The 143,800-nt window shown below is 49.3% G+C and overlaps 4 protein-coding genes and 1 non-coding gene across 7 annotated transcripts; 2 read left to right on the plus strand and 3 right to left on the minus strand.

Annotated features, from left to right (window-relative positions):
* Window positions 1-4,480: 4,480 nt before the first annotated feature.
* WDR59 (WD repeat domain 59) lies at window positions 4,481-53,496 on the minus strand. 2 transcript variants are annotated; one of them, XM_040329595.1, is made up of 27 exons: window positions 53,331-53,496; window positions 51,898-51,947; window positions 42,539-42,674; window positions 40,545-40,630; window positions 39,188-39,268; window positions 37,424-37,461; window positions 36,117-36,205; window positions 35,610-35,726; window positions 33,001-33,078; window positions 32,586-32,742; window positions 30,624-30,703; window positions 29,400-29,520; window positions 28,149-28,276; window positions 26,566-26,730; window positions 25,369-25,464; window positions 24,714-24,870; window positions 24,533-24,602; window positions 21,658-21,811; window positions 20,252-20,308; window positions 16,944-17,077; window positions 14,051-14,132; window positions 13,658-13,770; window positions 11,718-11,856; window positions 11,562-11,634; window positions 10,222-10,345; window positions 6,403-6,545; window positions 4,481-5,777 (listed from the first exon to the last, which is right to left on the minus strand). In XM_040329595.1, the coding sequence occupies exons 1-27, from the start codon at window positions 53,382-53,384 to the stop codon at window positions 5,542-5,544; spliced, it is 2,958 nt and encodes a 985-aa protein (XP_040185529.1). In that variant the 5' UTR covers window positions 53,385-53,496; the 3' UTR covers window positions 4,481-5,541. The 2 variants fall into 2 exon arrangements, with proteins under 2 accessions (XP_040185529.1, XP_040185531.1); XM_040329597.1 differs by lacking the exon at window positions 20,252-20,308 and having other exon boundaries at window positions 53,331-53,495.
* On the plus strand, window positions 50,871-50,942 carry TRNAG-UCC. Its single transcript has one exon. It is a non-coding gene; the product is annotated as a tRNA-Gly (tRNA).
* Window positions 53,497-59,269: 5,773 nt separating the features above from the next.
* On the plus strand, window positions 59,270-86,577 carry ZNRF1 (zinc and ring finger 1). Of its 2 annotated transcripts, XR_005744249.1 has the most exons (6): window positions 59,270-59,661; window positions 79,103-79,198; window positions 80,606-80,711; window positions 83,445-83,534; window positions 85,022-85,881; window positions 85,918-86,577. XR_005744249.1 is itself a non-coding variant. In XM_040329598.1 (5 exons), exons 1-4 carry the CDS (start codon window positions 59,394-59,396, stop codon window positions 83,500-83,502), a joined length of 528 nt encoding a protein of 175 aa, XP_040185532.1. In that variant the 5' UTR covers window positions 59,270-59,393; the 3' UTR covers window positions 83,503-83,534; window positions 85,022-86,577. The 2 variants fall into 2 exon arrangements, 1 of the variants encoding a protein (XP_040185532.1); XM_040329598.1 differs by having other exon boundaries at window positions 85,022-86,577.
* Window positions 86,578-98,357: 11,780 nt separating this feature from the next.
* Window positions 98,358-120,893, minus strand: LOC120917958 (plasmolipin). Its single transcript, XM_040329599.1, has 4 exons — window positions 120,633-120,893; window positions 103,190-103,363; window positions 101,934-102,050; window positions 98,358-100,706 (listed from the first exon to the last, which is right to left on the minus strand). Exons 1-4 carry the CDS (start codon window positions 120,765-120,767, stop codon window positions 100,605-100,607), a joined length of 528 nt encoding a protein of 175 aa, XP_040185533.1. The 5' UTR covers window positions 120,768-120,893; the 3' UTR covers window positions 98,358-100,604.
* Window positions 120,894-132,372: 11,479 nt separating this feature from the next.
* LOC120917959 (cytochrome b5) lies at window positions 132,373-143,353 on the minus strand. The gene is made up of 5 exons (XM_040329600.1): window positions 143,123-143,353; window positions 137,356-137,484; window positions 136,355-136,381; window positions 135,361-135,395; window positions 132,373-132,998 (listed from the first exon to the last, which is right to left on the minus strand). Exons 1-5 carry the CDS (start codon window positions 143,258-143,260, stop codon window positions 132,911-132,913), a joined length of 417 nt encoding a protein of 138 aa, XP_040185534.1. The 5' UTR covers window positions 143,261-143,353; the 3' UTR covers window positions 132,373-132,910.
* Between the last annotated feature and the right edge of the window lie 447 nt (window positions 143,354-143,800).

The raw sequence follows: 143,800 nt of genomic DNA on the forward strand, positions 1-143,800 counted from the left end.
GAGGATTCGATGTGGAAACAGTACCAGACAACGACCACAAGGGGGCACTGTTCCTCCCCTTGCCCTGGGCATAAGGGGGGGGGGGGGGGGGGGTAACGCCAGCATACATGTGCTCCATGGCAGTGGCCGTCCATCTATAGAGGGCACTGGAGCGCCGCGCCCCCTCTGGCTCCGCACCGCCACTGAAATAACATACATTCATGAATGTAGTTATTTTTGTCAGCTGCCGCTGGTCTATTCAGGTGGCCGGACAGTGAGCGCCGGCCACCTGAATAACGGCATCTGGTTGGCTGTGAGGAAGTGCCTATCAGAGCCAGCGGGGCACAGTGGCTGCGTTTGATGGCATGGCACAGTGGCTGCGTTTGATGGCATGGCACAGTGGTGACAATTGATGGCACAGTGGCTGCGTTTGATGGCATGGCACAGTGGTGACAATTGATGGCACAGTGGTGACAATTGATGGCACAGTGGCTGCGTTTGATGGCATGGCACAGTGGTGACAATTGATGGCACAGTGGTGACAATTGATGGCACAGTGGCTGCGTTTGATGGCATGGCACAGTGGTGACAATTGATGGCACAGTGGTGACAATTGATGGCACAGTGGCTGCGTTTGATGGCATGGCACAGTGGTGACAATTGATGGCACAGTGGCTGCGTTTGATAGGCACAGTGAGGCTGCAATTTTTCTCTTTTTCGTTTGAGCCCCCCCAAAAATTTTGAGCACCAGCCGCCACTGCTCCATGGTGAGACCAGAACTGATATGATAGGTCACCAGAGATAAGTGGAATGATCAGCTCACCGTACCGGAGGCTCAGCGCTTTACTAAAGAGGTGAAGCTTTGCTGACTTCAATCATCCAATACCAGCAAAAATATTACATTTTTTGCTCGAAAAGTTCTCAGAACCCCCAAAACATTATATATATTTATTTTTTCTTAGCAAACACCCTAGGAAATAAAATGGCAGTCATTGCAACTTTTTATCTCGCATGGTATTTGCGAAAAAACATTTCAAACACCTTTTTTTGGAAAAATAACCGTTTCATGAATTAAAAAATAACAACAGTAATTTTTTTTGTATAGTATGAAAGATGATTTTACGCCGAGTAAATAGATACCCAACACGTCACGCTTTAAAATTGCGCACACTCATGGAATGGCGCCAAACTTTGGTACTTAAGAATCTCCGTAGGTGCTTTAATTTTTTTTTTTACAGGTTACCAGTTTAGAGTTAGGCTGGGTTCACACTACGGTTTTCCCGTCCGTCAGCCGCATACGATTTATATGAAAAAACGTATGCGGCTGAAACGGACGGGAACGTATGGCACCGCACATATGTGCGTTTTCCATTAACATTAATGTTAAAGGAAAACGTATGCGGTTGCCATACTGTTTTAAAAACGACCGCAAAACCGTGGTTGAACACGGTTTTGCGTACGTTTAAAAAACGTTTTGCCAGCAAATCGTACGCACCCGGATGCATCCGAGTGCATACGATTTGCAATGCATTCTCTATCTCTACGTTTTCCCGTCCGTGCCCGTACGTTTTCAATACTGAAATCGTATGCGGCTGACGGACGGGAAAACCGTAGTGTGAACCCAGCCTTACAGAGGAGGTCTAGTGCTAGAATAGTACCTCGCGTGTGTGGTTTAAAAAGGCGTTTACATAGGTGGGCGGGACTTGCGTGTGCATTCGCTTCTGAGCGCCAGCTACCGGGGCGTTTTAATTTTTTCATTAAATTTTTTTTATTTTTACACCTTTTTAAAATATATATATATTTTGATCACCTTTATCCCTATTACAAGGAATGTAAACATCCCTTGTAATAGGAATGGTGTGTGACAGGTCATCTTTATGGAGAGAGGCGGAGTCAATAAGACCTCCCCCTCCCTCCCACATCTCTCCTCCAGGCTGGAAAGCATGCGATCGGGAAAAAAAAAATCACCGACAACCGCGATTGCGACTTTGCTTACTTCCGGGTACGTCACGCCCGGGCCTCCGGCGGTCATAGAGATGACAGGTGACCATCTGGTCAACAGAAATCTCTAACCTCATCATCCAGCGGATTCGTTCTCCGAGGCCCCGTGGCACGGGAGACCCCAGAGAAGCACCGGATGGCAGCGGCGGGGGGAGGACGTCCCCTCCCATTGCCTATAAGAACGATAAAGCGGTGGAACTGCCACTATGATCGTTCTTATGGTGCGCAGAATCACCTGCTGAAAAAAGGATATCTGAATGATGCCTGTAGCTGCCCCCATCATTCAGATATCTCCCCCCCCCCCCTTCAATACCAGGACATCACATGATGGCGTGCGGTATTGAGGTGGTTGAAAAAATGCAATAACGCATTGGATTCAGTGCATTAGCCATAAATAGCTGGTTGTTAAGGAGTCAGCCCCTGACAGCGTCCTTAACAACCAGCTATTCATTGGTTGTCAAGGACGCCTGCGGGTGGTTGTTAAGGAGTCGAAACCGGATGCCATTTTTAACAACCAGTGATCATGCCTCCCCTGTGGTCAGCATGCGATGCTACCATTGGTTCCAATGGGCCACCTGCAGCACCCAAGTTACAGGTTGGGCCCCAGGGCCCTAAGAGCTGCACCATTGGTTTCAAAGGGCCACCTGCAGCTCCCGGGTAACAAATTGGGAACCAAGGCCCTAAGGGCTGTACTATTGATTTTAAAGGGTTACCTGCAGCACCCAAGTTACAGGTTGGGCATCAGGGCCCTAAGAGCTGCACCATTGGATCCAAAGGGCCATCTGCAGCTCCAAGGTTACAGATTGGGCCCCAAGAACTGCACCATTGGTTCCAAAGGGCCACCTTCAGCACCCAAGTTACAGGTTAGGCACCAAGGCCCTAAAAGCTGCACCTTTGGATTTAAAGGGTTACCTGCAGCTCCCAGGTTACAGACTGGGCCCCAGGGCTGAACCATTGGTTTCAAAGGGCCACCTACAGCTCCCGGGTTACAAATTGGGCACCAAGGCCCTAAGGGCTGTACCATTGATTTTAAAGGGCCACCTGCAGCACCCAAGTTACAGGTTGGGCCCCAGGGTTGGGCAGTGTTTCAGAGTAAATGGATTCTTATTGTTAAAGCAAGTTGCTACAATGAAACTTCATCATCTGATCCCAATCAACACCTCGAGTCCTAATGAAGAAGGTTCTTTGGTGACACTTCCAATCCATTGGTACCCGAATAAGCGGAGACAATGAGCACCCCCCCCCCACTGATGGGAAGCAGCACCCAATCTGTTCAGAGGTCACTCAGGCGGACGCGTGTGTAGTAGAGACACAACAACCAGCAAACAGAAACAGCGACACAATTGAAAAGCGTTGGCGTGTATCAGGTGGAGGTAACAAGATCCGGATCCCGATGCTGAAATGACTCAGTTTGCATGCGGGGAAGTGCGAGTCAGCGGGTCTGTGCCGGGAACAAGGAGAGACATCGGCCCCCGTGATTGATGGGCCGCCGGTGAAAAGCCGAGGATGAAGGAGAACTCCGACCAAAACCATAAATCTGAATGTACCATTTCCATAGGACCCCCTACCTCCGATAGGGAATGGAATACTCTTACCTTTGAAGACGGATAGTGCCGGGTACACAGAACTATCTCTCTATGCAAGGATTCAAAAATAAACCTTACAGGGGTTATAACCCTCCCTTACTCCATCCAAAATGAAAAAAATAAATAAATTATTTGTCTATAGTTCTACTTTAACCACTTCAGCCCCGGAGGATTTGGCTGCTTAAAGACCAGAGCACTTTTTGCGATTTCGCACTGTGTCGCTTTAACTGACAATTGCGCGGTCGTGCGACGTGGCACCCAAACAAAATTGACGTCCTTCCCCCCCCCCCCCCCCCCACAAATAGAGATTTATTTTGGTGGTATTTGATCACCTCTGCGTTTATCTTTTTGCGCTATAAACAAAAATAGAGCGACAATTTTGAAAAAAATATATATATAAAAAAAAAGCAATATTTTTTTTACTTTTTGCTATAATAAATATCCGTAAAAATATATATAAAAACATTTGTTTTCCTCAGTTTAGGCCGATACGAATTCTTCTACATATTTTTGGTAAAATCCCAATAAGCGTTTATTGATTGGTTTGCGCAAAAGTTATAGCGTCTACAAAATAGGGGGATAGATTTATGGCATATCTATTAATCTTTTTTTATTTTTTTTTACTAGTAATGACAGCGATCACCAATTTTATCGTGACTGCGACATTATGGCGGACACATCAGACACTTGATGCTATTTTGGGACCATTATCATTTTTACAGCGATCAGTGCCTTTAAAAAAGCACTGATTACTGTGCAAATGTGACTGGCAGGGAAGGGGTTAACCACTAGGGGGCAAGGAAGGGGTTAAGCGTGTCCTAGGGAGTGATTCTAACTGTGGGGGCTACGAGTGACACATCACTGATCGCCGATGACAGGGAGCAGACCATCAGTGTCCTGTCACTAGGCATTGATTGTTATTCCCAAAACAAACTTTTCTCTTTTATTGATATTTTATTAAAGTTTTTCAATATAACAACAAGAGAAATCCGGCTGTACATAAATGTCAGTGCGCTTCGTACAAATATTGCAAAGTGAGAGCGGCAACAATCCAATACGGTGGAACCGCGGTTCACGAGTAACGCGGTTAACGAGCGTTTGGAATAACGAGCAACTTTTTTGCTTTTTTAAATCCCAACTCGGTTTGCGAGTGTTTTGTCTCAGAATGCAAGCTAATGGGGCGTGCAGTACCGCATTTGGCCAGAGGGTGCGGGGGAGCCGCTGACACACGGAACGACACGCGACTCTCCGAATCTATGCATTAAGGTGAAAAAACATCTGATGATCTCACTGATGGATATTGCGTTTGCCGGATTTTTAAGCATCCCTCAGCAAACCAAATCCTCGCAGCATCACGTCCTTGCTTGTCCTGGAACTAACACCAGGAGCTGGTCGATGGCGGCCAATAAAATCTATATACAGCAGAATATATTAATCTAGAGATGTTGGTAGCCACTCAGGACCCCACCTTCACATTGGCAAATTCCATGAAGTCAAGGTCTCTTTCAGCCCCCCCAAAAATATGGAGGCAATTCTAAAACTTCCCTGAAGTCAGATAATTCGATGCATGTCCCCCAGACCAGGGAGCGCAAACCCACACCCGGACTAGGGAGCGCAAACCCACACCCGGACTAGGGAGCGCAAACCCACACCCGGTCTAGGGAGCGCAAACCCACATCCGGAACAAAGGAGCGCAAACCCAGACCCGGAATAAGGAGCGCGGATCCAAACCCGGACTAAGGAGCGCGGATTCAAACCGGGACTAAGGAGCGCGGATCCAAACCCGGACTAAGGAGCGCGGACCCAGACCCGGACTAAGGAGCGCAAACCCAGACCTGGAGACACACACAGGGGATCCAGTTTGTGCCAACCACAAAATCTCCTAAAGTTGGATCCTCGGCAGGAGACACGATTGTGAACGGATCATTCAGGTGAAGTCTTTATTAAAGGCGCTCTGCGCAGTCGCTCAAGACCCTCAGAAGGTGCTCTCCAACAGGCAATGGCAGCCGCAGCCGGTTGGGCAGACTTCCTGTGTGCTGAACCACTCCAGCATGTGCGATGTGTGTCCTCCGTGACCGCAGCTGAGGCAGAAGTTGGAGGAGCCCCGGACAGAAACGTGGCAGATGGCGCACTGGAAGGTGAATCCCTTGCAGATGGCGCACTGCGTTCCCCGCACCTCGCTACGGCAGTGGCTGCAATAGACTCCGAATTCTGATGGAAAAAAATAAGAAGGACGCACGGTGAGGACAAATCACGGTTCTTAACAATGGAACTAAATAATCAAACTCAATATTCTTACAGGACTGGACACCCAGCGTGCAGCACAATGGCAGCAGAGTTGTCCAGTGCGTCCCTCCCGCCAATATTCCGATAGTACAAACAAATGGCCACGGCTCCCTCCAGGCTCACGGCCCTCTATTATTATGCTTGTGCTTCTACTATGGAGGCTCCCAAAAATGTGAGACTGCAGATGATACATTGAAGAGGCCTCTGCAGCTTACGCATGCATCTGCAAATGTGTGCGCATGAAACCATCGCAATTCTCCGCAGACAGACAGGAGAATTCGGATGGTTGCAGGCCAGCAGGTAAGTTGAGTTGGGAATTTTCTTTGGTTTTGCTTTACATGGTGTTGCCCTTCCATGTGCTCCTTGCTGTGAAGGCCAGTTATAGGCGGGGGGGGGGGGGGGGGGGGGGGGGGGGGGGGGGGGTAGTTGACATTTGTTTGCACTGCTTGTCCATAGACACGCAGGAGGTATGGCTATGGTAACTAAGCCCCTGCTTAATAAATGGATTCCCAAATGCAACAGTTTCGGAAATATTTCTGTTAACACTCACCAATGCCGCGATGTGGCTCTGGAGGGCACGAGACAAATTTTAGAACCTCTGCCCTCTTCTCTTGCAGACCCCAGCGGTACAAGATCTCTCCATAACACTTCTTAAAGTCATCGAACTGCTGTGCATTCGCTGGGTCCAAGATTCTATGTGGGGGGGGGAAAAAATGTAATCATAAAGCACAGAAGAAAAAAATAAAAAACATTACACCAAGAAACAATCAGCACAGTGAAGGGTGATGGTGCGGGTCAGAACATGACATCAGTGTTGCATGATTTGCATGATGGAGATCCTGGGGGTTATCAGGTGTCCCTAGGGGTTCCGAAACACATTTGAGGGTACATGCCGCCACTCAATGTGTGCTTGTGATCTTGCTAGCAGTATTGCGACCCTTAAAGGCGGCACGACTTTGGCGGCGACTCGGCAAGGCGATCTCAAGGCGACTTGAGAGGCAGCTTGCAAAATGACTTCTGTATTGAAGTCGCCCCCAAAGTCGTACAGGAACCTTTTTCTAAGTCGGAGCGACTTGCGTCGCTCTTATTAGAACGGTTCCATTGACTACTGCGGACCGCGACTTGTCAGGCGGCTGAGTCGCCTGATGGGTCGCCCCTATGTGAACCGGCTCTAAAGAGAACATGTTCAGGTACTTCTAAATAAAACTGATTGCAATGGCTGCCTTACAGATTAATTGTCCATAATGAGAATAAAAGGTCTTCAGTTTTTGAGTTCCTGAAAACAAGGACTTTCTTTTAGCTTGCTACCTTCCTCTTGGAGGGCTTAACAAATCCCAGGCGCCAAGTAGCCATGGCGACTAGAAATGGTGTCCTGGCACCTGGGCTTTTGTCAGTCTATTCACTGTTGCAGGGATGCACAATTTGTATCACCTGACGCCAAGGACATGCAGTTCTGGGTGCTGGGCAGGTAGTTTTTTTATTTCTACGGGCAAGCAGCAGGGATCACTTGTCAGGTGAAAGCATTTGGGTGGCACCGCTGCCACCCAATTGCTTCAGCACACGAAGGTAAAGTTCCCTCCCGCTATGAATCCCAGGCTCTGCTTGCCCATCTGTTGGACCAAGACCAGCATAGCGGGCGCCGCAGGGTAGAGGGGAGGGAAGAGAGTGGACACAGGAGTGTCGTGCTCGCCCCCCTCCCTTGGACTACAGGAGAGTCAGGACGCTCTCTACGTTGCAGATAGAGAACGGAGCTGTGTGTTAGTGGGCGTCCTGACTTTCCTGTAGTTCAAGGGAGGGGGTGAGCACGACACTCCACACCAGGGAGAAAGCCTCGCATTACTGTGTGGAGTTACAGACAGAAGAACAGGAAGTGAGGATTTCTCAGAAGAAATAAGGACATTTAAAAGCAAAACGGAAGGATGAGGTAAGTGAAGGAGGACGGCACTGAGGGAAAGGAAGATATTTAGGGGGGGGGGGGGGGAATTGTACCTTTACAACCCCTTAATGAAATTCGAATTCGAGATCATTACATTCAGTGGAGCACAGGGGCGACATGCAGGGACCTGGATGTCTCATTAAAGAGAACTTGTCACCAAATAATCATCACATAAGGGACTTTTTGTCCCCATGTGATGGAAAAAAACAAAACGTAACAATCAAGAACATAAAATACACCCCCACATATAGGCACGTACAAACATAAAACGCACGCATTGGGGGGGGGGGCTACACATTAAACCGTTGACTGCAATACACGTTACAGATTGCCGCGCATGTGCACTAGCTGGCTCCTAGATTCAAAGCAAATTTGTCAAGCCCTGGTGTTGCCTTGAACATTCACTGCCCACCCTTTTCCCACTGAATTCTGGGAAACCCACTTTGAAATTACTGCAACACGTCTCTCGCTGAATTCTGCAATCCCCTTTAGCGGGCTACTCCTCCTCCATTCCAGACTTCAGGAATCACACTTTAGATGGCTACCCCCGTAACTCCAACTGAATTTTGGAATGTGCCTTAAAATGGTCCTGCTTCTTACAGCCTACTCACCTTCCATCCGTGAATTCTGGAATCTACCCTTTAACCACCCACTGCTCCTCTCTACCGAGTTCTGGAACCCTGACCATTCTAACCCCTCCACTACATTTTGGAATCTCACTAACTGTCTACAACCCATTCCCTACTGCATTCAGGATACCCCTTTAAAAACGCTCTTCTTTCCCCACTCACTGGATTAACATTGTAACGGAATGACCCGTGATACCCAGAGACTTTTGAAGGATGAGGGGTACTCCTGTGCCAGCGTCACTAATGACTCTTGGGTCTAGGGTCACCCTGTGCTCCTTTTGGGCATAGGGGGACTGATAAATGATAATTCATGTTTTGCAGGATATCTTGGAATATTACAAGTTGTTAAAGTCTGACTCCAAATGGAGGGTTTTCATTCAATGGGGGGGGGGGGGGCATGCTTTTGAGGTGTTAATTGCATCTGCTCCTGGAAATTCCATTGTGAGATGCTAATTAAGTCTGTAAAGGTCAGATGTCTAGCTTTTAGGTGTTAATTCAGCCTGGCTCCTAGACCTTTCATTATGTATGCTAATACGGTTTTGTGTGTGGAATGTACTTGTCAACTGTAGTAATTAGGTCATGTTAATTATGTCAGATCGGTGCCAAAACATCTGACATAGGAATGTGTATTATGCAGGCGAATCACTTATTATCGGAGTCCGGACGTCTGGGGGATAATTGACTCCTCTGAATGTCATTATCTAAAAGAAGGTGTATTGAAGCCCCATTGTGTGATGTGTGGGTGGAGAGAGTGTCTTTGTTCCTTCGATTACTGTAACATGCTTGTACTGTATATAAGAGAGCTAACCATTAAAAGGGTTCATTCATTTGACTCAGAACACAGAGCGTATGTCTCGTCTTTCTGAGGGAATTCTTATGGATCGTGTCTGCTGGCTTGTCGGACTGTCGGATAAGCTGTCGTGGGTTGATGGAATGGAGTATCGTAAACAGTGGTGACCGTTACAAACCTCCTTAGCGGTAATCCCGAGTGCGGCTCGGGGTGAATTTTCACTACCAAAAGCGGTAACCCCAAGCCACACTCAGGATCGCATCGCAGTATCCAGGGAAAGTTACTTACCTTATCCCCTGGATCCTGCTATATATCCCCACTGTGTCTGTGAGCCGTCTCCTCCTCCGCTTGATTCGCAGTGCCCGAGTGCCGAGCTCCGTTCTCTGCGAGCTTTGCAACGCACGGGGACGGAGTTCGGCGCCAAATTAAAAACACAATATCCATACAGTACAATGTAATGTTACAGATTACAATACTGTATCAAATAATTACACATCCGTTTTGTCCCTAGTGGTCTGTCCAGTGCCCTGCATGCGGTTTTATATTATAAATACAGTTTTTTCTGCCTGGAAACTGGAGACCAAAAAGTGTCCCTTTACATCAAAAAAGTGTTTTTAGAGCAGCTAGAAAACAGCGATAATAAATTAGAATCACTTGCAGAATTAAGTGATAGCGATTTGTGGGGAAATTCAGCGACAATTCTGCAACTGAGCAAATTTCAGTGTTTTTGACTTGATTACATTATTGAATAATTTTTATTATAATATTATTTGTTATAAATTATTTATAGTTATTTATTATATTACTAGACTTTTGTTTGGACAGATTTAAGGGAGTTATTTTTAAGAATTACAGACCTACAATATAAAAAATGCCAAATTTCCACGCAAAACAATTGTACCGCTTTAAACATCAAAAATCTGACATAATCATACCGCCAGGGACATTAAATGGCCGCTCCCCCTCTTTCAGTGAAATATTTTTTCCCCCCCTGGTTCCCTTTCAATTGATTACCTTTTATTCTTGTCATGCTGTTCTTTCTCCCGTTCCCGAGGGTCTACATAGTTAATATTGCTATATCGGTAGTCATCAGGAGAAGCGTCACCCCATGGCACTGCGTGGTCGCCATCTTGTCCGCCTGTCCAAAAGGAGAACATACAAGAAATAAGGACACAGTATCTATGCAACCTATATTAAACGACTGGATGCAATGCTATATACAGTATGTGTGTGTCAGAGCAGTCAAATCCAGCTGTCATTCTACTACTGAAAATGAAAGCAAGGATCCGATTGGTTGCTGAGGGTAACATACACTTTTCTTGTGGGTTTCATATTTTAAGTCTCTAGTTTCTGCAGAACCCTGTTAAACAACATTCTGATAAGAAATGCTTATATAATGGCTGTGATCTTAACAAAATAGTTGAAGGCACACCATTACAAAAATTGAAGAAATATTAAAGAGATTTTAAAAGTTACATTTTTTTTTAACGTGATATTTACCTCGTCTTCTGCCCCCCCCCCCCCCCCCCCCCCACAACTCCATCTGCCCCCATAGGAAGTCTGAGAACTGTATCCTTGGCGAAAGCCGTGTTGCTCTGGCCATTTTAGTGATTTTTATAACATAAGGCTGCTTTCACACTGATGCGCTTTACAGGCGCTATAGCGCTAAAAATAGCGCCTGTAAGGAGCCTCTCACTTCTGGGTGAAAGCCTGAGTGCTTTCACACTGGAGCGGTGCGCTGGCAGGACGCCCAAAAAAGTCCTGCAAGCTGCATCCTTGAGGCTGTGTATGCACCGCTTCTACAGTGCCCCTGCCCATTTAAATCAAGTGTTTTGGGCCGCTAGCGGGGATTAAAAGCGCCCCGCTATCGGGCAAAAAAATAAAAAACCGCAGATGTGATCAAATACCACCAAAAGAAAGATCCATTTGTGGGAAATAAAGGACGCCAATTTTGTTTGAGAGCCACGTCGCACGACCGCGCAATTGTCAGTTAAAGCCACGCAGTGCCGAATCGCAAAACCTGGCCGGGTCCTTTAGCTGCCTAAAGGCTCTGGGTCTTAAGTGGTTAATACACTACAGAGGTTTTATTGCTTCCGGCAAAGAACCTTAAAAGATGCAAAGCAAAAACAGAAGCAGAGGAGGTCTCACGCTCCACCATACCCAGGAGGAGTACCCGGTATTTCTCAGAACAATGAATGCAAGTGGGTGGGTGAGGAGTTTGCCATCGGGAGAACCTGTCATTCTGCCATAAATGGGTAAAGTGATACATATTATCTACTGAGCAGCACTCGGCTACCACATCAGCCATGCTGGGACCTGTAGTGTTGAGCACAGATAAAAGAAATAAGTCTTACCACCGCTCCAGCCGCCGGTACCAAAGCCTGGATCTGATATGCTGGACCCTGAACCGGAGGACGTGAAACTGGGCTGAAAACACAACACCACACAATGAGTATTGGCATCTTTGCCAAACGGAAATGATGGAAAGAGGAGGAAAGCGGGAGTCTTACATATCGTCTGTGACTGGAGCGGGAAGGGAACGGGTGGCAGGAGGAGACGCCATTGCCTTGTGGTTGGAGATTGACCTCAAACATACTACACAGCATGGCCAAGGTCTGGACATCGTGTAAGTGGCAGTAATGGGCCAGCCTGTAAGAAGAGAGAGAAGCAATAAGACAGGGAAGTCAGGAGGACAAGTTCACCTTTAGGGGAAAAAGTATTTGCTCCCCTGCTGATTTTGTAGGTTTGCCAAAGAAATGATCAGCCTGTCATTTTTTTATGGTCAATTTTTAACAGCGAGAGAACAAAAATATCCAGAAAAACACATTTCAACATTTTTTAATTTGCATTTTAATGAGTGAAATAAGAATTTGATCCCCTATCAATCAGTAAGATTTCTGGCTCCCAGGTGACTTCTATACAGGTAACAAGCTGAGATTGGGAGCACTCTCTTAACCACTTCAGCCCCGGACCATTATGCAGCTAAAGGACCAGGCCCCTTTTTGCGTATTCTTCTACATATTTTTGGTAAAAAAAAAAAAAAAAAAAAAAAAAATCGCAATAAGCGTTGATTGATTGGTTTACGCAAAAGTTATAGCGTCTACAAAATAGGGGATAGTTTTATTGCATTTATTATTAATTTTTTTTTCACTAATAATGGCAGCGATCAGCGATCTTTATCGTTACTGTGACATTACGGCGGACACATCGGAGACATTTGACACATTTTTGGGACCATTGTCATTTATACAGCGATCAGTGCTAAAAAAAATGCTCTGCTTACTGTGAAAATGACACTGGTAGTGAAGGGGTTAACTTCTAGGGGGCGCCGTTAAGTGTGCCCTAGTGTGTGATTCTTACTGTATGGGGGCGTGGCTGGGCGTGCAATATCACTGATCGTCGTTCCCTATGACAAGGAACAGACGATCACTGACAAGCCACTGGGAAGAATTGGGAAAGGTTTGTTTACAATCACCTCTCCGCGTTCTTCAGCTCTGTGACCCGATCCTGGGATACCGGCGGCGATCGGGTCCACGGGTCCCGCGGGCGCGGTCATGGAGCTTGGGACCAGGTGAGGGTTCTTAAAGGGGACAAACCTGCACGCCCTTGTGCCCAGCCGTGCCATTCTGTCGGCGTCTATCGGCGTGCAGCTGTCCTTAAAGGGGAGTTCCACCCACAATTTCACTTTTTAAATATAAATACCCCTGTAATACACAAGCTTAATGTATTCTAGTAAAGTTAGTCTGTAAACTAAGGTCCGTTTTGTTAGGTTGTTACAGCATTTAGATCGTTTATAATCTAGAAATAGACCGTGGCCATCTTAAGTGTGGGCATCATGAAGCCAGACTGTATGACTTCCTGGATTTCAGCTTTGCATATCTCGCACACGCTCAGTGTTGCACAAGCGATGTAATAGGTTTCAGTCAGGTTTGCAAGGACTACTGGGAAACATGATGCCTATCCCAGAAACCCTTGCAAATAGCCATGTGACCTTATTAGCCTAGGCTAATAAGGAGGAGGAAGTAATGAAGGACTACAAAATAAAGGTATTTACAAGCAACACAATAAATAAAAATTGTCCATTCTGAACACTATGAGATTAGGGCATGCAGCACAGACAAACATAAAAAAATGGCTGGAACTCCACTTTAAGTAGCTAAAGGGAGTGCTTCTAATCTCAGCTTCTTACCTGTATAGAAGACACCTGTCCACAGAAGCAATCAACCAATCAGATTCCAATCTCTCCCCCATGGCCAAGAGCAAAGATCTGTCCAAGGATGTCGGGGAGAAGATCGGAGACCTGCACAAGGCTGGAATGGGCTACAAGACCCTCGCCAAGCAGCTCGGTGGGAGGAGACAACAGCTGGTGGGATTATTTCACAAATGGAGGAAAACACGAAATAACGGTCACTCCCCCTCGGTCTGGGGCTCCATACAGCATAAAACTTACAGCGATTCCAGCAGTTGGCGACCGAATGGGTGATGTGCCCAGGGAGTTTCTGCATCGGGGTCGGATTTGGGGGTCAGACACATATCATTAGCAGCAGCAGCCAAAGCCCAAACCTAACAGAGAAAACATATGAAAAGATATGAAATACCCATGAGCCTTTAGAATCACTTTAAATCCAACGAATAAAAAAGATCTAAATGTTGCTGGGTGTGCTCCGGCCAGGAAAGGAAGTGGGCTCTGACTTGCTGCAGCTTTTAAAGCACACTGCGAGACGTTTCGAGTGTGCATTTAAATCAGAGTAAGAGATTACATTACAGGAGAGGAACCGGTACAACTGGGAAAGACTGAAGGCAAGGGTGGAATTCAGCTTTATAGTGCATCTGTATTTCTTACCTGCACCAGATCCCTGCGGCCGACGCTGAGCGCTGAAGCTGCATTCTTCTGACACATCTCCTGGAGGTTACCGCGGTTCAATCTGAAAAAAAGACAAAAAAACAAAATCACAGTGATGAAAGCTGAACGCGGGTCACGCGTCAGCCCGCTTCCAGGGTCACGCGTCAGCCCGCCTCCAGGGTCACGCGTCAGACCGCCTCCAGGGTCACACGTCAGACCGCCTCCAGGGTCACACGTCAGACCGCCTCCAGGGTCACACGTCAGACCGCCTCCAGGGTCACACGTCAGACCGCCTCCAGGGTCACACGTCAGACCGCCTCCAGGGTCACACGTCAGACCGCCTCCAGGGTCACACGTCAGACCGCCTCCAGGGTCACACGTCAGACCGCCTCCAGGGTCACACGTCAGCCCGCTTCCAGGGTCACACGTCAGCCCGCTTCCAGGGTCACACGTCAGCCCGCTTCCAGGGTCACACGTCAGCCCGCTTCCAGGGTCACACGTCAGCCCGCTTCCAGGGTCACACGTCAGCCCGCTTCCAGGGTCACACGTCAGCCCGCTTCCAGGGTCACACGTCAGCCCGCTTCCAGGGTCACCCATCAGCCTGCTTCCAGTGTCACACATCAGCCTGCTTCTAGGGCAGTGTCTCTCAACCTTTTTCTAGTCGGGGCACCCTTAAAAAATATTTTCAGTCTTGAGGCACCCCAGTCCAAGGCTTGGTTCACATTACGGTGTGTCGGAGAACACGCGCCAAGTCGTGCTCATTCCTGACACACAGACAAATGCTCTGCTCTTTAGGGGTACCATTAATTCTTAATGGTACCCCCACACATTGGAAAACGGGGGGTGCTTTTGCTGCAGTGCAATTAAAAAAAAAGTTTGGGGACTTGTTTCCCTGCATTTTGTGGGTACGGAAATGAATGGACTGCCCTACATGCAGCTACACAGATGGGAACCAAGGGCTTGTTCACATGTCATAGGTGCAGTAAAACCACTGGGTTGAGCTATTATGGGGCTGCACTGCAACTACCCCGCAACTGTGTGCATTGCACGGTTGCGGTGTAGTGATGCTGTATTTATGGGCTTGAAACAGGTGGTAAAGAGGCAACATAATGCCTCTTTACCACCTGTCAAATGACTCTAAAAAGCGATCTGTGCATGGATTGCTTTTCAGAGGAGCAGCAGTCCTTGCTGCTATCAAACAAGCCCTACAAAACACATTCTGGTGGTACAGGAATGGGGGGGGGGGTCAGGATTAAAAGTAACATACACATGCTTACACACGCATACACACATACATACATACACATACACACACACACAGACAGACACTAACATGTGCAGACACACACAGACCCATGTATAAAGCAATTTTAAAATGAATCTAGCTTCTAGCTCAGTACCTTTCCAGGTTCCTCATTCAGCCGGGTACTGCACTCTAGGGGGAAGCAGAGAGCACAGCACACTCCTCTGCACTTCACTTTTGAAGCCGACAGAGCTTCTCACAGTTCGGCAGGAGAGCTCATCTGACAGCCTTCTCTCCACTGACCCCCGCGGCACACCTGAGAACCTCTGACGGCACACCAGTGTGCCGCGGCACACTGGTTGAGAAAGGCTGTTCTAGGGTCACACATCAGCCTGCTTCTAGGGTCACAGATCAGCCCGCTTCTAGGGTCACCTGCTGCTCCATCTTCAAATATTAAAGTGGATGAAAAGGCAAAAAGGGTTTTTCCCTGTAATGCATTCTCCGCAGACTTACCCGAGCCAGATCTGGGTCCAGTGGTGTATTTAGGTTTTGTGCTGCTCTAGGCCTGACTAAACTCTTGCACCCCCTAATTTAAATTTGACCAACCCCTTCCTGCCAAGGCCACGCTCCTTTCTGATTAAGACCCCCCCCCGCCCTGAAATTTTTGAGTGGGGACACTAGTTCTTAGGACCTGCTTTTTCTTCATCCTCACTGGACTCGTTGGCTTCTGCTGCCATCAATCAAATGCAGTGGTGAGGGAGTAGGGGCGAGGCCAAGCTGCACAGTGCATCATGCACCATTGTAAAATAGTGAGACCAGAATAATTGGCAACATTGGCTGCTTGGGGTCAATGAACGTCAGCATTTAGGTCAAGGGGAAAGGGAAGGAATTTTGGTAGGGACTTTTCGCGGCACTGATAGGAGACGGTCTGATAAAAGATAACAATATTTAACAAAAAATGAGTACAATACAAAGACAGTTTAAGAACAAGCCCCACATTACACATTAGATGTGTAATGTGGGGCTTGTTCTTAAACTGTCTTTGTATTGTACTCATTTTTTTGTTAAATAAATATTGTTATCTTTTATCAGACCGTCTCCTATCAGTGCCATGAAAAGTCCCTACCAAAATTCCTTCCCTTTCCCCTTGACCTAAATGCTGACGTTCATTGGCCCCAAGCAGCCAATGTTGCCAATTATTCTGGTCTCACTATTTTACATACTAAATGGGATGTAGGCACCTTTTGTATCTTTATTCTAAAAGAGGCTACACTCTCCTTGTTTTTCAATCATCATGCACCATTATCGCACAGGAGTGACGTCATCATGCACCATTATCGCACAGGAGTGACGTCATCATGCACCATTATCGCACACCGACAAATCAAATCAAATTAAAATGGCCCAGGTCTTGCACCTGGAAGAAGATGACGGCACCGGCAGGGGATCTCGCAGGACTCGGACCATGAGAACAGAGGGGAGTATTGCTGCCCTTCGTTCCATTTGAACATTTCTAGATGTTTCTTCTAGCAGAGGAAACCTTCACTTCCTATATTCAGATCCAGTGTAGTGAAAGGTTTTCTCGGCCCAGACAGGTTCATAGAGTTATAAGAACAAGCGTCTTTGAGGGAACGTCTCCTCATCACTCACATGTACATCTCTCCCAGGGCTTTGTGCACGGTCAGCAGACAGGAAATATCTTGTATGATCACTTTCCCGGCTGCTTTGATTGGCCGGGAGCCGGAGTCGCTGCTCTCCCTCTTGGATTTCCACCGGCGAGATTTCTAGGGATAGAAAAGTTGGACAGAAATCAGTTTATTCTGTACGAAGAGGGAAGTCAGTTCCCCCCGGGCGTGGGGGATGGGGCGGGGATCACATATAACGGTTACACTTCATCTGGTGGACAAAAACGGACTACAAACATTTACTGGAGACATAGAAATCAAATCTGCTGCTTAGCCCCGCCCATTTATCAGATGGTAACACTAAATATGTTTTCCCATTGGCTGTCAGATATCCGGAGAATACAACGCAACATTGTATCGCTAATCTAGAAAATTCTCTCCATCACGTCATATACAGATTACTGATCCATTACTGCTTCCTCCTCCACTATCTGACCAGACACCCCCCCCCCCCATCATCTTATATACAGATTACTGATCCATTACTGCTTCCTCCTCCACTATCTGACCAGACACCCCCCCCCCCCACCTTATATACAGATTACTGATCCATTACTGCTTCCTCCTCCACTATCTGACCAGACACACACCACCCCCCCGTCACCTTATATACAGATTACTGCTTCCTCCTCCACTATCTGACACACCGTCACCTTATATACAGATTACTGATCCATTACTGCTTCCTCCTCCACTATCTGACACACCGTCACCTTCTATACAGATTACTGATTTATCACGGCTTCCTTCTCAACTATCTGACCAGACAGCCCTGTCACCTTATATACAGATTACTGATCCAGCACCGCTTCCTCCCCCACTATCTGACCAGACACCCCCCCCCACATCCTTATATACAGATTACTGATCCATTACTGCTTCCTCCTCCAATATCTGTATACAAGGTGACAGTGTGCGTCTTGTCAGATAGTGAAGGAGGAAGCAGTAATGGATCAGTAATCTGTATATAAGGTGGAAGCGTGTGTCATATCAGATTACTGATCCAGCACTGCTTCCTCCTCCACTATCTGACAAGACACACCCCATCACCTTATATACAGGTTAGTGAGCCATCACGGCTTCCTCCTCCACTATCTGTATATAAGGTGACGGTGTGCGTCTTGTCAGATAGTGGAGGAGGAAGCGGTAATGGATCAGTAATCTGTATACAAGGTGGCACCGTGTGTCATGTCAGATTACTGATCCAGCACCGCTTCCTCCTCCACTTTACCCTCCAAGCCAACCCCCCTTCCCCTTTTTAAGCCTCATCTACCTGGTGGCGAGTTCTACTAACTTTTGATACTCGCACACCCAGCGGATCCAGCGTTGTCTTTTTTCTGCAACGTCATTGCTAGGCTGCCGGCTGTTCTGGGTTCAGCCAGTACACCTCCCAATGGCGTGCGGACAGGCACCCCCCCCCCCCCATGCCTTTCCTCAATAAAAGCCTATGCCTCCTGGGATATGTGATGTACATATCTCGGGAGGCACACTGGTCGGCATATTTGGCGCATGCGCACTGAAGAAAGGGCACGTGCCGTGACCATCAGCTCCCGCGCATGTCACACAACTCTGGCCAATAGCAGAGCCCACGGCCCTGGAAGGAAGAGGGGTTGAAGATGGACGCGATTACGTGGCTGGGACAGCACTGACATTGCGGGTTTTTTCTAAGTGGCACATAATAAGCTAGTATGCGACGCATACTAACCCATTATGCTTTTACTTTGCAGGGAACAAAGAGGAAGTAAACCCTAATGGGTTTTACTTTCTCCAAGTCATTTTAGAAGAAAAAATAATTCTAATTTATATAAAAAGTGTGAAAAATAAATAAAAAAAATGACTTTAGTACTGAAGTGGTAATTACTGCAGACATGACAAAACATCCTAAACATTATATAAAAACAGACAGAAAACAAACCAAGTACAAGCGGTCCAACGTTTCAAAACTTACCTTGCGTAGAGGTGAAGATTCACGAGATATTCAAAACCCAACAAAAACCTTAAAGAAGCCACTCCCAAGTTCTCATGCTATCACTTCCTCGCAGAATTCACCAAGTGCACCCCCCCAGAATGACAGATTTTGTGCCCCACAAACCCCCGACCTGCACAAAGTCTGTGAGCAGTCACCAGTGGATGCACAGTATAGCCAGTCAGACACTTTACAGGCACAACAAGTAGAAGGATTAAAGAAAAAGGGCTGAAAGAGGCCAAGGGAAAAACAAAGCACCCGAAATACAACACAAAAAAAATAATAATAATAATAAAAAAAATATATATATCAGACAACAGCCAGTGTGGTGTGGAGGTGAGAGAGAGTGCAAACATCCAGCACAAGCAACACAGGAGTCTGAGGAACAGAACAGATTACGCAAAGCAAGAGGGGAAGCAGATCTAAGAAGCGGTGCGAGATGCAACATTCCCGATATAAAAAAGGTAATAACTAGACAGAGAGCCCAAGAACAAAACAACTGAAGTCTCTCAACCACGTCCTGAGTTGGGCTGCAGCCTTAAAGTGGTCAAACTCTCAATCTCTGTAGAAAGAAGACATTGGGCAGGGTAGCGGGTCAGCTCCTGATGTTCTCTGCGTGTGCAAATTGCATTGCATATTGTGGGGCCTACAAGGGCGACGTCATCACGCACGCCAAGTTTTGTTTGTCGGCCTGGTAACGGATTGTGTATGCAGACTGTTCATTTTATTCTCTTAGAATTAAACAGACCTTATGGTTTTACGCTAAACTGTTGCTGATAATTCCAACTTGGCTTAGCGGAGGAGACATACAGGTCAATGGGAGACCTTAACCACATAACTGGGTTTTTTTGTTTTTTTTTTTTACAAAATGTTACTCACTGGTTGTTTAGGCAGAAGTCTTTTTTTTTTTTATCTTAATGCATCCACTACTTAAAGCAGTGTTCCGCCCCAAAAAAAGGCCAGCAGCTACACATACAGCAGCTGCTGGCTTTTCATAAAAGGACACTTACCTGTCCTGGAGTCCAGCAATGTCGGCACCCGCAGCTCACGTTTCCATCAGCTGTCGGGGGGTGCTGCTGCCGCATGCGATTTGCACTGCAGTGAGAATCACATGCGACCTCGCACAGCACGCCAATGTCAACTGACCCTTACAGACAAGTTGTAAGTTCAGCGCAGACCATCGACCACGGCAGGGACTTCATTACACGTTGTACCAGAGACAGAAGCGTGATCTTGGATTCTCTGACTATTCATAGAGATGTGAAGGGAACACAAAAAGGTGGGTTACTCAGCAGAGGGCACAATACCGGGAAGTCGTTAATCACTTGGATGGACCAGCGCCGGCGTGCAGACAGCGGGGTTGTCTGCGCAATCAGAAGACGAGAAAAGGAAGCAAAGTGAGGAGGAGATACAGAAGAGAAGAGAGAGGGAAAAAGGAGGGGACACAAAAGAAAAAAAAAAAATGAAAAAAAATCATCAAGAAAATGGCTAGAAATTGTCTGATTGGCCATTGATGCTCAGTTTAACCCCTCCCATCCAATAGTAACCAACGAGGCCAAATTCCTCTTGTGACACATTTGCGGTTGTTACGATTCCAGAAAGTGAACTTATTCACACTGGAGGGGGGGGGGGGGGGCGGGGGATCTAGACTTAATACTTATCGTGGATAAAGATGAATTTCAGGTATATTTTTACACTTCCACTGATCCAGATTGGACCAGTGTAACTATATACAGCGCATCCGGGAAAGTACTCACAGCGCTTCACTTTTTCCACATTTTGTTACGCTACAGCCTTATTCCAAAAATTGATTAACCCTTTCGTTGTCGGGCATTGTGTACACTCAGGTAGCCTGACCCTTTTTGCAATTTTTCCATTGCCTTTTTTATTTTTCACGTATAGCTTTCAAAGTTTGTAAAAGACCAAAACCATTTATTTTCTGAAAGAACATGATCAGTAAAACAAAAAGAAGGTACTACAGATTTCTAAAGGTCCCAGGATATTTGCGCAAATGTTTATCAAATCAATATTTTTGCTAATAATCCACTTAAATCGTTATTAGCCGATAAATACACAGCAAATTTTACAAAATTTTTACTAAATATAAAAGCTTAACCTGTATTGGAGTTAAAGTGGAGGTTCACCCTTTAAAAAAAATTCTGACATCACACGGAGTCGCGCCATCCTACCGACAGAATGACGGTGTTTTTTTTTTCTTTCTCAGGACATACCTCGTTATCACGATTTTGACCTTACGGCGATCCCACGGGAGTGGGCGTTCCCAAGCACTGCCTGTGATTGACAGGCTTCCGAACGGCGCATACTGCGCGTCACAGGTTGACGAAAAAACTCGAACGTCGGTGCGGCTCTATACGGCGCCTGCGCACCGACGTTCGGGTTCTGTCGGCAACCTGTGACGCGCAGTATGATACAGTCGGCGGCTATGACCGCCGGCTGTGTCACGGGAGTGTGCCCACAATAACTTTTCACCATGCAAGCTTGCTCGCATGAAGGTGGAACGTTCTTGCGAGGAGGAGGTGATACAGCCGCCGAGGGACCCCAGAAGACGTGGATCGGGGCCACTCTGTGCAAAACGAGCTGCACAGTGGAGGTAAGTATAACATAAGTATAAAAAAAATATTTACTTCAATAATCCTTTAAATTTTCTATTGCCCAATTATAGACTGTGACAGTAGTTGTGATGATTACATACCCTCTCCTTGTAATAAAATGAACTGATGGACACTTGTTCCTTCTCACTACGGGTGGGGCTGCCTCCATACAGCAGCAAGTTCCCAGGAGCCTCCGTACGGATTTTCATAGGCGCGAGAACTCCGTTGTGATAGGCGGACAGAGCGGAGAGGGATCTGACAAAAAGGATAAACACAAACTTATAGAAAATATCAAACATGTACACGGCCTGCATAAACATATAATATACATACTATAGAGCAGGCATGTCCAAAGTCCAGCCCGGGGGCCAAATGCGGCCCCCCTGATGATTTAATATGCCCCCCCCTGGGGTATTGGATTTATATATTGTTTGTGGCCCCCAGGGCCACAAAAGATGTATACTGTATTTATTGGCACTGCCTTGAAGGGGACAGGGAGGGGGCAGGACGAGCGCCGTCAGATTACATGAAGAGAATCTCCTGTTTACTCAGCAGCATCTCTATTGGAAGTCCAGTCTCCTGGGATGCCATTGGACGACTGTTTTGTCTATCATAGGAGGTGGGACTTTGTATTAAAGAGGTCACAGAGTAAACAAGAGATTCTCCTGTTTGTAATCTGTCGGCACTCGTCCCGCCCCCCTCCCTCTGCCCTCCGAGGCTGCAGATGGGCATCATTCAGGCTGCACTGATGGCAATGGTAAGGCTGCATTCATGGCACATGTGTGAGGCTGCATTTATGGCACATGTGAGGCTGCATTTATGGCACATTTGAGGCTGCATTGGTTGCAATGGTGAGGCTGCATTGGTTGCAATGGTAAGGCTGCATTGGTTGCAATGGTAAGGCTGTATTCATGGCAATGGTAAGGCTGCATTCATTGCAATGGTAAGGCTGCATTCATGGCAATGGTGAGGCTGCATTCATGGCAATGGTAAGCCCATGCGTGTTATACGCTGATAAATATGGTATATCCAAATAACACGCCCAAGCTCATCTTTAGTCCTAAGCATCGCTCTGGGATTCGTTGGGGACACAAAAGAAATATATACAGTATATCCAAATAACACGCCCAAGCTCATCTCTTCACCACACACAGCCACAAAGGCCATGTATTAGTGCTCAGACGAACACACTTAGACCGAATTTTAATGGTTTAAAGAATGTCAGGCAAAATAGTCGGCCCTCACGCATGTTCACTTTATCAAATCTGGCCCTCTTTGAAAAAAGTTTGGACACCCCTGCTATAGAGATATGTCATCACTGACATCACCTTGCCACCCAGGCCAATTCCGACACTTCGCACCCACATGTAAAAATCATAATTTTTTTACTAGAAAATTACTCAGAACACCCAAACTATATACAGTAAAACCTCGGATTGGGAGGATAATTCATTCCAGAAACATGCTTGTAATCCAAAGCACTTGTATATCTAAGCATTTTTTTTTTTACAGGGTATAAAAGAGAAGAGAGGCGCCTCTAAGTGTAGCAATAAGATGCTAAATGTTGTACCTTCATTACATGTAACCATATTGCTACACTCAGAGGCTCCTCTCTTCTCCTTTATACTCAGTTGTGACATGACGCTACTCTTATATCAAGACATCGCTTGTATATCAAGGCGAACTTTTTTTTAAAACATTTTGCTTGTTTTGCAAAACGCTCTCAAACCAAGGTTTTACTGTATATCATTTTTTTTTTTTTTTTTTTTTTTAACAGATCCTAGAGAAAACATATATGGCGGTTGCTGCAACTTATCTCACGCTTTAAGCGCTTGCCAACCAGCCGCCGTCATAATGCGGCAAGGTTGGCGCTCCTGGGCGCTTTAAGAACGATAGGGGGCGCGCATGAGGGTAACCATAAGGCTGATGCGACCCACAATAAAATGGAGTTCGACACCCCTGACAACTGGGGGGGGGGGCATAGTTTGAAGACCCCTGATATCAACTTCCAGGATTGAGATGCCGCCTCACAGCTGACAATCATGAAAGAGGAGGGGAAGAAGACTCCAGTGACAACCTGTGAAGCTTTAGTGACCTCCATGTCCAAGAGAGAAGAAAGAAGAAATGAGGGGAAAGAAGGAAGGAATAAATCAAATGAAGGAAGGAAGTGAGCACAGAAAAAGGAGAAAAAAACAATTAAAAAGGAGGAAATGATGAAGAATAGGAGGAAGAAAGAAAAGCCGGTGGGTGAGGATAGAAGGAAGGATTAAAGAAAGAGAATGGCGTGAAGGAAGGAAGGATGGAAAAAGGAGAAGGAAGAAAAAAAAAGGAATGGAGGATGGAAGGATTGAAGGATGGAAAAGGAGAAAGGAAGAAAGGAAAGACAAAATGAAGGAGGGAATGAAGGGAAAATGAAGAGTGGAAAAGGAGAAGAAAGGAAAAAAAAGGAGGTAATGATGAAGAATATGAAGAAGAAAGAAAAGGAGGTAGGTGATGATAGAAGGAAGGAATAAAGAAAGAGAATGAAGTGAAGGAAGGAAGGAAGGAAGGAAAAGGAGAAGAAAGGAAGGAAGGAAGGAAGGAAGGAAGGAAGGAAGGAAGGAAGGAAGGAAGGAAGAAGAAGAAAGAAAGAAAGAAAGAAAGAAAGAAAGAAAGAAAGAAAGAAAGAAAGAAAGAAAGAAAGAAAGAAAGAGAGGATGGAAAGAAAGAAGGAAGTAAAAAGAGAAGGAGGAAAAGGGAGAAATAGGAGGAGAAAGAAGGAAGGACAGAAAAGGAGAAGAAAGGAATAAAGGAGGAAAGGATGAAGAAGAATAGCAGGAAGAAAAGTAGGTAAGGGAGGATGGAAGGAAGGAATAAAGAAAGGGAGGACGGAGTGAAGGAAGGGAGGGAATGGAAGGAAGGAAGGAAGCAAAAGGAAAAGGAGAGGGAAGGCAAAAAACAAAAAGAAAAAAAGACAAAAAAAATGCTAAAGCAAACCTTGGCGTGGGCTCTGTAGGAGATACCGTCCTGTGCATGGTCATTGGTCGTGTGAAGTACACCAGATAACCTGCAGAGGTAAAGGGGAGCTTGGTATAAGGCAGCTAGGTTAGAGTGTACAATGCTCCATCCTCCTTGATGCTAGAATAGAGCTGCAGCAAAAGCGACATATTCCACTGACCTGCTCCACAGAAGCGAGCGCCTGATGTTCGAGGAAAAGGGATGTTGGCATCTTGGTAAGAACCATAGGCATTGGTCACCCGGGCAAACGTTGGCAGTGGTGGAGTAACAGGGTTCTGCAAGGAGAAGGGGTTGTCCGAAGGACTGGATTCCTGGTCCTAGAAGATTAGAGAGACGCTTTAAAGATGAAAGCATTTAATGCGGAATTCCAGAAATTCAGCCACTTTGTAAAAATATAAAAGCACACTTTAGAGTTAAGCCAAAGGAGCTGCCATACACTCTGTGTCTATGGACGCAGCGTATACGACAGGGAGTGTGCCCGCAAGTTAACCCCCTCGGGAGACAGCTTCCCAGAGAGGAGTTGGCTATTGCGGGGAGGACCAGAGACAGCCGCCAAGAGACCCCAGAAGAGAGAGGAGGATCGGGGCCACTCTGTGCAAAACAAACTGCACAGTGGAGGTAATTATAACATGGTTAGTTTTTTTATTTAATTTTTTTAATGAACCCATACAACCCCTTTAATCCTTTAATCAGATATAACACAAATGTAACTTTAAGTGGTTAAATCAATGGATTTATATCCGGATTAAAAAGACACAAAGCAAAAAATATTCCATACCCATAACCCCCCCCCCCCTCCCCTCAAGTCTGCTCACCACAAAGCTCTCCATACAGGACACCAGCTGACGCAGGCAGGGCTCCAGGCAGCTTTGGTTGCGTTTGACCTTCTGCAGAGATGTGTCTTTCAGGATCTGGAAGATAGAAGGGTAGACTGTCTATAAAACACAATTCATGGTCAAGACTTCTCAGGATAAATAGAGAATACAAAACATTCAGACCACCAAGCCAAGCCATTGCCTTCTCCCCAACACACAGCTTGCGGTCCTTGTCATCAATCTACAGAAGCAAAGCAGAAGCGACACCTCATAGGCGTATCTCTATTATATGTATATCTGACAGCTTTATAGTACTTCTGGAAGACAGCCTTCGCTATAAATCTGGGAGAGTGACACTGATCCTTCTAGCTACACATTCTGAACAGGAGAGTTGCTGCAGCTGCTTTGCTCACCCCTCCTCCTTCCCATTCACAGAAGCCTTTGTATTATGTGAACACTTTACAAAATACAAAGGCTTCTTTGAATGAGCAGCAGAGGGGAGGGGTGGGCATAGCTGCTCGGTGTGGCAGAAAGAGCAAGGTTGTGTGAGTGAATACAAATGCCAGCGGGTGTTTGCATACACTGGAACTCCCCCGCAGTGCTGATTGGTTCCTTTCTCTAAACTCCACATCATTTCAGTTTCCTGTAATTAAAGCAGAGATCCACCCAAAAGTGGAACTCTGCTTCCTCCTCTTCTCCGATGCCACATTTGGCACCTTTCAGGGGGAGGTGAAGGAACAGGGGACCCGTTTTTGACAGGTCCCCTTCACCATGTCCAGGGATGGGCCACGGGAGTTCGCCCCCCCACCCCCCTTACCGGGCCAATTGGAAAGCACGGTGCACATGCGCAGTAGGGAACCAGGAGTGAAGCCAAAAGTCTTCACTGCCTGGTTCCCATGACAGGACTGGCGGTGGCGGCAGCACCCAGGAGTCGATCCGAAAGACCAGCTGGGGTGCCGACATTGCGGGCTCCCTGGACAGGTAAGTGCCCTAATATTAAACAGTCAGCAGCTACAGTATTTGTAGCTACAGGCTTTAATTATTATTTTATTTTTACCTAGGCTGTGTTTGTGGAAGGAACCATTCAATGCTGCAGGGGGACACATGCATTTGACACTTCCAGTACTGTCAGCTTGATTTAACCCCTTTTTTTACCCTTCACCTGGTCCTCAAAAATCCCCATATTTATTTTCTTACCTTCAGCAGCTTCACTTTCATGGCAGATGTGATGGTGGTGGGAGGGACAAACTGGAATGAAGGAGCGGCATTGTTGGGATACTGAACTGGGAACTTGACCATCATCCGTACCCGGTGATTGCCGCAGCGGACTGAGACAGTACAGGATCGATTCATGGCATCCATCTACAGAAATAAAATAAAAGAAACGCCAATAAGAGCTTTCCATATTCTGGGAACATTATCACTAAACATTGACCATACCAGAATAATATAGGGATTAGGGACTTACTGGAATTTATGCCAAATATCAGTGCGTTTTTACTTTTAGGCGCGGCACTTTGAAATCAAAGGATAGGATAAGCCAAGGTTTACAGTGGAAGTAAACCCATCCATAAAGCAGTTTCATTTCCAGCAAGTGCCGGAAATGTAACACTCCCATTGGTTGTGCTCTCAACCAAACTGAGAAACCATCCAATGGCTGGTGTCTAAACTGATCACATGTGCAGCATCATGGCAGTTGTAGATTAAACAGAGGCAAAGATGGCAGCTTCCTTGGCTGAAAAGTATAGGGGAGTTTACTTACACTTTAACTTTGTATCAAAACCCGCTGCAGATTGCAAACACAGTTTACTGTCACCGTAGATCAGTGGTTCTCAACAAAGAAAATTGTACTACACTGGGTAGTGACATGGCGGACTTTCAAGGGCAATCACAGGGACATATTTAGTTATAAAAATAGAGTTTAATTACAAAATTATAAATATACAAATCAATTTCATTTCAATAAAATGTTGACAAAAAAGAACATAGATACATATTTGAGCAATATAATCGTCTCGCCGACGCGTTTCGCCTTACGGCTTCTTCTGGACGAGTTGTATGGTTTTATAACAAGAAGGTATTGCTACTTGCATGTGTCAATTGAGTTGGTGGCCATCCGCATCCATCACAGATCATTGGAGTGGTACCAAAAGATAAGTTGGTGAACCAAATGAAAGGAGAAAAGAAGGTCTCCTAATGGTGTGAGGGGCCACAATGGTAATAGGTTGCTGGTTCTGAAAGTAAGTGCAAAAAAGCAAAAACCGGGACCAACAAGGCAAAAAACAGGTGGAAAAAACCTGGAGGGAAAGCAGATTCCGTCATCAGGCAGCCACACTGCACTGTCCAAAACAAAGGGCAGACCGGAGGGTTTAGAAGCCTTGCAGCCTTAGAGGTAGTGTGTGTCCCGGGGGGGGTAGCAGCCTGTGCCGCCTGCCGTGTAGAGCTGACTGCGCAGGCGCCGTATAGAGTCGGCTACTTTCGGAAAACTGGTGAAGCGCCTTATGTGCCGGGGGAAGTTTTTCACAAGGCGTCAATCATCTAGCCTCTGCATAGGAACGCCTATTCCCGCGGGAGTGAGAAGCCGGAAGCCGGGTGGAAAATAATAAGACGGTATGTACAGAAAAAAAAATACATGTTTTTAGGGTGAACTTCCACTTTAAAGTGCCAAATAAGAAAACACGCAAAAAGAGAAGAATAGAGGAAACGTGAAAAAAAAAAAAAGAAGTGTTGAGAATTAGGAGCTCCAGGCACACAGTACTGGGGGGAGGGGCTCCACTTGCCTCAATGTTGACGTTGCGAATATGTACATTGATCAGGGAAAATTCCTGCTGAAGTGTCTGGGGGAGGCTGGATTGCTCGGCATCACCCACCGTTACCGGCACAGATGGTGAATCCTCAGAAAACGCAACTGTACAGACAAAAAGATTTAAAATTGTGTAAAATTAGATTGGCCTCATCAGGCACCCAGGTTACTCTTATAATAAGATACTCCAACACATTATAAGATTCAATGTAAATATTGTATCGTTAGTCTTTTGTTGGTTTGTAACATCTACTGTATACTAAATGTAACGGAATGAAACGTGACACCCAGAGACTTTTGAAGGATGGGGGTACTCCTGTGCCAGCGTCACTAATGACTCTAGGGTCACCCTGTGCCCCTTTTGGGCATAGGGTGACTGATGACTGATAATTCATATTGCAGGGTATCTTGAGATATTACAAGTGGTTATTCTGACCCCACCAGGTCAGTGGAGTGTTTTCATTCAAATGTGAGGACACATGCTTTTGAGGTGTTAATTGGGGCTGCTCCTAGACATTCCATTGTGAGATGCTAACTAAGTCGGAAAGGTCAGATGTCTCCTTTCAGGGGTAGGGAATTAGCATATCAATTATGTTTAGTAAAAGAATGTGTTTTGTGTAACAGGTGAGGGGAACTTGTCAAGCTGTAGTAATTAACCCCTCTAATGCGGAGACGGGACGTCTGGGGGATGATGAGTAATTAGCCCATCTGAATGTGTACTGAAGCCCCATTGTGTGTGGAGAGTTCCTTTGTCCATGTGATCAACTCCAACATGCTTGTACTGTATATAAGAAACCATTAAAAGCGTTCATACATTTTGAAACCAGTAACAGAGCTTGTCGGTCTCGTTATTCTGGGAAATGGAATGGATCATGCCTGCTGGGTTGTGGATTGTCGGATGTGCTGACGTGGGCGATGGAATGGGAATATCGTAAACGGTGGTTACACAAAAGCTCCACTATTCTGTAAGGGTAACTCCACTTCATGAGATTATATATATATATATATATATATATATATATATATACACACACACACACACACACACATACACACACATATACACACATATGGTTTAGGAGATGTTTACAAAAGGAGACGAGCATCGATGTCTACTGCGCATGCGCCATAAACGGCTCAGTTTAGAAACTGCGATCATGTCGTTTCTAAAGGAAGGTCATGCTCTGACTGGCAGCTTCTGCATCTAAGCCAGAAGTAACTCACTTACCTTCTTCTTCTGAAGGGACAGGGATCTGTTCCTGAGGCTGCATAGACGTTTGATCTGGCATTATAGACATTCCATCTATCAGCCCTTCAACTAGATCCATGATCTCATCATTAGCACACAGCTAGAAGGGAAAACAGAGGTTAGTGCCTTAAAGTGGATGTAACCCCGCTCTCATCCTTTCTAATCTCCTCCCATAGTGCTGATCTATAAGGATATAGACGCCTCCTGCATGTATCCTCACCTGTCAAATGTCACCCCTCCTGTCTGTTACAAAGAACTGAAAAACTGCAGATTCTGTGGGTGGATCTGTTGTCTGGAGCTCGGTGGGTGGAGCCGTGATGTCAGTAGACTCCCCGCCCACCTCTACACTCCCCTTGTCAACATGCATTTTGTCCTGTGTATTCCTTACACTGAATTCTGCTATGATCACGAACATCCAGTCAAAATCCAGAAAAGTAACAACATGACTTCAGAAAAGGAGCGGGGGTGGGAATTAAATGCACCTTGGAATATTACAAGTTGTTAAAGTCTGACTCCAAATGGAGTGTTTTCATTCACATGCTTTTGAGATGTTAATTGCGTCTGCTCCTAGACATTCCATTGTGTGATGCTAATACTGTTTTGTGTCCATTGTGCTAATTAGGTCTGCTCCTAAGACCTTTCATTATGTATGCTAATAACACTGTTTTGTGTGTGTAATGTGACTTGTCAAGCTGTATGCGGAGACAGGCTGTCTGGATAATGACTAATAATTAACTCAACTGAATGTCATTGTCTAAGAGAAGGTGTATTGTGTGATGTGTGGGTGGAGTGTGTCTTTGTCCCTGTGATTAACTGTAACATGCTGTACTGTATATAGGAGAGCTAACCATTAAAGCATTGGTTCATTCATACATTTTGGAACCAGTAACTAGAGCTTGTGTCTCGGTTATTCTGGGAAATGGGATGGATCGTGTCTGTTGGATGGTTGGAGTATCATCGGATAAGCTGTCGTAGGGGCGATGGAATGGAATATCATAAACGGTGGTGACCGTTACAGTCTTGCTTTGTTATACACAAGAAGGCATCCTAAAAGGATCTGTTTAGATGCTCACTCAATTGTAATCTAAACTGGCAGCACAGCGGCAGATCTCAGGACACCTCTAAGTGACAGCAGCAGCAACAAAAAAAATTTTTGTAGGCAGATAAAGCTTTTGATTCTCAGCTGTAGCTAGCTGATCTTACCCGCTGAAGCTGGGCATCCACCCTCCACAGACGTAATGTCTGGTCCCGGGACCAGGTCACCAGCTGATAGTCCTTCTGTCCTGAAGGGAAGAGAAAAAAAAAAAAAAACACTGAATGCTCTTCACTATGTAAAGCTGCAGAAATTACATACATGCAAAGTTACTGTTAAGAACACAAATTTATTAAATACCAGTATCACAGGAGGAACTGATCAGAACTTTTACGTCATTTCCTTAAAGTGATCTTAAAGGTTTTCCTGGTTGCCTGGATCAAGCAAACTGCTTCATGAATGACTAGCCTTATGCCCCGTAACGGTTTTACTGACATGCCAATGTTGTAATATGTTGGCCGATTTATGTGGGATGTTTATTTATATATTATATACACACACACACACACACACACACACACACACAGACAAGTCCAAAATTGACCGGGCCAGGATTTCAAACCTGTAATTACGTGTTACACATCAAAAGACGCTTGTCGATTGTCAATAGGCAAAGAGACGGGATGAATCTGTTTTACACATCAAACCATTACTCAGACCACATGTAATCCAATTACTTATTAGTGGGACCTTATTGGTATACCAATTAGCTCCCTAATACTAATTAGTGACTCCGGCTGGGGTCATTACCTGCCACTCTGAAAGACAGGATGTAGATCAAAGACGGCCAATCAAATTGCTCAGCTATTCAGTGGATAGAGAATATAAACTTGGAGGTGAGCCTTGTCACTCAGAGAATATACTCCCTATGTATTCTCTGTATGAATATATGTTGGTCTGGAAGTGATCAGAATATAGAGGGGTAGATCCACGTACAACGGCGCAATATTACGCCGGGCGTAGCGTATCTATAATACACTACGCCGCCGTAACTTACTTTTTTTTTCAAATCCTCAAAGAATTTGCGCCGTAAGTTACAGCGGCGTAGTGTATCTTTGGCGGCGTAATGGCGCGGCATTCAATTCTCCGTGATGGGGGCATGTTTTATGTAAATACGTCGTGACCCGACGTAAACGACTTTTTTTTTTTTTAACTGCGCATGCGCCGTCCGTGGGGGTATCCCAGTGCGCATGCTTGAAATTAACCCGGAACAAGCCAATGCTTCCGACGGTGACATTCTACGCAAATCCCTATTCGCGAACGACTTACGCAAAAATTTCTACGCAGGAACATTACAAACGCTAGTTTTACCAGAATGAACGGTCCCGTCTCATACTTGATTCTGAGCATGCGTGTTCCCCCCCCGCCCCCCTTGAAAAAGCATACACACAAGCGGTTTTCGCGACGAGAAAAAGACTGACGGGAAACACGACGAGAAATTTTTTTGCAGGCAGTTTTCTCGTCGGGGAAAACTGCTATGGAGCATACACATGACCGGATTTCCCAACCAATCTAAAAAAAATGGCAGTTTTCTCGTCGGGAAAACCGGTCGTGTGTGTACGAGGCTTAATGCCCCGTACACACCATCACTTTATGTGATGAAAAAAAACGACATTTTCTGTGAAGTAAAAAACGACGTTTTTGAAACTTCAATTTGCCTACACACCATCGTTTTTCTTACAATGTTCTAGCAAAGCGAGGTTACGTTCTCACCACTTTTTCCATTGAAGCTCGCTTCTGGGCATGCACGGGTGTAAAAACTTCTTTTAAAACAACGTTTTTTGCTACACACGGTCAATTTCTGTGAAGTAAAAAATTACGTTTTGAAAAACGACACATAAAATTGAAGCATGCTTCAATTTTTTTTGGTCGTTTTTTACAAGACATAAAACAACGTTTTCCCCCACACACGGTCAATTAAAGTGACGTTTTTAAAAACGTCGTTTTTTTTCATCACATAAAGTTATGGTGTGTACGGGGTATTAGAGTTTAGATCAGGGTTCAGCATACAAGGAGGTGGCCTAATGAGTTTAGTGGATATGGAGGGACACCAGTGTACTGTAAAGACCGACCTTCTTTCTGCTTTCTCCAGTGGAACTCAAGGACCACATCGTCATGTCCCACAAAGATATGAACTGGAGATTGAAGGTCAAAGACGTTCCAGAGAAGAAGACTGTTCTCCCTCCGCAGCTGGGGGACCATAACCGTCACAAGGCCGTTGCTAAAGGGCTGAGAGCAAAAATTTAAATTCATCAGGAGACAAAACGGCACATGTCAGCAGGATTCTCATATATAGGATACCCAAGAATAGTTTTCGGATATTTCTAAACAAAATACTTGTTCCTGGTCAGCATTTCAAAATGTGTTAACGCCAAAAGGCCCGAAAAAAAAAAAATGGGGAAGAAATGGTAATCAAGATGTAAAAGTATATTTTAGGGACAAGTAGCTGCTGTGAAAGGTCAGTCCAGTCATGGGGGCTCATCTTACCGTGTAGCGAGCCTTCCACACAGGAACTTGACAGGCCAGGACGCTGAAACATTTCCGGGGCTGCCGCCAATCCCAGAACTGAAAGGTAAAAAAATAAAATAAAATAAAAAAATAAAATAAAAAAAAGCACACACACACACACACAAAGTGTCAGCATCCAGGTGTCGGAGAAAAGAACAGTCGGGATCCCTTCAGTACCTAGCCCGGCTGAGTGACATCAGCCGACAGCAGACTTTAGCCCGCTGTCAGTTAAATCTGGGTAACAGGAGAAGTAGTGCCAAAGGGGAGCTTTGGCTCTTCTACATTGAGAACATTCTCCTACAGACCTACATTGGATCACAGTGAAGAAGGGTCAATCTCACACAAAGCCTGCTCCAATTTTATGGCTGCCATACAAGGTGGTGATCTGCTGACACCATGCAGTATGACAAAAGACAACTGAACAATCAACTTCTGTCAGAGTAGCTGGGTGAGTGAGTGAGAGAGTAAATAACTTGTATGGCACTACAAATGCGAACTAAATCGCCTCAAGGCGCTTGGGCATCTATTTTTTCCCATTCTGTTGCCCTTCAGAATAGATGGGTCTTGAGTTTTTTTCTGAAGGCCAGGTGATCAATTTCCGTTCGGATGTTAGTTGGTAATGCATTCCATAATCGCGGTCCTTGGACCGCAAATCGTCATTCTCCTTTGGTTTTGTAGCGGGCTTTTGGGATTTGTAGTAGTTTTTGATTAGTTGATCGCAGAACACGATTGGGGTTTTTTTTTTTTTTTTTTTCTCTCTCTTAAATATTGTGGGGCGATTCCGTGTAAACATTTGTGCGTCAGGCAAAGGGCCTTGAATATGACTCTGTCCTTTACGGGCAGCCAATGGAGGGATCTCAGGGATGGGCCGATTGGTTCCCAGGGTTTTTTTCCCTGTTACCAGCCGTATCGCTGTGTTTTGGACGACTTGGAGACGGGCAATCTGGTATTTTGGGAGTCCAAGGTGGAGGGAATTTGCATAATCTAATCTGGAGTTAATGGTTGTTCCTACTACCACTGCTAAGTCTTCTTTTGGGATGAAGGGAACAACTCTGCGTAGGAGACGTAGCAGATGATGAGATCCGCTGTCTGAGTCAAAAATGACTCCAAGACTTTTGACTTTGGTGCTTGCGGTGATGGTTTGTCCCAGAATGGGTGGTGGTGTCCACGTAGTCCTGGCCAGTCCTTTCCAGTTTGCATGGAGTTGAAGCAGTTCTGTTTTTGCTCCATTGAGTTTGAGGCAACTATCCGTCATCCAATTGTCTGACCTATGCTGCGTACACACGGTCGTTTTACGGCATGAAAAAAAACGACGTTTTTAAAAATCATCGTGTGTGGGCTTCACATGATTTTTCGGCTTCAAAAAGAAAAAATTCGAACATGCTGCATTTTTTCAAATTTAGTTTTTCGGGTTGTAAAAAATGATCGTGTGTGGGCTAAAACGACGTTTTAAACCCGCACATGCCCAGAAGCGAGTTATGAGACGGGAGCACTCGTTCTGGTAAAACTACCATTCATAATGGAGTAGCACATTTATCACGCTGCAACAGACAAAAAAGCGCGAATCGTCTTTTACTAACAAGGAATCAGCTAAAAGCAGCCCCAAGGCGAATAGAACTTCCCCTTCAGAGTGCCGTCGTACGTGTTGTATGTCACCGCGCTTTGTTCATCATTTTTTAAAATGATGGTGTGTGGGCAACGTCGTTTTTTAATGATGAAGTTGGAAAAACTTCGTTTTTTTTTCATGCCGAAAAACGACCGTGTGTACGCGGCATTAGGCATTGTTCCAATACGAGGTGTTTTTGTTTTTTTCCGCTGATACGAAAATAAAGTTGTGTGTCGTCCGCATAAGAATGATAGAGAAGGCCTTGGTTCCTAATAATTTAATAGAGTGGGTGGAGGTAAATGTTGAAAAGTACGGGCGATAAGGGTGACCCCTGGGGACTCCGCAAGCCACGGTACAAGATTCAGACGTGAAAGCTCCTAGTTTCACTGTCTGGGATCGCTTTTCCAGAAATGAGGAAAACCAGGGTATCTCCGAGTCTGCAACTCCAGCTACCTCTGTGAGGCGGTTTAACAACAGTTTGTGGTCTACTGTGTCAAAGGCAGCACTAAGGTCCAGCAGTATCAGGAGACAAGATTCTCCGTCATCTGCTGCTTCGAGATCATCATCCCATATTTTGAGATGGCGCCGTTTCTGTCCCGTGATCTGGGCGGAAACCCGATTTTAGTGGATCCAGAAGTTTGTGGGTGTCTAAGTGGTGTTGTAATTGTTGTACTACTGCTTTTTCCATTACCTTGGGTGGAAAATTGTCTGCCAAACAATGTCTCCATCCAGATGCAGGCATTGGTCAAGATATTCTGACAGCCGCTGGTGACAGCTGTCTGAATACAAAAGCCAGCAGAGGAGATTTGTCCATCCGCTCTGCTTAGCATATAAAAGGAGGAATCTGTTGAATTTTCTTTGCTCAGCCAGAGGTCGGCATTTACTCACACTTCTACCAACCCACATGTACCTCTTTACTAAAAGGTCAGGAGTGTGCCTAAAGGAGTAGAGAATGTTACTTGCCCCTCCTGGGGCAGATTACCTTTACAGAGTTGTCCTGGCTGGAGGTGGCCAGGATGTGCTCATTATCAGGATGCCAGTCCAGTCCATGGATTTTATATAAGTGGGCAGCAATGTACTCTACAGCAGTGCTCGGTCTCTGCAAAAAGAAAACAAAAATTATCAAACCTCAAATTTTATGAAGATGATCTTAAAAAGGGGTTGTATGGTTTTGTTTGTTTTTTTTTTAAATAACAAACATGTCATACTTGCCTCCACTGTGCAGTTCATTTTGCACAGAGTGGCCCCGATCCTCAACTTCTGGGGTCCCTCGGCGGCTGTCTCGGCTCCTCCCCGCAAGAGCTAACCCCCTCAGGGAAGCTCTCTCCCAAGGGGGTTAGCTTGCGGGCACGCTCCCGTGTCATACGGTCGGCGGCCATGGCCACCAACTGTATCGAGGGGTTTAAAAAAAAATAATACATTTTGTTCCCACTTTGACAGCAAACCCAACAGCACACATATATCAGATTTTGCCACTAATGCCACTTACCCTGCGATCCCAGATCCTAACATCTCCATCATGGCTTGTGGCCAGTAAATTCCCATTCTTTTTGTTCCACTTCACTTGGGAGGCACCAGCTGCATAAAAAACAAAATGATCATCTTTACTAGAGGTGCACCGAAATGGAAATTTCAGAACCAAAACGAACCCAAAAAAAAATGTCAGGCCGAAACCGAAACAGACTTTTCTTCTTTTTTTTTTTTTATAATTGTATGTTAAAACACCACCCCCACCTCCTGCCAGCTCCTGCCCCCACCACCCCCTGCCAGCTCTTGCCACCATCACCTCCTGCTCTCACCACCACCTCCTGCCACAATCGGCTCTTGCCACCATCACCTCCTGCCCCACCACCTCCTGCCAGCATTACCTTCTGCCACCATCACCTCACCCACCTCCTGCCACAGTGCCAGCATAACCTTCTTCCACCATCACCTCATGCCCCCACCACCTCCTGCCACCATCTCCTACTGACACCACCAGCTTCTTTATTACCTTAAAGCAGGGCTGTGCTGGGCAGGTCTCAGGGCTGTGCTGGGCAGGGGTCAGGGCTGTGCTGGGCAGGGGTCAGGGCTGTGCTGGGCAGGGGTCAGGGCTGTGCTGGGCAGGGGTCAGGGCTGTGCTGGGCAGGGGCCAGGGCAGGACTGGGCTGTCACAGCTCCGTCCTCTGCCTATGGCGAGTGCACTGCACGAGCCAACGAGTGTCACTGCCAAAGTGTCCCTCCTGAGTCCTCCTGACTCGATCGGCTATTCAAAAATGGCACCGGGTGGCTCGGGAAAGCTTGTATCCGTTCGGCCGGGCGGCGCATGCGCAGATACATAATGGTGCCACCCGGTGCCATTTTTGAATAGCCGATCGAGTCAGGAGGACTCAGGAGGGACAGTTTGGCAGTGACACTCGGTGGCTCTTGCAGTGCACTCGCCATAGGCAGAGGACGGAGCCGTGACAGCCCAGCGGCGTGCTGTCCGTAAAACGGACGGTTGGCAACACAGCATTATCGTCAATTTTTAAGCTGTTTCGGCATGTCCCCAAAACAGCTGTTTTCGGACGATATGTATCGGCCACCGATATATCGGTGCATCCCTAATCTTTACCAAAGAGTCTGTGCAAATATAAAACGTCTGAGTGCCGGATCGTACACCAGATCGTACACCGGATCGTACACTGGATCATCCCAGGACCCACCCCCGGCTAATATATAACTTATGTTTGAAACGGTCATTAGGCTGCTCAGGCACAGAGTATTATGTTGTGCTATCAGGACCCCTCATGTATCACAAAACAAAGGCACACTTACCTACAGCTGACAAGGACACGGTTGGTTTCCTCGTATCCCTGAGAAGGAAACAGGAAGGGATGAGAGTCGGGTTCAGTATTTACTAAATACAAGAGAAGTTATGTGAAATCTAAGCACGCCGGGGAGAGTTTTAATGGAGTGAACATATAAACCACAACCTAGCTTGAAGCGGAGTTCTGCCAAAAATAAAAATATGTTTTTAAGTCAGCAGCTACAAATCCTGCAGCTGCTGACTTTTAGTATTCGCACACTTACCTGCCCACAGCGCCCCCGATGTCGGCACTCAAATCCAATCTGTCCCTCGTCTCTCAGGTGGAGGCGCCGCCATCTTCAGTAAGGGAATCAGGAAGTGTAGCCTTGCGGCTTCACTTCCTGGTTCCCTACTGCGCATGTGCGAGTCGCGCTGCAGGATCCCACTGGTCCCTGCTGTCTTCTGGGACCCATAGGTCTCCCAGAAGACAGCGGGGGGACGGAGAAGGCGCCGGACGCGGCGTAGGTCACCACGGAGGCCTATGCCCGGAAGTGGGAGCAAATACCTGGATTACACAAGTGTCTCCTTCCCCCCTGAAAAGGTGCCAAATGTGACACCGGAGGGGGAGGGGAAGATTCTGAAAAGCGGAAGTTCCATTTTTGGGAGGAACTCCACTTTAATGAAGTGAACATATAGATCACAACCCATCTTAACTGAGCCAACAAAATCATTTTATTATCTTATAATGCAAACTACCTACCTTTATACATTTCATCATGCAGATGTCCCTTAAAGCTGAAATTCAGTCCCTGGGAAAGTATTCATACCCCTTGAAACTCTCCACACTTTCTCAGGTTACAACCAAAAACGTAAATGTATTTTATTGGGATTTTATGTGAGAGACACAAAGTGTCACATAATTGTGAAGTGGAAGGAAAATGATACAAATAAATATGTGAAAAGTGTGGGGGGAGGGGCATTTGTATGGCACCCCCCGGAGTCAATACTTTGTAGGACCCCCTTTCTCTACAAGTCTTTTTGGGGGTGTCTCTCCCAGCTTTGCACATCTAGAGAGGGACATTTCTGCCCATTCTTCTTATCTGTAAAATATCTCAAGCTCTGTCAGATTGGATGGAGAGCGTCTGTGATCAGCAATTTTCAAGTCTCGCCACAGATTCTCAATGGGATTTAGGTCTGGACTGTGACTGGGCCATTCTAACACATGAATAGGCTTTGATCTAAACCATTCCATTGTAGCTCTGGCTGTACTTTAGGGTCGTTGTCCTGCTGGAAGGTGAACCTCCCCCCCCCCCCCCGGTCTCAAGTCTTTTGCAGACTCTAACAGGTTTTCTTCTAAGATTGTCCTGTATTTGTCTCCATCCATCTTCCCATCAACTCTGACCAGCTTCCCTGTCCCTGCTGAAGAAAAGCATCCCCACCACATGATGCTGCCACCACCATGTTTCACAGTGGGGATGGTGTGTTCAGGGTGAAGTGCAGTGTTAGTTTCCCCCACACATAGCGTTTTGTTTTTAGGCCAAAAAGTTCAATTTTGGTGTCATGTGACCCGAGGACCTTCTTCCACACGTTTGTGGTGTCCCCTCCCCCTCGTAAACTCTTGTGTACTTCACACATACTCTAAGACTTTTAACTGCGTTGTTTGACTAGAGCTTCCCTTTAATATTAGGCTAATAGCCAAGCGACGCAAGACCAGAGATATTACCGCCCCAAAGTATCCATTTTCCACTCCCCATGAAACACAAAGGGGTTCAAGTTGTCCGGAGTGAACTTACTTGATGTCCCAGATGTAAATGTACGTGTCGATGGAACTGGTGACCAGAACATCCGGCTCAAACACTGACCAGTCCAGATCACTGCAGAGAAAAAAAAAAAAAAAAAAAACACAAAATGATTTTAAAAAGTGTCACTGAACCCCCATCATAAAAAAACAATGAATAAAATGGTGTACTCCATGCTCTTCATTCTCACTCATTACTGTGAGATTCCTTCTCTGTATTCTGAAAAAATCCTGGCTGATCCTCCTGCTCTCTATCCCCCCCTTCTGTCCATGTCCCCAACTCAGCTAGGGATTTTGCCCAAACAGCCAATCACAATGGGGCGGGATATATTACATGTAGCTTGATGGAGGCTTCGCCTCCCTCTTATTCTAAGACACAGGGTGGAGGGGACATAACACAGCCAAGTGACTGCCAGAAACAAATCCACCCACACCATGGTTTTGCCAAAAAACAATAAAGATTTGAATTAAAATATATAATTTGTGTATGACAATTTATTGATATTATGATTTTTGCTCTGCATTACAAATACTTTTTTTTACAGGAGACCAGCACTAGAAGCTCCTCCTGCTTATGTTTCCCTGCAGACAGGCTCAGAGAGAGCTGGGTCATGCGACAGCTGGCTATCCATTAGGACTGGGCTTGACTAATTTGCTTAGTATCTAGGAGCCAGATAAAGTTAGGAGCCAGTGTTAGAAAAAAAAAAAAAAAACAAACAAACACACACACACACACACACACACACACACACACTGGCTTCTAACTTTTTTTTTTTAAAAAAACACTGGCTCCTAGATACTAAGCAAATTTGTCAAGCCCTGTCCTAATGGATATCCAGCTGTCGCATGACCCTTTTGCTCTCAGGGAAACACAAGCAGGAGGAGCTTCTAGTCCTCTGCTGCTGGTTACAAAAAACGTTATTTCCAACGACACAAATAACCGATCTTAAATCTATGCAGAACACTGCGGTCCGTGCAGATCAGAAGCCGGTTGGCTGCTGGTTTTCCCAGCATGCTCATCTGGCAGGAGCAGGCTGGCTTCTGTCGGACCGGCTGCCATACACACCGGCCGGTGTTTATTGAACCGGCATAAAGAAGACAACGGTTTTCTTTATGCACATGCAGAGACTTACCTTAGAAATTCGCACAGCTCTGCACATGGTGTGAACGCACCCATACAAGTCAAATCTGCACATATTTTCCTTCAGTCTTTATGCATGTATGGTGTGAACGAGGCCTTAGCAACATTTTTAAATCAACAGCAGCCTTACTGTTTGCCGTTAAGATCCTTACAATTATGTACTAAATGCAAACAGGAGAAAAAATTTAGAATAAAAAAAGTTTCCACAAACCTGATAACACGAGTGTGTCCCTGCAGAGATGTGGCGATGTCCCCCGTCCCATCCTTCCACTGGTACAGGTCCACTCGTTGGTTACTCTAAAGAAGACAAAAGATACAGCGACTGATAAAGAATGAGCAGATCTTATTTTTGGGAGGTGAAGTTCAAAAGTATAAAACCCCACAATGTGTGTCCTCCATATTATTGCAACAATTTTTTTTTTATATATATATATATATATATATATATATATATATATATATATATATATATATATATATATATATATATATATATATATATATATATATATATATATATATATATATATTATAATAAAACAATAATAAAAAAAATACATGTTATTTATAGGCGCCTTTCAAAACACCCAAGGTCACCTCACAGAGATGACACAACCATTAAAGCGTGAGTTCCCCCGAAAAAAAAATTTTAACATTAGATTGAGGCTAATTATGCGAAGCAGAATCGGGTGTTTATTTTAAAATAAATTCAGTACTTACCGTTTTAGAGAGCGATCTTCTCCGCCGCTTCCGGGTATGATCTTCTGGACTGGGCATTCCTACTTGATTGACAGCTTTCCGACGGTCGCATACAGCACGTCACCAGTTGCCGAACGTCGGTGCGGCTCTATACGGCGCCTGCGCACCGACGTTTTGCTACTTTCGGGAACTAGTGACGCGATGTATGCGACCGTCGGAAAGCTGTCAATCAAGTAGGAATGCCCAGTCCCACAGCCCATACCCGGATCCGGCAGGAGAATATCGATCTCTAAAACGGTAAGTACAGCATTGATTTTAAAATAAACACCTGGTTCTGCTTCACATACTTAGCCTCAATCTAATGTTAAAAAATAGTTTTTTGGGTGAACCTCCACTTTAAAGTGCTTTGAAAGACAGAAGATTATTTTTTATTTTATTTATATCTTAATGCATTTTATGCATTAGAGCCGGTTCACACTGCCGCGATGTCAGACACCGCATGTGATTCGGACCGAACTCGTGCAGGTTCACACCCATGCGATCCGATTTCTGTTCGAATTGACTGTCCATACCGCGATATACAAACCAATCTGTAGGTGTCATGAACTTTGTATTGACACTGCCAGCAGTTCGCATTGGGCTGTGTAAACCGCCGTTGAAAGAAATGCGATGCGGATACCAGTAATGGATTCGAAGGGTTCCCACATCGCTGCAGTGTGAACCGAGTCTTTTTTTTCTCTCCTCTAAAAATAACAATAAACAAGGCAGAGCAGCCTGAATCCTCCTCTTCTCTAATTATCGCTTTGTTTATAGCGCAAAATAAAAACAGCAGAGGTGATCAACTACCACCAAAAGAAAGTTCTATTTTTGGGGAAAAAAGAACGCAAATTTTGTTTGGGTGCAGCATTGCACGACCGCGCGATTGTCAGTTAAAGCGACGCAGTGCCGAATTGTAAAAAAAGTGCTCTGTTCAGGAAGGGGTAAAATCTTCCGGGGGTGAAGTGGTTAAGGTTGCCTACCCCTGCAAACCCACCCCCCCCCCCCAAAAAAAAGGGGGGGGTCATTGGGAGGAGTTGTTAAAATTTCCCACACCCAAAAAAAAAAAACCCACCACACAGCCATTGACAAGTAAGCAGGTGGCGGGGCCGAGTCCCACTGCCCGTGTCAGACAGCGAGGCTCAGAAGTGATCCCAGGCGAGTGCCCCCATAGAAAGTGACTTGCTATGGGGGCACTCAGCAGGGAGGAGCCAGGAGCACCGGCGGGGGACCCGAGAAGAAGAGGATTGGGGGCTGCTCTGTGCAAAACGATTTGGGTTATCGATTCCATTAGTTCTGATGCGCAGGTCATCTGCGTTTTACTGATCACATATGCCTTGAAGACTTGTGTAGAAAAGTTGTACTTGGATGTAATTATTTTGTTATCCTTATACAATAAACTGGACTTGTGTTGGAAGAATAATAAGGTTATGGCTGCATATTCTATCCTCAGGGGCAGGGAGGACTTACAGAGGCAGCAAAGAAATGTCCGTAGCTGTCATGGGGGTTCCACCGCACCGTGCCGATGTCCCACTTGCTCTGCCGGGAGATTTTGCGCTGACCTTCCGTGGGCGTGTCCAAATTCACAATGTACAGAAACCGCCGACTGTAAGGAGAGACAAAGCAAGTGGATTAGGTGCAACATATTGTAGACAAAATTATACAAAATGTCCAAATATGGACTGAGAGATAGAAGAACACATTGTAACCTGGGCGGCCTGCGCGGCGCGCACTGATCAGCCAGTCAATGAGACTCGGCTGATCACAGATCGGAGTAAGGGGTCAATGCGGACACCTTACCACGTGATTAACTGTCAGCCAATGACAGCTGATCATGTGACATAAACAGAGCCGGTAATCAGCATGAGGAGAAAAATAAAAAGCCGGCGGCTGTCAGAGGGACATCGGTCCTGATCAAAAAAAAAAAAACTGCCACCGCCAAAAAAAATGCCCCATCAAAAACTGTCACATGCTCTCATTGACTTCAATAAAAAAAAAAAAAAAAAAAAGTGTTAAAAAGCATAATATTTTAAAAAGAATACATAGTAGAAAAAAAAGTTGAATTCCCATCATTAGCTGAAAGAGCTGAACATTTTAAAAGTTGAATGGTTTTAATAGCTGAAAGTATGTAGAGGTTAAGCAGAGCCAAAATACGTACGGAATCAAATTTTAAGAAAAATTAAAGATAAATAAAAAAACTAACAATAGTGGGACTGCTGAAGCATTCCCACTAAATATAAAACATTGTTTTTATTTTTTAAATCGGTCCTATTTAAATTTAATTAAAAATAAAAACCACAGATGTGCACAAGAAATGGAGCCATTTGTGGGGAAAAAAATGATAAAAATTTCATTTGGGTACAGCGTTGAATGACTGCGCAATTGTCATCCAAAGAGCGAGAAAGCTGAAAGTTGGTCTGGGCAGGAGGGGGGGGGTTAACTGCCCGGTGAACAAGTGGTTAAAGTGGAGGTTCACCCAAAAACTCAATTTTTAACATTAGATTGATGCTCGTTTTGTGAAGTGGAATCGGGTGTTTTTTTTTTTAAATCAAAGCCGTACTTACCGTTTTAGAGAGCGATCTTCTCCGCCGCTTCCAGGTATGGGCTGCGGGACTGGGTGTTCCTATTTGATTGACAAACTTCCGACTGGTCGCATACAGCGCGTCACGATTTTCCGAAAGTAGTCGAACGTCGGTGCGCAGGCGCCGTATAGAGCCGCACCGACGTTCGGCTTCTTTCGGCTACTCGTGACGCGATGTATGCGACCGTCGGGAAGCCTGTCAATCAAATAGGAACGCCCAGTCCCGCAGCCCATACCCGGAAGCGGCGGAGAAGATCGCTCTCTAAAACGGTAAGTACTGCTTAGATTTTAAAAAAAACACCCGATTCTGCTTCACAAAACGAGCCTCAATCTAATGTTAAAAATTGTTTTTCAGGTGAACTCCCGCTTTAAGAAAAACCGTCTTTTATTTTTGAGTCTTCAAGAGAACTCAAAAACAACAACTCACGATGACTCAATATATAAATAAATAAAATAACTGACATTTTTTTTTAAAGGAAAAAGCCCGACAGGTTTTAATAATCGCTCTCCACTCCATGCAACACTAAAAATAAACAGGATTTTCTTTATTTATAATGTAACAAATGGGGGGGGGGGGGGGACTATTGGTTTGGCAGTTAAAGGGTTATAACTTTAAAAAAATATATATATGATTTCGTAGTGAAAGGGTTAAAAATAGAGAAATAATTGGGGTGTAATAACGAGAAAATAAATGAAAAGATGTTATAAGAACAGAGATCTTTATTTCAGCCATGGGACTGAAAGGGTTAAATCTCATTCACAATAACATCTTCATAAGGGAGCCGCCTCCTTATTAGATCCGTATACTGATCCTACAGGCTGAATTCACAAAGTAAAAAAATAAAAAAAAAAAGTAAAAAAATAAGGACGTGGCTCCTTTAAGAAAAATTGGCAGTTATTTTTTTTTTGAAAAAAAAAAAAAAAAGGTCTTTGTGATGTCATAGCCTGAGCAAGGCGGTGCAGAGAGGGCTTCTGTTGCCATGGTTACCATTGAGGTCATCAGCTGAGCGAATATAAGGCGGTGCGGAGGAGAAGACAGCAGTCGCTGAGTGTTCACTGACCAGTGAAGACGTGTTTCTAATCTCTCCTGAGATTTTTCTTGCGATTTGATTCGATTTCATTCGATTCGATTTCATTGAGATTTCTATTATTGTACATTTAAAGAGTGTTTCTTTATTTCTTAATAATGAGACAATTTAAATGTAAAAAGCTTTTTTCTCTGAAAAACACCAAAGAGAAGCCCAGCAAAGGAAGGGCGGCTATGGAAGGAGGAGTTATCAGTGACCAGCCTGCAGATACCCCCAAAAAGCCCTCCAAAATGAAGAGGACCCGGGCGTTGGTACGCGGCTGTATCAGAGCCGTCGTTGGATGTTTCGGATCCGGCTGTAAAGCCAAAGGACATCACCGGAATACCGACACAGAGATTGGTAAGTACTACGGATAGTGATCGATACAAAATGGATAAGTCACCTACACTCATCGATCGAAGGAACCTTCACCCCAAAATGATTCCTTTTCATAGAGTTTTAGAACAGAAGGAGATATTAAAGTACAGGGAGGGGGAGGAGACATGTACAGGGTGGAGACATATACAGGAAGGGGGTGGAGACATATACAGGAAGGGGGAGGAGACATATACAGGGAGGGGGAGGAGACATATACAGGGAGGGGGAGGAGACATATACAGGGAGGGGGAGGAGACATGTACAGGGTGGAGACATGTACAGGGAGGGGGAGGAGATATTAAAGTGATTGTTAAGCCTCTATGCGATCTTTACATCCTCCCCTCTGTCAGATACAAAGCTGCATCCGAGTGCCTGTGAGTTATTTAAAAAAGAACCGTTTTCTACCGGTATAAAGCGGAAGGAAAGCCATAGATTTAACAGTTAAAAAAAAAAATTCTATTCCCGGCATGCTGGGAATGCCAACTGTCACATTGGTTGTGCTCTCAATCAAACTGTCATAAAGGATCACATGTGTGGCATTATGGCAGTTGAAGATTAAACAGAGACCAAGATGGATACATTGTAATACAAGTAGAAATGTTTTTTTGTTTATAGAGCACAGGCACTAGGATGCAGCTTTTTATGTGACAGAGGGGATGAACAGATCAGGGATAGTAAGAGATGGCAGGCAAAGGGGGGAGGAGACACAGGGAGAGCTGCAGATAGCAGCCTAGGATGGAGACATGTATATGGAGGGTGAGGGGGGAGGAGGAGACACAGGGAGAGCTGCAGATAGAAGTGTATGATGGAGACTGCAGATGACTCCCCCGCACATGAAAATTAAGAATCAGTTCCCTTTCTGACTCCATTCATTTTAGTGGGTCGGCATAACTGCCAGGCAACCAGAATTTTTATAGGAAGGCCACCATTAGTGATCCCTGTGATGTTGGGTTTATTTATTGTCACTGGAATTTTGAACTTTTCTCTGTATAATTTGATGTTTATATATATATATATATATATATATATATATAAATAATGTAGGTGAAAGTGCTAAACCGGATTCTTCTTTTCTTATTGCAGATGTACGCAGTATTTACTGCAGAGACGGCTCACAAGGCAGGACTGCCCTAGTGAGCGAGACAGAATATGAACGCTACATTGAGGCTCCACCAGCATGTGACGTTCACACGGAGGCTCCACCAGCATGTGACATTCACACGGAGGCTCCACCAGCATGTGACGTTCACACGGAGGCTCCACCAGCATGTGACGTTCACACGGAGGCTCCACCAGCATGTGACGTTCACACGGAGGCTCCACCAGCATGTGACGTTCACACGGAGGCTCCACCAGCATGTGACGTTCACACGGAGGCTCCACCAGCATGTGACGTTCACACGGAGGCGCCACCAGCATGTGACGTTCACACGGAGGCGCCACCAGCATGTGACGTTCACACGGAGGCGCCACCAGCATGTGACGTTCACACGGAGGCGCCACCAGCATGTGACGTTCACACGGAGGCGCCACCAGCATGTGACGTTCACACGGAGGCGCCACCAGCATGTGACGTTCACACGGAGGCGCCACCAGCATGTGACGTTCACACGGAGGCGCCACCAGCATGTGACGTCCACACGGAGGCGCCACCAGCATGTGACGTCCACACAGAGGCGCCACCAGCATGTGACGTCCACACGGAGGTTCCACCAGAATGTGACGACATTCACAACCAGACTACTGCAGAATGTGACGACGTTCACAACCAGACTGCTCCAGAATGTGACGACGTTCACAACCAGACTACTGCAGAATGTGACGACGTTCACAACCAGACTACTGCAGAATGTGACGACGTTCACAACCAGACTACTGCAGAATGTGACGACGTTCACAACCAGACTACTGCAGAATGTGACGACGTTCACAACCAGACTACTGCAGAATGTGACGACGTTCACAACCAGACTACTGCAGAATGTGACGACGTTCACAACCAGACTACTGCAGAATGTGACGACGTTCACAACCAGACTACTGCAGAATGTGACGACGTTCACAACCAGACTACTGCAGAATGTGACGACGTTCACAACCAGACTACTGCAGAATGTGACGACGTTCACAACCAGACTACTGCAGAATGTGACGACGTTCACAACCAGACTACTGCAGAATGTGACGACGTTCACAACCAGACTACTGCAGAATGTGACGACGTTCACAACCAGACTACTGCAGAATGTGACGACGTTCACAACCAGACTACTGCAGAATGTGACGACGTTCACAACCAGACTACTGCAGAATGTGACGACGTTCACAACCAGACTACTGCAGAATGTGACGACGTTCACAACCAGACTACTGCAGAATGTGACGACGTTCACAACCAGACTACTGCAGAATGTGACGACGTTCACAACCAGACTACTCCAGAATGTGACGACGTTCACAACCAGACTACTGCAGAATGTGACGACGTTCACAACCAGACTACTGCAGAATGTGACGACGTTCACAACCAGACTACTGCAGAATGTGACGACGTTCACAACCAGACTACTGCAGAATGTGACGACGTTCACAACCAGACTACTGCAGAATGTGACGACGTTCACAACCAGACTACTGCAGAATGTGACGACGTTCACAACCAGACTACTGTAGAATGTGACGACGTTCACAACCAGACTACTCCAGAATGTGACGACGTTCACAGCCAGACTACTCCAGAATGTGACGACGTTCACAACCAGACTACTCCAGAATGTGACGACGTTCACAGCCAGACTACTGCAGAATGTGACGACGTTCACAGCCAGACTACTGCAGAATGTGACGACGTTCACAGCCAGACTACTGCAGAATGTGACGACGTTCACAGCCAGACTACTGCAGAATGTGACGACGTTCACAGCCAGACTACTGCAGAATGTGACGACGTTCACAGCCAGACTACTGCAGAATGTGACGACGTTCACAGCCAGACTACTGCAGAATGTGACGACGTTCACAACCAGACTACTCCAGAATGTGACGACGTTCACAACCAGACTACTGCAGAATGCGACGACGTTCACAACCAGACTACTGCAGAATGTGACGACGTTCACAACCAGACTACTGCAGAATGTGACGACGTTCACAACCAGACTACTGTAGAATGTGACGACGTTCACAACCAGACTACTCCAGAATGTGACGACGTTCACAACCAGACTACTGCAGAATGTGACGACGTTCACAACCAGACTACTGTAGAATGTGACGACGTTCACAACCAGACTACTCCAGAATGTGACGACGTTCACAGCCAGACTACTCCAGAATGTGACGACATTCACAACCAGACTACTCCAGAATGTGACGACGTTCACAACCAGACTACTCCAGAATGTGACGACGTTCACAACCAGACTACTGCAGAATGTGACGACGTTCACAACCAGACTACTGCAGAATGTGATGTTCATAATGAGACCCCTCAAGAATGTGACAGTCACGAAAAGAATTCACCAGCATGTGACGAAGATGGAGGCAAGGTTACCAGAAAGGATAGGCACATACTAGTGGTAGGGGATTCAGTTATTGGAAGAATACAGAGGGCAATCTGTCACAAAGACCATTATCGCCAAACAGTATGTTGTTTCCCGGGCGCTCGGGTTCGGAACATTGCAGATTGCATGGACAGATTATTGGATGGCGCTGGAGAGGACCCAGCTGTCATGGTATATATCGGTACCAATGACAAAGTTCGAGAAAGATGGAGCGCCATACAAAATGATTTCAGGGACTTGGGGGCCATATTGAAGAAAAGGTCCCCCAATGCAATATTTTCTGAAATACTGCCTGTACCTCGAGCCACACCACAGAGACAGCAAGAGCTTATGGTACTTAACAAGTGGCTGAGGAACTGGTGCAGGGAGGAAGGGTTTGGCTTCATGGCGAACTGGGCTGACTTTTCAGGCCGTTGCCATCTTTATAGTAGTGATGGATTGCACTTAAATGGGAGGGGTGCAGCTTTCTTGGGATTGAAGATGGCCAAAATGTTGGAAGAAAAGTTAAACTAGGTGATGAGAAGAGGACGATTTGCTAGTGAATATGAGGGAGAGGATCTTCATTTCAAGCCATCATGACAGGAATCCACTACTTCATCAATCTCTTAAAAGATTCTCATAAGAAGCTTCTGAATCACCAACTATCAATTTAGATGGATAAACAAGACAATTGGCTGTTCCTAGAAGAAGACTCAACAAAAAGTCTGAGGGACCCTCCCAGGGGCCAGGTACGGCTGTTCCAACACAGGTCCCTACACTGGTGGCGGCTGCCACTCCAGTAACCGGAGGGTCTTCCCATCAGCCCTCTATTTACCTTCCTGCAGCTTGTGCAGAAGCTTTAAGGTTCGACAATACATTGCCCAAACATAATCACCTGTAAAAAAAAGTGCCCAAGATGTTGGTGGTAAACAGCCTGCTAGGCCCGAGGGGAACCAAACCAAACCCTCCAAAAGCTGCCTCATATCCAAAAGTTGCCAAGAGTGTAAATGTAGAAATTAAGCTTTAAGGTTAATCAAAAATATCACATTCTAAAAGGGAAAGGTAGAACAAAGGGGGAGTATGGAAGAGGGAGGAAAGGGGGGAGAAGGGAAGGTTGGAGGAAGAAGGGGGTGAGGGTTGGGGGGAACCCCCACACCCTTCCTTACCCGCAAGTTTCCATCCCTCTCTGCCTCTTCCATACTCCTCCCCTTGTTCTACCTTTCCCTTTAGAATGTGAGATTTTGATTAACCTTAAAGCTTAATGTCTACATTTACACTCTTGGCAACTTTTGGATACGAGCCAGCTTTTGGAGGACTTGGTTTGGTTCCCCCGGGCCTAGCAGGCTGTTTACCACCAACATCTCAAGCACATTTTTACAGGTTATATGTTTGATCTATGTATTGTCGATTGACATAAAGTAATTGATTATGTTGTGAAGTTTGGAGGCCGGTATGTTTTTAAGGCGTGTGTTGGACCGGCTATAAGAGGTGGTTGAAGGCCAGTATGTTTTTGAGGCAGGTGTTGGACCGGCTATAAGGAGGAGGTTGGAGGCCGGTATGTTTTTGAGGCGTGTGTTGGACTGGCTATAAGAGGAGGTTGAAGGCCAGTATGTTTTTGAGGCAGGTGTTGGACCGGCTATAAGTGGAGGTTGGAACTCTGTTTGTCTTCAGAGGCGGGAGAAGTCTTCCCAGCTTTCTTTAGCTTTTTCTTTTCTCTGCTGGAGAAATGAGAACTCTTCCCACCAGTGAGGTCCTTCATGGAGAGGTCCAAGGCCTCACTCACACGGGGTGTATGAATCTGTACCCTGTGTGGGGACTGCATTAACCCCAAAAAGGACATCCATGTGGGTGCAGTTGCACGGACGCACCCTGGGTGCGTTCGGGGCCGTGCACCGGCACCCACACAGATGTCACATTGGGTACAGTCACTGCACCCCAGTTGACAGCAATGGGACTGCCTACATGGCATGCTGGGAACACCTGTGCATCCCCGTTCCAGTAAACACGTCCCTCCCATGGGGTACGGATTCATACCCCCCCCGTGTGAATGAGGCCTAAGGGTGAATGGAATATTTAGCTCCATTGTGTTGCTAATTTGGGGACCACTGTACCCCTCTTTGTTATTTGGGTGTGTTTTATTATAGGAGTGTTACAGATTGTAGTTTAGGATAAATTTGGATTTATTGTAAAGGCACTTTGAGTTTCCTCTCACACTACAGAGACATGCTACTTTTGCGTTGGTGGTGCAGTGGTAAGCATAGCTGCCTTCCCAGCAGCTGACCCGGGTTCGATTCCCGGCCAACGCCATTTCAAATACTTGGAGTCCTCAGAGAGAGAAGCGATATACAAGGTCAATGCAGAGTATATATTAGCGGTGGAATAGAGCAGTGTTCGGGGTAAATCACTTATGTTCACTCAAAGTGCCTTTACAAGAAATCCAAAACTTATCCTAAACTACAATCTGTAACACTCCTATAATAAAACACACCCAAATAACAATAAAGAGGGGTACAGTGGTCCCCAAATTAGAAACATAATGGAGCTAAATATTCCATTCACCCTTAGGCCTCATTCACACGGGGGGGGGGGGGGGTATGAATCCGTACCCCATGGGAGGGGCGTGTTTACCGGAACGGGGATGCACAGGTGTTCCCAGCATGCCGTGTAGGCAGTCCCATGCGAGGCCGTAACTGACAGGGGGGGGCACACAGGCGAGGCCGTAACTGACGGGGGGCACAGGCGAGGCCATAACTGACAGGGGGCACAGGCGAGGCCATAACTGGCGGGGGGCACAGGCGAGGCCAAAACTGGCGGGGGGCACAGGCGAGGCCATAACTGGCGGGGGGCACAGGCGAGGCCATAACTGGCGGGGGGCACAGGTAAAGTTGTTAATATTTCATTTTTGTAACTTAATTCTGCATAAAACATTTAAGTGCAATTTTATGAGAAAATTTATGAGGGCCTGCCTAGGGGAGGGGCATGGGTGGGGTGGGGCGGGGCAACTGGTGGCCAGTAACCCTTAAGGCCTGGCTAGTAGGACTTGACATTTTGAGCCCTGGAATAGGGGATTTGTTGAAACTACAAAAAAATAAAAATAAAAAAGACACCGGTTACCCAACACGTGGGACCGGCACAGACCAGTATACTAAAATCAGGTGACAACAAATTCATCCACTTTCCAGAGGTCACTGAATTGTAAACCGGAGGAAGAGACCAGCGAGGAGCAAACCGCGTTATAGAATACAAAGAGAAGAGACTCACCTGGAAAGCACGGCGTGCTGCCCCTGACAGTCCACAGACATCGCTGTTGCCTGGAGGAAAAGAGATGAATAGAACTCGTCTTACATGGGATCGAATGATCGGTTCTCATTAACAAACTGAATGTCACCCCAACTTGTAGAACTGATCCCAGGGACAGAAATCTTCAATACAATCCGATTCAGGGGAACCCCGACTCAGACTACAGTGTTCCCCACTCCTAAGGAACGCCATCTCATTCTAGGGGGCCTCTACTTTTGTGGGGATATGGTCATTGTAGGGCGCCTCTCTGCCTTTGGTGGTCACCAATATTCTAAGGGGTCTCTACTTTCAGGGGGAGGGGGCACAGTCATTCTAGGATGACTAATTCTGGGGCACACTATCATTTTAGGACTACTCTACTTTTGGAAGCCTGCTTCATTCTAGGGTGCCTCTGTACTTGGGGAGGACACAGTCATTCTAGGGCGGCCCTACTTGAGGGGGGGGGCACAGTCATTCTAGGGTGCCTCTCTACTTGTGGGGGGGCACAGTCATCCTAGGGTGCCTCTCTACTTGAGGGGGGCACAGTCATCCTAGGGTGCCTCTCTACTTGAGGGGGGCACAGTCATCTTAGGGTGCCTCTCTACTTGAGGGGGGGGGGGGGGGGCAGTCATTCTAAGGTGCCTTTGTACTTTGTCTCCTCTCCTGCACGACCTCTCCCGGTGCCCCCCCCCCATCCCCTCTCCTGCACGATGTCTCCCGGGGCCCCCCCCGTCTCCTCTCTTGCACAATCTCTCCCAGGTGCCCCCCGTCCCTTCTCCTGCACGACCTCTCCCGGGTGCCCCCCGTCCCTTCTCCTGCACAACCTCTCCCGGGTGCCCCCCGTCCCTTCTCCTGCACGACCTCTCCCGGGTGCCCCCCGTCCCTTCTCCTGCACGACCTCTCCCGGGTGCCCCGCCGTCCCCTCTCCTGCACGACATCTCCTGGGGCCCCCCCGTCCCCTCTCCTGGGCGACCTCTCCCGGGGCCCCCACGTCTCCTCTCCTGCACGACCTCTCCCGGGTGCCCCCCGTCCCCTCTCCTGCACGACCTCTCCCAGGTGTCCCCCGTCCCCTCTCCTGCACGACCTCTCCCAGGTGCCCCCCGTCCCCTCTCCTGCACGACCTCTACCGGGGCCCCCCGTCTCCTCTCTTGCACAACCTCTCCCAGGCCCCCCCATCTCCTGCCCCGTGACACCTCTCTCGGGGGCCCCTGTGTGCTACTACAGGACTTAAGACGCTTTTACTCCACACCCCCTCCCATGTCCAAAAGCCAGGCTCACTAGCAGCACTGCGCATGCGCACACCTCCCCCAGCCCCCTGTCAGCCCCTGCGGCCCGTGACACCTCCCAGCTCAGCCGCGGGGCCCCTCAGTCAGCCCTCCTCCGGCCGGCCCTTCCTTCTCCCGGCTCCCACTGACCTGCGAATCCCGAAACTCCACCACCACGTTCTCGCTGCTCCAGTGGGCCGCCATCTTTCCCCTCTCAGCGGCCACCCAGCAACAACAACAAACAACGTCTGACGTCAGCGCGTTCGCGTCGCATAACAACGCCGTCACACGCTAAGCGGCGTTCTGTCATATTTTCCCAACTCGAGAATTTGACGAGTTGGGAAATATGACAGAACAGCGGCATGCTGGGAATTCCCCCCTTATTTGGAGAACAGAAGGTGTAATACCGCTCATGGTCGCATGAGGCCGCTGGAGAGCAATACAAGTGTATGAGCTGCTGTCCTAATGAAAGAGGACCTGTCACCATGACAACACCAGCAGCCATTTTGTTACCTGGACCAATCTGAGATACAGAAAACAGTTTATTATATAGAAATAAAGAATTCGTTTTATATTATTTCCTGTCTGAATATATTTGGACATTTTTTTTTTTTACAATAAAAGTAGTTTTGCTGGCGGCAGTCATTTGTGTGGCGGCTGCGATTGGTGATGATGTCACTCCTTAACCTGCTCGCATCCCGAAAGATTTACCCCCCCTTCATGACCAGGCCATTTTTTTGCGATACGGCACTGCGTTACTTTAACTGACAATTGCGCGGCCGTTTTGACGATGTCCTTCCTCCCCCACAAATAGAGATTTCTTTTGGTGGTGTTTGATCCCCACTGCGGTTTTTATTTGTTGCGCTGTAAACAATTTTGAAAAAAATATATATTTTTTTAACTTTCTGCTATAAAACATCCAATAACATTTTTAAAAAAAATCAAATTTCTTCATCAGTTTAGCCCAATATTTATTCTGCTACATATTTTTGGTAAAAAAAAATCCCAATAAATGTATATTGATTGGTTTGCGCAAAAGTTATCGCATCTACAAACTATGGGATAGATTTATGGAATTATTTTTTTAAAGTAATGGCGGCGATCAGCGACTTATAGTGGGACTGCGACATTGCAGCGGACAAATCGGGCACTATCAGATCGGAGAGCCCCCCAATTACTAACAGCTGGCAGTACAACAAAAACAATCAAACAACTTCTATTAAAGTGGAACTAAACCCTCCCGTCCTTTTCAGACAAGGAAGCCGCCATCTTGGCCTTTGTTTAATCTGTAACTGCCATGATGCTGCACACACATGTGATCTGTTATAACAGCGGCCACTGGACGGTGTGACAGTCTGGATGAGAACACAAGCAGATGTGACAGTTTGGATGTGGGGGGAGGTGTTTGTACTTTGGGAAGACAGAGATCTTTATCACTGCTTTGCAGAAACACAGGATCACTACCTTCCCTTCTCACAGAACAGTGATCTGCCTTGTTTACGCCGGAAGATCGCCGTTGTGCCTCTGGCGGGAACGATCGGTCAGGTTCCGGTAGACATTGGGTTCGCTGGACTCGATGATTGGCTCCTGCTGCGTCCTATAACAGTGAGAGTGGGTCGCTGGTGCCGCATGTGCGCCGCTGACCAAGAACTGCAGAATCACGTACCTGTACATGATTCTGCGCACAGGAACCGCCGCCCCGCAGTAAATGTATGTGGGGCGGTCGGCAAGAAGTTAAAGGGCTAATTCCCCCTGTACCAAAAAACTGCCTATGCAGGTAAAGGGGGGGGGGGGGGGGTCTGCAGAAAGAAAACACAGTGTGCAGCTCTGACGAAAGTTGAATAATGTACTTGCAATATGTGTATGGCCATTTAGTTCCGAAGCCTGAGTGAAAAACTCCCTGAGATGGCCTCATCCCATTCTGCCTTGCTGCTATAAAGCTGCTAAGATAGAAATATCACCCGTTGCTATACCTGTAGGCCCTCTATGGACCTCCTGAAGCCTGACTGAAACGCCCCACACCAGATTTTGCACTCTCCAGTTTTAGTAAATCAACCCCATAGTGTCTTAGCAACGTCCTAACAACAAGGCAGAATGGGACGATGCCATATCTGAGAGTTTTTCAGTCAGGCTTCATGCGTTACCTAGATGGCCTACACCTATAGCAAGAGCATTAATACCGGCTTATTTCCCTTTACAAAAAAAATAAATAAAATGCATACGCAGATAGGGGGGGTCTGTAGATAAAACAAACTGGGCGGCTCTGACTAAAGTTGTATACAGCCATTGCAATAGGTGCAGGTCATTTATTTACCTCCTGAAGCCTGACTGGAATACTCCCAGATAGGGTTGTCCAGATACCGATACCAGTATCGGTATCGGGACCGATACCGAGTATTTGCGCTAGTACTCGTACTCGCACAAATACTCCCGATACCAAAATAGAATACTTTTTTTTTTTTTTTGTGACATCGAACACAAATTGGATGGCACCATTGGATGGCACTGATAGGTGGCACTGGCATTGATTGAATGGCACTCATAAATGGATGGCACTGATAGGTGGCACTGGCATTGATTGGGTGGCACTGATGAGATGCACTAATATGCTGCCTCCCTGCACTGATGCACTAATGGGCACTGATCTGCACTTTTGGGCACTGGCACCGATGAGCTGCACTGACAGTGATCACTCCTTCAAGGATATGTAGTTTTCCAGTACCGTATGCTAAAAAACAGCCCCACACCATGATGTACCAGTTCTTCATAATTCTAAAGAAAATATCTTTGGTCTGTATTGTGGTTTGAAAACGGTCACATGACATTAAAAAAAAGTATCGGTATTCGGTATCGGCGACTACTTGAAAAAAAGTATCGGTACTTGTACTCGGTCCTAAAAAAGTGGTATCGGGACAACCCTACTCCCAGAGATGGTATCCCCCCATCCTGCCTGGTTGCTAGGACGTTGCTAGGAAGTACTGTTCTTCCTATAGGTGTACTGTATGTAGGCCTTCTATGTACCTCATGAAGCCTGACTGGAATACTCCCAGAGATGGTATCCCCCCCATCCTGCCTGGTTGCTAGGACGTTGCTAGGAAGTACTGTTCTTCCTATAGGTGTACTGTAGGCCTTCTATTTACCTCATGAAGCCTGACTGGAATACTCCCAGAGATGGTATACCCCCCCCCCCCCATCCTGCTTGGTTGCTAGGATGTTGCTAGGAAGTACTGTTCTTCCTATAGGTGTACTGTAGGCCTTCTATGTACCTCATGAAGCCTGACTGGAATTCTCCCAGTGATGGTATCCCCCCATCCTGCCTGGTTGCTAGGACGTTGCTAGGAAGTACTGTTCTTCCTATAGGTGTACTGTAGGCCTTCTATGTACCTCATGAAGCCTGACTGGAATTCTCCCAGTGATGGTACCCCCCCCCCCCCCCAATCCTGCCTGGTTGCTAGGAAGTTGCTAAGAAATATTGTCCTTCCTATAGGTGTAGGCCTTCTATGTACCTCATGAAGCCTGACTACCAGAGATGGCATCCTCCATTTTGCCTTGTTGCTGGGACGTTGCTAAGACACTTCCAGTCATTACTGCTCCCCTCCTCCATCACAGGAGCGATCTCTCAGACTCGGAGCTCAGAGCTGCTGCATGAGGGAAGAGAGAAAGAGCGTGTTAGGGGTTTGAATCAGAGAAATAATTGGCTCCTGCAATGGTGAAGGTGAGCCTTAGTGACTAGGCCTCACTTAGCAACGTCCTAGCAACAAGGCAGAATGGGGTGACACTATCTCTGGGAGTATTCTAGTCAGACTTCATGAGGTACATAGATAACCTACACCTACAGCAATTGCAATATTTCTAATGCCGCGTACACACGATCAGATTTTCCGTCTGAAAAACCTTGGATGGTTTTTCCGACGGAATTCTGCTCAAGCTTGTCTTGCATACACACGGTCACACAAAAGTTCTCGGAACTTTTGAGCGTCAAGAACGCAGGTGACGTACAACACTACGACGAGCCGAGAAAATTAAGTTTAATGCTTCCTAACATGCATCGAATTGTTTCCGAGCATGCGTCTGAATTTTGCGCGTCGGAATCGCTACAGTCTGAATTTTTTTCCGTCTAAAAAATAGGGAACCTGCTCTCAATCTTTTGCTAGCGCAAATTCCAACAGTAAAAGTCCGATAGCCCTTACTATAGGTGTACGCCATTTATTTACCTCATGGAGTCTGACTGGAATATACTCCCAGGACGTTGCTAAGTGAGGCCTAGTCATTACTGCTCTCCTCCTCCATCACAGGAGCAAGCTCAGAGCTACTGCATCAGGGGAGAGAGGGGGGGGAATGTGAGAATCAGATCACTTCTGTGATGGAGGAGGAGAGCAGTGATGACTAGGCCTCACTTAGCAACGTCCTGAGAGAATTCCAGTCAGGCTTCCGGAGGAATGTAAATAGATTACACCTTCACACTTTTAGGCAAAAGTGGACTATCCCTTTAAAGCCAAACTAAACCCTCTTCTCATTTACAGCCATGGAAGCCGCCATCTTAGCCTCTGTCTGACCTGCGGTTGCCATGGTGACACACATGTTGTCTGCTATGACATGTCACTGACTATTTAGTGGCTTGATGGTTTAGTTGAGAGCACAAGCAACTGTGACAGTTATCACTGGTGGCGTGCCTTGAGTGGAACTTTTTTCCAAAACAGTTGAAATGGAACTAAACCGATCGATTTAATGGTTTCCCAAAACAGTTCCATTCAAAGCATGCCGAAGGTTCTAGTCCACTCCGCAGTGTAAAAAAGTGTAACTAAACCCATCAATTGCTAACTGTCAATCTGCGTGTGTCCTCGTCCAAACTGTCACATCTGCTTGTGTCCTCGTCCAAACTGTCACATCTGCGTGTGTCCTCGTCCAAACTGTCACATCTGCGTGTGTCCTCGTCCAAACTGTCACATCTGCCTGTGTCCTCGTCCAAACTGTCACATCTGCTTGTGTCCTCGTCCAAACTGTCACATCTGCTTGTGTCCTCATCCAAAGGCTCCATTCACATCTAGGCAGACAAATTCGCGGCATTTTGTCCCGCGAATTGCGGCGGCAAATAGCGGCGTTTTGTACTGCGATTTGCGGCGGCAAAACGCCGCGATTGTCCGCCTAGATGTGCCCCTCTATGGAGATGGTTCCCGAACGCTGAAAGCCGCCTGAAAAAAAGGTCCGGGACCTTTTTCCAGGTGGCAGGCGACAGGCGGCAGGCGTGGAGATGTGAACCATCTCCATAGAGGGCAATGTCTTTTCATCCCTCTGGCGGCAGCGGCGTCGCACTACAGGCGACAAAACGCCTAGATGTGAATGGGGACAAACTGTCACATCTGCGTGTGTCCTCGTCCAAACTGTCACATCTGCGTGTGTCCTCGTCCAAACTGTCACATCTGCGTGTGTCCTTGTCCAAACTATCACACCATCCAATGGCCGGTGTTATAACGGATCACATGTGCAGCACCGCGACAGTTGCAGATCAAAAAGAAGCCAAGATGGCGGCTTCCTTGTCTGAAAAGGACGGGAGGGTTTAGTTCCACTTTAATGGAAGTTGTTTGATTGTTTTTTTTTTCTATATACTGCCAATTATTAGGAATTACAATAAAATCGCAGCTTTAACCCTTTCCTGAAAAACGATTTCTGAACGCTGGGCGGAAAGGTCAACTGGCCACGTGATTGGCTGAGTTTTGGCTGGAGAGGGATTAGACCCCCTGTCAGGTTTTTGCTCAGCTCATTCAGCATAGGACTGAGAACAGGCGGGTATTTTTGGTAAATCTAGATGGGGTTGTACAATCAGGTTGCACGGTGTATGGCCAGCTCTACAGATCACTTTTATGAGTAATAATCTAATTCTGAGGAGGGGGGAGTGAAGGGGTCAATGCTTAGATTCCCATACATGGGGGCGGGGAAAGGGAGGGGCTTCTTCGGCTGTCCAGCCTCTCAGGGCGGAGTAAGGGAGGAGCTACGTGTAGCTGTAGCATGGAGGTGGGCGGGGAAGTAGGAGGGGTCGCGGCGGGGATCCCAGGCGGAGTAGGCGTGGCCGAGCGTCAGTGTCCCGGAGTCGCGCAGGCGCGGTGCCCTCCGCCATTGTTCCAGCCCAGCAACAAGCGGCGGAGGAGGAGAGGCCGGGACGGTAGTCGGGTCCCCCCCGGGCGGGCCGCGCTCAGTGATGACATCCGCTCAGTGATGGGGGCCAAGCAGAGCTCCCGCGGCCGGGCTCCGTTCCCCGGAGTCTCCTCCGATGACTCGGCCGTCCCCCCCGCCAATCACTACAGCGCCATGGGGCTCCGCAGCCGCTCTGTGTCCTCCGTGTCCGGCCTGGAAGCCCACCATCCCCCCACCACCGGGACCCTCTACCGAGCCGAGCCCGACCGAGGAGGAGGGGGGAGCTCCGGGGACACCGACAGCCGCTACCCGATCCACATCGCGCCCCGGCTCATCGCCGCTCACAGCGGTAAGTACCACCTATACCTACCCTCCTACCTATCCAACCCCCCCATACCTACCATACCCCCCTCCATACTCCCTACCCCCCCCCCACACCAACCTACCCGATCCACATCGCCCCCCGGCTCATCGCCGCTCACAGCGGTAAGTACCACCTATACCTACATACCAACCTACCCCCTATCTACATACCCCCCCCCACCTACCTACCCCCATACCAACCTACCCGATCCTCATCGCCGCTCACAGCGGTAAGTACCCCCTATACCTACACTCCTACCTATCCAACCCCCCCATACCTACCATACCCCCCTCCATACTCCCTACCTACCCCCCACACCAACCTACCGTACCTACATACCCCCCACCTACCTACCCCCCACACCAACCTACCCGATCCACATCGCCCCTCACAGCGGTAAGTACCACCTATACCTACCCTCCACCAACCTATCCACCCCCCCATACCTACCATACCAACCTTCCTACCCCCTACCTACATACCCACACACCCCCCCTCCATACTGCCTACTTACACCCCATACCAACCTACCCGATCCACATCGCCACCTGGCTCATCGCCGCTCACAAGCGGTAAGTACCACCTATACCTACCCTCCACCCCCCCATACATACCCCCCCTCCATACTCCCTACCTACCCCCCATACCAACCTACCCGATCCACATTGCCCCCCCACAGCGGTAAGTACCACCTCCACGCACCTACCTATCCACCCCCCCCATACCTACTATACCAACCTTCCTACCCCCTACCTACATACCCACCCCCTCCATACTCCCTACCTACCCCCCCATACCAACCTACCCGATCCACATCGCCCCCCGGCTCATCGGCGCTCACAGCGGTAAGTACCACCTATACCTACCCACCCCCCCATACCAACCTACCTACCCCCTACCTACATACCCCCCCTCCATACTCCCTACCTACCCCCCATGCCAACCTACCTGATCCACATCGCCACCTGGCTCATCGCCGCTCACAAGCGGTAAGTACCACCTATACCTACCCTCCACCCCCCCATACATACCCCCCCTCCATACTCCCTACCTACCCCCCATACCAACCTACCCGATCCACATTGCCCCGCCACAGCGGTAAGTACCACCTATACCCACCCTCCACGCACCTACCTATCCACCCCCCCCATACCTACTATACCAACCTTCCTACCCCCTACCTACATACCCACCCCCCTCCATACTCCCTACCTACCCCCCCATACCAACCTACCCGATCCACATCGCCCCCCGGCTCATCGGCGCTCACAGCGGTAAGTACCACCTATACCTACCCACCCCCCCATACCAACCTACCTACCCCCTACCTACATACCCCCCCTCCATACTCCCTACCCCCCATGCCAACCTACCTGATCCACATCGCCCCCCGGCTCATCGCTGCTCACAGCAGTAAGTACCCCTACCTACCCACCCCCCCTTACCTACATACCCCCATACCTACCCGATTCACATTGCCCCTGGCTCAAAGCCACACACAGCGGTAAGTACCCCCCACCTACCTACCCTCCTCCATACCCACCCACTTACCCCCCCCCCCCATACCAACCTACCCAATCCACATCGCACCCTGGCTCATCGGCGCACACATCGGTAAGTACCCCCTACCTACATACCCTATCCCCTCCACATCGCCCTGAGTTTTGAGTACCTACCTGTGTATTATATGTATCCACCAAAGTATTGGGTACTTATTGGAATATTATGTTTTTTGGACTATTGGGGTACCTACCTCCTATGTATTGGGTACTGACCTGAATTGTATGTGTACCTACTTGATTTTTGTGATACCAGCTCAAGTACTGACCTGAGTGTTGGGTACCAAACAACTGTTTATTGGACGCTGACCTAAGTGCTGTGTGTACTTACCTGAATATCAGGGTACTAACCTCCTATCAACTATCATGCTGCATTAAATGAGAGGTACTGACCTGAAAATTATGTGTACCTACCTGAGTATTGAAGTTCCCACTCCCTAAATACTGACCTGTATGTGTTGTGCACCTACCTGAGTAGTGTGGGTGTGTGTGCACCTACCTGCTATGTGTGCTCTCACCTCTTCTAATGTCCACCCACCGACTGTACACCATCCCCCATCTGTGCCCACCATACCCCTCCGACACATCCATCTGTACCCACCAGCGCCATCCACTATACCCTCCGACACATCCTCATCTGTGCCCACCATACCCCCTCTGGCACATCCTCATCTGTGCCCACCATACCCCCTCCGGCACATCCTCATCTGTGCCCACCATACCCCCCTCAGACACATCCCCTGTCTGTGCCCACCATACCCCCGTCTGTGCCCACCATACCCCCGACACATCCTCATCTGTGCCCACCATACCCCCCTCAGACACATCCCCCGTCTGTGCCCACCATACCCCCGTCTGTGCCCACCATACCCCCGTCTGTGCCCACCATACCCCCTCCGACACATCCTCATCTGTGCCCACCATACCCTTCCAACACATTCCTCATCTGTGCCCACCATACCCCCTCCGGCACATCCTCATCTGTGCCCACCATACCCCCCTCAGACACATCCCCTGTCTGTGCCCACCATACCCCCGTCTGTGCCCACCATACCCCTCCGACACATCCATCTGTGCCCACCATACCCCGACACATCCTCATCTGTGCCCACCATACCCCCCTCAGACACATCCCCCGTCTGTGCCCACCATACCCCCGTCTGTGCCCACCATACCCCTCCGACACATCCATCTGTGCCCACCATACCCCCGACACATCCTCATCTGTGCCCACCATACCCCCCTCAGACACATCCCCCGTCTGTGCCCACCATACCCCCGTCTGTGCCCACCATACCCCTCCGACACATCCATCTGTGCCCACCATACCCCCGACACATCCTCATCTGTGCCCACCATACCCACCGACACATCCTCATCTGTGCCCACCATACCCACCGACGCCATCCACCATACCCCCCCGACACATCCTCATCTGTGCCCACCATACCCCCTCCGGAAACCATCCTCATCTGTGCCCACCGACGCTATCCACCATTTCCTCCGACACATCCCATACCCCCCCACCTTCTCCCGTCTCTATGATCCCGGTCTTTTCTGGCACTTCTTGTTTTCAAGTTTTTATTTTGTTTTGTGAGAAAATGACTTTCTAACCCCCAATAATTTTTATATATATATATGTGTGTGTGTGGAGAATATTATTTGTGGGGGTGTCGGTCTGAACAGGAAGTGGGGAGCTCACTGGATTCCTGGCGGGTCAGCGGGGATCTTGTGTATGAGAAGCATTTTTTATTGGATAAAACTCGGGAATTCCATCTTTTTTTTGTTTTTTTTTTGTTTACAGACAAACTTTCCGTGGCAGATCACACCAGATGCAGTAGCGGGCACTTGCACTAAAAAATGATTTTTGATCTGGGCAAATGTTCTCCATCCCAGGAGGCTGCAGGAGAGGGGGGAGGAGTTTTATCAGCACACCCTCCTGCATACATGAAGTTTTGCATAAAATAAGATCCTAACCAAATCAGGGAGACGTGGCTGGATGGGTGGAGACGTGGCTGGGTGGGTGGAGACGTGGGTGGAGATAGAGCTGGCTGGCTGGCTGGAGACGTGGCTGGCGACGTGGCCTGGCTGGCTGGCGACGTGGCCTGGCTGGCTGGCGACGTGGGCTGGCTGGCTTGGCTGGAGACGTGGCTGGGCTGGCTGGCGACGTGGATGGCTGGCTGTGTGGAGACGTGGCTGGGTGCTTTGAATATTGGGAATGAATGAGATGGCGTTTGTTGCGCTCGTGTATCGGTAGAGATGACAATGCTTTGTATGGGGGGGGGTTGTGTGGGGTGTCTCGTGGGACGTGGACTCTCCTCTGTGTAACGCTCAGGTCTCGGGTTGAAGTGCGTCATGTCGTTGTATGAAAACGCCTTTAACCATCAATATAACTGACCAACGGCCCCTCCTCTCCCCTCCTCCAGTCACATTTCAGGTCTCCGGCTGGTTGATGATTTGCACCCTGACATGAGTTTTTCGGCAGTTGCTCGGTGACCTGATTGCGGTCGGGAGGGGGGGGGTAGATGTCGCGGTTTCCTGTCAGTGTATCTGTGTCGGCGTTCATATAAACCACGTGAGCGTCTGATGACAGAAGAGGGTCTTCCTGTATTCCGGGTCCCAGAAAAGTGTGAAATGGATTTCATTCTCCGGATTAAAGTGGAACTCCGAGAAGAAGAATAGAAACCTTAGAAGATGAAGTGGGCGGAGCAGAGATTGGCTCATGTCCAATAATCTTGGATGGGATTTGGCGGTGGAGATCCAGTGTGGTAATAAAGGCAATGGGGGGGGGGGTCCAGTATAGTGGTAGGTGGGGGGGCGGTCCAGTATAGTAAATAGATGTATTGGGGGGGGTGACCCCTCAAATCGGCTGTGATCTGCCCTTGCACAGAGACCCGGGGTGATGCGCCCCCCCTGGTCTCTCTCTCTCGGGGCGATGCGCCCCCCCGGTCTCTCTCTCTCGGGGCGATGCGCCCCCCCGGTCTCTCTATCTCGGGGCGATGCGCCCCCGCGGTCTCTCTCTCTCGGGGCGATGCGCCCCCGCGGTCTCTCTCTCTCTCGGGGTGATGAGCCCCCCCCCCCGGTCTCTCTCTCTCTCGGGGTGATGAGCCCCCCCCCCGGTCTCTCTCTCTCTCTCTCGGGGTGATGAGCCCCCCCCCGGTCTCTCTCTCTCTCTCGGGGTGATGAGCCCCCCCCGGTCTCTCTCTCTCGGGGTGATGCGCCCCCGCGGTCTCTCTCTCTCGGGGCGATGCGCCCCCGCGGTCTCTCTCTCTCTCGGGGGGGTGAGCCCCCCCCCCCGGTCTCTCTCTCTCTCGGGGTGATGAGCCCCCCCCCCGGTCTCTCTCTCTCTCGGGGCGATGCGCCCCCCCCCCCGGTCTCTCTCTCGGGGTGATGAGCCCCCCCCCGGTCTCTCTCTCGGGGCGATGAGCCCCCCCCGGTCTCTCTCTCTCGGGGCGATGAGCCCCCCCCGGTCTCTCTCTCTTGGGGCGATGCGCCCCCCCCCCCCGGTCTCTCTCTCTCGGGGGGGGGGGGTGATGCGTTTTCTGTTGCTCTGATAAGGAGACATCGGAGATTCTGCGTCATAAATTGAAGCCATGTGAGCGTCTCCTAGAAATCCCCTCCCCCTCCCCGGAGAGAACGTATAAAGTTTGGTGATCTGTATGATGATCGATCTTCTCCGTTACATTTCCAGTGTGACATCACACAGGATATACAGACCCTCCCCTCCCCTCCCCTCCCCCACTGTTGCACAACACACCAATAATGTGCGCTTGTAAAGGAACGGAAGCTCTGCGTCTTTATCACGCTTCATATTCCCCATTTGTGTCCCATGAAGACGATTCCTGTATTGCTTCCTTTGTGTGAAATCCCCGGTGATCCTGCCAGTCCCTCTGCTTTCTTATTAAATACTGACCACACTAAGCATGGGGGCACATCCATCTCAGTGCGGTCAGTTTTCTGGCTGTGCTGGGAGTTCAGCCTTCCTGTACTCCAATCATCAGACTTGTGCTGAACCTTCGTCTCGTTCTCCCGACCTTTGGCTTGTTGACTTTTCCTTGTTGCTCTGCTGCTTCCTCTCCATCCACCAGGGACCTGGGGGGGGCGGGGGTATGACTTTAGATGTCGGCTGCAGCCAAGTCCATCCTCCCCATCGGAGGCTCTGGTGAAAACCTGCTGGCTCTTAGACTCCGCCCCCTGGGGAATCTTGTATGCTCCTCCGCTGTCAGCCGTTGGGTCCACAACCCCCGCGCCCCCCCCCCACTTGTCCCGACGTGAATTCTGCTACAAAATATAATCCCAATAATTATAGTCATCGTGTCTACAAAGTACGGGATATATCCTGGAATAGTTTATTGTCATACCAGTAATGGTGGCGATCCGTGTCTTATAGCGGGGCTGCGACATTGCGGCGGACTAATACAGTAAAAATATGCACTGTCACTGTACTGACGACACAGCTGGGCAGGAAGGGGTTAACACCAGGGGCCTTCATAGGGGTTGTGTGCCTAGCCAGTGTTGTTGGTGTTCTGTGTGCTGCTTGAACTAAGATGTGGGATCAAAATGCGACAGATCCCCCCCCCCTCCCCCCACGCTGGCAGGACGGAGCTCTGCATTGTTTACATAGACAGACCTTCAGCGGGTGCAGAGTGCAGACGGACATCCATTGGCCAGCACGCCCCCTACCAAGAAGTTCAGATCTTGTACTAATATATTCCCCGCCCCCCCCCCCCCCCCCCCGGGACAATGGAGGGTGACCGGTCCTCTTTAATCTGACCTTCATAGCCCTGTGATCGGGACAGGGGCCGGCCCAGGAACAGGTGTCTGCCGGCTAATTATAACCTCCGACCTTGGCCGGGGGGGGGGGGGGGCGTCTCCATCAACTTTACTCCACTTGTGACTCCTACTGACATCTCACTGTAGCCAGTGTGAGCCGGAGAGAGTGTGACCCCCCCCCCCTGACGGGTCGTGTCCCTGGAGGGAGTGTGACGCCCGGCGGGTCGTGTCCCTGGATCGAGTGTGACCCCCGGCGGGTCGTGTCCCTGGATCGAGTGTGACCCCCGACGGGTCGTGTCCCTGGATGGAGTGTGACCCCCAGACGGGTCGTGTCCCTGGATGGAGTGTGACCCCCAGACGGGTCCGTGTCCCTGGATGGAGTGTGACCCCCGACGGGTCCGTGTCCCTGGATCGAGTGTGACCCCCGACGGGTCCGTGTCCCTGGATCGAGTGTGACCCCCGACGGGTCCGTGTCCCTGGATCGAGTGTGACCCCCGACGGGTCCGTGTCCCTGGATCGAGTGTGACCCCCGACGGGTCGTGTCCCTGGATCGAGTGTGACCCCCGACGGGTCGTGTCCCTGGATCGAGTGTGACCCCCGACGGGTCGTGTCCCTGGATCGAGTGTGACCCCCGACGGGTCGTGTCCCTGGATCGAGTGTGACCCCCGACGGGTCGTGTCCCTGGATCGAGTGTGACCCCCGACGGGTCGTGTCCCTGGATCGAGTGTGACCCCCGACGGGTCGTGTCCCTGGATCGAGTGTGACCCCCGACGGGTCGTGTCCCTGGAGGGAGTGTGACCCCCGACGGGTCGTGTCCCTGGATCGAGTGTGACCCCCGACGGGTCGTGTCCCTGGATCGAGTGTGACCCCCGACGGGTCGTGTCCCTGGATCGAGTGTGACCCCCGACGGGTCGTGTCCCTGGATCGAGTGTGACCCCCGACGGGTCGTGTCCCTGGATCGAGTGTGACCCCCGGCGGGTCGTGTCCCTGGATCGAGTGTGACCCCCGACGGGTCGTGTCCCTGGATCGAGTGTGACCCCCGACGGGTCGTGTCCCTGGATCGAGTGTGACCCCCGACGGGTCGTGTCCCTGGATCGAGTGTGACCCCCGACGGGTCGTGTCCCTGGATCGAGTGTGACGCCCGGCGGGTCGTGTCCCTGGATCGAGTGTGACGCCCGGCGGGTCGTGTCCCTGGATGGAGTGTGACGCCCGGCGGGTCGTGTCCCTGGATCGAGTGTGACGCCCGGCGGGTCGTGTCCCTGGATCGAGTGTGACGCCCGGCGGGTCGTGTCCCTGGATCGAGTGTGACGCCCGGCGGGTCGTGTCCCTGGATCGAGTGTGACGCCCGGCGGGTCGTGTCCCTGGATCGAGTGTGACCCCCGGCGGGTCGTGTCCCTGGATCGAGTGTGACCCCCGACGGGTCGTGTCCCTGGATCGAGTGTGACGCCCGGCGGGTCGTGTCCCTGGATCGAGTGTGACGCCCGGCGGGTCGTGTCCCTGGATCGAGTGTGACGCCCGGCGGGTCGTGTCCCTGGATCGAGTGTGACGCCCGGCGGGTCGTGTCCCTGGATCGAGTGTGACGCCCGGCGGGTCGTGTCCCTGGATCGAGTGTGACGCCCGGCGGGTCGTGTCCCTGGATCGAGTGTGACGCCCGGCGGGTCGTGTCCCTGGATCGAGTGTGACGCCCGGCGGGTCGTGTCCCTGGATCGAGTGTGACGCCCGGCGGGTCGTGTCCCTGGATCGAGTGTGACGCCCGGCGGGGCGTGTCCCTGGATCGAGTGTGACGCCCGGCGGGTCGTGTCCCTGGATCGAGTGTGACGCCCGGCGGGTCGTGTCCCTGGATCGAGTGACCCCCGACGGGTCGTGTCCTTGGAGGGAGTGTGACCCCCCGACGGGTCGTGTCCCTGGAGGGAGTGTGACGGCCCGACGGGTCCGTGTCCCTGGAGAGAGTGTGACCCCCAACGGGTCGTGTCCCTGGATCGAGTGGGATCGCCCGACGGGTCGTGTCCCTGGATCGAGTGGGATCGCCCGACGGGTCGTGTCCCTGGATCGAGTGGGATCGCCCGACGGGTCGTGTCCCTGGATCGAGTGGGATCGCCCGACGGGTCGTGTCCCTGGATCGAGTGGGATCGCCCGACGGGTCGTGTCCCTGGATCGAGTGGGATAGCCCGACGGGTCGTGTCCCTGGATCGAGTAGGATAGCCCGACGGGTCGTGTCCCTGGATGGAGTGTGACCCCCGAGGGGTCGTGTCCCTGGATGGAGTGTGACCCCCGAGGGGTCGTGTCCCTGGATGGAGTGTGACCCCCGAGGGGTCGTGTCCCTGGATGGAGTGTGACCCCCGAGGGGTCGTGTCCCTGGATCGAGTGTGACCCCCGAGGGGTCGTGTCCCTGGATCGAGTGTGACCCCCGAGGGGTCGTGTCCCTGGATCGAGTGTGACCCCCGACGGGTCGTGTCCCTGGATCGAGTGTGACCCCCGAGGGGTCGTGTCCCTGGATCGAGTGTGACCCCCGAGGGGTCGTGTCCCTGGATCGAGTGTGACCCCCGAGGGGTCGTGTCCCTGGATCGAGTGTGACCGCCCGGCGGGTCGTGTCCCTGGAGAGAGTGTGACCCCCGACGGGTCGTCGTGTCCCTGGATAGTCGTGTCCCTGGATCGAGTATGACCCCCGACGGGTCGTCGTGTGTGTGTATATATAGTGTATGACCCACCCCCTCTTGCATCAAGGTCCCCATCAGGGTTCCCCCTTGCATCAGGATCCTGATTGGGGTCCCGTCGAGGTTCTCCCCCCCCCCCCCCCCCCCCTTTACATTGAGATCCCTATGAGGTTTCCTCCCCCTTGCATTGGGGTCCCCGTTAGGTTCTCTCCTTTTATATTGGGGTCCTTGTGAGGTTCCCCCCTTTTATATTTGGGTCCCTGTGAGGTTCCCCCCCTTTTATATTGGGGTCCCTGTGAGGTTCCCCTTGCATTGGGGTCCCTGTGAGGTTCCCCTTGCATTGGGGTCCCTGTGAGGTTCCCCCCTTTTATATTGGGGTCCCTGTGAGGTTCCCCCCCTTTTATATTGGGGTCCCTGTGAGGTTCCCCCCCCTTTTACATTGGGGTCCCTGTGAGGTTCCCCCCCTTTTACATTGGGGTCCCTGTGAGGTCCCCCCCCCCCCTTTTACATTTGTGGTCCCCATGAGGTTTACATTACATTACCTTTAGTGAAAAACCTTTGTATCAAAAAAGTTGAACTTCTACAATTCTGGGGGGTCTCTGCTTCTAGGAAATATGTTTTTTTTTGTGGGGGGGGGTTTATGTAATCTTCAGGCCTAAAAAAAAAAAAAATGTAAATAAAATGAAGTGATGGTAGAAAAGACGAGTCGGCTCTTTTATATTCTTTTTTTTATACTTTTTCTTTTTCCCCCGACAAGTCTGAGTGAAGGTCGCGGTGCTCTGAGCTGTGATTGGCCCTGAGGGTTTCGGCTATTTGAGCCCTTTGTTTGGCTTTACAACCTCCTTTGCTGGGGGCGGGACGGAGGTGACAATCCCACGACACACCTCACCTTTCATCCTGGATGGTCAGACGGGTTCTGCTGAGCCGGATAATTGCAGAGATGTGAGGAGGCGACGAATCGCTGAATCCTCAGGAATCTGCCTGGGGGGGGTGATCCACCCAGGTGGTTGGTGAGGAGGGTCCCCCCCCTCCCCCCGTTGTACATTCATGGCCACCTTCCTATTTTCATCTGGTGATCCAGCCGACAAGTCTTTTTTTTCAAATAAACAAGCTCTCCAGCAGAATGTATCAGTTTACAGGGATGAGATAAACCATTTACCACTGACAGGGGTGCTTACAATGATCGGCTTTTGATGTAACACCTCTATCCCCCCCCCCCCCAAAAAAAACGAATTATAAAGGCTGAACTGGAGTTTGGCTTTAATTGGATGGATTAGCAGATTTAAATACACTAACGGTGCAGCTGTCTGCTGTGCCCCCTGTGCTCCTTCCTCCACAGAAGGGGCTAAAAAAGAAAACTGATGCAGCCGCCGCTTCTAATGATTGGGAATCTGCAATATGGGACATCTTTGGTCTCCGTACGGCGGTAACGGAAGGATTTGGCTGATAGTGACCCCCCCACCTTCCCATCCCCCGAACGTTCCTCTGCTGCTGAGAAATGGGGGATTTCCCGGCTCGTAATGAAAGTGACTTCTATGGAAAGAGTCGCAATGGAGATTCCCGGAGCAGGAAATCTCTGTGAATGGAGGAGAGGAAAAGCGTCACGATCCGCGTTCTGCTGGTCCGTGTTATTCCAGGAAAGACGACGCCCCCAAAACCTCATTGGAGCGGCACCCCCCCCCCCCCCCCAAAACTTTAATCTGTACTGCTGCAAAGCCCATCCTCCACATCCAATCCCATTGCCCGGTCCCACTGTGGTGATCCTCTTCTGAGCTTAGGCAGCCAGATAGGCAGGGGGGCTACATTCCTCTATACAGGGGGACCCAAGAGAGGGGGGGGGCTACATTCCTACATAGAGGGGGGGGCTACATTCCTCTATACAGGGGGGCCAAGAGAGGGGGGGCTACATTCCTCTATACAGGGGGGCCAAGAGAGGGGGGGCTACATTCCTCTATACAGGGGGGCCAAGAGAGGGAGGGGCTACATTCCTACATAGAGGGGGGGCTACATTCCTACATACAGGGGGGCCAAGAGGGGGGCTACATTCCTACATACAGGGGGACCAAGAGAGGGGGGGCTACATTCCTACATACAGGGGGACCAAGAGAGGGGGGGCTACATTCCTACATACAGGGGGACCAAGAGAGGGGGGGCTACATTCCTACATACAGGGGGACCAAGAGGGGGGCTACATTCCTACATACAGGGGGACCAAGAGAGGGGGGGCTACATTCCTACATACAGGGGGACCAAGAGGGGGGCTACATTCCTACATACAGTGGGACCAAGAGAGGGGGGCTACATTCCTACATACAGGGGGACCAAGAGAGGGGGGCTACATTCCTACATACAGGGGGACCAAGAGGGGGGGCTACATTCCTACATACAGGGGGACCAAGAGAGGGGGGGCTATATTCCTACATACAGGGGGACCAAGAGAGGGGGGGGCTACATTCCTACATACAGGGGAACCAAGGGGGGGGGGGCTACATTCCTACATACAGGGGGACCAAGAGAGGGGGGCTACATTCCTACATACAGGGGAACCAAGAGGGGGGGGGCTACGTTCCTACATACAGGGGGACCAAGAGAGGGGGGCTACATTCCTACATACAGGGGGACCAAGAGAGGGGGGGCTACATTCCTACATACAGGGGGACCAAGAGAGGGGGGGCTACGTTCCTACATACAGGGGGACCAAGAGGGGGGGCTACATTCCTACATAGAGGGGAACCAAGAGAGGGGGGCTACATTCCTACATACAGGGGGACCAAGAGAGGGGGGCTACATTCCTACATACAGGGGGACCAAGAGAGGGTGGCTACATTCCTACATACAGGGGACCAAGAGAGGGGGGGCTACATTCCTACATACAGGGGGACCAAGAGAGAGGGGGCTACATTCCTACATACAGGGGGACCAAGAGAGGGGGGGCTACATTCCTACATACAGGGGGACCAAGAGAGGGGGGGCTACATTCCTACATACAGGGGGACCAAGAGAGGGGGGCTACATTCCTACATACAGGGGAACCAAGAGAAGGGGCTACATTCCTACATACAGGGGGACCAAGAGAGGGGGGGCTACATTCCTACATACAGGGGGACCAAGAGAGGGGGGCTACATTCCTACATACAGGGGGACCAAGAGAGGGGGGCTACATTCCTACATACAGGGGGACCAAGAGAGGGGGGCTACATTCCTACATACAGGGGGACCAAGAGAGGGGGGCTACATTCATACATACAGGGGAACCAAGAGGGGGGGGACTACATTCCTACATACAGGGGGGCCAAGAGAGGGGGGCTACATTCCTACATACAGGGGGACCAAGAGAGGGGGGCTACATTCCTACATACAGGGGGACCAAGAGGGCTACATTCCTACATACAGGGGGACCAAGAGGAGGGCTACATTCCTACATACAGGGGGACGGGGGGGGGGGCTACATTCCTACATACAGGGGAACAAGAGAGGGGGGGCTACATTCCTGCATAGAGGAGGACCAAGAGGGGGGGCTACATTCCTACATACAGGAGACCAAGAGAGGGGGGGCTACATTCCTACATATAGGGGGGGCCAAGGGAGGGGGGCTACATCCCTACATACAAGGGGACCAAGAGAGGGGGGCTGCGTTCCTACATACAGGAGACCAAGAGGGGGGGGCTACATTCCTACATACAGGGGGACCAAGAGGGGGGGGCTACATTCCTACATACAGGGGGACCAAGAGGGGGGGGGCTACATTCCTACATACAGGGGGACCAAGAGAGGGGGCTACATTCCTACATACAGGGGGGCCAAGAGAGGGGGGGCTACATTCCTACATACAGGGGGACCAAGAGAGGGGGGGGGGACTACATTCCTACATACAGGGGGACCAAGAGAAGGGGGGCTACATTCCTACATACAGGGGGGCCAAGAGATGGGGGGCTACATTCCTACATACAGGGGGACCAAGAGAGGGGGGCTACATTCCTACATACAGGGGGACCAAGAGAGGGGGGCTACATTCCTACATACAGGGGAACCAATAGAGAGGGGGGCTACATTCCTACATACAGGGGGACCAAGAGAGGGGGGCTACATTCCTACATACAGGGGGGGCTAGAACAAGAGTTTCTAAGAGGCTAAAAGTAACAGAAGGGACTTTGAGTTCCTGAAAATATATATATATATTTTTTTTAAACCAGTTTATTGTCCCTTTGTGAAGGTGTCGGTGTGTCGGGTTGTCCTCGGATGACCCGGCGGATCTCAGACATCCTGTGATGATCTATTAATCACACCTGGATAATCTCATCACACCTCTGACCGGTTCTATGGAAGGTGTTCTCTGTTCTGCATTCCGCGGAGGACGATGTGTCAGGAATTAAGCTTAGCGCTTTATCTCCGAGATCTTTCTTCTGGTCCTAACCTCAAGGTCCTCGACATTCCACCCCGCCACCTGCACGGGGTCCAGCGTCCCGCCACCTGCACGGGGTCCAGCGTCCCGCCACCTGCACGGGGTCCAGCGTCCCGCCACCTGCACGGGGTCCAGCGTCCCGCCACCTGCACGGGGTCCAGCGTCCCGCCACCTGCACGGGGTCCAGCGTCCCGCCACCTGCACGGGGTCCAGCGTCCCGCCACCTGCACGGGGTCCAGCGTCCCGCCACCTGCACGGGGTCCAGCGTCCCGCCACCTGCACGGGGTCCAGCGTCCCGCCACCTGCACGGGGTCCAGCGTGCCGCCACCGGAACGGGGTCCAGCGTGCCGCCACCGGAACGGGGTCCAGCGTCCCGCCACCTGGCTGGTTGTTGGTCTTTCCCCAAATTCTCTTTGCTCTTCTCCCAGTGCGCTGCCGGTCTGTCCTTCTGAAGAACCATCACCCTCGCCATCTGTGGGTTTTATTGTAATGTCTCCAATTAGAAAGGAAGACTTTGAGGGAAACTGTATACCAGGAATTGTATTTATAAGTCTCCCCGGGTCCTACAGTGTATGGCTCACCCTATAGGAATGAATTGGGCCACGTGTAGACTGAAGATCGTTGGATCGAGAATGAACGGGCGTATGAACACGGCTGATGGGCTCCATTCATTAAAAGTCATATTAAACAAAGGTTCAGTTCATTAGCTTGGCTCTCCAGAAGCCTAGGCTGGGCTCGGCTTGGCTCTCCAGAAGCCTAGGCTGGGCTCGGCTTGGCTCTCCAGAAGCCTAGGCTTGGTTTGGGTTTCCAGAAGCTGGGCTCGGTTTGGTTTTCCCGAAGCTGGGCTCGGTTTGGTTTTCCCGAAGCTGGGCTCGGTTACGCTCTCCAGAAGCCGAAGCTGGGCTCGGTTTGGTTAGGCTCTCCGGAAGCCGAAGCTGGGCTCGGTTTGGTTAGGCTCTCCGGAAGCCGAAGCTGGGCTCGGTTTGGTTAGGCTCTCCGGAAGCCGAAGCTGGGCTCGGTTTGGTTGGGCTCTCCAGAAGCCGAAGCTGGGCTCGGTTTGGCTCTCTATCCAGAAGCCTAGGCTAGGTTTATCTCGGCTCTCCAGAAGCCTAGGCTGGGCTCTGTTTGGCTCTCCAGAAGCCTCGGCTGGGCTCTGTTTGGCTCTCCAGAAGCCTCGGCTGGGCTCTGTTTGGCTCTCCAGAAGCCTCGGCTGGGCTCTGTTTGGCTCTCCAGAAGCCTCGGCTGGGCTCTGTTTGGCTCTCCAGAAGCCTAGGCTGGGCTCTGTTTGGCTCTCCAGAAGCCTCGTCTGGGCTCTGTTTGGCTCTCCAGAAGCCTCGTCTGGGCTCTGTTTGGCTCTCCAGAAGCCTCGGCTGGGCTCGCCTTGGCTCTCCAGAAGCCTCGCCTGGGCTCGCCTTGGCTCTCCAGAAGCCTCGCCTGGGCTCGCCTTGGCTCTCCAGAAGCCTCGCCTGGGCTCGCCTTGGCTCTCCAGAAGCCTCGCCTGGGCTCGCCTTGGCTCTCCAGAAGCCTCGCCTGGGCTCGCCTTGGCTCTCCAGAAGCCTCGCCTGGGCTCGCCTTGGCTCTCCAGAAGCCTCGCCTGGGCTCTCCAGAAGCCTCGGCTGGGCTCGGTTTAGCTGGAACAATCCATTTGCTGTGCTGATTATTTCCAACAATAGGAGCTGAAGAGACACATGGCTGAGTAAGACGCACATCATCACTTCCCCCATTCCACGGTCTTCTCGTGAGATTAGCGACACCGAGGTGTGTAATCGTTTGATAAGTCACATGGATCTGTATACGGAGATCCCGAGATACAGAGATATGGGGGGATCCAGAGATAGGGGGGAGATCCAGAGATAGGGGGGAGATCCCGAGATATGGGGGAGATCCCGAGATATGGGGGAGATCCCGAGATCCGGGACATTTACATATTTATAGGGTGACGATCATTTCTGAGTGTTTTGTGGAAAGGATTAAAGGAGGGAGGCGAAGACTCTGGGGGGTAAAAACACAGGCCATGCTTTAGTGTTGAGTCTCAGTGACCGGTTCATATTGAAGTCCAAGAACAGAGATGAGCCGTCCCTAGATGTGATGTCTGCATTTGTTTTCCTCATTTATCTTTTTCACCTGTTGGTCCTGCCAGTAACACACTCGGGTGACAACACTCTGTACTGTATCTGTGGAGGAGCGATGTTGTCACCCTAGGACCGGACTAGCACCGCCCCCAATGCATGTGGTGTGATGGACCCGGTATGGGTGCTCATCCTGTGACCCCCCCAAGCTGCTGTGGAACTACAAGTCCCGTCATGCCTCTGCCTTTGGTAGTTGTGCTTGTAACTGTCAGCGGCTTGCAATGCTTCATGGGACTTGTAGTTCTGCAGCCGCTGGAGGGTCACAGGTTGAGAACTCCTGCCTGAGAGTGCAGCACAGGAAGTTTTCTGGCAGGATCAACAGGCTCATTTTTTTTGCACTTATTGAACAGATTTAACAGAATGCTTTTCAGGCTCGGCTCGCTCGACTGCGACCTGAAAGTTGCACAAATTATGGTGGGACTTTGTAAGGCAACTTGCTGGTGGTTTGCTTGCGACTTGAGTGCTAGTTTGATGCGAGTTTCAGGAATTCCGGTAATGTTGGTTCCAAATCGCCTTATGAATGAGGAGGCGACTTCCATTAACGTTTATGGGCACAAGTCGCATGGAAGTTGTCTTGGAACCTTTTGGAAAGTCGGAGTTTCTTCAGTAGTGCGAATTGCGACCACTCATTGACGAACATTGGATTTCACATGTCATGCGACTTGGGGTCTCGAGTCGAATCCCAGCAGTGTGATCCGAGACTCGGACCAAAAGGGAGTGAGTAAGCTCCTTTCACGCTTGTGCGACTTGGGATCTGACTTGTGAGACCCAATGTCACCTACCTCCTGAGAGCCATTCCTACAGTCACTACTAAAGTGGCTGCGACTTCAGAAAAGGTTCCTGGACTACTTTGATCCGACTCGGTCACAACTTCAATGACAAACAGTTAGGGCTCCTTTTACATTGGTGTCTGCAAAGTCGCAAACTTCTAGTGTGACTTTGCAGCGCCTTTGATGTGGCTTTACATTTGCTGGAGCAAAGTCGCATCAAAAGTCGGACTAAGTAGTGCAGGAATCTTTTCTGATGTTGCAGCGACTTCTGTAGTGTCGGTATGAACGGCTCATAGATATGCATTGAATGTCGCATATCCTGCGACTTGGGGTTCTCACAAGTCAGATCCCAAGTCGCAGAAGCCTTTGTTCACACTGCTGCGGCTTCGAATACGACACGTGACTTCATCGCGGCTTGCATACGACTTTAGCGGCCAATAAGAATCCTTCTGGCGGTATGGCTGAATGTGGGCTCATACCCGTGGCTGTCCCCGGGCGGGTGGAGGCTCGGGTCACGGCTGTCCACGGGCGGGTGGAGGCTCGGGTCACGGCTGTCCACGGGCGGGTCGAGGCTCGGGTCACGGCTGTCCCCGGGCGGGTCGAGTCGCGGCTCGCCCCCTGGCTGTCCCGGGGCGGGTCGCGGCTCGCCCCCTGGCTGTCCCGGGTCGCGGCTCGTCCCCGGGCTGGTCGCGGCTCGTCCCTGGGCCGGACGCGGCTTGTTCCCTGGCTGTCCCCGGGCGGGTCGCGGCTCGTACCCGTGGCCGTCCCCGGGCGGGTCGCGGCTCGTACCCGTGGCCGTCCCCTGGCGGTCGAGGTTTAGGCTGTGGCTCGTGGCCGTCCCCGGGCGAGTCGCGGCACGTGGCCGTCCCCAGGCGGGTCGCTGCTCGTGGCCGTCCCCGGCTCAGGCTGTGCCTTGGTGGTTGTGCCCCGGCTGTCTCGCAGTGCTGAGCTTTTCGGTCTCTGCTTCCCTCCAGCAGCTGCACATCAGATCGATCTGCAGAGGACGGAGAGCAGCTGCCTGGCAGCGGCGGCTCATCACACAGGATGTTGGGACCACCACTTCCTCCCCGGATGGCTGTGAAGTGTCTCAGCCTGCCAGCGGGGGAGTCGCAGCTGCCAGACTCCTGTGTTTCCTCCGCTGCCCACACAGCCAACCGCTCCCCACTCACTTCTCATTCAGCTGCTCTCTAGAAATAGAAAGAGGGGCCACAACCCTGTATGCTGCGCCTGCACACCGCCGGGGAACAGAGCAACATGGAGGGCAGACACCGGATCACTTGTATTGTGGGGCATCTTGGAGGATCGAAGTCCGGGAGGTGTAAAAATACCAATCAATTTCCAAGTGTGAGCAGCAAAAAAAATGAGCAACTCTGCCCCGTCATTGGTGTCGGTGGGAGGAATAGTGTCCCATCATTGGTGTCGGTGGGAGGAATAGTGTCCCATCATTGGTGTCGGTGGGAGGAATAGTGTCCCATCATTGGTGTCGGTGGGAGGAATAGTGTCCCGTCATTGGTGTCAGTGGGAGGAATAGTGTCCCGTCATTGGTGTCGGTGGGAGGAATAGTGTCCCGTCATTGGTGTCGGTGGGAGGAATAGTGTCCTGTCATTGGTGTCAGTGGGGGAATAGTGTCCCGTCATTGGTGTCGGTGGGAGGAATAGTGTCCCATCATTGGTGTCGGTGGGAGGAATAGTGTCCCATCATTGGTGTCAGTGGGAGGAATAGTGTCCCATCATTGGTGTCGGTGGGAGGAATAGTGTCCCCTCATTGGTGTTAGTGGGAGGAATAGTGTCCCATCATTGGTGTCGGTGGGAGGAATAGTGTCCCATCATTGGTGTCGGTGGGATGAATAGTGTCCCCTCATTGGTGTCAGTGGGAGGAATAGTGTTCCATCATTGGTGTCAGTGGAAGAAATAGTGTCCCCTCATTGGTGTCGGTGGGAGGAGTAGTGTCCCATCATTGGTGTCGGTGGGAGGAGTAGTGTCCCCTCATTGGTGTCGGTGGGAGTTATAGTATCCCCTCATTGGTGTCGGTGGGAGGAATAGTGTCCCATCATTGGTGTTAGTGGGAGCAATAGTGTCCCATCATTGGTGTCGGGAGGAATAGTGCCCCATCATTGGTATCAGTGGGAGGGATAGTGTCCAGTCATTGGTGGGACTCCAATCTCCATGACATCTTTATTCTTCGGTTGAGGAACATGTAAAGAGAACCTGTCTTCTTCTTCTCGGAATGACGGTCCGGTTGTCCGGGTGACGTGGATTCTTCTGCTCTAACGTTTCACCTTTTCGGGATATTTTTAGAAACGTTCCCCTTCTTGTCACTCGGTGACTTCCCCTCCCGGAGTTTCCAGGAGAAGTTTTATTGGCGCTGTGTGACGATCGGTCATGCGTTGCAGTGATTGTGTACAGAGTGGTGATGGCAACCAGGAAGTCCAACCGACATTGTATTGTTCAGCAGCGGCGCGGTGTGCCGTCAGGTGGCCCGGCTCCCGGGTGACAACATACACCCCGACCTACCTGCTAAAGAGATCTGGAGCTTGGAACTCTCAGTTGACCTTTCATAAGTTGTACATAAAATAGATTCCTGACACCTCGCAATGTACTTTAAAGTTAAATGGGGGGGGGGGGATCGCTTATCGTTAAAAAGCCGCCCTTGAGCACCAATCGGTGCCTTTTGCCTAGAATGGGATGTCATCAGTCTGCTGCTGGCAGTAGAAAACATTTCCTCAGTCTCCTTTCCTCTAACGATCAGACTATACATTGTAGCTTTATGCAAATCACAAGATAAGGCTGGATCAGGGGCTGATCTGTGTCAGACACATGGGGGGGCATACTGGGTGATCCGCATAGCTTAAAATGTAAAGAAATGCACTTGCATGCAAACAAAAATAAACAGTGCAGTCAAAACTGTCTCGGCTGTGTAAAACACACTTCTGGGGAAACTGCTAGGAACATAAGTGCCCTGGAAGACGTCACCTGTGATGAAACGCGCAGGGCGGAGCTGCGTGCTGTGACGTCGTCACGTTCCCGGCCGCTGTGTGGGGGCTCCTGCCCGGAATAACAAGAGTAATTTCCTCCCTCTTTTTATGCCTTTACACCTCTGTTGTGGGTGGAGGAACTCATCCTTCTGCTTTCTCTTCCAGGCTTCCGATGTCCCATCTGCTCCAAGGCCGTGGCCTCTGATGAAATGGAGATGCACTTTATTATGTGTCTAAGTAAACCTCGGCTGTCCTATAATGGTACGTACCTCTCTATTCATTATTGTGCTACACCTGGGTCTAATGTTCCTCTTTTCTCATTTAAAGGCCAAGTTTGCTTCCCCCCCCCCCCCCCCCCCCCAATATGCCATCAACGTACCTCCGGTTGCATAAAAATAAAAGCTTTCTTTGATTTTTAGAACAAGGCCTTACCTTGGCCCTGCTGTTTTCATAGAGAACTTCCTGGTATGTAGATTTAGGACACAGGAAGCAGTTTACCAGCTGACCTCCTTGGCACACCCCCTGCACCCATCCACTAGGTTTGCACGGCGTCCCTTCAGGCGTGCATTTGGAAAGGTGACCCATCATTGGTGTCGGTTGGAGGAAAAGACGGAATAAAATATTAATATATTATTAAAATATTTTTATTATAATATAAGATACTGTATATCTAAAAATCAATCAATCCTGATGTGCTGACGGCCGATCTCATTTCTGACCCCTTTTTATGGAAAGCATTCCATTTATACTCGGTGACATTCCTGTATGATGAGGCCGGGTCTGATGGCAGAGGGGTTACTGGGTCAGTCTGTCTCTCTCCCCCGCCATGCCAACCCCCCTAGCCCCCCCCCCCCCCCCCCCCCAAGGACAGGAACACCGCAAGGCCTAGAATAGTATTTGGCCATAAAAGCAACAGCTGAACAATTTGTGGTTGTCGCACAGACCCAACCGGAGTCACTGACCTACATACAGGACGAGTATTAAAGGAGTTCCAGACTTCTTTTTGTTAAGTCAGCAGCTACAAAAAGTGTATCTGTTGACTTTTAATAAACAGAAACTTGCCTGTCCCATGGTCCAGTGATGCGGCCCCCAGGAGCGTCGCTCCTTTCCGCCAGCGCCTCCGGGTGTCCACACTGTGACACCCGGCCGTGACAGCTTTCGGCTGTTTCACGGCCAGGCATGCGCAAGTTGCGCTGCACTCTGAGTGGACAGGTTGGAGAGGCGCGCCTGGGGTGGGGGAGCGTACGTTGGAGAGGGGGGGGTGAGGTTGGAGAGGTGTGGGAGAGCGTACGTTGGAGAGGGGGGGGGTGTGGGTGAAGGGGTGGGATGTTGGAGAGGCACGCCGGGGGTGGGGGAGCGTACATTGGAGAGGGGGGGGTGAAGGGGTGGGATGTTGGAGAGGCACGCCGGGGGTGGGGGAGCGTACGTTGGAGAGGGGGGGTGAGGTTGGAGAGGTGTGGGTGAAGGGGTGTGATGTTGGGGAGGCGCGCCGGGGGTGGGGGAGCGTACGTTGGAGAGATGTACGGAATGGTTTCTTTTGCTCAGTCATACTTGATAGTGGAATTATCTACACGTCTGTGATGTCATAGTTCAATCTTTACATCTATTTTAAATAAAAAGCATCGGTCTCTGTGTCTTGTAATAACGGAAGGGTTTTGTCCTCTGCAGACGACGTGCTGACGCGGGACGCAGGCGAATGTGTCATCTGCCTGGAGGATCTCTCACAAGGGGACACGATAGCCAGACTGCCCTGTCTGTGCATTTACCACAAGAGGTACCGGATCCGCTCTCTGTAGACACGTCGGTGCTGATCCAGGCGTGTTTTCTGATTTCTACTGGGTGGGTGGAGGGCGGGGAATGGCACGGCGCCCTTGGTGGCAGGCGGGGGAGGGCACGGCGCCCTTGGTGGCGGGCGGGTTGGAGGACACTGATGTGGGGGGGGGGGGCTGTTAATGAAATGAGCTGTGATGTGAAGGGTGTTGGGGGGGCTGTGATATGAGGGGGGGGGAGGACACTGATACAAGAATATTTAGGTGTGGGGGGGGGGATCTCAGGAATGGCTGCAGTGGATTTGCTCGCAGGGTGTATACAGAAAAGCGTCCTGCAGCTGCGGAGTGTATGGCGATCCTTCCACTTCTGTGGTGGAAGCCGTCCAGGCAACGCGTTTCGAGGCACTTCCCCTTTTCCCCATTCTCAAGCCTTGTAGTTGGATTCCTGAGGCTTTCATACCACTGCAGAGTAGGACAGCATCCTTCAGTCATGTGGTTATGTACTGTGCAACCTCCCTCTCGGGATGCTTGCACAATCTTGGGCGGTGCTTAAACTAGACACGCCTCTGTAGCCAGTGTCAGTCCTGTGTATCGGGGGAAATGGGGGGGAGGGGGGGTGGACGGAAGTCATTTGGAAAGGCAATCTAGCGGGGGAGAGATGATCTTGGGATGGGGGAGGGGGTTGATCCCGCCCCGTGTTCTCATGGCTGTTATCTCAGTCGTTTCCCCTGTAATTTGGCTGCCATTAGTCAGCGCAGTTCTCCGCTGTGCCGGGCGCATCGCCTGTGTCTAGTTGTCCTGGTTACTTGGCACTCATCCCGGCTTGGTGTGCCCCGTTGTTACTGTAGTAACCTGCCTGCTGGAAGCCGTCTCCTGTCAGGGACCGGCCTGGTGGGGGGCGGAGGGGGGGGGAGGTTAATTACTGACAAGTAATCCGCTGGGCACATTAACTCCTCCAGTGCCGGGTCACTTCTGTCTTCACTAAGGAGAAATGCATTAAAGTCGCCTGACCGATCATTTCTCCGCGATTCGCAACAGCAGCAAATCCCAGGGCGCCCCCCGTCCGTAGACCAGACAATTTTAATGGCACCCCAAACGCGGTGCAACTTTTTTTTTTTCCCCGTGATTCATCTGGCGACAATCGCAGTATAATTGCACTAACAGAATCACGGGATGCCTTTCGCCCAAAATACGTTTTTTTAGCTTCTTTTGGGCGATGGGCATCCCGTGTTTTGCAATTTTGCCGCAATATGCCCAACTCCATTGGAAAAAAAAAATCAACCCTTGCAGTAGCACATCCCCCCCCCCATACACACACACACCACACTGCAAGGGCTAATTGCTCGTTATGCCCGGGGCCACGTGTCAATCCGGCCCGCCGTGCCATTTCACGTGGCACTTTTTTTCCAGCCTGAAAGCTGTTCCACCACCTCTGGCTTTTGCCCTCCGCTCACCACGGTCAGAAGCCTTCTGTAGTTATAAGGACGACTTTCCTCTTGGAGGCGCTTACTGCGGGGACAAGGGAGATGCAGTGAGATGGGTTTTTTTTGGGGGGTGGGTGAGGGCTGTGAAGCGGGATGGGGGGAGAGTGGTGCAGGGGGCAGGGGTGAGATGTGGACAGCCTGTGAAAGAGAGCGGGACCCTGTGCGTAGCGCACCCCCTGCACTCTGTGCGTAGCGCGCACCCCCCCTGTGCGTAGCGCGCACCCCCCCCTGCGCTCTGTGCGTAGCGCGCACCCCCCCCTGCGCTCTGTGCGTAGCGCGCACCCCCCCCCTGCGCTCTGTGCGTAGCGCGCACCCCCCCTGCGCTCTGTGCGTAGCGCGCACCCCCCCCCCCTGCGCTCTGTGCGTAGCGCACCCCCCTGCGCGTAGCGCGCACCCCCCCCCCCTGCGCTCTGTGCGTAGCGCACACCCCCCCTGCGCTCTGTGCGTAGCGCGCACCCCCCCCCCCCCCCCTGCGCTCTGTGCGTAGCTCATCCCCTAGCACTACTGTTTTTTTTTTTTTTTTTTTTTTTCCCCTCTTTACGATCCTTCCCTTGTGTACCCTTGTATACACTTCCAAAAGCAATGAGAGACTGTTGCTGGATGCCGCCATCTTGGATGTGACGTCAGCAGCCCAAGCAGACTCAAGTGACGCGCTATAGTAGTCCCCTTCACGTCTTCATCAGGCAGCTACACAAAAGGTTTTTGGTGAAGGAGCTGGGCCAGCACAGTAATTGCACAAGTAGGGGACACCAGATCTATATTACAGGTGTGCAGGCGGGAGACGTCAGATGAGTTTGGGGTTTGGAAGTACAACACACAATGACGTCATCTGGGTGGTGCACAAGTTTTGGAGATGAGGAGGGCTGACCTTTTGGGGTCTACAGGAGCTGTTCAGGTCAGCCCCTTGAAGTCAGGCAGCTGGCATTTTCAGGAGGAGGGAAGCAAGTCTTGGTGGGGTGCCGTGACCAGTGAGGTGGGGTGCAGTGGCTGGTAGGGTGGGGTGCCAGTGAGGTGGGGGCACCGTTGGGGGTGGGGTGCCGTGGCTGGTAGGGTGGGTTGCCCGTGAGGTGGGGCACTGTTGGGGGTGGGGCGCGGTGGCTGGTAGGGTGGGTTGCCCGTGAGGTGGGGCACCGTTGGGGGTGCGGTGTTTTTGTTGGGGGTAATGGTCTGTACTGTCGCTCTCATTTCCTGCCTATCTATGTCTCCTGCACGGAGGACTGTCTGGTCTGACGACGGCGTTCTTGTCTCTCCCAGCTGTATAGATTCCTGGTTTGAAGTGAACAGGTGCTGTCCGGAACATCCTTCTGATTGACTGGCGGCCACTCTGTCTGGCTTTATTTTAAGGTGAGTACAGGTCACCCCCTCGCTGCACTGCATGGGCTTTTTGCCAGCTCTAGGCCCTTTTTATTGACCGGTCAGGTCAAGCCCGACGCGTTTTGGCAGATTTGGCATGGAGAAGTTGGTATAAAGCTACTCTGAGATCTTTATACCAACTTTTCCATGACCCTGAAGAAGGGATACATGCCAAATCTCCCGAAACGAGTCGGACTATAGGAGAAATGTTTTTCTTTTTGAGCATGGTACCTCATCTATATGCTGGATTACATATTGTGTATGGTGGTGTGTTGCACCACTATAATGTTTTTAACCTCTGAGTATTAATAAATTTGATATTTTTAGAATATACATAGTTACATAGTTAGTCAGGTTGAAAAAAGACACAAGTCCATCCAGTTCAACCACAAAAAATAAAAAAACAAAATAAAAAACACAGTACAATCCCATACACCCAACTCCATACCCACAGTTGATCCAGAGAAAGGCAAAAAACCCCAGCAGAGCATGAGATCCAATTTGCTACAGCAGGGGAAAAAATTCCTTCCTGATCCCCCGAGAGGCAATCGGATTTCCCCCAGATCAACTTTACCTACAAATCTTAGTACTCAGTTATATTCTGTACATTTAGGAAAGAATCCAGGCCTTTCTTAAAGCAATCTACTGAGCTGGCCAGAACCACCTCTGGAGGGAGTCTGTTCCACATTTTCACAGCTCTTACTGTGAAAAAACCTTTCCGTATTTGGAGGTGAAATCTCTTTTCCTCTAGACGTAAAGAGTGCCCCCTTGTCCTCAGTGATGAACATAAAGTGAATAACTCAACACCAAGTACACTGTATGGACCCCTTATATAGTTGTACATGTTGATCATATCCCCCCTAATTCTCCTCTTCTCAAGAGTGAATAGATTTAGTTCCTCTAATCTTTCCTCATAGCTGAGCTCCTCCATGCCTCTTATCAGTTTGGTTGCTCTTCTCTGCACTTTCTCCAGTTCTCCGATATCCTTTCTGAGAACTGGTGCCCAAAACTGAACTGCATATTCCAGATGAGGTCTTACTAATGATTTATACAGGGGCAAAATATACTGTGTACTAGTGTTCATAGTACGGGGGGTACTTTTTTCGGTTTTCCGTAACTTAAATATCGGGATGTTTGGCAACGAAAAACTGAGAATTTTTGTTATTCCTCTCTAATCTATCAAAAACGTGGTATTTTTTTGGGCCACCCAGATACTTTGCTGTTAGAGGAAGCCAAAAAAATACATTATAATTGTAAATCTAAAGGACTGCACAGGAGCTTGTCTATTGGCTGAGCACAATCACATGAGGAAAAGGAGGCGGGGATAGAGGAGTTTAGCTGTTGCTTTGCCTGCCTCAGCAGATCCCAAGTCTTCTCTATTGTAACTAATTTTGTAAATTTCCGTTTTTTTTTTATTTTGCTCTTATTAGCAATGCCGTCTAAAACATCTGACTCCATTTTTTTTTTTTTTTTTGCAGATTACTGGGTCTCACCCGCTTTAGGATCACAGAGGTCACACTCCGCGTCCTCTCCGGGATGTCTAAACTGCTTTACACACACACACGTCCCTTCTTTCATGCGTTCCCTGCGTAATCCAGACCGGGAGATCCGGGGAATGGCAAAAGCCAAACTGAAGCCTCTTCCTCTATCATCTTTTTTAAGTCCTGCCGGGAGCAAGCGTCGGGGGAGAAGCCGCAAGAGGCGTCATCTTTTTTGCGCAGCCCAGCTATCGTTCCTCCCAAAGAGGTGGACAACGCCAAGAGGTCTTTAGGCCAGCGTCTTTCTTTTTTTTTTACGATGGGACTGAGCCCACGCAGTACGAGGACCCTGCCCACATTTATCCCTTTCACTGCTATCTGACACCGAGGGAGGCGTTGTATAAGTGACGCCATGATGGACAGGTTGTATGGGACGCCACGATGGACACAGCGGATGCGTATAATGTGACGCCACGATACACACAGAGGGATTAGTTGTATAATCTGACGTCACAGAGGGAGGCGTTGTATAATGTGACGCCACGACGGATGGGTTGTGTGTGACGCCACGACTGACAGGAATGTGACACCATGATACAGACAGAGGAACGTGTTGTATGTGACGTCCCGAAGAACACGGGGACTAGCTGTATGTGACGTCACGAAGAACACGGGGACTAGCTGTATGTGACGTCACGAAGAACACGGGGACTAGCTGTATGTGACGTCACGAAGAACACGGAGGGATTCGTTTTGTATAATGTGACGTCACGGAGGGATTGGTTGTATGTGACGTCACGAAGAACACAGAGGGATCGGTTATATAATGTGACGTCACGGAGGGATTGGTATTATGTGACGTCACGGAGGGATTGGTTGTATGTGACGTCACGAAGGACACGGAGGGATTGGTTGTATAAGGTGACGTCACGGAGAGGGATTGGTTGTATGTGACGTCACGAAGAACGCGGGGATTAGCTGTATGTGACGTCGCGGAGGGATTGGTTGTATGTGACGTCACGAAGGACACGGAGGGATTCGTTTTGTATAATGTGACGCCACAACGGCCACGTGTACTTTTTATTTCCTTGGCAATTTGCACTGAACATTTTGGAGTTTATAAGGGCACAGAGACCCTGCCTGCGAGCGGCGGTCTCGAGTCGGAGGACTGCGCGCACAATGGCGTGCTTGCGGATAGACTTTTGGCTGTAAGCGGAGTTTCTTCTAAACCAGGGTCCTTTCCCAGTGCTTCCCAGAGGTCTGTAGGAGGCAGGCACTGACCTGTTTATCGGGGGGGGGGGAGGGGATGGTGGTGGTGGGGGTTGGGCTGAAAACCGTCTCGTCTCCTGCCGAAATGAGGTTTTTGCACATAACTTAATCGCAGAGCTGAGGAGGAAAATGTATTTTTACCGGAAATGAGGATACAAGGTCGGGGTAAAAAGGGGTGTTTCCTTAGACGAGCTCGTAATTGCCAACTTCCCGGTCCTTTTCCTGTATATTATAGATAGGATAAATAAATTATTTCTGCTGGATAGTGTCAGACACATTTTGAAGGATCTGTTGGTGTTTTACAATCTGTTCCCGCCCCCCCAGTTCCCCATCCTGATCCCTTCTGTCGCCCCCCCTTCCTTGGGGGGGCGGCCACTTTACATTTAGTGTTATTTTTGTATATATCGCAGTAATATTCGTACATCTTTGGGTGCTGGATTTTCGGGACGACTCCTGATTTTTACACATTGCTGGTCCCTGTCGCTGAGCCACATCTGTCATGTTAGCTACTCGGCTTCCATTTTTGTTCCAGGACTTGGAGACCCTCTAAGGTGGCACCAAGGTGCTGGTAATGCGTTAAACCCAACGCGGCTATTGAGGACAATGTCAGATCGGGGGTTTATAAAACCGCTGCCCTTTTTCTTACCAGAAAATCGGTTTATCTTCAGCCAACTGAGCTTATTAAAGTTTGAACTCCAGGGATGGATTTTATTACATGGCTTGCTCCATCTTGGATCAGTGTGGGCATTCGTATGCCATGGCTGTGGGAGTTGAGAATTGCTGTCTTCTGGGTCCCGTGGCAAAGTGACACCCCCCCCCCCCCTTAATCTCCCCAGACCCCCCCACACCCACCGTGGTTACTATGCAGCAGGGTGCCATTCACAAAACTACCTCAAGCACTGGTATGTGTTCCCACGCATGCGGTAGTTCTGATAAAAAATATACCCAGGTTAGCTAATTGCACAGACGTTATTCCATTATATAATTAATGGCCCTACCCAGAATGCTTTGCATTTTCTCAATGAATGCAAGGCATTCTGTAATTGGACAAGGTGGAAATCGTGGCGTCATTGTCTTCGTCTTTTTTTTATCCCTTTGTCCAGTCAGTGAATATTTTGCATTCATTATGAAAAATGCAAAGGCTTCTGCGAATGGCACCCAAGCCGAGAAAGGGACCACTGGGAGGGCATAGTAAGGATTCCAGTAACCGTACTAAGTCATTTAGCATGGAGAGGGCTGACTCGTTTCGCTCCCCGTCCCGGGAGCTTGGTCATGGAGATCCAGAATGGACTACGTTCCAGCCTTCACCCCCCAGCGGAATCAGCCGAATAGGGCCAGGGAAGTCTGAGCGGTGATCCAAAGCTGTGCATTCAGGTTCAAAGTGACCCTCTGGGGTTACTAAACAGCAGGGCAGCTGCTCACTTGGCACGGGCGCCATTCACAGAATACCTTTCTTTTCTTTTAATCAAAAAATCAAAGCATTCTCTTATTGGGAAAGATGAAAATTGTGGCATCTTCTTGTCCTTTTCGAGTCTTGTGTTTTTAAGAAAAATGCAAAGCGGTCTGTGAATGGCACACAAGCTTAACAAGTGATCCCTTGTGGTTACTATGCGGTACAGCAGCCGCTCACTTGGCACAGGTTCCATTCACAGAATACCTTGCTTTTTTATCAATAAATTCAAAGCATTCTCTTATTGGACAAGATGAGAATTGTGGCGTCATCTTCTTGTCTTTTCCTCTCTTCCATTCAGCGAACACTTTGCGTTCTTTAAAGAAAAATGCAAAGCTTTCTGTGAATAGCACTCAAGCTGAGCAAGTGACCCCTTGTGGTTGCCATGCAGTATAGCAGCTGCTCACTTGGCACGGGTGACATTCACAGAACACCTTGCATGCGTTAAGAAAAATACAAGGCATTCTGTTAATGGCAACCCCCCCCCCCCCCCCCCCCTGTGGTTACTATTCAGCAGGGCAGCTACTCTGAACCCGGAAGATGACAGTAATAACTGTAGTAGTACCACCTATGATCATGATTGGCTGTTTCCACTGCGGTCCCAAAGGTATGGCATATGTTTACTTTAAATTGGTCCAGGCTGTATCAATGTAACGGCGCAATAGATCCATACCTGGAGTTCAGCTTTACCTTAATTGAGGAACACTTTGCTTCCGGCACACAACTTGGAGACCCGACCAAATCTCAAAATTAATTGAAAGACCAAATATTTCAGTATAAAGTCTACGCACCTTTCTGGCAGCCTTCTCTTTGCTCCAGTGCTGCATTCCCCATAAGACTTGACATTCAACTTTTCTAGAAATGTTGGGCACCTAGGTCTCGTACCACATGGTATTTTTCTGTGAGCTCTACCCTACGTCCTGTATCCTGTAGCGGGGTAATGCTGAGAGAAAGGAACCAAAGCAAGAGACATAGAAGCTTTGTCAGCTGAGAAATGTGGAATTCTTAGAGGCTGCAGCACTGAAACAAAGGCTTTAGGGCCCGGGTTGAAGGGGTGGTTTAAGGGCTGTAGGCTTGGGTTGAGGGGTGTTTGATGGCTGTAGGCCCAGGTTGAAGGGGGTTTTTAAGGGCTGTAGGCCCTGGTTGAAGGGGGGGTTTGAGGGCAGTATGCCCTGGTTGAAGGGGGATTTGAACGCTGTAGGCCCGGGTTGAAGGGGGTTTTTGAGGGCTGTAGGTCCTGGTTGAAGGGGGTTTTTAAGGGCTGTAGGCTTGGGTTGAAGGGGGTGATTTGAGGGCTGTAGGCTTGGGTCGGAGGGGGTGATTTGAGGGCTCTAGGCTTGGGTCGGAGGGGGTGATTTGAGGGCTGTAGGCTTGGGTCGAAGGGGGTGTTTTTGGGGCTGTAGGGCTGGCTTGATGAGGGGGGGGTTTGAGGACTGTAGGCCTAAGTTGATGGCCGTGTTTGAAGGCTGTATGCCCTGGTTGAAGAGGGGATTTGAACGCTGTAGGCCCAGGTTGAAGGGGTTTTTTGAAGGCTGTAGGCTTGGGTCGAAGATTGTTTTGAGGGCTGTAGGCCTAGGTCGAAGGGGGTGTTTTGAGGGTCGTAGGTCAGGCTTGATGGGGGGGGGGGCTGTAGGCCTAAGTTGATGGCCGTGTTTGAAGGCTGTAGGCCTGGTTTGCCAGTAAGGCGAATGCAAGAACTTTTTTCTTTTGCAGAAATTTAGCCTTTTGATAGGCCTTGACCTGATGAGGTCTCTTCACAGGTCTGTGAACTCGGAAGTAGAGGAAACTTGGGGGCCCCGTTCCTATCTTTGCATTGGAAGTCTTGTTGTTCCAGAGGGACAGCCAGAAACCGGGCCTTTGGAGATTTCTGTCCCGGTCTCCTGTTCCTGGGGCCCCTGTGAGTGAATGGCAGTTGTTGATGCCGGTTTATCATCTTTATCATCTTCTGTTCTGCATTGAGATGTTTTAAATAAACTTTACTGCCATCTTTTCCTAAAACACAAAAAAACTGATACCAAAGAGTAAACACTTTTTATTTTTAATTTTTTCATACCTGATTAACTTCTTGACTTTATGCTGATCGATGTGATTGGGGCCCCGAGTTGCTTTACGCTCCAGACTCCACCTAAAAGCATAGACCGGTCCTATAAGAGCCTCATGCTGGGATACTTACCTGACTTCACCGCTAAGGGCTGCAATCTAACTAGAGACAGAGAAGACCGCCAGAAAATAGTCGCCTGTTTCTACGTGTCGCCCCCTCATTGGCCGGGTGAGTGAGGCTTCGCTTCCCTGCTGATGGGAAAGCTGCACCATGCAGGTCGCCAGCGAGGAAGGAAAGTCTTGCTCAGTGGGCCAGTGGTTGACGGGTTGGACTTCTCTACTCTTTGTGGGCCTAAATAGCGATCTGTCATCCGAGACTAAAGTACTAGTGTGACATGGGGGGTCTCTCCCTCTGTAGCTGGATAAGTGATGTGCTCACGGGAAGGCTGCTCAATGTTGCCAGTTAAGAGATTGACGTCTTGGTTATCGGACCAGCAATTGACTGAGTACTTCTCAAGCCGGTGTGGACCCTTATGGAAATCAGTCACCAGTGACCTGAATGCTAGTGTGACATGGGGGGGGGGGGGTCTCTATATCTGACCGCATGAGTGAGGAGTTGCTCCCTCGCTCATGGGAAGGCTGCTCAACCTCCCCAGTAAGGGAGCGACGTCTTGCTCATTGGGCTCAGAAGTGAGCAGAGTACTTCTCTAACTTGTGTAGCCCTGTATGGTGATCCTTCACCATTGACAGCACTGGTGTGACATGGGGGGGTCTCCCTCTGGCTGGATGATTGAGGAGTTATTTAATGGTTTATTTTAACCCTTGAAGGATTATGTTGTGATTCACTTATGATTATTTAGATAAGCGCAACCAATATACACCTTTATCTGATTTACACCTTATAGTGATCTGCCACTGGGAACATGAAGACCAGGGCAACACGGCCCTAAAGTAGAAGTCTATCCAGTTTTCAGCTTCGGACAGGTGGGGGGCGCTAGATTCTCACTTGCTGTGATGGAGAGATGAACACTGACCTGAAAAATCTATTTTCAGTAGTCCTGGCTGGGTGGGGGGTCATTTGTCCCCTTCAGGGATTATTATATTTTCTACCTGTGACCTCATAGGGGGGGGATTTCCCTTCCTGTCCTGTATTCATAGGGGGGATTTCACTTCACTTCCTATCCTGGTAACATCTTCCGGTGGCTCAGGAAGTTGGTTAAATTTAGACAAAATTCTAACTGGTCCCCACTTCAAAGCTCTGTGGGCTCCATGGATTGGCCTTCCCGTGTCAGAGCTCTGTGGGCTCCATGGATTGGCCCTCCCGTGACGGAGCTCTGTGGGCTCCATGGATTGGCCCTCCCGTGACGGAGCTCTGTGGGCTCCATGGATTGGCCCTCCCGTGACGGAGCTCTGTGGGCTCCATGGATTGGCCCTCCCGTGACGGAGCTCTGTGGGCTCCATGGATTGGCCCTCCCGTGTCTGACCTCTGTGGGCTCCATGGATTGGCCCTCCCGTGTCTGACCTCTGTGGGCTCCATGGATTGGCCCTCCCGTGTCGGACCTCCTGTGGGCTCCATGGATTGGCCCTCCCGTGTCTGACCTCCTGTGGGCTCCATGGATTGGCCCTCCCGAGTCATACAAGCTGAGGGGGGTGCCATTCATCTTTACACCAGGTTGAGGGAATCGGGCCGTGTGGTTTCCTGTGAATTCTCCTGACATTGTCCTTCGAAGTCCAAATTTCTTTACATTTTATCCGATTATCTTTCCTGTGCCGCCGCTATCTGTTCCTGGTTGGGTAGAGGGGAGATGTTTACAACCTCATTCTTCTTCCTGAGCGCCAGATAAATGGCAAAATACACGTTCCAACCCATTTATTCCCGCCATTGGATTTGTAATTCTGTTCAGCTGGTCTTGTGATTCACACACCTGCACAGCCAAAAGGTGACCCGCCGATCGTTGAGCTTTGCAGCTCTGATTGGGCGATGGGACTTCCTCACCCAGCTGATTCAGAGATGAGTCTGTGCTGCCATCTTCCTGGCTGTACTGTGTGGCAGAGGTGTGGTAATTGCAAGACTGACCGAACAGAAGCCTACATATACTCGGGAAGGTAAAACGGTTTAAATTTTATTACATTTTTTTTGTCGGTTGCTTGAAATTCTGTTTTAAACACCAACCAGACCAAACTTAGTGCCAAAGTCACACCTCTTATTATTCAAACATCAAATGTGATTATTGATACATAGAAGGGGCGGGGTCTAGTCTGAACGCTTAGCTGGTAGTCGGAGTGACAGCCATGTTGATCGACATACTGTGTTCTGATTGGACGACGTGCGGTCACTCTGACCATGTGACCATTTACATGTCTTGAGTTGAATTGCTCGATAAATAACCGATCGCCCGTAGATATATATAATTTTTTTTAAGAAAATCCTTTTTGTATTCCATCTCTTCCTCGCTTGTGTCATGCTGTATATCTGGATACAGGGGCGGACTGACCATTTGGGGCACTGCCCGAGGGCCCCATGCCACTAGGGGGCCCCCATCAGGGTTGCCAGGGACAGTATGTAAAAATCTTATTTTTTTTACGACTGGCCCTAAAAGGTTCCTTACAGACATCCTTTTGGTCTAAAAATCCCAAGATTATAGCTGCCCCGCCCCTCCAGAACCTTCTCCGTATGTGTGTCCCCATAATCTATTGCCTGGGGGGGCCCCATAATCTCCTATTGCCTGGGGGGGCCCCATAATCTCCTATTGCCTGGGGGGCCCCATAATCTCCTATTGCCTGGGGGGCCAAATAATCTCCTATTGCCTGGGGGGCCCCATAATCTCCTATTGCCTGGGGGGGCCCCATAATCTCCTATTGCCTGGGGGGCCCCATAATCTCCTATTGCCTGGGGGGCCCCATAATCTCCTATTGCCCTGGGGGGCCCCATAATCTCCTATTGCCTGGGGGCCCCATAATCTCCTATTGCCTGGGGGGCCCCATAATCTCCTATTGCCTGGGGGGCCCCATAATCTCCTATTGCCCTGGGGGCCCCATAATCTCCTATTGCCCTGGGGGCCCCATAATCTCCTATTGCCCGGGGGGCCCCATAATCTCCTATTGCCCGGGGGGGGCCCCATAATCTCCTATTGCCCTGGGGGGCCCCCATGAGTTGACAGTCCGCCCATGTCTGGATAAGGCAGCGTTTGGCTCTAAATGGAAAGAACATATCCCAACATGCAGGCAGGGCAAAGCATGCTGGGATTTGTAGTTCTCCATCAGCCCGGCTGCCCCACCAATGCTGTGTATCATCGACTCTTTTCAGGCCGAGCGCCTGCAGGGGAGAGACGGCTGGAGGTGTTGATCGCCACCTAGTGGCGAGTTCATTTAGTACAAGTTGTTCTTTCGCGTTCTTGTTCCCAGGGATGGGGGGGGGGGGAATCCAGTGCCAACGTATCGTCCATTCACATTTTCTCCTGATAGAACAAGGCTAGCTTTATTTTATAATTGAAGTCGTATTTAATTGCTTCGTTTGATGCGGCACATAATGCTGGAGTCCGGCGCACCGTCTGCAATGCCGCCATTTGTTCCATTTGCTTCTCATTGAAGGACATTCTTAGAACCCAAACCCACTCGCCCATTTTTTAGCATGTCACCCGAACCCCCGCCCCCCCCGGAGATGGGAATGGAGGTGTAGACAAGGCGGACGTGGGTCCATTTCCCCTTGATTGCCCCTTTGTTCCCCCAGGGGGGGGCGGAGTTTGCACTTGTCTTTTTATTGCCCCAAAACTGCTGGAATGACCCTTTTTGTTGACCTGATGAAGCTTTGGGGTCGGGGATTCCCCCCGGAAAGGCCAAACCTCATTCATCCTCTTGTGATTTTCTTTTTATACATTTTGGAGGGAGGTGAGATACAGACTGTGTTGTATATCTGTTGTTCTAAAATAAAGGAATGTGTCTTTGCAGATCCCGGATTCTTCATTCATGTCGTGTGTCGGCTTTTCACTTCTGCAGAGAAATAGAATTTAAATCTGATTTCTGGGGACAAATCTGGCACCAAAATTCCGGTCCCTATATAGAGGGGCCCCAGCAGGACTTCAAGGGCCCATCCACACCAAATGCAGTGTGACGCATTTTTTGACTGCCTTCCATCTGCATAGACCAGAGGGGTCAAACTCATTTCATTGCGGCCCGTATCCGCATTAGGGTTCCCCTTAAAGCGGGGGTTCACCCTAAAAAAAAATAATAATTTTTGTCTACCATGCCATCAGCATACTAGCGTGAGCTACAGTATGCCTTTATTCTTTTTTTAGCTGTACTCAGTTTAATCCGTTAGTTAAGTTTCAGACTCCCCCCGGGGAGTAGGCGTTCCTATGCAGAGGGAAGATGATTGACGGCCGGCTATGGCGCATCACGCTTCCCGAAAATAGCCGAAATAGGACTTGGCTCTTCACGGCGCCTGCGCAGTCAGCTCCTAGTCTGTGCGCAGGTGCCGTAAAGAGCCGAGTCCTACTCCGGCTATTTTCGGGAAGCGTGACGCGCCATAGCCGGCCGTCAATCATGTTCCCCTCTTCATAGGAACGCCCATTCCCCGCAGGGAGTCTGAAACGTAACTAACGGATTAAACTGTGAGTACAGAGCAAAAAATTAGATCAGACAGAGCCGGATCTCCTGTGTGCTCGGCTCCCAGTCACATCTCCTAGATTTCATGACGCAGCGTCGGACTGGCGTTATCTCCATCATGGGAGGCGGGACTGGGTGTGACTGCGAGCCGAGTACACAGGAGATCCGGCTCTGTCTAATCTGTCACTGATAAGGCTGTATTGATGGGCAATGGTCGAGGTGGCAGATGGGCACTGATCAGGCTGCAATGGTGAGGCTTTAGATGGGCATTGATGAGACATCATTAATGGGCAATGGTGGGGCTGCAATGATGGGCACTGATCAGGCTGCAATGATGGGCAATGGCGAGGCTGCAGATGGGCACTGATCAGGCTTTATTAATGGGCACTGACTCTTATTTTACTTCAAAGTTTTTATTTAAACATTTTTGGGTTTTTTTTCCTGAAACTTCCCTCTTTAAACGTTGGTGTGTTTTCTACGCCGATAAATCCGGTAATGGAAATAAAAGGTTTATTAGGATAATGCACAAGGCTGTTGCGCCCCCTTTCTGGTCTTTGTGGCACTGCGCGGTGGGATGGTCCTGAGAGGGCCGCGAAGCGCGTCGCTTTTTTCTCTCTTTTGGGGGAAGCGGATGTGTGAGACACAGCGACGTTTGAGCCCCCACACGCATGCTCGGGGTGGGGGAGGGGGGCGGTCTGCGTTGTCTGGCGTAGCTGTGCATGGTAACCAATCGATTTCATTTTTATAGCTTATCTGAAGAAGCTGATTGGTTACCGTGCACAGCTGCTCCAGATTTAGTAAATCCCCCCTCCCCCTCCCTGTGTGCGTCTCTCCTCAGGAGGTGGGCGTGTCATAGGATTGGACGCACAGGTGAAACGCATGTATGGGATCTCTCCTCTGCCAAAGAATTTATAGTACCGTTCAGACCCCCCTCCCAACCAGACAAAACCCAGGACTGTCGGTGCCGGTAAAGTAAACCTACCATCCAAAAATGAATTTTCATCTCAAGTCTCTGCTGCCCTGGTGACCCTTCAGGTATTTATTATCTCACCCTGGCAATGCCTTCATCTACTTTTCTTCCTCTAACCGCTGTGCCATCATCCACATTCACCGTCTACTTCCTGCAGGGAATGACGCGCTACCCGGTGACCTACTATAGTTCCTGGCTGTGCTCACAAATGTCTGACGCAGATCAGCCCCTTGCTTCTGCATTGCTACAAAGTACCGTCTGATCACCGAAGAGGAGACTGAGGAAATGGTTCTTGCCTGCCTGCAGCAGACTAATACAGCTTAGCCTGGGCAAATTCACAGCTTTGTAATGGTAAAGCCAGGATTTTTTAAAGGTATTGCTGTATATTGTCCCCCTATACATTGTAAAGCGCTGCGTAAACTGTTGGCGATATATAAATCGTGTATAATAATGTTATTGTGACAGCGGGAAGTCCGGCAGATTTGTACGGTCCGCTTACCGGCGGAGGAACGGGATGGATGCTCCACAAGGTATATAAGATTTTATTGCTGTTGTCACTTCCTGTTCTCAGGTCATGCACCCCCTTTACATTGGATAACGGGGGTCCCGACCCCCCACAACATTCCCATCTCTAAAGGAAGATCTGCTGTGGATGTTTATTGCCCCCTAGTGACAAGTTCTGGAATTGCATTTTCCCCCTCTACTGATGAAGATCCTGTGCCCCCTAGTGACAAGTTCTGGAATTGCATTTTCCCTCTACTGATGAAGATCCTGTGCCCCCTAGTGACAAGTTCTGGAATTGCATTTTCCCCCTCTACTGATAAAGATCCTGTGCCACCTAGTGACAAGTTCTGGAATTGCATTTCCCCTCTACTGATGAAGATCCTGTGCCACCTAGTGACAAGTTCTGGAATTGCATTTTCCCCCCTCTAATGATGAAGATCCTGTGCCACCTAGTGACAAGTTCTGGAATTGCATTTTCCCCCTCTACTGATGAAGATCCTGGGATGCTTTTTGGGTTCTGCATTAAGAAGTCGCATTATAACAATTCCTGTCCTTGTAGAAATTTCCAGACAATTCATAGAAACCTCGGAGACTAGGTCGAGTGCGAAGATGAGACACAAAGGAGCCAACTGTGGAGCTGCATCCTCCGGGGGCCAGACCTGCGTTGGTTGGTTGGGTTTTGGGGGGTCAGTGACAGTAGAGTTGATGGCGCAGCTGTGCGGCTGCATTTTGTCAGTTTTATTGGGGATGAGAGGCGCGCAGAAGGAGCCGTCAATCATCCCATGCCGGTTATTGTTGCTCTGCCTTGCGTGGCCAACGCTGCGCCCCTTTAAAGGTGAGTTCCAGGCATTTTTTTTGTTTATTAAAAGTCAGCAGCTACAAAAAGTGTAGCTGCTGACTTTTAATAAACATACACTTACCTGTTCCCCGGTCCAGCGACGTGCCGCTGGGAGCTTCGTTCCGGTCCCCCCCTTCACCGCCGGCGCCTCCACTGCAACTGTGGGCACCCGGCCGTGACAGCTTTCGGCTTCACGGCCGGGCAACCACTGCGCATGCGGTGCTGCGCCATCCGATTGGACAGGCGATCACCTGGGACCTGTCACGTGTCCCAGGCGATCGCCTACAGGGAGGGGCTGCCAAAAGGCGATTAAGTTATTCGCCTTTGCAGCCCCTCGGAGGAAGTGGGACAGTAAGTGAAGTCCCACTCCTCCTGAAGCCCCCACTCCCCCCCCCCCCCACAAATCCAAATGTGGCATGTAAGGGGGCGAGGAATGGATTAAGCGGAAGTTCCATTTTTGAGTGGAACTCCGCTTTAAAGAGTCATAGTGGGGAGGTAGAAGCCTTTTGGCGCACAAAGCTGCAGCAAAATGGGTGTGGCCAAATCTTACAGTGGGAGGGGTTTAAGGGGCATGGTTAAACAAAACCCAAGCTGCTTGTATGTGTGGTGGGGTCACTTTCGGAGGTAGAGGTCTTGTGCTACAATGTAGGGGGCTTTGGAAGGGGAGAGGACGTGTGATAGAATGGGGGGTGAAAGGGGATTTGATAAGTGCTTTGGGAGGGGAGTGGACTTGTGTTGGAGGGTGGGGGCATCGGATATGTACTTGGGGGGTGTTATAGAAGATAGAGGTCTTGTGCTAGAATGTCGGGGGGGCCTTTGGGAGGGGAGAGGATGTGGGGTGAAGGGGGGGATTGGATAAGTGCTGGGGCTGCTTTGGGAGGGGACTGGACTTGTGTTTGGAGGGTGGGGGGCATCAGATATGTACTTGGGGGGTGTTTTGGGAGGGGACTGGACTTGTGTTTGGAGGGTGGGGGGGCATTAGATATGTACTTGGGGGGGGGGGGTGTTTTGGGAGGGGACTGGACTTGTGTTTGGAGGGTGGGGGGCATGAGATATGTACTTGGGGGGGGGGGGGTTTGGGAAGGGACTGGACTTGTGTTTGGAGGGTGGGCGGCATCAGTTATGTACTTGGGGGGGGGGGGGTGTTTTGGGAGAGGACTTGTTCTAGAAGGTGGAGTAAGGAGCATATATGTGCTTGGAGGGGGACTTTGGGAGGGGAGTGAACTTGTGCTGGGGGGGGGGGGTGCTTTAGGAGGGGACTGGACTTGTGTTTGGAGGGTGGGGGGCATCAGGTATGTACTTGGGGTGTGTTTTGGGAGGGGAGAGGAGCATATATGTGCTTGGAGGGGAGTGAACTTGTGCTGGGGGGCGGGGGGGTTTGGGAGGGGCGTGGAATTGTGCTGGGGGGTCAAATATGTACTTGGGGTACTTTGGAAAAGGGAATGGACTTTTGCTGGGTCGGTAGGTTCTTTGGGCTGTTGGGTGTCCCCATTAAAAGATTTCCCCTCTATTCCTGTTCTGGTGACAACCCAAGTTGGGATTTTCTTTGTTTTGTTCTTGTAGAAAATGGTCCCCCCCCCCCCCTCGAAGGGGGACGTGTGTTCTAATCCCTCTCCACTCCAGTAGATAACTTTTTAGTAAAGAATAAACAAATCATATATAAAAATGATCTCTAAACTTTTTAGTTAATAAAACACACAATGGATTATTTAGAAAACATTTATACGGGATTAGGAGATACCGGGAATAAAATGTCATCTTATCGAGGGGTGGAGTCATTGACTCTGGGGGGAGGGGTGAAGCTTGGCACACCTCCCACATGCTGCACTGGATCGGGATTTCCACCACCACAGTACATTCAAAATATCACTTTAATTCCAGAAGAAGGTGATGTGTTTGTGTCTTCCTATGACTCTGTACAGTGCTACGGCACCCTTCTAAGGCAAAGCCCAGTATGGGGTGCGATGACGGTACTATAGAAACTAAGGTAAAGTCCATCATGGTGTTCAATCGTAGTGCAACAGCACCCTATTCAAAACAACTGGAGGGCCGTAGTTTGGGGACCCCTGCTCCAGAACAACCATTCTCAAGCAGAGTTCTATGGAACCCAAGGGTTCTTGCAGAGGTTATGGGTACTGGAGCCGTGGCTGATTGACCTCTCGTCTAATGGTGCCTTCCTTGGGCCAACACCACTTAGAAGAACCAGAAACATGGCACCAGTTTTCTTTCTGATCAGCCATTCCCAATGAGAGTTCCAAGGAACCCCCCAGGGTTCCTCCAGAGGTTACTAGTGGTTCCTTGTGCTGTGACTGACCTCCCATCTGATGGTACCTGCATAGTTTCGGGTCCAACATCACTTTACAAAACCAGTAGCACGGCACCAATGATCTTTTTGATCAGCCATTCTCAACCAGAGTTCCACGGACCCTAGGGTTTGTTTAGAGGTTGTTATGGGTACCCTGAGCTGTGGCTGACTGCCCTCACATCTGATGGTGCCTTCATAGTCATTGGGCCAACACCACGTAGTAGAAGCAGAAACATGACCCTGGGGATCTTTCTGATCAGCCATTTCCGAGGATCTGCAGAGTTCCTCCAGAGGTTACTAGGGGTTCTATGAACTGTTGTTGACTAACCTTCTATCTGATGGTGTCTGCCTAGTTCTGGGACCAGCATCACTTGGCAGAACCAGCAGCATGGCACCAATGGTCTTTTTGATCAGCCCATTCTCAACTAGAGTTCCAAGGAACCCTAGGGTTTCACCAGAGGTTGTCGTGGGCACGTTGAGCAGTGGCTGATTGGCTTCGCATGCGATGGAGCCTGCATCATTCCGGGGCCAACACCACTTGGCAGAACCAGAAGCATAACACCAATGTTCTTTATGATAAGCCATTCCCAATAAGAATTCCAAGGAACGCTAGGCTTACGCTAGGTCTAGCTACTACTAGAGTAAGCCTAGCGTTCCTTGGAAATCGCTAGAGGTTCTTTGAACTGTGGTTGATTGACCTCCTACCTTATGGTGCCTGCATAGTAATTTGGGGCCAACATCATTTGGCAGAACCAGTAGCACGGCACCAATGGCCTTTTTGATCAGCCATTCTCAACCAGAGTTCCAAGGAACCCTAAGGTTTCTCCAGAGGTTTTTGGGGGTACATTGATCTGTGGCTGATTGACCTCCTATCTAATGGTGCCTTCATAGTCCTTGAGCCAACACCACTTGGTAGAACCAAAAACATGACACTGGGGATCTTTCTGATCAAACATTCCCAATATAAGTTCCAGGGAACCCCCCCTAGGGTTCCTCCCGAGGTTACTGGGGGTTCTTCGAATTATGGTTGACTGATCTCCCATCTGATGGTGCCTGCATAGTGACAGTCTGTAAGGGTGGTATTCCTACCACCAATGTAAGGGGCATTCTTCCTACTGACCCCCTAATGGATTTCTTCCCTGACACCCAAGATTTATTTCCCCTGGGGTAAAAAAAACATTGAGAGGCCGGCCTAGAAGGTTCGAGTTCTGTACGTCTCATGTATGAAAGTCCAATAATATAATAATAGTGTATGGAAATAAATATCTAATTAAAGGCAAGCATTTTACATGACCATCAGTAAAATTTGATTATGTCCTGAGGAAATTGAGCTATATGTAGAAACCTGTTAAATGTGAGCCGACAACCATTATAAATAAAATCTTTACAATCTGGGCTCCCATCACACTCCCCGATCCGGAACGCCATTGGGCTAGAAGCTGCATATTCAGACTTTGTCCGATTTCTCGATTGTTCCGTCAAACTTCCTGGTGGCGTTCAGATTCACGAGCGAGATGTCGGGTTAAAGTTCGTTTGCGTCAATATTTTTTTTTTTTATAGAAAAAATATATATATACACATGGGGTCTGCAGGAGAAGATGATCAGGCTTGAGCAGAAGCTGCGTTCGATCCGGGACCTCGCCAGTCGGTGAAACTGAAGAAGGTGCTTGCGCCATAGGCGATCATCACCAGGCAGGCAAAGAACTGCAAGACAAAGGTCAGAGGTCATCAGGGGTTTAGGTGATCGATGGGGTTCATCAACTGACCCCAAAAAAGCAGGTGTGTATCAGGTGACTACATGTCAGGAGTATAGTCATGTGACGGTGGAAAGGGCGACAACATTTTAAAGGGTCAAACTACACACCTTTATCAGGGCTTGTATACAAAAGCAAACATGTTTCAGGTGCTAAAATCCACCCCTTCATCAGGGCTTTTTTTTTTATATATATAAGAGACACCATATTTTGAAGGGGTGAATTTTAGCACCTGAGTTTAGCCCCTGAAACATGTTGGCTTTTATATACAAGCCCTGATGGAGTGGAGTTTAGTTCCTGAAACATGTTGGACTTTATATACAAGCCCTGATGAAGGGGTATTGTTTATAAAATCAACACGTTTCAGGGGCTAAACAATACCCCTTCATCAGGGCTTGTATATAAAAGCCAACGTGTTTCAGGAACTAAACTCCACCCCTTCGTCAGGGCTTGTATATAAAAGCCAACACCCTTCAGGGGCTAAACTCGACCCCAGTATTTGTTTATAAATTCAACATGTTTCAGGGGCTAAACTTCACCCCTTCTTCAGTGTGTTTATAAAATCAACATGTTTCAGGGGCTAAACAAACACTGATGAAGGGGTGGAGTTTAGCCCCTGAAACGTGTTGGCTTTTATATACTCTCCCTGAAGTGTCAACCCAGCCTAGAGCTGTATTCATGATCCTGCTGCAATTGAAAAATCGTGGGGGCCCCCATACAACCTGACATCGCCGGGGCCCCCACCACTCCACCCTACATAGAGAGGGGACTTTAAATACCTTACAGAGCATGGGCAGTAATCCTGCCAGCTGTGGCCCCCCTAGCAATTCAAAGTTTCTGGGGGCCCCTTCAATTCAGCATCCGGGGCCCGGGATAGGGAAGCGACTTTCCTCGTTTTCAGGATCAGGCAGAACAATCCTCGGTGCCCAAAGGGGGGGGGAAGGGTTGCTTTAAAAGTGAGAGAGCGGCCCCCTCTCTGCCCCGGGCCCCGGCTGCTGAACTGATGGGGCCCAGGGAACTCGGGAGCCACGGCTTAAGGGATTGCTGTGCATGCGCACAAAGGTAGTTCCTTTATGCCCCCTGCTAAACTGATGGGTTCCCGGTACAGGAGGGCCGGCTCCACCCCCCTATCAGCGGCCCCGCCCACCCCCTCAGGGCGGGCTCTGCTCTCACTTACCGAGGCGGCGGCTCTCTTGTTGAAGTCGTTGGTTGAGGCATTCACTTTTGTGGAGGCGGCGCAGGTGATGAATCCGGTCACATAGAGGACAGTGGCTGCGGCATGATAGATGAATATCTGGAGGAAGAGAAGGTCAAGATGTAAAAATTCCGTCTCCGTGTGCGTCCAATCCCTGACCAGGAACAAAAAGCTTCCCATGATGCAACAGGGGCGCCCCCTTTTTCTTCTTGTGTTGTCACTATGGGGGGTTTACTAAAACTGGAGAGTGCAAAATCTGGTGCAGCTGTGCAGAGTAACCAATCAGCTTCCAGGTTTTATTGTCAAATCTTCTTTCAACAAGCTGAAGTTAGAATCTGACGAGAACGAGCCCAGTAGCTCAAGCCGCTGTCTCAGGTCCTCATTGGACAGAGTGATAGCAGCAGAAGTCGTTGGCTCCTGCTGCTGCCAATCAAATCCAGTGACATGGGGGCGGGGCCGAGTCCTCCTGTCTGCGGCAATCGACAAAGCATGACTCGGGAGCGCGTCTGCACTAGTGCCCCCATGGAATGCGGCTCTCCGTGGGGGAGGAGCGCCACTGGGGGACCCCGGAAGAGAAGGTTTGGGGCCCCTGTGCAAAACCCTTACACAGAGGAGGCAAGTAGAACGTTTGTTATTTAGAAAAAAACTTTACAACCCCTTTAACTGCTTAAGGACCGCCGCACGCAGATTTACGTCGACAGAATGGCACGGACAGGCAAAAGGGCGTACAGGTACGTCCCCTTTAATTTGCCGCCCGTGGCGCGCTCGCAATCGTGAGTTCCGTGTCCGTGCTCGTGGGACTCGATGTCCGCCGGTGTCCTACGATTGTGTCACGGAGCTGAAGAACGTTCTTCCTAGTGACATGTCACTGATCCTCTGTTCCCTGTCATCGGGAGCAGCGATCAGTGACGTGTCACTCGTAGCCACGCCCCCTAACAGTTAGAATCACCCCCTAGGACACACTTAACCCCTTCAGCACCCCCTACTGGTTAACCCCTTCCCTGCCAGTGTAATTTTCACAGTTATCGGTGCATTTTTATAGCACTGATCGCCGTATCAATGACAGTGGTCCCAAAATGGTGTCAAAAGTGTCCGATGTGTCCGCCATAATGTCACCGCCACAATAAAAATCGCAGATCGCCGCCATTACTAGTAATAAAAATGCCATAAAACTATCCCCTATTTTGTATCACTGAATTACTTCATTTAAAATGTAATCAAAATATTGATGGACTTACCGCCATCGGCCAGGGAATAACGGAGAGTCTCTTGTGTATCTGGAAGATGAGGAGGACGAAGAGGATGAGGGTCACCAGCCAGCAGAAGAGGGCCACGAACATCACCCAGCCGTACGCGGGGACCGCCCAATAATGACTGTCCGCCACCAACGCCCAGACCAGCAGACCAAACACCTGAGAGACGGGAATAAAGAGACACATTGAAGTGGAAACTCACGAATGACGATGTCATTTCAAAAAGGGGAATAAAAATAAAATAAAGTTGCTTTTAATCTTTTACAAATCTGCAGCTTCCATCGGGGCCCAATCACACGTGTGCAGCGTACCGACCAAAACACGCATTTTGTGCATTCCAACGAGGCGTTTCAAAGCATCTGTTCTACATGACCTTCATTGTGAACGGCAGAGAATAGGTGCAGGTACTCACCTCCTCCAAAAGACCCCTTGTCTCCGCCCCCTACCCACCTCTGAAGAACGTCCCTTGGTTCCACCCACCTCTGATTAACATCCCTTGGTTCCAGCCACCCACCTCGGATTAATGTCCCTTGGTTCCGCCTCCTTTCTGAGGAACGTCCCTTGGTGACGCCCCCTACCCACCTCTGAATAATGTCCCTTGGTTCCACCCCCACCCTCCTCTCTGAGTAACATCCCTTGGTTCCACCCCCTACCCACTTCTGAGGAACGTCCCTTGGTTCCGCCCCCCCACCTCGGATTAACGTCTCTTGATTTCACCCCCCTATCCACCTCTGAATAAATGTCCCTTGGTTCCGCCCCCTACCCTCCTCTCTGAGTAACGTCTCTTGGTTTTGCCCCCTACCCACCTCGTATTAATGTCTCTTAATTTCGCCCCCCACCTTTGAGTAACATCCCTTCATTCTGCCCCCTACCCACCTCTAAATAACGTCCCTTGGTTCCACCCCCACCCTCCTCTCTGAGTAACATCCCTTGGTTCCGCCCCCTACCCACTTCTGAGGAACGTCCCTTGGTTCCGCCCACCCACCTCGGATTAACGTCTCTTGATTTCACCCCCCTACCCACCTCTGAATAAATGTCCCTTGGTTCTGCCCCCTACCTTCCTCTCTGAGGAACGTCCCTTGGTGCCGCCCACTACCCACCTCTGGAGGAACGTCTCTTGGTGCCGCCCCCTACCCACCTCTGAATAACATCCCTTGGTTCTGCTCCCTACCCTCCTCTCTGAGTAATGTCCCTTAGTTCCACCCCTACCTACCTAGCAGTACCGCACCTTTTAGAGAATACAAAATTAAGTATCATTTTATGGTGCCAAATTTGTATGAAATGTGTCGATATATAAAAAAATTAAAAAAACACAGATCCCCCCTACAGCCAGGATCAATATATATACCCCTGCAACAACAGACCCCTCACAAACAGTAGATCCCCCCCCCCCCCCAACAACAGACCCCTCCAGCAACAATTGATCCCCCCCCATCAACAATAGACTCCCCTAACAACAAAAGATCCTACCAGCAACAACAGCTTTCCCCCGGCAACAATAGACCCACCCCAGAAATAATTGATAACCCCCAGCAACAAAAGATCTCCAGGAAGCTAGCAGCAATAAACCCCTCCCTCAACAATAGATCTCTCCCACCAACATAAGACCCCCCCAACAGCAACAATAACGAGTGGGGCCAACTCAATATTGAACCCTACGGACTAAGACTGGAATGCCATTAAAGTTTGTGTGTGTGTGTAAAGGCCGGTGTCCCAATACTTTTGGTAATATAGTGTATGCTCTAACGAACAGCGCCTAAAGCATTGGAAGCTTCCGATCATGTGACAGCCAATCACAGATCAGAAAGCCCGCCTCTGCCTCCTGGCACTTCGATCTTCCTAAAGGGCCGGGATGGATGGCAGCGAGGGGCTATTCGTGTATTTTTAGTACAGGTAGGAAAGGTTAGAATAAATGACGACATTATTATTTTTATTGGTTTTTATAGCTCAGGATCTGGTCTGACCGGTTCTGGCTTCAATCATTTATTTTGGATGATATTTTGCCGAGATAAATTCTGTGACATTTCCACATTCTATTCCATTTCCTTTTTCTTGTTATAACCGCAGCCCTGATGGAGGGAGGAATGTTGGTGCCCTCGAAACGCATCGGTGGTTCTGTGTTTCCTTGTTATGAGCGATCACTTAGATACAAAATATTTGGCGTTCTTTGGTCCCGCCCCCTTCGCCTTTGTACACACGGATCCTAAATTCTGGGTCACCCAGATAAAGGGCCCCCCTTTTTATTGAGAGCGGCCTCACCCGAGCTACTGAGGTGCACATCAACTTGATTGACCAACCACTGATAAGGAGAAGCCGCCTCCCCCGATTATATATATATATATATATATATATATATATATATATATTATATATATATATATATATATTGTCTAGGGTTTTTTTTTTGGGGGGGGGGGGGGTCTTTGTTCCTTTTGGAGAGATTTTTACTCACTTCCGGTCAAGATGAAGGGGGACACCGAGAAAAATGCATCTACAGAAGAGTGCAGGGGGGGGTGCAAACAAACTAAAAAACCCATCAATTGCAGCCTTACTGTGCCCATCAAATGCCGCCAGTTTGCCCCCCTCAAATGCCGCCAGTTTGCCCCCCTTAAATGTCGCCAGTTTGATAGGGGGGACCCTTCTCGTCAGAACACCAGCTCCTTCTGACCGTTCTTTGGATTCCCCTCGCCTCTTAGGTCTGCTGCCGATTCCGGTTCCTGATCCCGGCCTGGAGTTTTGACTAGGATTCTGTCTGCTGATTTTCTACTTCTCTGCCAGCACAATGCCGACCCCGGGGCCTGACTCTGACCTGAATTCTGAAGCACTACCCCAGAAGGGACCACTGGCATGACCTGGTTCTTCTTCTCTAAGGCTGGGTTCACACCTGTTCAAAAAGGTTCCCGCTGTGGGTCCACGCCCGCTTCCCCAGCCGCAACCACCCGCACAGTGAAAAACGCAGTAGTTGTTGGGTGGCATTAATCCTAATGTCTAGCTGCATGCACAGGAAAAATGGCTCCCGCACTCAGGGCCGGATTTGCTCTCCCTGCCGCCCTAAGGCCAGGTTCTACAAAGCACCCCTTCCCCGCCAACCGAATCCCCCCCCCCCCCCCAATCAATGGAGAATGGCAACCGGAGGGGACAGGGGCGGCACGGTTAGTAGGAGAAAACAATTCCATGTGTGATAGCAATTGGAGGTGACAGGTTTTCTTTATTGACCCTGTCACCTCCAAAACAGGAGTCCTAGCACTGTGCTAGAACTCCTGTCACAGCTGAGATGGGAAGAGCACAGCTCACCCCTCTCACTGTGTACATCGGGGGGAGGGACAGGAGACAGACTCGGCGGCTGGGGGGAGGACGGAGGAGTCCCGAAGGCAGAGCAAGGTATGTGGGGGGAGGGGAGGACAGACAGCAACACACATTTGACAAGCGATTTTGGCGACATTGCCGCAATCACTTAACGAGCGAGCGGATTCCCCCACTCAATGCTCCCCACACAGCAACTTACCGCCACAGCAACTGTATGTTGCGGTCGTCGGGGGACTCCATGCCACTGCCGCCCCTTGGCACCCTGCCGCCCCGAGGCCTGGCCTCAGTGGCCTTGTGGGAAATCCGGGCCTGCCCGCACTGGAAAAACGCACTGCACTTGCAGTTCCTGTGCGGCTGCGACTTCTAAAGTGCTGCAGGGACTTTTTCCCTGCGTTTTAATAGGCTGCCGCGCCCATGCAAATCGCAGCTCACAGAAGAGTGAACCTAGACCAATAGTACAGAGGCTGCCCGCCAGCCTAGGCGCCAGTCTTTGCCTCCATCTCCAAAAACACAGTCTAGGGCACACAAGGCCAACAGACCCTCCAGGCCGTTTCATGCGGCCCGAAATCCAACCAATGGGGTCACAGACAGAAATAAAAGAATGTTGGGAATTTTAGCGCATTCCTATTCTATCCAATATTTATTTTTCCTTGTCTGGTGTTTGAATAACACAGAATAGAATTTCCGGAATGGCGAGTCGCTGGACGGATCTGCGATGTTTTGTCTTCACGCTTTGCCCAAGGCGTCCCCCCCCCCCACTATGACCTCATCACACCAACCGGTTCTGAGTTTCAGGTGCTCCCCCGGGGGTGGGGTGGGGTCACGCTGACAGTGTTGTGTAATAATAAGCCGCCTATCATTTACCAATCCTGACAACTTCCTCACCGCTGCCAAAAATTCACAACTTCTAGAAACACGTGAAGAGGAATTCGTTCTTCAAAAGGTGAAGATTGCGCTAAAAAAATGGCGCCGGGAGCATTTCCACCATCAGATACATAAATACCACACCAGAGGGCGGGGAGGCCGGCAGCCGCGGGACACGTATGTCCGATAAATGAGCTGAAAGCTAAATTATCAAACAGAAAAATCTACATACATAAATACACAAGGTGAGCCGGTCATACATGGTTAGATTTATGTTCAAACGTTATAGACAAACTACTTCTCAGAATGTTCTTTCCTCCCATCATGGAGAACCAATTTCACTTCAAATCCCTTAAAGTCTCAACTCCAGGTTTACTGTGGATGTAATACAAGAGATGGTCAGAGACTGCAGACATGATACAGGAGATGGTCAGAGACTGCAGACATGATACAGGAGATGGTCAGAGACTGCAGACATGATACAGGAGATGGTTAGAGACTGCAGACATGATACAGGAGATGGTCAGAGACTGCAGACATGATACAAGAGGTGGTCAGAGACTGCAGACATGATACAAGAGGTGGTCAGAGACTGCAGACATGATACAAGAGGTGGTCAGAGACTGCAGACATGATACAGGAGATGCTCAGAGACTGCAGACGTGATACAGGAGATGGTCAGAGACTGCAGACATGATACAGGAGATGGTCAGAGACTGCAGACATGATACAGGAGATGGTCAGAGACTGCAGACATGATACAGGAGATGGTCAGAGACTGCAGACATAATACAGGAGATGGGCAGAGACTGCAGACATGATACAAGAGATGGTCAGAGACTGCAGACATGATACAGGAGATGGTCAGAGACTGCAGACATAATACAGGAGATGGGCAGAGACTGCAGACATGATACAAGAGATGGTCAGAGACTGCAGACATGATACAGGAGATGGTCAGAGACTGCAGACATGATACAGGAGATGCTCAGAGACTGCAGACATGATACAGGAGATGGTCAGAGACTGCAGACATGATACAGGAGATGCTCAGAGACTGCAGACATGATACAGGAGATGATCAGAGACTGCAGACATGCTAGCTCTAGAACCTCAGAGATCGGGACTGAATATACAAAAAACACACCAGAAACATCTCCCTGTATACAGAACTGTCAGCGCCGCTAAAAAAAGAGCGCAGATTCTATATATAGCCGATGTGATTCTCTTTATTAAAATCGGGAACATCATATGTACAAGTGGCACACAGGACCAGGAATAAAATCATTAGAGATTCCCCCAAACACAACACATCCATCAGTAAGACAGGCGGCACTGCCAACCTACCTCTGAAAAGTGAGCCGCAGTGGCAGACATCCTGCCGCCTCCTGAATGGCTCCCTATAGGTGAAGCTGGCTCTCTATGGGTGGAGCTGACTCCCTATAGGTGAAGCTGGCTTCTCTATGGGTGGAGCTGACTCCCTATAGGTGAAGCTGGCTTCTCTATGGGTGGAGCTGGCTCCTCTATGGGTGGAGCTGGCTTCTCTATGGGTGGAGCTGGCTTCTCTATGGGTGGAGCTGACTCCCTATAGGTGGAGCTGGCTTCTCTATGGGTGGAGCTGGCTCCTCTATGGGTGGAGCTGGCTTCTCTATGGGTGGAGCTGGCTTCTCTATGGGTGGAGCTGGCTTCTCTATGGGTGGAGCTGGCTTCTCTATGGGTGGAGCTGGCTTCTCAATGGGTGGGGCTGGCTTCTCAATGGGTGGAGCTGGCTTCTCTATGGGTGGAGCTGACTCCCTATAGGTGAAGCTGGCTTCTCTATGGGTGGAGCTCACTCCCTATGGGTGGAGCTGGCTTCTCTATGGGTAGAGCTGGCTTCTCTATGGGTGGAGCTGGCTTCTCTATGGGTGGAGCTGGCTTCTCTATGGGTGGAGCTGGCTTCTCTATGGGTGGAGCTGGCTTCTCTATGGGTGGAGCTGACTCCCTATGGGTGAAGCTGGCTTCTCTATGGGTGGAGCTGGCTTCTCTATGGGTGGAGCTGGCTTCCCTATAGGTGAATCTGGCTTCTCTATGGGTGGAGATCTCCTTTATTTTGCTATGCAGAGTTTGGCGTCATTTTATCTTCCCGATTTATAGATAAAGATTTATGGGATTTCTCTTGTTTACAGTCACATTCTTTGAAACTCTTTGTGTCATTGCACAACAAGCCGTGCCGTAGCCAAGAAAACGCGGTGAAAGGCTTCAACACACCTGAAAGACGCACTCCGGCCAAATTCCACCATTTAGCATTTATAGCGGCTTAGCGGCATTTGCGGTTGCTGAGCAACTTTGTTTTCTGTCTCCTGGAATTCTTGGCATTGACTTCACACAAAACTATTATCTTTTCTTGGTGAGTATTGAAGCCGAAGGATCATCCTGACATTTTCATAGACCAGCAGTGGCAGCCCCTTTATCCTTTCCATGTGACAGGTTTCCTTTACCGTCCATTTCCATTTTTGCGCCGCGTTCTTTGCACGTGACGTGCGTGAAATACGATGTCAGAAAAATCGGACACGACACAAAATTTGTATCGCATTGCACTATAGTACATGATCATGTATTGCGGTGCGCTGCAACATAGGTGCATTGCCTTAGTGTGTGAATGGCACCTCTACACCGCAATGCGTGCAACACGTGTGGCTGGACGTTGTGGTCGCGCACAGATATAAATGATCCCCCAAGGTGTAAAACAGTGCGACCAAAACATTTCCCCAATCTCTGCATCTCTCAGCACTTTCCCAGCACCCGACTGACAAAAGAGAGTCCACAGGCGTTGTGTTTTTGAACATGCGTTTCTGACTGTAAAGTATGAGAGTTCTGTTCATCTGGTGCAACTTTCATGCGACTTTACACTCTCTGGCTCTCAAGTAGCAACAAAGTAGTGCAGGAACCTTTGTGTGTCCAAAGTTGCATTTCAGGATTAGGGTTACCGGTCATCATTAGGGTTGGGGGTTAGCGGTAATTGATAGAGTTAGCATGAACACGTACAATTACCGCTACCCCCAACCCTTAACCCTAATCTAGCCCTTAACCCCATCTCATTATCCCAACCCTAGCCCTTGACTCTAACCCTCAACCCTAAATCTAACTCTTAACCCTAGATCGTAATCCTAGCCCTTAACCCCATCTTGTAATCCTAACCCAAGCCCCCAACTCTTGCCCTTAACCCTAGCTCGTAATCCTAAACCTTAACCCTAGCTCTTGCACTTAACCCTAAACCTTACTTGTAATCCTAACCCTAGCCCCTAACTCTAGCCCTTAACCCTTAACTCCATCTCATTATCCTAACCCTAGCCCTTGATTCTAACCCTCAACCCTAGCTCTTGCCCTTAACCCTAAATCTAACTCTTAACCCTAGATCATAATCGTAGCCCTTAACTCTAGCCCTTAACCCTAGCTCTTTCCCTTAATCATAACCCTTAAACCTTACTTGTAATCCTAACCCTAGCTCCTATCTCTAGCTACTGTATTAACCCTAACCCTTAACCCCAGCTCTAGCCCTTAACCCTAACCCTTAACCCCATCTCATAATCCTAACCCTAGTCCTTGACTCTAACCCTCAACCCTAGCTCTTTCCCTTAACCCTAGATTGTAATCCTAATCCTAGTCCTTAACCCTAAATCTCAACCCTAGCTCTTGCCCTTAATCCCAACTCTAAACCTAGCCCTTAACCCTTACTTGTAATCCTAACCCTAGCCCCTAACTCTAGCCATTAACCCTAACCCTAGCTATTGCCCTTAACTCTAACCCTAAATCTAGCCCTTAACCCTAGCTCGTAACCCCAACCCTTAACCCCAACGTGATTTTGAACACATAAAGGTTCCTGCACTTCTTTGATGCTACTCGAGTGCCAGAGAGTGTCAGGCCGGGATCACACATGTGAATTGGATGAGGTTTTCTCCCTATCCAATTCGCATGACAGGAGAGTTTGCCTGATTCTCAATGTATGCGGTTCACACATCAGCGGAGCGGATTGCACAGAGGTCCTGGGCGTCTTTGTCTACAAATGTTTCTCAACCAGGGTGCCATTTGGGGTCCCCCCCAGGGTGCCATTTGGGGTCGTCCCCCCCCAGGGTGCCATTTGGGGTCCCCCCCCCCAGGGTGCCACGAGCACAGGACCCAGTTTGCCGTTGAGAAGTAACATTTTTTTTTTACATTCTAGACGGGGGGGGGGGGGGGGGCCTCCGGATTTTGGGTGAGAAAAACTCCATGGTGTCCCGTGAATAATTCTATTAAATAAATGTACTCCTTATTTAAGACTTTGTGGGACCTGCTCAGGAAAAAACCCACCAGATTTTCATGTTTCCGGGAGTGTAAACGCACATCGTGGTGCATTTTTCTTCCCAGTTTGATGGCGCCGACATGTTTACATTGCAAACAAACTTTATTTATACTTCCCATGATGAGAATGTTCACTTTTCACACACTTTGTCCTAAACCGTCAGACTTTCTAAATTGGACATAAAATCTGTATTATTTGGTCAGCCCGGGATGATTAACGGCTTCGCTGACTGACATTTAATAAATAGGGAGGAGCCGGTTCCGCCGCTTGATCATTCTTATAGGCGGCGGCGGGAGGGGACATCCCCTCCTCCCGCCGCCATCCGATGCTTCTCCGGGCTCTCCTGTGCCATCGGGGGCCCGGAGAGAGAATCGTACAGCGCCGGATGGGAAGCATAGAGATGACTGGTGTCCCATTATCGTACCGCCCAAGGCGTCCCATTATCGTCAAGTTGTGCCATTATTGTACAAGCTAAGTCGCCCCATTATTGTACAAGTCCCCCCCCCCCCCATTTTTATAAAAAGCCAAGTCACCCCATTTTTGTACTATTATTGTTCCAGTCAGGTTGTGCCATAATTGTACCAGTCAAGTTGCCCCATTATTGTACAAGTAACCCCCCCATTATTGTACAAGTCAAGTCACGTCACCCCCCCCCCATTATTATACAAGTCACCCCATTATTGTATAAGTCACCCCCCCCATTATTGTACAAGTAACCCCCCCATTATTGTACAAGTCAAGTCACGTCACCCCCCCCCCATTATTATACAAGTCACCCCATTATTGTATAAGTCACCCCCCCCCATTATTGTACAAGTCAAGTCACCCCCCCATTATTATACAAGTCACCCCATTATTATACAAGCCCCCCCCCCCCCCCATTATTGTACAAGTCAAGTCATCCCATTATTGTATTTCGGAGGACTACCATCGCATCGGGGGTTCTCCTGTTGGTTCTAGAAAATAGGAATTGATTGGGGTGTCTGTATTACTTTGGATTGTGCAGGTCGGTTTATTGTCTTCAATACGGAGCATTGGATATAAAGCTGAAATCTCCAGAATGAATGCGACTTGTTGATGTAATTATGCGGTATCGGATGAAGGGCGGGTTGGAATTTTAATTAGATTAATTTTTTCATTGTGGCGTTTTAACAATCTGCTTGTGTAATGAAGATCTAAACAAGGGCTCAGCTCTATAATTATCTCTGTATGTGCGACACGAGAGAAATCTATAGAGTCCATGTAGACATCTTTAATGACACCCTAATGCACATTTCCTGTATAAAAACAAAAACGCACCTCTACTTCTATTACCAAATATAGCGCAGGTGCGCGATTTCATAATCAAGGGCCCCGTTTAAAGTGAGCAAAGCGCCTTAAAAGGGATTGTAAACCCAGTCAGTTTAAAATAGAAATTAAAGGGCAAAACATTTGTGTATATATATATATATACACACACACATACACAAGAAAACCAATATATCCAAGTAAGTGAATGCTCATATTGTCCATATTCCTGATATCAGAACACAAAACAGGTATCCGTATTTGCAGTAAATTCTAATGTGTCCAAATACAAAATAAACAAGTGAATGTTCTGTTTTTAAAAAAAAAAAAAAAAAAAACACATCAGATAATGATCAAAAAAGGCTAAAGATGTATAGCTAGATTCAGGTACAATGGACTAAAGTTACAGCGGCGTAGCTTAGCGTGTTTAGGCTACGCCGCCGTAAGTTAACTAGGCAAGTAATGATTCTCAATGTACTTGCCTGCTAATATACGGCGGCGTAGCCTAAAGCGGGCGGGCGTAAGGGCGCCGAATTCAAATGTGTGTTAGGGGGGGCGTGTTTAATGGTAATGAGGCTTGACCTCACGTTTTTGACGTTTTTTTGTTACTGCGCATGCGCCAGGCGCCTACATTTCCCAGTGTGCATTGTGGCTAAGTACGCCGTACGGGCCTATTGATTTCGACGTGGACGTATACGACGTAAATCCCGATTCGCGGACGACTTACACAAACAACGTAAAAATTTCGAATTTCGCGGCGGGAACGGCGGCCATACTTGACATTACTATTCCAACTTGGGCCCAGCTCTAACTTTACGCGACCTATCTCTTACGTAAACGGCGTAAAAGTACTGCGTCGGCCGGACGTACATTCGTGAATCGGCGTATCTCCTCATTTACATATTCTACGCCGACCGCAATGAAAGCGCCACCTATCGGCCATCGGAAATATTGCAATCTAAGATAGGATGGCGCAAGCCGTCGTATCTTAGATATGTTTAAGTGTATCTCTGTTTGAGCGTACACTTAAACATAAGTCGGCGTAGATTCTGAGTTAGGTCGGCTTATCTACTGATAAGTCGGCCTAACTCTTACTGAATCTACCTAGTACAGTCCTCCTCCCATAGGTAAGTTGGTGACTTCAAACCAGAGCAAACCAAGGAAAAGTGATGTGATAGGAAAGAAATCCTCCCCCTTCTATATACCTGCCTCTCACCGAAGATGAAGATCCCAACCAGAGATCTTCTGTAGATGTATGGCCTATAACCCGGCCTAAGGCTCTGTTCACACCTAGGCGTATATACGCCTGAAGCGCGACGCCGCAGCAGCCCCTAAGACGCTGGAGAGATGATTTTACATTGCCCTCTATGGAGATGGTTCACATCTCCACGCCGAACGCCGTACGCCTGCCGCCTGAAAACAAGTCCCGGACCATTTTTTCAGGCGGCTTTCGGCGTTCGGCATAGGAGATGTGGACCTGGGGGTAAGCTGCATTCACAATCGCGGCGATTTGTCGCTGCAATTCGCGGGACAAAACGCCGCGATTAGGTACGCCAAGGTGTGAATGCAGCCTAAGGGTCTATGCGACTGGATGTCGATGGTCAGAGACTGCAGACATGATACAGGAGATGGGCCACAGTTTGGAGACCTTTTCTTTGGGACAGTGATAGAGGACTGGTCAGAGACTGCAGACATGACAGACGACTGGTCAGAGACTGCAGACATGACAGACGACTGGTCAGAGACTGCAGACATGACAGACGAATGGTCAGAGACTGAAGACATGATAAAGGACTGGTCAGAGACTGCAGACATGATAGAGGACTGGTCAGAGACTGCAGACATGATAAAGGACTGGTCACAGACTGCAGACATGATAAAGGACTGGTCACAGACTGCAGACATGATAGAGGACTGGTCACAGACTGCAGACATGATAAAGGACTGGTCAGAGACTGCAGACATGATACAGGAGATGGTCAGAGACTGCAGACATGATAGAGGACTGGTCAGAGACTGCAGACATGATAGAGGACTGGTCAGAGACAGCAAACATGGGAGACGGAGATTGTGGTCTCTTTAGAAGAGACGGTTAGATCAGATCAGTGCTTCCACAGGTGTGCTCCCTAAAGCCAGCTTACAAATGACATATTGGATAATCTTCTCCAAAAGATATGTAACAAATAGCGAAACTAATAAATAAAGAGAGAAAAAGATGGTGTGAAAAGAATAAACCAAACCAAGAGTAAGCACCTATGAAGGGAAAACTGTTGGCTGCTGGGGCCCCAGGGCCACACAAGAGGTGCCAGAAGGGCCACACAAGAGGTGCCAGAAGGGCCACACAAGAGGTGCCAGAAAGGGCCACACAAGAGGTGCCAGAAAGGGCCACACAAGAGGTGCCAGAAGGGCCACACAAGAGGTGCCAGAAGGGCCACACAAGAGGTGCCAGAAGGGCCACACAAGGGGTGCCAGAAGGGCCAGTATGGGTTGGGCATCACCAGTGGCCTGAACCATTCAGAGGAAGTCCAAATATTTCCCGTCTTTGCCGTTCCCCAGCTGATGAGTTGGACGAAGTTGCACAAGAATGAAGAGTCCAATGTATTCTGTAGCCGAAGACATTGTCCGCCACCCTTCCTGACCCACAGAGCTTACCCTCTGATTACACAATTCAGCCACGAAATCTGAGATATGAGAATTCTGTGTCCCCCGTTTTTTGAGACAAGAAACTTAAGTTCCCGTTTACTGTCCCTGTTATCTTCGTACATGTGACTGTAATGGATACAGAGTACAGGGTTACAGATAACAGGCAGTTCAATCGTCGCACTTGTACCTGGCAGCACAATGGTTCCCTGGGGGCACCTGGGGAGGGAGAAGAGAGGAGAGCGGGGAGGAGGAAGGGAGCAAAACAAAGACAAGGATTTCATTGCAATACAATCGAAAGGATCGCTTCATCTGCTCAAAACGGGAACTTAAATCTGCAGATCCAACAGGAGCAGCAAGGAATAGATCCCGGACAGGAAACCTTGCATCAAGATAACGAGCGAGATTGCACCATAGACAGCAGAGGCGGCCCTGGCAGCGGTTTTAGGAAACGTCACTTTGTAGATTATCTCCAGGGTTTGGTTCCCACACCTTTGCAATCCCAAGATCTTCCGCAATCCCACATCAATGGGAAGGGGACAATGATCTCTAGCGGTGGAGAATGCAAACTAGGGAAGGGTGTCTCACTTATTCTGTTGCATACCCCTTCAGATGAATTGAATTAGGCCTCCAGAAGCACGGGCAGGGCTCTCCGGTAAGGACTGCGGCTAGTTGGCACACCAATGAAAACATTAAAAGAGAATAAATGTACTCTAATGTCTAAAACCTGCCTGGTCTCTCCCGCTTATATTACGGCCTAACAAAGCTGCTTACAAATTGACCAGCCACTGTACAGTATTTGTGGCTACTGTCCACTGTACGGTATTTGTGACTACTGTGCTTCCAATGTTTAATTCAAGAAAAAAAAAAAAGGTGAGGGAGGGTGGACACAAGTATCTGTAGCCCACCACACCGCAATCCACAGTAATATGGCACAGCATATCACCATAAAGCAATGAAGGCTCTTATATTACAGCCTAACCAAGCTGCTTACAAACTGTACAGTATCTGTGGCTATTGTCTTTCCATAAATACACTCCAATGTTAATTTCAAGAAAAAAGGTGTGGGCGGGGGGTGTACACAAGAATATGTAGCCCGTCAATACAGCAATCCACAGAAATATGGCACAACATATCACCATATAGCAATAAAGGTTTTTATAAGCAGCTTGGATAGGCTGTAATATAAATTGTCCAGCCACTGTTTAGTATGTGTGGCTATTGTCCTTCCAATAACACACTCCAAAGCTTAAAGGGGTTTTCCACCAATTTTTTAAGTTTATTAAAAGTCAGCAGCTACAAAAAGGGTAGCTGCTGGCTTTTAATAAACAGACACTTGCCTGCTCCACGGCTCCAGCTCCTCGCCGGCCGGGGCTCCGCTCCTCGCGCCCCCTCTAGTGTGGGCACCTGGCAGTGACAGCTTTCGGCTTCACGGCCGGGCACCCACTGCGCATGCGTGAACGCCGTCCGATTGGACAGGCGCTCGCCTACAGGGAGGGGCTGTGAAAGGGCGATTAAGCTAATCGCCTTTCCAGCCCCTCGGCGGAAGGAGGAAGTGGGACAGAAAGTTCCCTTCTCCTGAAGCCCCCCACTCCCCCCCAAAAAAATTACATGCCAAATGCGGCATGTAAGGGGGCGAGGAGTGGGTTAAGCGGAAGTTCCATTTTTCGGTGGAACTCCGCTTTAAGTCAAGAAAAAAGGTGGGGGAGGGTGTACACAAGTGTCTGTAGCCCACCACACAACAAGCCACAGTATATCACCATATAGCAATCAAGGCTCTTATATTAAAGCCTAACCAAGCTGCTTACAAACTGTCCAGCCACTGTACAGCATTTGTGGCTACTGTCCTTCCAATAACACACTACAATGTTTAATTCAATAAAAAAAAGGTGGGGGAGGGTTAGGGTTGCCACCTCATCCCTTTAAACCCAAACACACATGAATTACACGGGTTCTGAAGCTAATTTAATGCAGATAAGGCAACAAGCGAGTTTAATCAGCCACAGAACCCGTGTAATTCATATGTGTCCGGGTTTAAAGGGATGAGGTGGCAACTAAGGATGAGCTCTGGCGTGTTCGCATGCTACACGTGCAGAGCCCGCCAGGAAGTGTGCACGGCGCTGCGCTAATCACAGCCAGGGAGACATTGTCCCGATGCTCGGCTGCAGAGATCGGGAAATGTCTCCCTGGCTGTGATTAGCGCAGTGCCGTGCACACTTCCTGGCGGGCTCTGCACGTGTAGAATGCGAACACGCCAGAGCTCATCCTTAGTGGCAACCCTAGGGAGGGTGTACACAAGAATATGTAGCCCACTCTACAGCAATTCACAGTAATATGGCACAACATATCACTTCACCATATAGCAATAAAGGTTCTTATATTACAGCCTATCCAAGCTGCTTATAAATTGTCCAGCCACTGTACAGTATTTGTGACTATTGTCCTTCCAATAACATACGCCAAAGCTTAATTCAAGAAAAAAGGTGGGGGAGGGTGTATACAAGAATATGTAGCCCACCACTGTACAATCCACAGTAATATCACACAGCATATCACCATATAGAATTGAAGGCTCTTCTATTACAGCCCAAGCAAACTGCTGACAAACTGTCCAGCCACTGTACAGTATTTGTGGCTATTGTCCTTCCAATAATACACTCCAATGTTTAATTCAAGAAAAAAGATGGGCAAAGTGTACATAAGAATATGTTCTTCACCACACTGCAGTCCATAGTAATATGGCACAGCATTTCACCATATATATCACCATATATATCACCATATAGCAATGAAGGTTCTTATATTAGGCTGCATTCACATCTAGGCGGACGAAATCGCGGCGTTTTGTCGCCGCAAATCGCGGTACAAATAGCGGCGTTTTGTACCGCAATTTGCGGCGACAAAACGCCGGTATTGTCCGCCTAGATGTGCCCCAGATTGACCCCCTCTATGGAGATGCTTCCCATCTCCTAGCCGAACGCCGAAAGACGCCTGATAAAAAGGTCCGGGACCTTTTTTCAGGCGGCAGGCGTCAGGCGTTCGGCGTGGAGATGTGAACCATCTCCATAGAGGGAAATGTGTTTCCAGCCCTCTGGCGGCAGCGGCGTAGCGCTACAGGCGTAAAAACGCCTAGATGTGAATGGGGGCTTACAGACTAACCAAGCTGCTTACAAACTGTAAAGTATTTCTGGCTATTGTTTTTCCAATAACACTCTCCAATGTTTAATAAACATGGGGGGATACATACAAATACGTAGCTCACCACACTGCAATCCACAGTATATCACCATATAGCAATTAAAGGTTCTTATGTTATGGCCTAAACAAGCTGCCAGCCACTGTGCAGTATTTGTGGCTGTTGTCTTTCCAATAATACACTCCAGTGTTTAATTCAAGAAAAAAAGTGTGGGGGAGGGTAACACAGTAATATGGCACAGCATATCACTAAATAGCAACAAAGGCTTAATTTAAACGGTGTCTACCTCCCCTCTGAAAAGTGATCTGTGGTTGATCGCTTTTTAGAAGGCAGTAGAGCAACGGCTTCTAGGTGGCGATACTGAATGCTTCTCTTTCTGCTTATCTTTGGGTTTTACAGGGAAATGCCACACAACGCAACGCAAGACCTGACTCGCCCCTTTGACATCAATGGTGAGAGTTTGGCAGGCAGCGCCTCCTGACAAATAAAAGCGTGCGGAGGTAAATTTGCAGCAGCTGGCGTAAGGCTTACGTTTTAGGTGGGCGGTAAAAACCATGGTTTTCACCACCCGCGTCAACAACACCTTCCTCTGTCAGCTCACACCAAACTACTTCCATGCACATTGACACATGGCTGCTGGGAGGGTTGCCACCTCATCCCTTTAAACCCGGACACATATGAATTGCACAGGTTCTGTGGCTGATTAAAGTGGTAATTAAACTCACTCTGTGCCTTATCTGCATTAAATTAGCCTCAGAACCCGTGTAATTCATATGTGTTTGGGTTTAAAGGGATGAGGCGGCAGCCCTAACCCTCCACCACCTTTTTTCTTGAATTAAACATTGTAGTGTGTTAATGAAAGGACAATAGCCACAAATGCCGTACAGTGGCTGGACAGCTTGTAAGCAGCTTGGTTAGGCTTTAATAGAAGAACTTTCATTGCTAAGCCCCCCCCCCCCAGTAGGGGTGCCACCTCATGCCCTTTAAACCCGAACACATATTGATTACACAGGTTCTGGGGCTGATTAAGGTGATAATTAAACTCACTCGGTGCCTTATCTGCCTTAGAACCTGTGTAATTCATATGTGTTCGGGTTTAAAGGGATGAGGTGGCAACCCTAGTGCCACCTTTTCTTCAAGCCAAACACGAACACTTCAGCGGCCTGGGACAACTTTGGGTGCCCTAAGGAGAGTAGTAATAGCGTGCCGCAGCAAAATGTGGGTGTGGCCAAATTGCTCTTGCGGACATCATCACCCTGCCCCCCCCCCCCCAGTGATGCCAAACCTGCCCCTCAGACCGGCACCTGCAGCTCCCAGACAGCAACAGATTTGTGTGCGACTATTTTGGTTACTTGGGGGAGCCACTAGGGTTGCCACCTCATCCCTTTAAAACAGAACACATATGAATTACACAGGTTCTGTGGCTGATTAAGGTGGTAATTGAACTCAAGTGGAGCCTTATCTAAATTAAATTAGCCTCAGAACCTGTGTAATTCATATGTGTTCTGTTTTAAAGGGATGAGGTGGCAACCCTAGGAGCCACAGCCTGGTCTGAATAATGTGTCCGGGTTTCAGTCTGCCTAAAATCCGGACAAATGATTCAAAACCTGGACTGAATCCCGGACAGGTGGAAACATTACCCCCCCCCAGTATTGACCCTTCTAGTCCAAGTTCAAAGTCCAGGCAGAGCATTATGGTTACATGGATGGAATTCACCAAATCTGCGAGCCTGGAACACGCAGGGCTCATCCGGTAGCACCATACCTGGACCTCATCCCTAGACGGAAACATTCAGACGTGCTCATCATGGTACTCACAAGCTCAACAACCATGAGGATGGCCGGGATGGACTTGAGGAAGGCCATGTCCGGCCGTAGGAAGAATCTGATTCCATGGCCGGCAGCGTCCGCCGTGCTGGTCTGTGTGCTGACTTTGGCAGGGAATTCAGCCATGTCCGGGCGATGGGTTCGGCGTAGAGCAGAATACCTGAGCTTTGTATGAGGTGTGTGAGGAGGGCAGCCGAGCAGCACAAGGCAGGTCTGAGGTTCTCCCTCCCACCTGTCATAGGTAGGCTTCCCTAACAACGCCCCAGACATCAAGGTGCAGGTGGGGGCGTGGAGCCGGCAGGTTACACAGTAACAGGATCCCTGACACACGGTGCAAAGTCTGGTACAGCCGGTTCCCACCTGTGCTGGGCGCAGAGCGAGCGCGCTCCCTTTTAATTAACCCCCAACACGCCTGATTGCCAGTAAGAAAGGTGTCTACTGCCGGTCCTTGGATGTGACGGCTGCATTCGTTTTCTTTTTCAGGCTGGCCAGAGATGACACTCATTTATTTTGTTTTTTTATTTTGATCAAATAAAGAACTTATTCCCCCCCCCTCCCCACAAACTAGATGGATGGAGGAATCCTCCCCCCTGTGCCATTGAGTTCTGACAGCGGGGACCCCTAAGGCTGCTTTCACATTGCAGCGTGGAGCCGCAATGACGGTAAAGCCGCGCTATTTGTGGCGCGGCTATACCGTCGTATTTACCGCGATATTCGGGCACTAGCGGTGAGGTTTTAACCCCCGCTAGCGGCCGAAAAAGGGTTAATACCGCGGTACTAACGCGCTTTCCCATTTTTTTCAATGGGAAGGCGCGGTATAGGAGCGGTAAACACCCCGCTCCTATACCGCGGTAAAGATGCGGCTAGCAGGACTTTTGGTGCGCTCCTGCTAGCGCACCGCTTCAATGTGAAAGCCTTCGGGCTTTCACATTGAACACTGCAGGGCATGATTTTTCATGCGGTATAGCAGCGCTATTTTTAGCGCTGTACCGCATGAAAAACGCCCCAGTGTGCAAGGGGCCTTAGGGTTGAGGACTCCCTGCTGGGAAGTCACAGTGCAGTCTGAATATTGTGTCCGGGTTTCAGGCAGTTTGAAACCCGGACACATGACACGGACACACTCTCATTCCTTCCCTCCGTCTCTCATCCCTCTCCTCCATTTCTTATTGCTTCCCTCCATCTCTTCTTCCTTCTCTCCATCTTTCATCCCTTTTCTTTCATCCCCTAAGGATCCATTCACACCGATGCGTTTTTTGATGCATTTTGCAGCAACGCAGGGACATTTTTTTATAACATGGTTTCCTATGGAAGACGTTCACATCGATGCTTTTTCGTGCCTCTGCGTTTTTGGAAAGGGTCAGGGAGTTTTTTTCCCCGCAAAAAGAAGCGTTTTGCATGTAATAGAATTCAATGGACCCGCATCCAAAACGCAAGTAGCGCGTTTTTACAGCTATTTTGCCGCAATTTGCGGTTTGCGCTTATAGCTGGTTGTTAAAGGAAATGTAAAAAAATAAAAATTGCTGGCTAAAAATTTTTTAATAAAAAAACGCGGTAAAATCGCAGTAAAAACTGTGTGTCGAAAAACGCAGCAAGCAGCGCAAATGCTCAAAAGCAACATGCATAGTCAGGGGCGATCCGCCCTATGGGCTCACTATGCAAGCCGCTTAGGGCCCCGCAAAGCTGCAGAGGGCCCCCCAAATTACTAGGGGCCCCACTTGGTGAGAAGTAATTTTCAGCCCCTCACCCCGCCTCTTACCTCTTCTCCCATGCAGCCAGCGAGTTGAGAAGTCAGCACACCCCCGCCTCTCACTTTAATGGAAGATGTAATTTCCGCGATGTCAAGGTACACGCTTCTCAACTTTAATGTGACATGCGATTTTCTTAGGGCCCCAGGGAGGTCAGGATCGGCACTGTGCATAGGTGTGAATCGAGCCGAAGCCTAGGCTCACACTGACAGCCGGAGAGGAATCGCACGAGTTCAGCGGAACGATTTCATTCCGGCATGTCAGTCCCGACTTCGGGGGGCGATTTCAGAGATATCTGGGCGGGTTGCTGCACAAATGTCAATGGAAATCGCACCCCGAAGTCGCCAAAAGCAGTACAGAAATGACTTATGGGAATCAGTGCTGCCCCCTGGAAATGCTGGCAATTAGCGCAGATTTGCCATGCGATTTGACATGTCAAATCGCATGCCAACTCGCTCCAATGTGAACCAGGGCTTAAACCCGAACACATAGGAATTACACGGGTTCTGAGGATGATTTTGTGCAAATAAAACACCAAGAAAGTTTAATCACCACCTAAATCAGCCACAGAACCCGTGCAATTCATATGTTTTCGGTTTGAAAGGGATGGGGTTGCAACCTAAAGCCGCCACACACACTATTAGATTTTCTGCAGATCTTTGTCTTCAGAATTAACCAAAACCATATAATACGAGGTCAAACCTTGGGGCTCGGTTTCCACTTGTGCGACTTATGCGACTTGGGACTGCAAAGTCGCATGACACGTCATCCACCATGATTTCCAATGAGTACCGTTCACATCTGTGCGACTTCAAAGTACTCCCTGCACTACTTTGCTCCCACTTTGATGCGACTTGAGGTACATAGACCTCAAGAATACACAGGCATTGTTTCCAGTCACATCAATATCGCACGTCTTTCAGGTCGCAATAGTGGAGACAGAGCCTAATGCACGCAATTTCCGACAAGAAAAGTCCGATGGGAGCTTTTGGTCGTGTGCAGGCCCCATCTGACCTTTCCTGTCGGAAGTTTAAGCGACGCAGTGCCGAATCGCAAAAAGTGCTCTGGTCTTTGGCCATCCAAATGGTCCGGGGCTGAAGTGGTTAACCAAACAAACGTATCATTTCATTTCCCTGATTTGCAATATCAGTTACAAAGGTGACGTTACAAGAATTCCCCATCTTTATAAATGTGTCACCGCTGTATCTGTGCCACGGAGCGCGCTCACTGCACAGAGATGTCTCTTGTCCCCCCCCACCCCCGCTGATAATTGGTAGTTGATGGGACCGGCTCCCGATCATGTGACTTCTGTGACGGCCAATCACAATGGTCACCATTTCTTTCTGCCCCCCCGGAAATTCAGAACCTTTGCCAGGACAGACAGGAAGGAGACGTTTGTTTTTTGTTTTTTAATTATCACACATTTGTCCCCCTGCCGGCTCTAAGACTGAGAACCGAGCGATCAAACACCACTGATCACTCGGTTCTCAGAGCTCCCTGAGCAGAGAACTGGTGACTGTCACCAGGGCCGATCCGCCCTATGGGCTCACTATGCAAGCCGCTAAGGGCCCCGCAAAGCTGCAGAGGGCCCCCCAAATTACCAGAGGCCCCACCTGGTGAGAAGTCATTTTAGGCCCCTCGCCCTGCTTCTCAACTCGCTGGCTGCATGGGAGAAGAGGTAAGAAGTCAGCACCCCCCGCTTCTCACTTTAATGTAAGATGTCATTTCTGACAGCAGAACACCCCATCCCCTTCTGACATGTCATTGTCGGCAGGCAGAACCGCCCCCCCCCCCCCCCTCCCGCTTCTCATCTTTAATGTGACATTAAATTATTTTTGCTTAGGGCCCCAGGGAGGTCAGGATCGGCACTGACTGTCACTCACCAGCTCTCTGTTCTGCCCCCTGAGCATGAGCTCCGACAGTTGTCCATCCCCAACCTTCATACACAGTTCCATCCTCCCCAACGAGGAAGCTGAGAACCGAGCGATCAAACACCGCTGATCGATTGGTTCTCAGAGCTCCCTGAGCAGAGAGCTGGTCACTCACTGGTGGGGAAGGAAGCTGCGCGCTCTCTGGTCGCGTTTTCCTTCCTCTGTTGTGTTACACCTACAATGGTGTCAGGGCTCCTTGGAACGGGTGAAGGGCGTGGCCACACCCAGACATCGCCGTGATTCATCCCTCGTCGCCGGGTTCTAATAAGACGCTGTGTGCGGGACTTGCATGCGCGGCGCAGTGCTACCCATTTACAGAACTTATAAACCTGATTGTTAAAATTGTATATAAACTTTCATTTGCTAATCTTAGTTCCCAATAAATTTGTATTATCGTTTTAAATCTGCGGCTTTCATTAAAGTAACAATTTATAGTTCAGCGTTAACCCCTTCCCGCCTAAAGGTAAGACACATGGAAATGCGTCAGCACACTGGGGATTGCAACTTTGACCCGTGTCAGAAAATCCGCACAAATCGTCGCAACTTCTCTGTACATCCAGGAGGATTATTCCGCATTTGTTTTTCCAGGACAATTTTTTTCATTTGGTGGTGAATCAAAATCTCCTGATCTTTTTATTTATTATTATTATTATCAAAGGAAAACTTATTTTTTTAGAATTATCTGTATATTTCTTGTTACTTCTGAGAGGCTCTCTTGCAACCCCAAAGTCGCGTGATTTTCCCACGATTTATTGCCGCCATTTTGATGCGACTTGAAGCAATGCCTGTGTATTCTTGAAGTCCTGGACCTCAAGTCGCATCAAAGTGGCACCAAAGTAGTGCAGGAAGCACGTTGAAGTCGCTCAGATATGATGGTGACTGCCAGTCACCAGCTACCACTTGTCATGCAGATTTTTGCAGTCCCAAGTCGCACAAGTGGAAACCCACTGGGCTGTGGGAGTGAAGCTGTGTGGGTTCAGCTAAACTCGCACCGCTTCACTCCCGTCTGTCAGTCCCGAATACAGAGACGTCTGTGCAGGTGTCAATGTAAATCGCAGGCCGAAATCGCAAAAAGTAGTACAGAAACGACTTTTTGAAAACAGTGCAGCGCCGCAGAGGCGTCATCGCACGATTAGGACGGTGCAATTGCCGGAAAATGCAGATTTGACATGCAATTTGACTTTTCAAATCGCACCAGTGTGAACCAGGGCTAAATGACACACTGATGTCACTCTTCCATAAAGGGCAGATGTGTGGAGAGACCACTAATAGTTGTCCTGTGGACAGATTCTCCCCCCTGAGCTGTGCAGCTCCTCCAGAGTCACCATGGGCCTCTTGGCTGCTTCTCTGATGAATGCTCTCCTTGACCGGCCCGGTCAGTTTAGGTGGACGGCCATGTCTTGGTAGGTTTGCAGTTGTGCCATACTCTTTCCATTTTCCGATGATGGATTGAACAGAAGCTCCGTGAGATCTTCAAAGCTTGGGAGATTTTTTTTAATAACCGAACCCTGCTTTATACTTCTCCACAACTTTACCCCTGACCTGTCTGGTGTGTTCCTCGGCCTTCATGATGCTGTTTGTTCACTAAGGTTCTCTAACAAACCTCTGAGGGCCTCACAGAACAGCTGTATTTATACTGAGATTACATGACACACAGGGGGACTCTATTTACTAATTAGTTGACTTCTGAAGGCGATTGGTTCCTCTAGATTTTGTTAGGGGTATCAGAGTAAAGGGGACGCCATACAAATGTCCCTCCCCCCCACACTTTTCACATATTTATTTGTATCATTTTCCTTCCACTTCACAATTATGTGACACTTTGTGTCTCTCACATAAAATCCCAATAAAATACATTTATGTTTTTGGATGTAACATGACAACATGTGGGAAATGTCAAGGGGTATGAATACTTTTATAAGGCACTGTGTATAGAGGGGTATGAATACTTTTATAAGGCACTGTGTATAGAGGGGTATGAATACTTTTATAAGGCACTGTGTATAGAGGGGTATGAATACTTTTTCCAGGCGCTGTAGATGTTGGATATTTTCTCGTAGGATCTAGTTAAGGATTAGACTTGGGACGGTCAGAGGTCAGAGTTCAGATGATTCTTCGGGGGTCACATGACTCCACACATGACGGAGATGAGATTTAGTATTGGGGTGAAAAGTTCACTTCCAGCTCCTCATATTGCGAGGATTTCACATCGCCGATCGTCTTCTCATCCATTCACATTTTCCAGCACTGGTCACACATCACCTGACAACGCAAACAAGGCAGATTTTCCACCTGACTGCCCCGCCCCCGGCAGAGTCTCCGCCTATCGAGAGAAGACATTGCTGGACGTCGCCCAATTCACGCCGACATCAGCTTGTGAATTCTGCTGAGACGATCGAAGTGCGTCGCAAACCTCGGCTAAACATTTCACGACCTCCGATCAGCTTCCTGGAAGACCTGGAAACACTAAACTGACCACCCTGGGAATGCTGAATGCCGGTCTTCACCACTTACCTGCCGGGCCAATCCTGACACTTCTCTCCTAGATGTAGAAAATTAGAACCACCAAACATTATATATTTTTTTTAGCGCTTTTATAGCGCCGACAATTTACACAGCGCTTTACATATACAGTAACCCCTTCCCTGCCAGTCACATGTATACAGTAATCAGTTCATTTTTTATAGCACTGATCGCTGTAAAAATGACAAGGGTCCCAAAATAGCATCAAAAGTGTCCGATGTGTCCGCCGTAATGTCGCAGTCACGATAAAAATCGCAGATCGCCGTCATTACTAGTAAAAAAAGTAATAAAAATAAAAATGCCATAAAACTATCCCCTATTTTGTAAACGCTATAACTTTTGCGCAAACCAACCAATAAACGCTTTTTGCGATTTTTTTTACGAAAAATAGGTAGAAGAATACGTATCGCCCTAAACTGAGGAATAAAATGTTTTTTTATATATTTTTGGGGATATTTATTATAGAAAAAAAGTAAAAAAAAAAAAAAAATTCAAAATTGGCGCTCTATTTTTGTTTATAGCGCAAAACAAAATAAAAACCGCAGAGGTGATCAAATACCACCAAAAGAAATCTCTATTTGTGGAGAAAAAAAGGACGCCAATTTTGTTTGGGAGCCGCGTCGCACGACCGCGCAATTGTCAGTTAAAGCGACGCAGTGCCGAATCGCAAAAAGTGCTCCGGTCTTTGGCCAGCCAAACGGTCCGGGGGGCTGAAGTGGTTAAATCATTTTTATATGTTTTCATCTGCCAGTATTTTAGGTTTGGTGACAGGTTCTCTTTAGCATATTAACCCTTATATAAGATTCTCTGTAATCAGGTTTATATCTCATTTTAATGCAAGAAAAATAAAAAATAAATAGCTGGATTCAGAGACGTTTACGCCGGCGTATCAGTAAATACACCGTCGTAACTCTGAATCTACGCCGTCGTAACTCTGAATCTACGCCGTCGTAAATTTAAGCGTATTCTGGAAACCAGATACGCTTAAATTAGGCTCAGATACGAGCGGCGTAAGTCTCCTACGCCGTCGTATCTTAGGGCGCATATTTACGCTGGCCGCTAGGGGCGCTTCCGTTGAGTTCGGCGTAGAATATGCAAATGACTAGATACGCTGATTCAGAAACGTATGTGCGCTCATCGCAATTAGTTACACCATTTACGTAAGAGATACGCCGGCGTAAAGATAAAGCTGCTCCCTAGGTGGCGCAGCCCATGCAAGGTATGGACGTCGGAACAGGCCTATCTTTTTACGTCGTTTGCGTAAGTCGTACGCGAATCGGGCTGGACGTAATTTACGTTCACGCCGAAACGACGTACTTTGGAGCAATGCACACTGGCATATGTCCACGGATGGCGCATGCGCCGTTCATAAAAAACGTCAATCACGTCGGGTCACAAATCATTTACATAAAACACGCCCCCCTGTTCCTCATTTGAATTTGGCACGCTTAGGCCGGCCCATTTACGCTACGCCGCCGTAACTTAGAAGGCAAGTGCTTTGTGAATACAGCACTTGCCTCTCGGACTTACGGCGGCGTAGCGTATATGCGATACGCTATGCCGCCTCACAGTTAAGCCAGTCTTTCTGAATCTGGCTAAAAATGTTTTTTTTTTCAGTCTGAACTTATCATTATCCCGCTATTATCTCCTATCGGTGAGATTGGCCCTTATTACACAACAAGCAGATGGCACGCGGACTCTTATCACGCAATAAAGTGACAGCGGTGGAAGCACGAGATCTGTCATGTAGACGGGATTGGAGAAAAGGGAGAGATACGCCCTATCAGACATCTGGGCAATTCACACCGGGCTCGTGATGATGACGACGACGATGGGCAGAGGTCGTGTTCAGTAAAAACCATTCCATGGTGACATCAACAGCATGGGGTTCAGAGGACATCTTCCCGGGGGAGGGGAAGAGACTACTAAAGCGGGGTGAGATCCTTCACTGGTACTCCAGGTGGTCCTCACCCCCAATTTCCCCCAATGTGCCCTCTCAAAATGTCTTCCTCCACACCATGGACAGGACCTCATTGGCCTCAGTGTTACTTCCTCACTCTCCTTTCCAGCTTGGTTAGGACCAGGGCATTTTTCCACCACCTTTGGCTCAGGTACTCTGTGTCACGTATCAGACGTGAGGCCGAGATGCTAAGAGGGCTCCCCTTGTGGCCAAGTGCAGCGCTTCCCTGAAACTGGTACAGGGAGAGCAGGACAAGGGAGATGCAGGTGCTCGGGGGGCCGACACCCCCACTGGATGGTCTCCCTGCGAGTGAGAGAGGCAGAGCCACCTACAGGGGGCGAGGAGGAGGTACTAGAGACGACTGGGTGCTTCAGTTTAATACAGCAAGGAAAGTAAGACATGTATGAAATGGTGGGGGAGAGAAGATGGGGGCAGTGTAGGTGGAGGGTTGTATGCAGAGGTCAGACCTAAAGAGGGGTAAAAGTGTAATGTAGATGGGGGATGCAGAGGTAAGCAGCTGGGGAAGAAGGCTGAACTTTGCACTCTGCGTGTAGCGCACCCCTGAACTCAGCAGTATGTAAGTAGCGCACCCCTGAACACTGCACTCTGTACGTAGCGCACCCCTGAACACTGCACCATGTACGTAGCGCACCCTGAACTCTGTGTGCAGCACACCCCTGAACTCTGCACTATGTACATAGCGCACCCCTGAACACTGCACCATGTACGTAGCGCACCCTGAACTCTGAGTGTAGCACACCCCTAAACTCTGCACTCTGTGTGCAGCACACCCCTGAACTCTGCACTATGTACATAGCGCACCCCTGAACGCTGCACTTTGTATGCAGCACACCAGATTGGGCTTGGCTTGGTTTGTGTGACAGCCCAAACCTGCGCCACATTTTTAATGAGGAAGCCAGTGGTGGGTTCCTCTCTATTAGAGCTGTTCTGCCTGCATCATAATGCCTTGGAATCATGGGAGATCTCATCTAGTATTATAGCAGGCAGAAGATGTGGCAAAGCATTGGTCTCCTTGTTTTATTGTAAGTGTAAATATTCTTTTCCGTAGATGAATTCCGGTTTTACTACTGAATGTAATGACCTGTGCGCTCATGTCTCCCCCTAGTGGCCAAGGATCCTTGAAGCAAGCTGGTTACCAATGGAATGGATTACATGCTGTAAAACAACCACCATTTTATTCTCTAGGGCAGGGGGTCTCCAAGCTTTCTAAACAAAGGGCCAGTTTACTGTCCTTCAGACTTTAGGAGGGCCGGGCTGTGGCCATTGGGAGTAGAAAAGGTCCCTGCGTCTGTGGGGAAAAACCAAGGCCCCACCTTTGGTGTCAGTGGGGGAGTTGTGTCCCATCATTGGTGTCAGTGGGGGAGTTGTGTCCCATCATTGGTGTCAGTGGGGGAGTTGTGTCCCATCAGTGGTATCATTGGGCCCCATTGTTGGTGTTGTGCCCCATCATTGGAAGAAATGATGCCCCATCACGGGTGTCATTGAGAGGAATTGTGTCCCATTGTTGGTATCGTTGGGAGACATTTTGTCCCATCATTGGTGTCTTTGGGAGGAATTGTGACCGTTCGTTGGTGTCAGTGGAGAGATTTGTGCCCCTTCATTGTTGTCGGTGGGGGGAATTTTGCCCCAATATTTGTATCAGTGGGTGAGATAGTACCTCAAGGGCCAGATGAAAGCAAAGGGCCACATCTGGCCCCCGGGCCGCAGTTTGGAGACCACTGCCCTAGGGTCTCTACGAAAAAATATATATATATTCTATGTTTGGTTTTGGGATTGATATCGCTTTCATGGACATCAGAAAAAGGGAGACGGTGTGAGGTCAGGTGGAAGATACAGCGGAGCGGCACACTCGGTGACCTCCGACCCCTGCTTCTTGAAGGGAATTCGCCAAATTTGATTCTGGACTTCCACCTCCTCCCTGTACAGCACGGCTCAGCTCATGTTTGTTATACAGTGGAACCTCAGATTGCGAGTAACGCGGTAACGGGGGTTTCGCAAAACAAGCGCTGTGTGTTTGAAAAAATCCTAACTCGGGTTTGCGAGTGTTGCCTCCCAAAACTAGCAGGATTCAAGCCAAAGCGGTGTGCAGTACCACTTGTGGCCTGAGGTGGGGGGGCGCCGTAGCCGAACAGCGCCGTTCGGAAATGCACGGAAAGGCCCAAAAACAGTTCGGCTGACCTCGGAAAGGCTCGTGAACTGAGTCTTTCCAAGGTCAGCCGAGCTGTCCTCGGGCCTTCCCGGCTGTTTCCGAGGCTCTCCAGCGCCCCCCCGCCTCTGGCCACATGCGGTATTGCATACCATTGAAGTCAATGCGGAACAAATTATTTTCGTTTCCATTGACTTCTATGGGGAAACTCGCTTTGATATGCGAGTGCTTTGGATTACAAGCATTCTCCTGGAACGGATTATGCTCGCAATCCGAGGTTCCTCTGTGTGTGTGTATATATATATATATATATAAATATAAAAGACGTACACCTACAATATAATATAATTCCTAGAATTTGTAGTGTCAACCTCAACACTGGGGAACCGACGCAGCTTGCAGTATCACATGCATAGCCAGGCTCCAGCCGCAAATAACAGGCTGCGAGCTCAGCTAGCGGCGTGATGACGTCATTTTATTTATTTTATGAATCAATTTGCAGGTTGATGAATTTTGATAGACGGTGCCGATATCTTTGTGTAGATTTATGGTAATTAGGGTTGTCACGATACCAGATAGGTATCGATACTGAGCATTTGCGCGAGAGCAGTCCTCGGGTATGTCACTAATGGAGGAGAGGAGAGGAGAGGAGAGGAGAGCTGCTGCCGCTACAGTCGTCTACTACATCAGCGCTCGGGGAACATAACGGCTTTCATTTGAATAGCAGTGTGTTTCCCGCCGCGCGTCGTCATACATAGCCCCTATCCCTTGTCTGGGCACTTTGATAGACAGATCACCCATCCAATCCTGGGATGGGTGATCTGTCTATCAAAGTGCCCGGACTAGAGGGAGGGGCTATGTATGACGACACGCAGCGGGAAACACACAGCTATTCAAATGAAAGCCGTTATGTTCCCCGAGCGCTGATCAACTAGATGGCGGCAGGGGGGGGGGGGGGAGGGAGGGGGTTGGCTTTCTCTTTGCCAAGGCTGCATTTGGGGACACAAGGCTACACAAGGGGACACAAGGCTGCATTTGGGGACACAAGGCTGCATTTGGGGACACAAGGCTGCATTTGGGGACCCAAGGCTACACAAGGCTGCATTTGGGGACACAAGGCTGCTTTTGGGGACACAAGGCTACACATGGGTGCATTTGGGGACACAAGGCTACACAAGGCTGCTTTTGGGGGACACAAGGCTGCATTTGGGGGACACAAGGCTGCATTTGGGGACACATTTTTTTAAAGTATTGGTAATCGGTATCGTCGAGTACATGAAAAAAGAAAAAGTATCGTTACTTGTACTCGGTCCTAAAAAAGTGGTATTGGGACCACCCTAATGGTAATCTAAATCTGCACATTGGGACGGCGATGATTCACACAGTTACACATTTTTTTTTTTTGTTTTATTTCATTTTTATTCATTCATTTTTTTTAGCGCTGTCCAACACTAATAATATTCAAATTCTTCCCTAAGATCAGAAACGGATCCAACCCAAGCTGAGGGCAGCAGGAAGCTGCGCCCGGGTGGAGACGGTCAATAGACGACACGCGCTCATGGCTTCACCACACCAAAGAAGGCGTTACTGTAAGGACAGTAATCATACAGGCAGACGGTGAACCAATCAGAAGATGGGAAGGCTCCTGACATGGATAGGAGGAGGAGGAGGACTACAGGCATGCTCTGTGACACAATCCCACAGCCAGATTCCGTTACCGAGTCCCATAAAAAAACATCCAGGGTTCAGACGAGGATAAAAAGACAGACGCAGGCTCACAGCGTGGAATAAAAGGTCTCGTCAGCACATTAGAATGAGGAGGTTTCCGGACAATGTCATTTTGGACCCGTGGCAGAGGTACAGACGACAGGTGGCGCTCTTCTTGGTCCGGATCCGGCTCATTTCCTTCTGCGTGAGGAACGCCGGCCTGGCGTGGCCGGTACTCAGGAACGGCTGTCGGCAGTGTAAAAACGGTACATGAATCCCAGGATCAGGACAGCCACCGCGGGGATCAGCCAATTGGACCAAGAGCTGCAGAGGGAGAAGAAGGAAGAGAATCACCCGTTTTGCCCTGTGAAGGGAGGGGCTACTTATGACCCAGAGGCACTTACAGGGGGAAAGGAGTTTTATTGCCGACATTCTTCCCAAATACAAATCACAACACCGACAAATACCCGAAAATTCGATCAGATTAGACCTCCTTCACAGGGCCGTCTTTACTGTTGATTGGACCCTGGGCAAACATTTTCTTGGCCCCCCCCCCCCCCCCCCATGTAATTCTGCTCTCCATCTGCTCCCATACATACAATAAATATCAGCTAGACTTAAAATCAGTTTACTGTATCAGATCAGGCAGCGATTGTGATTGGTTGCCAGAGGTTACAGCGTATCATTACCACTTACTTACTGGTTGCTAGAGGTTACAGCACACATTACTTTTCAATGACTAGTTGCTAGACGCAGGGATATGCAATTAGTGGACCTCCAGCTGTTGCAGAACTACAAATCCAATGAGGCGCAGCAAGACTCTGACAGCCACAAGCATGACACCCAGAGGCAGAGGCATGATGGGACTTGTAGTTTTGCAACAGCTGGAGGTCCGCTAATTGCATATCCCTTGTGCTAGAGGTTACAGCACATGATTTCTTCTTGTTTATTGGTTGCTAGAGGTTACAGCACATCATCTCTATACTGCAAAGGGGCATATGAATGGCAATTATTTACATGTAAACACAGGGGCCCGGATTCAGATACATTTGCGTATCTTTCGGCGGGCGTAGCGTATCTCAGATACACTACGCCGCCGTAACTTACAGCGGCAGGTCCCGTATTCAGAACGAATTTGTGCTGTAAGTTACGGCGGCGTAGTGTAACTGGGCCGGCGTAAGCCCGCCTAATTCAAATGTGGATGATGTGGGCGTGTTTTATTTAAATTACTTGTGACCCCACGTAATTGACGTTTCTTACGAACAGCGCATGCGCCGTCCGTGAACGTTTCCAAGTGCGCATGCTCCAAATTACGCCGCAAACTGTCAATGCTTTCGACGTGAACGTAACTTACGTACAGCCCTATTTTACGAACGATTTACGCAAATGACGTAAAATACGAAGCTGTTCGTACGTTTCCGACGTCCATACTTAACATGACTTACCCCTGCTTTATGAGGGGTAACTTTACGCCGGAAAAAGCCTTACGTAAACAACGTAAAAAAATGCGCCGGGCGGACGTACGTTTCTGAATTGGCGTATCTACCTAATTTGCATATTCAATGTGTAAGTATACGGAAGCGCCACCTATCGGCCAGCGTAAATACGCAACTAAGATATGACGGCGTAAGAGGCTTACGCCAGTCGGATCTTGTTTTCTGAATACAGAAAAAAGATACGCCGGAGCTTCCTAGAAGTTACGCGGCGTATCAATAGATACGTCAGCATAACTTCTTTCTGAATCTGGGCCAGGGTCTGCAGGAGAGTCATCTGTACACAACAATAGGGCAGAGCTGGGCAGCATTAGTAGCAGCACTTCACGCTGAGATATCGGGACTAGAACTTTCAAGGACAAAGGAATTTAAACTGGGATAGTTGGCAAGTATGAGGCAGCTGCTTTGGGCCCCACAACACTCACAGGGACCAGGGTAGCTGCCCCTTTTGCCCTGCCTTAAAGACGGCCCTGCTTGTTCACACAAGCGTACATCAGTGTGAAGAGGCGTGTCTGCCCCACAGGGGGGGGCACAGGAGGTGTTCCACATGCAGGCGGTCCTATTCATGTCAACTGGGATGCAGCGGCTGTGCAGACACCACCGCTGGTCCCAATCTGACATCTGTATCCAGGTCTGTATAAAAGTGATATTTAAAAAAGGTATAAACAGAAAAGTCAGTGCTACTACCCCCATACACCACATAGATAGCAGAGCTCCCGGGTGCTGGATCCACAGTCACTGGCTGAGTAGAGCAATGAGGAAAAAAAAAATGATCCGCACTCCGGTCGTTAGTCTTTAAAAAAAAAATAAAAATCGTTGTTTTTATTGACAAGCCACAGTGAACAAACGCAAATAAGAACAGTTGACACGTTTCAGCCTATAAGGCCTTAGTCATAACTACTATGGTTATGAATAAGGCCTTATAGGCTGAAACACGTCAACTGTTCTTATTTGCGTTTTTTTTTTTTTTTTGACAAGCCACAGTGAACAAAGATTTTTTTAAAGAGCAACGACCGGAGTGCGGATAATTTTTTCCTCATATTAAATAGGGGTGCAATATATACAATAATATATATATATATATATGATATGATGGGGGGGGGTGCCGAACTTCCGACTCAGTTTGCTTCAATATAGAAAGAGCCAAACCCTAACTTCTGATTAGTTACTCATAATGAAACTTCCATCATTACCTGGAAGAACTGGAAGATGTTGTGATCAAAATATCCTATAAAAAGGAGAAGGAAAAATAAATAAAGATATAAGGTTAAACTGAATGGTGCGAGTACATCTGTAACATGTCAAAGATCTGATGGGTACAAAGAGATTGAAATGAATGGAGATAAAACACATGAAGAGTGAGCTAAACCTTTACACTAGGGATGCACAGATATAAAATGCTCCTGATACCTGAATCTGATACTTTGCGGTGCGATTTGTACAGAAATGTGGTGCAATACCTGTCCGAAGCGCATGCGGTTTCCTGCATGATGGGTTTCACCAGCTCTGGCTCCCCTGTGGACATCCGTGGCTGTGGCTCCTCCGGTGGTTTTGTTCCCTGAATATCAAATGCAGAAAAGCCTCTTCACTGGTCCGGGGGATTTGAAATCCCTGCGGCTTTCTCTCCTCTCCTTGCAGTTCTGACAGTACGAATCACAGGGATTCTAATTGGTCAGCACCGTCACATGGATTACACCGACCAATCAGCAGCCATCTAGCCCGTACTGTCAGAACTGCGAGGAGAAAAAGCTGCAGGGATTTCAAATCCGCGGACCAGTGAAGAGGCTTTTCATTGCCCGACAGCGGGCGATGGCGGCAATCTGGTGCAGGGGGACCGATGGGAGGAGGTCCAGTGAATGGCTTGAACCGCTGGAGGGAGGAGGAGGAGGAGGAGGAGGAGAGCCGCAGGAGATGTAGGGAACAAAGAAGGGATTGACCGATTATCGGTGTGGCCAATATTCACTTTTTTTAGAAGTATCGGTATTACTTCAAGGGGTTTTACCGGGAGGATACACAGCTGCAAGCATTGCCCTGGTACCGTTCTTTAGAGCGGAAGGTCAGCTTTATTGTAATTACAATCCCGGAGACTCTGGTATTGATCCCGCCAACAACATATTTGTTTACATTTCATAGGACAGAGAGCTTCCTATCACATTGTGCTTTTCTCTGTGAAGAGGCTGTGCTTACCTTTTTACTGTTGTTTTTGCAATCATCCTGTAAAAAAAAAAAAATTATAATGATGACTAAAAGGTGAAAAAACACGCATCATAAAACTCTCAATAAATGGCGTGTTCCATGCTCTTCATCCTCACTCATCACTATGAGATTCCTTCTCTGTATTCTGCACAAATCCTGGTTGATTTTGCTGCTCTCTGTCTCCCCCTTCTGTCCATGTCCCCACTGTAGCTAGGGATTTTGCAGCTGTGGTGTCAGCTCTGCACATGCTCAGTTCTCAGCGGGTTTCGATCACAATGGGGGGGGGGGGTTGTTTTTTTTAGAAGCAGGCGATTAGAGCCTGAGGCTTTAATAGGCTTCAAAAAAGGGGTGGGCTCGCAGAGCACTGTGCCCTGAGCCCCCCCAGCTGTGTGACAACAGTGAATGAATATTTTCTATTGTCACACTTATCCGCCTCCCATCCAATCAGGAAGCGGGCCCTGAGACCTGTCATCCAATTGGCTGAAAGGACAGGTGATCCTATTGGATGCCTAGGAGGAAGAGGGAGGAGACGCAATGGAAACTGACCGTCCGCGACCTAGACAGGGTAAGTGCAGGGCTGGATGACCAACTGACAGCGTAGATCAGGGGTGTCAAACTCAATTTCATTGTGGGCCGCATCAGCATTAGGATTGCCCTCAAAAGGGCCGGTTGTATCTGTAAGATTAGATGTCCAGCGCATCCCCTCCCCTTACATTAGATGTCAAGAGCCCCCCCCCCCCACCATCAGAAGTTGAGTCCCCCACTCTCCCCTACATCACAATGCACCCAGAGGAGGGCTGGAGCTGCAGGAGAGGTGCGAGGGCCACATGAAATGGCCTGGAGGGCCGGATTCAGCCTGCGGGCCTTGCGTTCGACACCTGTGGCGTAGGGAAATGGAGTTGGGGGGGTGTTTTCTGCCCCCTAAAAAAAAAAAAATATGAACAAAACAAAGAGCTTAACAGAAGCAGAAGCCATGACTCCCTTCATCTTACCGGGTGCAGGTCTCCGATGTAATACTGCCTCAGCATTTCTCTGGCATCAACAGAATGGCCGACATCCTCAAAGCTCTCCGTGGCGTCTCCTCCCGCCTGCTCAAACAGGACCTCTTCTCCACCCGGGTGCTGCGGGTACAATGAAGGAAGAAATTACTATCCCAAGGAGAACCAACACAACTGTCAGATTTTAAGGGTCACTATGCAAAGATTTCATGACAGAATGATTTATGTAAAAGATTTAAACGTCTCAGTGATTACAAATTTCATAATATCAGAAGATTACGAGAACAGAAGACAAAAAACAAAAGGTGGTGCAGCGGGAGAAAGAGAGAGACACGGAGGAGAAGGAAAAAACGAGAGATGTGTCCGGTGTCTCTCCCTCCAAAGCTTACATAAGGCTGTACAGCAAAGTCATACAAGGAGTGCCGATCCTGTCCTGTGATTTCGGGCCGGATAACAGTTGGATTCATAAATCTTCTACAGAATGTACACGATTGTGAATGTCGCCCTTTCACATATTTATTAGTTCAGGTTTTATCAACTGGGGTTCTGCCGCAATCTACGGGCAGCTAATGGGTCGATCGTATCCCCTCTGCCAACACATGCAGAGCTTGCCAGGGAAGCGGCTGCAATAGTACTAGCTGTGGTACACCGTTCCCTGCCAGCCCCTCCTCTTCATGTCAGGTGCTTGTATCCGACATCACATAGGATGGACAGGAGAGGAGGAGGAGCCAATGGGGAACAGAGCGCCTCAAGAGGACTCGTAACAGCCGCTTCCCTACGTTGCTCTGCATAGGAAGGAAACCACTACTAGTGTAATGTGCCCTACTGTGCGCCCCGCTTCTTGCCTCCCCATAAACGTAGGGTGCCCTGACCCCCCCCCCCCCCCATCCTATCCACGTAGGGTGCCCTGCTTGCCCATAATGTGACCTGCTTCTTCCCCTGCCCCCATCCACATAGGGGGCCCTGCCCCCCCCCCCCCATCTATGTAGGGTGCCCTGCTCCCCCCCCCATCTACGTAGGGTGGCCTGCTTCTCCCCCCCCCATCTACGTAGGGTGGCCTGCTTCTCCCCCCCCCCCCAATCTACGTAGGGTGCCCTGCTTCCCCCCCCCCCCATCTACATAGGGTGGCCTGCTTCTCTGCCCCCCCCCCCCATCTATGTAGGGTGCCCTGCTTCTCCCCCATCTATGTAGGGTGCCCTGCTCCTCCCTTCTACGTAGGTGCCCTGCTTCTCCCCCCATCTACGTAGGGGTAACTACCTCCACATGTGTCTGCCCTGCTTCCCCCCCACCTACGTAGGGTGCCCTGCTTCTACATAATGTGCCTTGCTTCTCCCCCCCTCCCAATCTACGTAGGGTGCCCTGCTCCCCCCCCAATCTATGTAGGGTGCCCTGTTCCCCCCCTTCTATGTAGGTGCCCTGCTTCCACATAATGTGCCCTCCTTCTCCCCCATCAACGTAGGGTGCCCTGCTTCCCCCCCCCCAATCTACGTAGGGTGCCCTGCTCCCCCCCCCCCAATCTATGTAGGGTGCCCTGTTCCCCCCCTTCTATGTAGGTGCCCTGCTTCCACATAATGTGCCCTCCTTCTCCCCCATCAACGTAGGGTGCCCTGCTTCTCCCCCCCCCAATCTATGTAGGGTGCCCTGCTCCCCCCTTCTACGTAAGTGCCCTGCTTCTCCCCCCATCTACGTAGGGGGAACTGCCTTCACATGTGTCTTCCCTGCTCCCCCCCCCCCCCCCATCTACGTAGGGTGGCCTGCTTCCCCCCCCCCCCATCTACGTAGGGTGGCCTGCTTCTCCCCCCCCCCAATCTACGTAGGGTGCCCTGCTTCCCCCCCCCCATCTACATAGGGTGGCCTGCTTCTCTGCCCCCCCCCCCATCTATGTAGGGTGCCCTGCTTCTCCCCCATCTATGTAGGGTGCCCTGCTCCTCCCTTCTACGTAGGTGCCCTGCTTCTCCCCCCATCTACGTAGGGGTAACTACCTCCACATGTGTCTGCCCTGCTTCCCCCCCACCTACGTAGGGTGCCCTGCTTCTACATAATGTGCCTTGCTTCTCCCCCCCTCCCAATCTACGTAGGGTGCCCTGCTCCCCCCCCCAATCTATGTAGGGTGCCCTGTTCCCCCCCTTCTATGTAGGTGCCCTGCTTCCACATAATGTGCCCTCCTTCTCCCCCATCAACGTAGGGTGCCCTGCTTCCCCCCCCCCCCCCCAATCTACGTAGGGTGCCCTGCTCCCCCCCCCCAATCTATGTAGGGTGCCCTGTTCCCCCCCTTCTATGTAGGTGCCCTGCTTCCACATAATGTGCCCTCCTTCTCCCCCATCAACGTAGGGTGCCCTGCTTCTCCCCCCCCCCCAATCTATGTAGGGTGCCCTGCTCCCCCCTTCTACGTAAGTGCCCTGCTTCTCCCCCCATCTACGTAGGGGGAACTGCCTTCACATGTGTCTTCCCTGCTCCCCCCCCCCCATCTACGTAGGGTGCCCTGCTTCTCCACCACCCTGCCCCATCTATGTAGGGTGCCCTGCTCCCTACTTCTCCCCCCATCTACATAGGGGGAACTGCCTCCACATGTGCTTCGCCCCCTGACCCTTGTCATGTGCTCCCCCCCCCCCCCCCCGGTTTATCACAAGTTGGGCATCTGTGCAGAAAAAAAAAGCAAGCACAAGTTTCACATTAAATAGATACATTTTAATATTGATTCTAAAAAAAAACTCTTTTTACAAAAATAAATGGTTATATCAGTAGGATGCCGCCGATCACACCAAACGTTTTACGGGTTGCAGATGTGAACGTTATTTCAGGGGTTCCCTCAGACCCCAAACTTTTTATCAAGGGTTGCTCCAAAGTAAAAAGCTTGAGAAACCGTTCTGCAACCAAAAACAAAAGAAGAGAACGCGGCGATCAGTAAACCTGAGATATCCAAAGTCCAAAGTCTGGCAACTCATGAAGGATCGGAGCCTGTGATTGGCTGTGGAGATGAGAAAAAGAACACAACAGGAAAAAGAGGCAAAAGGTCAAAAAAAAGTTTGATGCGTCGCAATAATACCAACACAGCGATCAGAAAAGCCGACCACTGCGACCATCTAACGTGACCCTACGGAACGCGCTGGAAGAAAATCCTGAAATCTATTACATTAGTAAAAAAAAAAAAAAAAAAACACAAAGTTGCATTTACAGAAGAAGATAAAAACTTGTATATCTCCGGATACAAGAGAGAATCTCCATCTCCTGCTCTGATAGGGTGACGGGCGTGTCTCCAAAACATTTCCCTAACTAGTCCCCTCCCCCTCCCCACACCTATAAAAATTTCCCCTCCCCCTCCCCACACCTATAAAAATGTCCCCTCCCCCTCCCCACACCTACACTGACTAATCCGTATATATAAGATGTACATTCACCGGCCATTTTATTAGGTACACCTGTTATATCACTCTGTAACACAAATTACTAATCAGCCAATCACAGGGCTGCAACTCAATGCATTTAGACATCTAGACGTGGATCCGAGCATCAGATTGGGGGGAAGAAAGGGGATTGAAGAAGTTCTTCCATCTCGTCTGTGGGCAGCCGCCCCGCCCCGACGTGACCCCTCACGTCACCGATAATTGGATGTCAAATTTAGATTTCGTATTAGTCATCTTTTTGCCATTTTCTGAATTATTTTTGTTATATTTTAGTCTTTTGAACTGTTTCAGTCCCATTTTAGTCACCTGAACTGTTGTAAGTCCCCCGTACACACGATCGGATGATCCGACGGGAATCGTGTGATGGCAGCCTGTTGGAATATCTGACCGTGTGTACGCTCCATCGGACAATTCATGTCGGAATTTCCAAAAACAAATATTGGATGGCACGCTTTAACCACTAGAGGGCCGCGCTATAGATGAAAGACGTCCAAGTGCCGGGTGGACATCCCTGGTCGTCCTGCTATTTACATTCCCCGCGATAACCAATAATAGGTAGAAGAATACGTATTGGGGGATATTTATTACAGCAAAAGGTAAAAAAATATTGCATTTTTTGCAAAATTGTCGCTCTATTTTTGTTTCTAGCGCAAATAATAAAAACCGCAGAGGTGATCAAATACCACCAAAAGAAATCTCTATTTGTGGGAAAAAAAGGACGCCAATTTTGTTTGGGAGCCACGTCGCACGACCGCGCAATTGTCAGTTAAAGCGACGCAGTGCCGAATCGCAAAAACTGGCCGGGTCCTTTAGCTGCCTAGTTTCGCGTTTGTCGGTCGACAGTTCTTTGCCGTTTTTGTACGCAAGACAAGGTCACGGCCAACGCCCTTCGGACAAAAGTCCTACGCTTTGTCCGATAGAAATCCGATCGTGTGTACCGGGCTTTATTTTTGATTTCGTATGAATCTTTTTGCCATATTTTAGTCCTCTGATGGGGCGTACACACGGTCAGATTTTCCGACGGGAGCTTTTCATCAGATATTCCGACCGTGTGTACGCCCCATCAGAAATTCCGGACGGACTTCGAAAGGAGAGCAGTGTTCTCTCCCCCCCCCCCCCCCCAACGAAAAAAACAAAACAAAAAAAAAAAAAAACGGAAATTCTGTTCGTCTGTATTGAATTCCATAGAGGAAAAAACAAACATGCATGCTCGGAAACAATTCGACGCATGCTCGGAAGGATTGAACTTAATTTTGCTAGCATTGTCGTAATGCTGTACGTCACCGCGTTTTCGATGGTCGGAAGTTTATTCCGACGGGAAAACCGGTCGCGTGTACGGGGGGGCGGTGAACGGTTTTCGTCCCATTTTAGTCATCTGAACGGTTTTAATGCCATTTCAGTCATCTAAATTGTTTTTGTTGTATTTTAGTCATCTGAATGGTTTTAGCCCAATTTTAGTCTTCAGTTTTAGACATGTGAATAAATGTAATCCTATTTAGTGATCTGAACAGTTTTAGTCGTATTTTAGTCATCTGAATATTTTTAGTCGACTAAAATAGTATTCATTTCGTAGACGAAAATATATTTAGCGGATGAAATGAACACTGCTCACAGCAGACCCGGGCTCCCTGGTGGGTGGCTGTGGGGGGGTCTGGCGGGTTACCAAGCGCTTTGGCTCCTCTGCACCGTTGGTACGCATATATGCGGCCTCCAGGAGGGGGCGGACCTTAACGCAGAGCGGCCCCTGTGTACACTGCTTACCGCACTTCCCAGCCCCCGTACCCCGGCGGGGACGCACACTTGCGATTCTGAGTTTTTTTTCCAATCATGTGACAGCTGTGACGGCCAATCACAGCGGTCACATGACCCAAATGCCCACCTCTTGGCATCCGATACCTCTTTAAGGGACGGGAGGCGCCGCCATTAAAAAAAAAAAAACAGGATATCGGGATCCTGGCGTAACCGCCTCCGCGCGGGACGTTTACGGACCTACGCTGGACTGCAATTGGATAAAGGAGCATGCAAAAAATAATCCCTAAAAAACTTGGTTTAAACGCGTAAATATGGCGTATACGCAATGCAGACGCGGCGGCGTTGTTATACACAGGGACGGTTGTCGCGGTTTGTATAACAGAAGAACAAGCGCCGGGACCCCTTTTTTGACATAGGAAGGGGGCAGAGCGCGCGCAACGCAATTTTCAACCAACTTTATTAGCAAACGCCAGCCAAACAGAACGCGACATCAGACGGCAAAGCGTTGGCGACAGGTTCTTTGGTCACCAAAACATTATTCCTTCACCCCCCCCCAGTCTCCTGTACTAGTCTCATCCCCTCCCCAGTCCTTGTAGCCGCCTCACCTCCTCCGCGAAGCCGGTGATGTCATAGACCCGGCCATGGATGACCAGCCACAGCTCCTTGCTGGAGTTCCTCTTCTGCACCTCCTCCAGGGTGTAGTAAGTCACCTCCGGGTCCTGTCCTCCGTCCTCGTTCGCCATGGCCCCGGTGTGTGACAGCGAAACGCGTTACGTAACACGGGGCTTCCGTCCAGGGAGGAGGGGGGGGAGGACGCCTCACACTCGGCTCACAGACACTGGCGTGGTCTCCAAGGTGACAGCCAATCCCCGGCCGCGGGGGAGGACCGCGTGGTGGGGAGTTTAGCCTATGGGAGGAGGCCGTGCTTTCAGGCCACTGACGGGATGACGATCGACGTACGTCGATCGTCATCCCGTCAGTGGCCTGAAAGCACGGCCTCCTCCCATAGGCTAACGCCCCACCACGCGGACCTTCTTTTGCGGCCGGCGATTGGCTGTCTCCTTGGAGACCTCGCCAGTCTTTGTTGACAGAGCGGCCATGTTGGATGTGGGCAGCTGCAGACTTGTCTTTTTTTTTCAAATCTGAGTCGGAGTTGGGTACTGAGCTGACATGGTTCTCTTTTCACAGGACTAATAATAAACGTTTAGAAACTGACGCCTGCTCACATATTTGGTAATAAAAACATCTTTTGCCATTCTGAAGCTTCCCTCCAACCACATTGC

The sequence above is a fragment of the Rana temporaria genome, chromosome 11, assembly GCF_905171775.1.
Source record: "Rana temporaria chromosome 11, aRanTem1.1, whole genome shotgun sequence".
Lineage (NCBI taxonomy): Eukaryota > Metazoa > Chordata > Amphibia > Anura > Ranidae > Rana > Rana temporaria.

What these genes read in the sequence shown, in the direction of transcription:
- WDR59 (XM_040329595.1), bottom strand. Translation starts at nt 53,384, where the DNA reads ATGGCGGCCCACTGGAGCAGCGAGAACGTGGTGGTGGAGTTTCGGGAT. An exon ending in TGTGGAAGGCTCGCTACACG is followed by an intron (nt 32,743 to 33,000) that starts GTAAGATGAGCC and finishes TTTTGCTCTCAG; the next exon opens with CCCTTTAGCAACGGCCTTGT. An exon ending in GCCGCAGGGATCTGGTGCAG is followed by an intron (nt 13,771 to 14,050) that starts GTAAGAAATACA and finishes TTTCTCTGTTAG; the next exon opens with GTTTGGGCTTTGGCTGCTGC.
- ZNRF1 (XM_040329598.1), top strand. Translation starts at nt 59,394, where the DNA reads ATGGGGGCCAAGCAGAGCTCCCGCGGCCGGGCTCCGTTCCCCGGAGTC. An exon ending in GCTCATCGCCGCTCACAGCG is followed by an intron (nt 59,662 to 79,102) that starts GTAAGTACCACC and finishes TTTCTCTTCCAG; the next exon opens with GCTTCCGATGTCCCATCTGC. An exon ending in ACCTCGGCTGTCCTATAATG is followed by an intron (nt 79,199 to 80,605) that starts GTACGTACCTCT and finishes TGTCCTCTGCAG; the next exon opens with ACGACGTGCTGACGCGGGAC.
- LOC120917959 (XM_040329600.1), bottom strand. Translation starts at nt 143,260, where the DNA reads ATGGCGAACGAGGACGGAGGACAGGACCCGGAGGTGACTTACTACACC. An exon ending in TCACCGGCTTCGCGGAGGAG is followed by an intron (nt 137,485 to 143,122) that starts GTGAGGCGGCTA and finishes TTGTACCCGCAG; the next exon opens with CACCCGGGTGGAGAAGAGGT. An exon ending in ACATCTTCCAGTTCTTCCAG is followed by an intron (nt 132,999 to 135,360) that starts GTAATGATGGAA and finishes CTCCCTCTGCAG; the next exon opens with CTCTTGGTCCAATTGGCTGA.
- LOC120917958 (XM_040329599.1), bottom strand. Translation starts at nt 120,767, where the DNA reads ATGGCTGAATTCCCTGCCAAAGTCAGCACACAGACCAGCACGGCGGAC. An exon ending in TCCTCATGGTTGTTGAGCTT is followed by an intron (nt 103,364 to 120,632) that starts GTGAGTACCATG and finishes CCCGTCTCTCAG; the next exon opens with GTGTTTGGTCTGCTGGTCTG. An exon ending in ACAAGAGAGCCGCCGCCTCG is followed by an intron (nt 100,707 to 101,933) that starts GTAAGTGAGAGC and finishes TTTGTCTTGCAG; the next exon opens with TTCTTTGCCTGCCTGGTGAT.